The 144,179-nt window shown below is 45.2% G+C and overlaps 3 protein-coding genes and 1 pseudogene across 4 annotated transcripts in view; 3 read left to right on the forward strand and 1 right to left on the reverse strand.

The window, feature by feature from the left end:
* Positions 1–43,713: 43,713 nt before the first annotated feature.
* LOC310785289 (adhesion G protein-coupled receptor A1-like) lies at positions 43,714–67,821 on the forward strand (the record flags this gene model as incomplete). Its single annotated transcript, XM_083646310.1, has 8 exons — positions 43,714–43,838; positions 44,962–45,085; positions 45,326–45,462; positions 46,586–46,681; positions 47,224–47,746; positions 51,406–51,656; positions 66,782–66,916; positions 67,305–67,821. Exons 1-8 carry the CDS (start codon positions 43,789–43,791, stop codon positions 67,819–67,821), a joined length of 1,833 nt encoding a protein of 610 aa, XP_083502436.1. The 5' UTR covers positions 43,714–43,788.
* Positions 59,399–61,111, forward strand: LOC310785211 (polypeptide N-acetylgalactosaminyltransferase 6 pseudogene; annotated as a pseudogene). The gene has a single exon. The product of its transcript is annotated as a polypeptide N-acetylgalactosaminyltransferase 6 pseudogene (transcript).
* A 4,488-nt stretch (positions 67,822–72,309) lies between the features above and the next one.
* LOC310785337 (thiamine transporter 2-like) lies at positions 72,310–101,903 on the forward strand (the record flags this gene model as incomplete). Its single annotated transcript, XM_083646375.1, has 7 exons — positions 72,310–72,447; positions 91,143–91,378; positions 92,638–93,160; positions 95,573–95,651; positions 97,010–97,202; positions 99,148–99,289; positions 101,742–101,903. The coding sequence occupies 7 exons, from the start codon at positions 72,310–72,312 to the stop codon at positions 101,901–101,903; spliced, it is 1,473 nt and encodes a 490-aa protein (XP_083502501.1).
* A 24,038-nt stretch (positions 101,904–125,941) lies between these two features.
* Positions 125,942–144,179, reverse strand: part of LOC310785201 (atrial natriuretic peptide receptor 1-like) — a gene marked incomplete at both ends in the record, with an annotated part of 143,886 nt that continues 125,648 nt past the window's right edge. The window contains 7 exons of the mRNA XM_083646196.1: positions 125,942–126,087; positions 127,391–127,489; positions 128,184–128,358; positions 130,338–130,406; positions 131,411–131,534; positions 132,360–132,506; positions 133,570–133,738. Of these exons, the coding sequence (XP_083502322.1) occupies positions 125,942–126,087; positions 127,391–127,489; positions 128,184–128,358; positions 130,338–130,406; positions 131,411–131,534; positions 132,360–132,506; positions 133,570–133,738 (929 nt within the window). The remainder of the gene's footprint in view (positions 126,088–127,390; positions 127,490–128,183; positions 128,359–130,337; positions 130,407–131,410; positions 131,535–132,359; positions 132,507–133,569; positions 133,739–144,179) is intronic.

Here is a 144,179-nt window from a genome sequence, read left to right on the forward strand (position 1 = left end):
TTGAATTTTGGTCTGTTCTCTACACTTCTCTGCTCACAGGAATGTGACAAATTGTAATTTAACTTCAAAATCCGAACTGTCTCCTAACCAGCAGCAGAGAAAGCTGGACTCACCAACATTTAGATATTTTCATTGGTTTCCTTTAAGGATCACAGACCGGCCGGTTGGTACATGAGTGAGCTGTATGATGTTTACTAACTTCACACTACAGGATTTCTGGGTATTGAAGTTCAAACAGTTACCTCTCATGATACCATTGTTAATTTAATAATACAGGTTCCTGAAATTGAGAGCTGACAGACAGACAGAGATAACAATACAATGAGATGTATTCAGTCTCCTCAGTCCTGACATGTCTGTTACATGTGTGAACCTTAGTTTACAGTTCAGACATTTACATGATTTAATACCACAGTACCACAGGAATGAGTCCAGTTAGGACTTCCAGCTCTTACGTGTCAAAGTCAATGGGATTTTTGTATAGGGATTTTGGTTAAATGCGTGAAATAACGTCTGTGGTTAAGAATGCATCGGCTCTAAAATAAACTTATAGATGGCGTCAGGCAACATAATGGTAACATCCGCCACACAAATACAAATAATTTTGTGGTTTCATCAAATATAGGCAGCCTACAACTACAAACTCTATCTCAGCACTCCTCTACAATCTTGGCTGTCTGAGAGTAGAGTATGTTTGGTCCTGATCCATGATGGCTGGACTGAGGCTCTGGTAGATGGAGTCTGGCTCGGATCTGGAGGCTGGAACATTCACATAGGTGGGAATCTGCAAAAACAAACAAACAAACAAACAAACAAACAAATAAAAATAAATATATTTATAAATAAATAAATATGGTTAGGGTTAGCGAGCTGCGTCTGCGAGCCCGTGAAGCCCTCGTGGGGAAACCAATGAGGGACAATATTGTGACTCAAAAACGAGACAATGTTGGAGCGGAAGCACCCGCAACTGTTAGTAGCGGCGAATGTTGCCGCTACTTTCGCTCTGGAACTGCCAACGAGTTCAGCAAGAGGGAACACACCCATAGAGAACAGCGCTGCTATGTGCTGCCTCCTGCGAGCGAGGCAGTTGCGTATGTCGACGGACGGCAGAAATGAGTGAGGAGGAGTGGAGGGGAAGGAGGAAGACAATGACGCACATCACATGTGACGTTCTTTTTTTTACAGCCCCGTGACTCACAGAGCCCAGTGTCGTTGTACCCGGCTGCTTGGCGGCTACTAGACTGACGAGTCTCGACATAGATTGGGAAAAGACTTGGTTATTACCTAGAAAATTCTTTGTCTCTAATAAAGTAAGAGAAGTATCTCTGAAAATATTGCACAGGCGTTATCCTGTCAATTCAGTTATTGTAAAATACAAACTAAACATTGACCCTCTTTGTTCCTTCTGTCACCTTGTTGATGAAACAGAAACTCACCTTTTTTGGGACTGTACTTATACTCAGACCTTTTGGCAGGACCTTAATATGTTGTTGAACAGGAAATTAGGTACTCAACTCAACTTTAACACATTCACTGCCAGCCGTTTTTTTTTTACTGTAGGTAGCTTCTGCCAGAGGGTTTTTTTGAGGATTCTGGCTCATTTTACAAGAGCCGAGGATTCTTTTCTGCTTGGACTTTGTGAACACAAAGTTCACAAAAGTACTAATAGAATGTGTGCTTTCTCTGTCTAAAAGAGTTAGTTTGTAGAGTTAGTAGTTATTTAACAAATTTACCACGAGAGGAAGGGGGTTGTGGCCACATTTACCACTGGTACAGGGTTGTGGCACGAGGCGAAGCCGAGTGCTATAAACCCTGTACCAGTGGTAAATGAGGCCACAACCCCCGACCTCGAGTGGTAAATTTGTTTTCTACAACAGCTACCAAATAATATAAAAAATACACAATTGTAACATCCAATTCATTTATTTACAATCATTACTGGTTTCAGAATACATTTATCCTTCCGCCACAGTATTAATTAATACACAGGACAAGATGTTACTATCCCTTGTGCCAAAATCCGAGGAAAAACACATTTAGAAGCCCAATCCAGAATAAAACAAGCTAACAGGCTAACAAACTAATAAACAAGACACAAATCACCAGTTACCTACCCTAGCCAACAGCAGTATGAAGCATGTCATTGGGGTTTTCAAGTGGGCACCTTCCTTCACCGACGTTTCGTTAAGTTAGGCCCACGACACCTCAAGAAGGCTTAACGGTGTAATCCAGCGTCCTGGAAACACCCCCCTCCTTGCTACCACCGCACAACTGCATATTACCTCACTATCTAAGCCTAGCTATCCAGGTCGATTCGGTATGACATTCCTGACTACACCACCACTGTCAATGATTCAGCCCTGTTGATGCGGACCGTTAATCATGACCAACAACAAACAATCCCTAACTACACCACCACTGTCAATGATTCAGCCCTGTTGATGCGGACCGTTAATCATGACCAACAAGCAATCCCTAACTACACCACCACCGTCAATGATTCAGCCCTGTTGATGCGGACCGTTAATCATGACCAACAACAAACAATCCCTAACTACACCACCACTGTCAATGATTCAGCCCTGTTGATGCGGACCGTTAATCATGACCAACAACAAACAATCAATCTGACCTTAGCGAGCTCCCCAGCTAGCATGTTTCCTCCTTATCCACAGCCATTCACTTGCTCGTTCTGCTGCCTGAGACATGTTGCTAACCGCAAGTTTCAGGCTCCGTCCCCGAATGCCCAACTCAGTTAGTAAGGCAATAACGGACTTTGCCACAAAACCACGGCAGCCCACCTCTACAGGCCGCACTCGAGCCCTCCAACCTCGCTGCTCTGCCTCTGCTGCCATTTCAGCATACCTAGCTTTCTTGCGCTCATAAGCCTCCTCAACTCGATCTTCCCACGGGACTGTGAGTTCGATAAAATAAACTCTCTTCTCTACCTCAGACCACAGTAACAAGTCCGGACGTAGCCGGGTGCTAACTATATATGCTGGGATGACTAGCTGTTCATTCAAGTCAACCCTCATTTCCCAGGCTCCACCTACACTTAGCTGCCCTAACTTGTGCCTGACCTTAATTGGTCTAATCTTTTCTCCCTCACGTACAAATTTGATCTGTCTATTCTCTTTGCTAGCAACTAGAGAATTTACTTCTAGCCGCTTTTCCTCAACTGCAGCTGCCAAACATTTCAACACCTGGTTGTGACGCCAGGTGTATCGCCCCTGGGAGAGACTGACCTTACACCCTGACAGTATATGCCTCAATGTACATACACTAGAACACAACGGGCAGGCACCATCCTCGCCCAACCACTGATTTAAGTTCTGGGGAGATGGCAGCACATCATAAGTAGCACACAAGATCAATGATTGCACTAAACATTTAGTTGCCTTTGAGCTAAAAAACAACTAACCTATTCCTTAACGGAATTCACAGTTATTGATACATTGCCTGTAAAAGTACAGTTATTTAAACAGTTATCTAAAGCAGCCCGTTTTGGTGGTGGTGTGTTGATATCTGGTGACGGCAGAGGGCGTTTGTTTGTTTGACAGTCCCAGGTTCGGGGTCCGGGCGCTAGTCCGACCTCCCGCTAGTCCGACCTCCTGCTAGTCCGAACTCGTGACAACTCAAGCTCAGCCAGTTCTCTCTCCCCAATTTCACCATGTCGTTCTTTGTTCACTTCACCTTCATCTTCATCTAACCACTGCTCAAAACTCAATCCACCCAGTAAATCAAACGTTACTACGAAATCGGACATTTCCTTGTTAGAGATCGGCCATTTCCTTGTTAGAGATTTGCAGACTGACAGGCTAACAGTGGGCGGAGTCAGCACAGGGAGCGGAGTCAGCATCAGGGAGCGGAGTGATACTGCGGTTGGAGCCGAACTGTAGATTGTTGGCCTATTTACCACTGTTGCTAGCCAATCAGAATCCAGTATTCACTCATGCTGTTGTAGAAGTAGATATTAGCCGTTGAGTACAGCATGGTTTCAGCGTCTGAGACTGAAAGCTGAGATAATCGCAGTTTTGTGAAATTCAATCAAACAGGCAGAACAGTCACTTTAACCATTTATTTTTGGCATCAGTGAGAGATCAGACATCTAAACAATATAGTTCTGAACGCCCTCTCCTTCAAACTCCTCCCTCCGTGGGCGTGTCTGGTGGCTTTCAGCAGCGTTTGTCACAAGCGAGTTTCTACTGCCTGTCTGAGCAGTGAGCAGCCTCCCTCCCTGGCGGCCCCCTCGTCGGCGATTGTGGATGGGACTCACTCGTTTCTTGGGTTTGAGAGCTTTGATGAAGCTTTGTGCGATTCTAGGCTTTATGCTGCGTGTTTCAAAGTGTGTTTTCCACCCAGTCTATTTTTGGAACCCCCCACCGTTGTGCGCCCGTGTGCACCAGCGTGAAAGCGTTTTCGCCTACAGTATGAGAATGAGGCTCGTTCGTTTCTGGGTTTTCGGTTGAGCTCAGCTAGAATGAAGCTGCGTGCGATTCTGCGCTTTCTGCTGGTGTTTCAAAGTGTGTTTCACCCATAATCTATTATGCAAATTTGCAATCCCCCACCGCCAGCTCCCAGCGCGATAATGCGCGAAAGCGAAAGCGTTTTCGCCAATCCATTTTACAGTATGAGAGAATGGTTTCCTCGCGCGTTCCCCTGCAGTTTTGGCTCTGCTTTTTCTAGTCTGGAGAGCACTGTCGCCACTTAGTGGGTCGGTGGAATGGGTTGTACACGTTCGGTGGCTCCAATATTTTTATAGGAGACGTGGGGGGCGTTGATCCACGTCCCACCGTCAATTTTTTTTTTTTTTTTTTAAGACGAGATATCTCGTCATTGGCAGTCAACCGTTGGATTTTGTAAGACGAGATATCTCGTCAATGGCAGTGAACGTGTTAAAATTGATTTGATTTTGTTTGGTTTTTTTGTTGATGAAATCCCCTCTAAAAAAAAATATGTCTTCAACCTCATTTCTCTATTAGCAAAATTCCATATACATGCCAGCAAATTTGCAAAGCAGAAACCTAATCTTACTGTCTTCAAGGCATACTTAAAAGCATACCTGGATACACTAAAGTACTGCACAAACTCTAAAGCTGTGAAAACTAAAGCCTTGTCTATAGAATTTGATTTGTAACCTTATCTAGTCTCTTGTATGCCTCCTTTTTTTTCTTTTCTTTTTGTATTTTCTGTATGTTTTGTTGAATGGCCTTTGCATTTGTCTTGTAACCTCTATGTTGTGAACCTGTATTTTCTTATTATGTAAATAAATTTGTAAAAAAAAAAAAAAAAAAAACTAGACTGACGAGTCACGAGGCTGTAAAAAAGAACGTCACATGTGACATTAGATGGGTCAAAGTAATATTTCCGGTGTATCTTGCCCATTCTATTCTATTCTATTCTATTCTATTCTATTCTATTCTATTCTATGATGAGTTGTAATATATTGTCATGTCATGGTGTTCTGGGGTCATTAATAAACAAGATTGTTATTTTTCTATAATTTTGGGGGGTAGTGCTATTTTATATTGGTCAACGGGGAGAGGCTTGTGTTTTCCCCCTAAAAGGGGGCGAGGCCTAATTGCCGATCTGATATATAGAGCGAGTGAGGCGAGGTTGGCTGAGTTGACTCTTGTGCTGGTGAGTGTCAGATTTTGCTTCAAGTTGAATTTTTTTTTGCATTCCAGTAATATATAAAAAATACAAGACGGAATGGGAAGGGACTAAATAAAGTGCATCATGTTTGTGCTTTCTTCCTGTTCACACAGACGTCTGGTATTTTCTCTCACAACATGGCGGCCGCCTGCTGAAGAGAGAAGTAATGTTGCCGTTGGCTAAATAGAGAGAAAAGTGCTCTCTCTCTCTCTCTCTCTCTCTCTCTCTCTCTCTCTCTCTCTCTCTCTCTCTCTCTGTGAGTTTTCTGGTTTATAAGTCTAGTACTGTAGTTGCTGATAGCCGTCCGGGTTGTGTTTTTTTTAATCAGTATTTATAATTATATATTTTACTTTTGGTTTTATTGGTTGTGGTGTGTGTGCAACTTTTTATCTATGGTTTTATATTGTATGTTTTTGTAGATTGCAGTTTAGTTTTGTTGTTGTTGGGACTGGAACATGAATTATAGAACAGCTGCCTGTGAACTGGACTGGAGGGGAAATTAATGTTGTAGCCTACTGTATATTTTTAATTGTATATTTTTGACTTTAGAGCAAGATAAAATATGTCTGCTCTTGTTGAAGCTTGGGCTAAAGCGTGACCGCATGCTGGCTGCTGTTGGGTGTGTTGGTGTGACAAATAAAGACAGGTTTTGTCTGTCCAGTTCTTCTTAAGTTTGCACCCCACACATGTCGTTGACATGAATTAAAGAGTAATGGCCTGGACCCCTGGGGCACGTGTCACCTCCATGGTCCCCGAGAAGGTCCCATCAACATCACACACCTGAGATCTGTCAGTTAATTATTCAAACCATTTAACGCAGCTCTGATTTAAACCGAGACACCTCAGCTTTGACAAAATAATCTGATGGTCCACAGTGTCAAAAATGTCTGTAGATCCAGCATGACCATCCCTGTGTAGTTTCTTTTCTCTCTCTCGTTTGATATGGTTGAATAAGTGTATAATGGATATGTCTGTGGGAAATGAGATTCTGAAACCAGACTGATACTGGAAAAAAATTCCAATTAAGGTATAAAAACAATTTTCTCAATGATCTTAGAAGTTATGCTCAGGAGAGACACTGGTCTATAGTTTCCCACTTCTGCCCGACTGTTCTTTTTGTGGAGTGGGACAACTCTGGCCTGCTTTAGATCTCTTGGGAAAGTTCCCTGTTTGATTGATACATTTAACTATATGAGTAATCAGCCTGCCTTTGACCTCAGCACTGTCTTTTAAACTGGGCAGGAATGCCATCCAAACCAGTTGCCTTATTGGCACTCAGTGAAGATGCTCTCCCCATCACTTTTTCCTCTGATGCATAGCACAACTTAAACATGTCATCAACAACACCTTTACTATGATAAAAACACTTGAGAATATGTAAACCATATTTCTTGTACCAGCTGGAAGCTTAGTTAGAAACAAGAGATACAGCATTAGTCGTAAAATAATAGTTAAAATATCCACCAATCTTTGTTGTCCAATCAAAATTTTTAAACTCACAATGTCGTCATCCACTTCTGCTTTGTTCCCTGAAAAAAGCAAAATAGAGAGGAGAGTTTATCTTCTGCAGACACAGTCTGGCTTCATCTGACCACATTTTACACAAGAAATGCTCTCACCTCTAGCTCTCTTCCAGCACACGACCAGTGCAACAACTATTATTATCAGTGCAGCTAAACCCACTACGATGGGCCACCATTGTAGTCCTCCACCTAGAAGAAGTAAAACACATTTTGTCAGCAGCTTCAAGTGACCTATTACTGTACATGCTGTATATATGGAACTAAAATAGATTCAAAATCCTGTCAGTGAAAGAGGAAAGAGTTGAATATGTTTCAGAAATATAATATTTGGCATTTGTTGTGGTGATGAGTCACAGTATGTGTTGTTATTGTGTCACATGATGGACTTCCAAATTATTAGTTTATTGTCTCCAAAACAAATTTCCTGTAGCTATAGGACAAGGAGAATACAAAGAAAATGGGACAAGAAAGCTCAGCAGGCCAAAGTAGAATAATCACGAGAAAAAATGGGAGCTTCTTGGATATTTAGGAGCACAATTTAATACAGAAGTAATGTACATGTGTACTGAAAAAGTTGACCAACAGTGTACATCTTCAATCAAACAAACACGGGCAACAAAACGCAGCGCCGTTCTCACTCCGAGCGCGTAGCATATTGACGCTTTGTCCCGTCCCTTGTGCGTCACTTGTTACTAACATGGTACCCTTGAGCGACCCATGAAACGACTTGGGCTTTCCGACCAAACTCAATGTAAACCCATGGAAGTAATCTTTGACGCTTATGGCAACTGCTCTCCCATTAGCCTAACTGCTCCCCCATTACTCAACTGCTCCCCCATTAGGGTCTGGAGGAGCTAACCCCTCCCAGACCCTAACCCTAAACCTAACCTCTCCCACCCCCCATGCCTAAACCTAACCTCCCCCAGACCCTAACCCTAACCTCTCCCACCCCCCATGCCTAAACCTAACCTCCCCCAGACCCTAACCCTAAACCTAACCTCTCCCACCCCCCACGCCTAAACCTAACCTCCCCCCAGACCCTAATGGGGGAGCAGTTGACTAATGGGGGAGCAGTTAGGCTAATGGGGGAGCAGTTGCCATAAGCGTCAAAGATTACTTCCATGGGTTTGCATTGAGTTTTGTCGGAAAGCCCAAGTCGTTTCATGGGTCGCTCAAGGGTACCATGTTAGTAACAAGTGACGCACAAGGGACGGGACAAAGCGTCAATATGCTACGTGCTCGGAGTGAGAACATGTTGCCAATTTAGGTAGTCTCGCTTGCCAGACTATAGCTCCATTTCGCACTGTACCAGCACAGGAGAGAGTCTGGCTCCTCTTCCCACTCAGGTATAGCGGGGGAGGAGGGGGGGGGGGGTGGTGTTTGTTGCTCTGTTAACTTTACAACCATCCACCGAAAGTACCAAGCAGAACTGCTTTATTGCACAATCCAAATCTTTGTCAAAACTTGCCATTCTCTGCGTGTAGGTTAAGTTTGCTAGCTAGCGCTGTTGTTGTTGCTTCACAGCAAGGGCGTTTCTACGGGTGGGCCTGGGTAGGCACAGGCCCACCCACTTCTTGCCCTGGCCCACCCAAAAAAACAAAAAAACAAAAAAAAAATTAATTGGTTGTTTTCTAGAGGCAACCTTGCTGCTGCCTTGCCAGCTAATGGTTTTGTAGCTTAAAAACACAGGGCACATCATCTCCAGAGTCTAATGCATGACGACTTCATGACATCTAGGATTTTTTTGCGCTTCCCGCGCAAAATTTCGTCATGCAATTGCCCCACCAATTTTATCCAGGCCCACCCAATTTGATCCAGGCCCACCCATAATTTAATTTCTGCCTACGCCCCTGTTTCACAGCGGCAGAGGCATTTGAGAGCGACATGCAGGACAGGAAAGGGATTTCCTTCACTCCGACTGAAATGGTCGGAGCCAATGGCAGAGCTCACACCTGCAGCCTGCTTCCAGTGAGTCAGACTACAATTTAGGTGTTCTCCATGTTTTCATCTGGATTACGCTTCTCTGGGTTCAGAGAATGATTTGCCCCGCTGGACATATGAAACCATTTCAAAAGGTTTCTTTATTTGCCATATTGTGTAAAGCTAAGTCTATCAAATACAAATGCCACGGAGGTTGCTAAATAAGCTACAGATTTGCCAAGCTGAGAGAGAGAGAGAGAGAGAGAGAGAGAGAGAGAGAGAGAGAGAGAGAGAGAGAGAGAGAGAGAGAGAGAGAGAGAGAGAGAGAGGATGGACTCTGGAAAATAATGCAAGATGGAAAGTCAGCTACCTTTTGAATTGGGTGTTGAATTGGTTGTTGACCCTGTTTCTTTTGTTGTTGATATCGTTGGGGTCCCAAATGACATAACAAAGCCCCGAAATATATAGGGTCAGTTAAGAGCTCACTTTCCGTATCCAGTAAATAATAAATAATAAAATAATCTTTTGCATGGTTACTTTGAAAGTATCGTTATTTTACATATCAAGATGCAGATATTTAAGCAGTTCCTTATTGTCAAAGCTTTCTCACCTGATGACAGAGAGGCGAAGTCAAACGTCTGCACTGTTCCACCATCAGTCACTTCACACTGGAATCTCTCTTTGACATAATCAGAAGTCCGAAAGGACACAGTGGTCTTACAGGTAGACCGTGATGTGTGAATGTTGCTGGTACTGCCCTCTAACTCTTTACTGTCATACAGCCACCTCAGTGTCTCTGTACACTGTCCATATGTCACCACAAAGCAGGACAACGTCAGATTGTTCTTGTTCTTCTGTTCATTCACTGGTGAAGATGGAGATATTGTGAGAGGAAGAGAATAACAGGAAAATTAACTACCTTACTGTAATCAGAATTCTGATGTATTATATTTTTACAAGAAGGCAGTTTGAACAATAGGTGATAATGTTAATACTCACTGTTTACAAGAGACAGATAAACCTTAGCATCTGGATTTTGTTTTCCTCCTCCTCTTTGTATGAACTGTTGGCAGGTGTAGAGACCAACATCATCAACTGTAACTTTCTTTATAGTCAGAGAACAGTCGGCTGTAAGACTCAGTCTGGCTGCTTTTGCTTTGGCAAACTGATTTGATGCAATCTGCCCACTGTTAACCAGCTCTACTGTATGATGATTGAAGTTCCAGGTAGTAAATCCACATTCATCCTGATTGGGTAACACATTGTCACAAGGCAGAGTGACTGCATCTCCATCTCTGACATAGAAGAAGGGTGAACGTTGATTACTGGGTCCTGCGGTGGAGAAAATAATAGAGAAATATTATGAAAATTGAAGTGAATTGAATCAGAATAGGAATATGGCTGGTATGTTAATAATATATTATAATTTTCATATAGTTAAAAAATTTGTACAACATAATTTTGCAAATGTGCCCTGATAAATCAAAAACAGTCCACTAAACAAATCATTCAGCATGTTGACAAAAATGGCATCATTAACCTTCTTAAATGAATATTAATGAATAAAGTGCAGTTATTAGTAAGTAGTATATGTTCAGTTTTGTAAAGTATCTGTTACTTAATATACATTTTAATGCACCTGTTAACACAAAGTGATTTTAGTCCGCCTGAATTAAGCCATTCTGCTCTTTCTCTCAGTCTCTTTAACTCTATCCATATTGTTCTCTCACTCTCAACAAGCCTTTACTAATGCTTCTTAAAGATAAAGATGTACTTCCTGTGGATATAGCTTGGCACTTCCTCATAGCAGCCCCAATTTCTTTCCTTTCCCTTTGTATTTGTATTTTCTCTCTCTCTTCTGTCTGATTGAATTTAAAGAGACATACAGAGAGAGTTTGTGAGTTTCTATCAAACTAGATTGTGGTCATGACTTTGCCTCTGGTGAAATTTGGTGGTTGATTTCAAAGCAGCAGTGCATTGTGTGGTTGGAGAAGCAAGCAACAAGGTTTGAACCTCAGCCATGAGTGAAGAGAGAGTGAGACAGTTGAGACAGAGACGGAGAGAGAGAGATAAAGAGACAGACAGACAGACAGACAGACAGACAGAGAAAGGGAGAGACAGACAGACAGACAGACAGACAGACAGAGGGAGAGACATACAGAGAGAGGGAGATACAGGCAGAGAGAGGGAGAGAGACAGACAGAGAGAGAGAGGGAGAGACAGAGAGAGAGAGGGAGAGACAGACAGACAGACAGACGGACAGAGGGAGAAACCTACAGAGAGACAGAGAGAGGGATAGACAGACAGACAGATGGACAGACAGACAGAGAGAGGGAAAGACAGACAGACAGACAGACAGATGGACAGACAGACAGACATACAGAGAGAGGATTGTGAAAATAACTAATGTGACTACCTGGTTTTGAATTGGGTATAGGCTCTGCTTCTTTTGGCACTGTTGTTGTCGTCGTCATCATTGTTGTTGTTGTTGTTGATTTAGTACCTTAAATAACAAAGTCCACAAAAATATAGGGTTAGTCAAGAGCTCATGTTTATCATATCCAGTAAATGAATAAGAAATAATAAAATTAACTTTTGTATGGTCACGTTGAAGGTATCAAATAAAAAATATTGTTTTTGTTATTTTTCATATCAAGGTGCAGATATTTTAAACTGTTACTTAACTTCCCTATATTCTCAAAGTTTTCTCACCTGAGGACAGAGAGGTGATGTTAAACTTCTGCACTGTTCCACCATCAGTCACTTCACACTGGAATCTCTCTTTGCTACGATGAGGAGTCAGAAAGGTCACAGTGGTGCTGCAGGCAGACTGCTGTGATATCTGAAGGTTTTCGATGGGTCCACTCAACCTCACACCGTCATACAGCCACCTCAGTGTATGTGTACACCACCCTCCATATGTCAGCACAGAGCAGGACAATGCCAGTTTATCTCTGTCCTCCTGTTCAGTCACTGTGAAGAGGGAGATATTGTGAGAGCAAGACTATAACAGGAAAATTATCTCAGAATTATTATAATGTTTTATTATATTATTCAAAGAAAGTAGTTTGAGCTGAATAGGTTATACTGTATTGTATATATGTATAATGTTACTCACTGTTTACAAGAGAGAGAAAAACATAACCATCAGAGCGTCCTGGCAGGTGGCAGGTGTAGCGACCAACATCCTCAAGTCTGACGTTCTTTATAGTCAGAGAACAGTCGGCTGTAACACTCAGTCTGGCTGCTTTAGCTTTAGCAAACTCATTTGATGCAATCTGACCACTGGAAACCAGCTCTACTTGAGACTTAAAATTTATATAATGATTGAAGCTCCAGCCACATTTGTCCTGACTGGTTGTCACACCTACATGTGGACAAGGCAGAATGACTTCATCTCCGTCTCTGACGGAGGGCCAGTTACTGCTGTGGAGAAATCCAGTTACTGCTGTGGAGAAAATGAGAGAAATATTATGAACATTAGATTGAATCAGAATATATATATAAAGTTTCAAGTTTGCAAATGTGCATCATTGTTAAATGAAGATTATTTAATAAAGTCCAGTTAGAGTAGTACTATTAGTAAGTTCAGTTTTGTAATGCAGCCTGTTATTTAATGTAAATTTTAATGCAGCCTTACCTGTTCCATGAAACACGAGGATCAAACACAAAGTGATTTGAGTCAGTCTGAATTCAGCCATTCTGCTCTTTCTCTCAGTCTCTTTAAATCTATCTATCCATCTTGTTCTCTCACTCTCAACTGTCAAAGTGTCAGAACTGATGCTTCTTAAATACAAAGATATACTTCCTGTGAGTAAAACATGTCACTTCCTCTTAGCAGTCCCAATTTCTGCTCCGCCCTCCCCCTTCAGTCTGGTTGAATTTACTGTGTGTTGTAGAATGGAATTTCACCATCCCTCATCCGCTATATAATAACAATATTTCAGCCAAATAAACAAATATTGAAATGAAGCCATGGAGAAGGAAAGATGTCTTATAAAAGTGTATTAAGCCATAACAAACTTCTCTAAACAGCATTAGAGAAGGACTGATCATCTCAATGTATACATGATATGGAATACAGATTCAGTGAAGATGTTGTCAAGTGTCTCTGTGTCAGCAAGGTCACTGACATGCAGTGTTGCTGAAGACCAGAGGGTGAATCTGCTCAATAACTGTCTGTATGTAGATTAATGGTGTCTGTATATTGCGTCTGTGCATACGTACATTTATGTAATAACTCATATCAATAATTATGTGTATGTAATTATATAGCTTATTGAATATGAAATTTAATGAATGGAACTTCAATTTTCCATATCACTCTGAGTCTTATCGGTTTTATATCTCTTTGAATTTCTCGCAGCTGACAGAGACAGATAACAAAAGATCTGACCCACAGAATAATGTTTGTTTTGTTACAAATTGTTACATTTGAGCCATCTATTCTAATATAAAGTGACAATTAGAATGAGCGCAACACTAGAATCAGCTTCAATTCCTACATCACCAAAATCACAGGGGGCCAGTCGTGAGAATCCAGGATGAGGTGACTGAGGGGGCAGTTAAAAATTGTGATTTGAAAATGGCCATGCCAGTTTTTTCCTCACCAAGATTTACTCTCACTTGTGAGCGTTATTGCAGCCCCTTGCCGACAAGCTGGTTGGTACCAATGGATGTTTCATGATCCCAGTATCTTCACTCTAGCTTTAAAAAGGATCCTGCTACAGCCTCTGGAAACAGCAATGCCATGCAGAGCCAGATTAACACCCCCAGGGGCCCCTGGGCACTGAAGCTCCCAGGGGCCCCGCTACCCATCGCCCCCCCCCCCCCCCCCCCAACATTACACTCGGACACAAGAAGGGGGAAAACAAGATAAAAACAAAAAAACAAAAATTGTCCAAGTAAAATGCTGATTCTAAATATAACTGAATCGCTTTGTTTGACCAAGCAAATATTTTTTTTATAAGCATTTTATAAAATGTCTGGACACTGGAACTGTTTCTAAGTAGGGGGTGCTGCAAGGAAGAGACTGTGAAAAATTTACTTTTTTGGATGTTTGGATGTTTTTTAGCCACTGGGGGGTTTCTAGGGGGGGCAGTGTTGAACAAAACATTAAGAATAAGAGCAGCTTATGGAATTTATAAATGTCCTTTGCAATGTAACAGCAGTGTAGATAAATATCTGCAAATGATATCTCAAAGACAGGATGCTGTTGAGAAATATTTGAGGCTGTCTACAATTGTGCTAAAACAACATTGGTAAGCTTTGTACAAATAAGATACTGTTGCATTAATATTGGTATCCTATTTTATGGTTAAGTAGCCTATATTTGCACGCTATTGGTATTGTTATTTTTTATTTTTTACTGGGAGTAGCCTACTCACGAGTCTCTCAGGCTGCAGTAGTGTTGTTAAAGGAGAATTTCGGTTTTTTACACCACGGTCCTCATTTCCAGTTTAGAATATGATGTTTTACTCACCGAAATAGTTTCGCTTCATTCGGATGCCCAGGGAAGATTTTGAGCTCCGAGTACACTCTTCAAACAGGCTAGAACCGCTAGAACGGGAGCCCACGGGGCATTCTGCACGGCAGTGCACGCGCTCTCTAAATGACACTTTTTCTGTCAGATCACGGTTTATTATGGTTGTAAATATAATTATTTAGCTAATAGCTAGAAGCTAGGCTAACAACAACACCGCAGTCAGAGGGGGGAGATGGGCACTGTAACCCCATCCGGGGCAGATCAACGCTGACTGCGGTGTTGTTGTTAGCCTAGCTCCTAGCTATTAGCTAAATAATTATATTTACAACCATAATGAACCGTGATCTGACAGAAAAAGTGTCATTTAGAGAGCGCGTGCACTGCCGTGCAGAATGCCCCGTGGGCTCCCGTTCTAGCGGTTCTAGCCTGTTTGAAGAGTACTCGGAGCTCAAAATCTTCCCTGGGCATCCGAATGAAGCGAAACTATTTCGGTGAGTAAAACATCATATTCTAAACTGGAAATGAGGATCGTGGTGTAAAAAACCGAAATTCTCCTTTAAGTTAAGTTTAACAAGCAGCTGGGTGCCAGCCGTGGCTCTCTCTCCCTCCCCCACTCTCATGTCTCGTCTCTCTCTCTCTCTCTCTCCCTCTCTGTCTCTCGCTCTCTCTCTCTTTATCTCTCTTTCCCTCTCCATCGGCCTCGGTCTCTCGCGCTCTATCTCGCGCAAATGGGGGACATCTAAATAGTTTATTACGTAGAAATAAAATAAAAAAATCATCTTGCCAGTAGGGGTTGCACGTGCACCAACGTATAATCGCCAGTGCATTCACTTTCATGTCACCACCTGCTCTCCCTTTAGGTCGTTTTACACTACAACAGACAGCAACAGAGGCAGAAACACTGAAATTATTTAGTCTTATATTTTATTATCTTATTATTATAAACCAAACCTCAAAAATAACATGCTTTGCTCATAGTCTTCAACTAAACCCTAAATATCGCAGTATAAAACATATAAAACAAATTTTAATCATATAAAACACATTTTAATCATATATATATTTTTTTGTTTAATTGACATTACATTTCCAATACAAAACAGCAGAGGGTGCCGCAGCACCACAAGCACCCCGACATCCCGCGCCCCTGGTCACCACTTGCCCACAGGCATCCAATGAGACTAAATCATCAGACTTAATCTTCTTGGAAACAAATTTTATTTTGTCCTGATTGGTCTTAGATTTGTGTCATAGTTCTGTGGAGCCCAACATGAGCCCGACCAAAAAAAAAAAAAAAAAAATTTTTTTGGAGGGCCCCTTCACACCGAGGGCCCCTGGGCACCTGCCCAGGTTGCCCTATGGTTAATCCGGCCTTGCTCCCGTAGCTAGCTCCCGTGCTAAAAAAAACGAGCGGGCTGGCGGACCCGATGAGGAAACAATGATAACTTAAAATCTGAGTGTCCGATCGTTAAGATTAATTGCTTTGTTAAACAGGTAGACAAAGCAACGTCGGATCTAAAAGTATGGTTTTAAAAGTGGCTAAAAAACTTAGTGAAAACGATCATATAAAACAGAGTTTCATGACAGCGTGTGTCAGCATGCGTGTCAGCAAGCAGTGCTCATCTATCAGTCAAATGCTGAAGGCTCTGGGTGTTGAGGGGCTGTCGTGGATGATGCGTCTCATCAACATTGAGTGGAACTTGAAGTCTGGGGCAGTGCCAAAGGAGTGACAGACTGAGATGGTGGTTCCCCTGCTCAAAATGGGGGACCAGAGGGTGTGTGCCAACTACAGAGGCATCTACTCAGCCTCCCGGGGAAAGTCTACTCTAAGGTGCTGAAAGGAGGGTCCGGCCGGTAGTCGAACCTCAGATTGAAGAGAAACAATGCAGATTCCGTCCTGGTCGTGGAACAATGGACCAGCTCTTCACTCTCGCAAGGATCCTGGAGGGGGCCTGGCAGTATGCCTATCCGGGCTACATGTGTTTTGTGGATTTGGAGAAGGCTTATGACCGGGCTCCCCGGGAGATACTGTGGGAGGTGCTGCACGACTATGGGGTAAGGTGGTCCCTACAGTACCATCCGATCTCTGTACGCCCAAAAAGAGAGCTGTGTCCGGGTTCTCGTCTGTAAGTCGGACTCATTCCCGGTGGGGGTTGGCCTCGGCCAGGGTTGCACCTTGTCACCTATCCTGTTTGTGTTTTTCATGGACAGGATTTTGAGGCATAGTAATGGGGGGGAGGGGTTGCAGCTCAATGGGCATCGCTGCTTTTCGCGGACAGCAGGAAACCGGTGGATCTTTGATTTGATTTGATTCTTTTATTGTGTCATGCACAGAAAGTGCCCAACCCTCCTGGGTTTATAAGACACCAAATAGATTATTGTCGCAGTGGTACATTAAATCAACACAGTGCTCAAACAATACTATATAAAACATATCATTACATCACTCCCTAAACAAAATGTTCTGTCTTTGCTCCCAGGCCTGACAAATAAAATCTGCGACAAATAAAGTTCCTTTCCTGAAGCACAGCTCAAGTTTCTCATAGTCGTCCATCTCAAAAAAGTCACCATAAATAGAGGACATATTACTAAAGAATACATCCCTTGTGTCTTTGGATGCAGGAGGACAGTAGAACTAAAAATGAATCTGCTTTTCAATTTCACTTAACTCACACAAGGGGGGCATGGTGGTGCAGTGGTAAGCGCTGTCGCCTCACAGCTAGAAGGTCCTGGGTTTAATTCCCACCTGGGACGCTGTGGGCGCTGAAGGAGTGCGTGCCCGTCCGCATCTCCTCGAGTGCCCACCGCCCGGGTGGGGTCGTCAAAAGGACCTTTCTGTGTGGAGTTTGCATGTTTTCCCAGTGCCCCCTGGGGGTTTCCTTCATATAGGAACCCCTTCACCAAAACATGCAATATCCTGGTTGCTGATGTGGTGCCTCCTCTGGTTGTTAGGGGCGCCTGTTCAGAGCGAGGGGAACTGGTTGGAATAGCGTGATCCTCCCATGTGCTATGTCCTACCGGTGAAGCTTCCCCTGTCAAGTGAAAAGAAGCGGCTGGCTACTGCCCATGTCTCGGAGGAAGCATGGAGCCAGTTTCGGCTCTCCCCAGATTGGCAGAGGGTGGGGCAGCAACCAGGATAAATAAATTAAAATGAGCACTAACGGGGGATAAAAATGAAATAAAAAAACTCACACAGCAAACAGTCTGTCCTCCTCAGGAGTAGCCTTAAACCTGCCAGTCTCTCTTTCTAAAGGAAGAGTTCCAGAGCCTAACGCTGGGGACACACCGATACGCGGAACTTGCGCGCATGCACCACGCAGCACACCTCCGCACAGAAGGCACTTTAAGTGTCCACACAGAGAGCGCAGCTCACTTCTCTTTCTCTGTGCGCTCTGCTGGTCCGCTATATATTTTGCCCCAGATCTATTGTCAAGTTTCAAGATTCAAGATTCAATAGTTTTATTGCCATATCAACCAAAATTGATTGGAATTTGTCTTGGCATGCTCATGTCTTTGTTATCATGGGTATAAGTAAATAACGACATAAATATATAAAGTAATATGTTTGGGATAACTGTTAATGGCTACCTTTGGCGTTATAAAATGCAATTGCATCATATTTATGTCTGTTCTCCTCCCGTTTTCCCAGTGCGTGCTGTTGTAGAGAGAAGGCGAGTCCTAGCTCTCTACTTGTTGCTCCACAGGCAATGAGCCCCTAGATCAGTGGTGCCCAATTTGGGGCCCGCGGGCCAAAGCTCTTTTTTTTTTTTTTTTTGCCCGATTTTTTTTTGCAGTTGCCCGACGTGCCCGATTATCCAGTCCGTGCCTGAATGGAGATGTCGGGACTCTTCTATCTACGATTAACGTTAATTTTGTGCAGCTGGTATTCTCTCTCCCCGACTCTATCACACGGGTGTGAGGCATTGCTATCTGAGGATTGATTGCTCCTGATTGGTTGGCTGAATCACCTGGTTGGGGGGTGAGCTCTGATATTTGATCCCTCCCCAGTCACTGGCTTTACACCAGCTCAGCAAGAGTATTTTTTTTCCCGAAGTAAATTCAACAGCGGTTTGTCTCATTTGCAGACAGAGTGGCTGTTTTGAAAGAGTACAATATACGTCGCCACTACGAAACTGATTTTCAAAGTACCTTGAGGATTTTTCAAGTTGTGAATTCAGTCAAATTTCTCTCTTGATTAGGTGGAAAATACAACTGTTTTTAACTGGGTGTTTACTGATTAAATGTTTAAGCTCCCCACAAATGCAGATGTTTTTTTAAATATATATAACCAATTGCAAATTATTACAATTACCAAATGGATAAAAAGTAGATTATTATATTGAAATGTTATTTTAGATTTAGAATGTTAATTTTCTATAAAACACAATACATTTTAATGTAATTCCACAACGTTTATTTTTGGCCCTCGGCCCTCTACCCAGATTGAGTTTTGGCCCTTCATGGGAAATAATTTGGGCACCCCTGCCCTAGATGGAGCCGCTCCCCCTCTCCAACTGCTGGGGCAGTGGTGGCCCAACACAGGACCGGCAGGATAAATCTGGGTGGGGAAAGTGAGTGTGTGTGTGTGTGTGTGTGTGTGTGTGTGTGTGTGTGTGTGTGTGTGTGAATGTGAACAGGGCGCTCCTGAAACTGAGAGCATTGCTCTCAGTGAGACTCCCCCTGTATAAATAAAGGTAAAAAAAAATGCTCTCTCTCTCTTTTCACACTTCCAAAGGGGCAATCAACAACGTAAATAAACATTATTTTACTTTGAAATTGGTTTTATTTGACGAATGTCCGGTTTCGGAGTTCCTGTCTGCCCTGATCTGATCTGTTCAGCTTGACAGAGTCGCTCACGTGCGCAGAGGTCCGCGCACGAAAATAGAAATCCAGGCTATCTTGCGCGCCCTGAGCGTCCGCGGAGCTGCGTGCTGCGCACAATTCGGTGTCCTAATGAAAACTGGCTGTGCACAAGGTCGCGCCGCGCAGCTTATGTGCAGGAGACGCTTGCGGTGTGTTTTCACCGTAACTGTGCACACAGACCTTTTTCTTTTGTTTAAATTAAACTTCACATAGGGTTCCACACTGTAGCTATCTTTTATGAGACGATAATTTCTTCGTTTTTGTTAATACCATATATCAACAGACAATTTATCTTTACACATAAGAAACATTTCACTCATATTCTCTTGGATATCACAAAGTAAGCTGTTGTGAAAAATAAATGAGAAATTGCTCTATGGGCGTTCTATCATTCTATCGTGTCTATGGGCGATGTCCCTGTTAAATATCTTTTTAGTGGGCCTATGTCTCTGGTCAGACATCTTCACAAGTCTATTCCAGAGTCAAAGCATTTGACCTTTATGTCTGATGTTTGGAGATTCCCATCCAATATCACCACTCACCCAGCGAGCTTTTTTCGGTTGAAAAGACGTTTAAAAAACATTTAGGGTCAACATTAAAAAAGCGTGTAAGGAAGGTTTTACTTCGTTTCGAATTCAAGCTCTCACTCTAGTGCCATCTCCGCTGTGCACGCAGCTACTGGAAGAATGTTATTTTTGCTCCAAAAATTTATATAAAACCCACCCACCAACAGGTGGCGTGGTACCCCCTGGGGCTGAGGCGGCCACCCGCGTGACTACGTCACGCCCGCCCAGACCATGGGGAGCCACTCCTTCGTTTCTTCCAGCTCGCTGGAGGACGTGTTTATTAAAGCTCCGTGTTAACTCATAGTTTGCACTCTTAAGCTAGGCTAATTCCGTCTTATTCGCCCACCTTAAGAAGGTTTGTGTGGACGAGATTCTTCAGGCTTCGGGGACCCGATCCTGCATCTCTTTACCAGCGGCGGCGGACAAGCTCATCATAAGCTAAGAGCATCTTGCTTTATTGTGTGGTTAACACCTGTTAAGCTACCGCTGTGTAGCGTGCTCCGTCCACCCCGGCTGGGGTGACGATAGAGAAAAGGGCAATTGAGAGCTAACTCAAGTGGTTCCCGCTCTGTTATTGAATAGATAGTTAGCTTGCATCCGTGTGGATAGCGTCTATCTTGTATTAGCATAGTACAATAAGATACCGCCGTGTAGCCGGCTGCGTTCTCCCTGGAGGGTGTGACGTTCGTCTGGGAGTGTAACCAGAGGGTGCCGCTCTCAGTCGTGAATAGATAGCTAGCTTGCATCCGTGCAAACAGTATCTTCTTCTGTGCTAGCATATTAAGCGCAGGCTACCGCCGTGTAGAGCGCTTATGTTCACTCCGGCAGGAGTAACGTTAGAGAGAGTGGTAGCTCAAGAGCTGTGCTCTCAAGTTTTAGCTAGATAGCTAGCTCGCACCTGTGCAGCTAGCATCTGACCATATTGTGCGTTAGCTTCTGCTACCACCCGCTTACCGTTGCACGTGCAGGTTCGCTAGCCTCAGGGCGGCTTACTGCATAGCTTTTCATATGGTAAAACCTCCGCTAAACCGGGTACAGCCTGCGAGTGCTTGCTACGAGTTAGCTTCTGAACTCGTGCAATGAGCCAGGTGGCTGCCATGGAGAAGGGAGGGACAGTCAGGGGCTGCGAGGTGTGCAGGGCTACGCTGGCTGATTACGATCGGCACGATAGCTGTGTGTTCTGCCTAGGGCACGAGCACGCTGCACAGGTGCTGCTGAAACCTGCATACTGCTTGTAGTGTAGCTATTACTGGCGTTGTCCCCGGACTGGGGGGCGCTCTGAGATATATAGCTGAGTGAATACGCTAGCTAGGTTAGCTCGCTCCACACGAGTGTGTTAGCCGCTTCTCTCAGTACTTACGCTATCTTAGCCAGCTTTGCTTGTCTGTGTTGCTTTGCCACCATGCAAATAGCATCTACTAGATTGTAACTTCCTCTGAGGAGTTTCTTCTGAGAATGACTGGCTTCGCGAGCCGCTGGCTTTCAGCGTGCGGTCACGCTCGCTTCCCTGTGTTACTCAGGGTAGAGGCTTGCTGCACTGGCTTGTTGTTAGCTCACGCTTGTCTCTCAGTGCTTACGCTAGCTTAGCTAGTGGCTTGTTCACGCTTGTTCTCTCGGGTTAACATGTTGTGGGTATTGTTGCCTTCCCTTCGGGCTGGGCTATTGCCGCTTACGTTACCGTTGCACGCGCACGTGCAACGGTAACGTAAGCGGCAATGGTTGCTTACTGCCTGTGCTTCACGCTAGTTTGCTAGCTTGCTTAAACGGTACTCCCGCTAACAGGGTGGGGCCTGCAGGAGCTTGCTATTTTAGTGATTAGCTTCCTGCTTTCTCTTGTGCTACTGAGCAGGGAAAGTCAGCGAGGGGATGGGCCTTGTGTAAGGCTACATTGGCCGAGTATGAACCGGCACGATAGGTGCGTGTTCTGCCTTGGGCATGAGCACACTGCACAGGCGCTTTTGAACCCTCGGTCTTGCAGCTGCTGTGCTATCTTCAAGATGGCCGTGCTGCATCACAGAGCTTCGCTCTCCTTGAGGAGGACATTCCTCCCAGCGGTACGCCTCTCGAGAGAAACGTGTCCATTGAATCTGTCCGACCTGTCGTGGGTGAAGCCCCTGCTGATCAGGGCGAACAGGGCCAGGGGCCCCAGTCCGAATTAGATGAGCAGTCTGGGGTTAGAGCGGGGCAAATTCCCCGGGTACGATCCCCTAGTCGAGACCGCCCAGGAGGAGGTTCCCGATAGGGAGGAGGCTTGGGCCCGTCACTGCGGAGGCGGAGGCTCGCGCGGAGCGAGCCCTTCAAGGGAGCAGTTTCATGGGGTGATGCCCAGGGCCACAGCTAAGCTGGGCATTCCTGGGCTGAGCCACCCCAGCCCCTGCATCAGTGCTACAGAGGTGCTCTTCAGGCAGGCATCTCGCCCGCCGCGTCACATGCCGCTAACATGGCTCCTTGGTCTACAATAGACGTACCGCCCCTTGCTGGCGCTACACGTCCAGCAGGGGTTTCAGCTCGCCAAGGTCTGGGCTCAGTGCCAGCCTTCGGCTTGTAGCTCTAAGGACAAGCCCACCGCCCTTGGTGCCCAAGGCCCGGGTTTGGTTGGGAGCTCTCCTTGGGTCCCATTCCCTTTGTTGGGGCGCCCCCTGCAAGCGCCAGGAGCCTGAGAGGGGGCCCAGCGCACCTTGGTCCATGGCCACGGCCTGGCCTCGATTGGCAGCGCTCAGGTCAAGCCCACCGGTTGGCTCGCCAAGGTCTGGGCTCAGTGCCAGCCTGCGGCTTGTAGCTCTAGGGACACGCCCACCATCCTCAGTGCCCAGGGCCTGAGTTCGGTTAGGAGCTCTCCTTGGGTCCCATTCCCTTCGTCAGTAAATGGTAAAATTGTCCCCTTCGTGAGGCGCCCCTGGCCACGGCCGGGCCTCGGTTTGAAGAGCCCAGGACAAGCCCACCGTTGACGGCATCTTGCGCCTGTCATCGGTCGGGAGCTCTCCTGTGGACCACGCCCCCGGACACCGGCTCACCATCGTCGGGGCCCAGGGCCCGACTTCGGTTGGGAGCCTTCATGGGATCCGTGTGCGGCCTCCAGGCTGTTCCACGGCGGTTCAGGCCGCCGAGTGTAGTTGCGAGCCTGCCGTCAATGGCGTACGACGCCTGTCTTCGGTCTCTGGCTCAAAAGAGGACCAGCCCGACCTGGCGCGTTCCCCGGACGCGTCTATAGTCGGAGTGTGTGAAGGACTTCCCCCGGCATGCCTAGCGTTTGCGGAGCCAGCCGTGGGACAGGTGGGCGCAGCCTCTCACACCCTGCTTTCCCCCCAACCACGCTGCTTGCTAAGGGGGCGAGATGCTCGGTCCCCAAGGCGGAGGAGCGCTTGGGGTTTCTATCACAGGTACCCTGCCGTACCCAAGAAGGACGGTTACTTGCATCTGATTCTGGACCTTGGCGCCGCAACGGGACGCTGAGGGAGGTTGCCGTTCCTAATGCTTCCCTTCCCCGCCTTCAATTGTTGAAGCCGCAGGATTTCTTACTTCCGTGGTTCTGGAAGATGTGTTCCATGTCCCCGTGGTTCGGAGGCACAGGAAATACCTGAGGACCTCCTTCCTGGAAAAAGCTTACGAGTTACATCCTGCCGTTTGTGTGTTCTTGAGCCCACGGACCTTTGATGTGTGCGTGGAGACAGCCCCGGCTCCCCTCCGCTTGAGTGGGATTCGCGTCTTCCTCTATCTCGGCGATGGACTCGAGGGTCTGCGCTATGGAGCATGCCAGGGCGGTGACAGATCACCTGCAGACCTTGGCATTTTTGGTGAACTGGCAGAAGAGTTGCCTCATCCAAGCGCAGGTTGCAACCTTCCTGGGGCTCGAGCTGGACTCTCGGGCCATGCTGGCATGCCTCTCGCCAGAGCGACAGGCGTGCACCATGCGGGCAGCAAGGGCATTAAGTTTGGGTCTCTCCGTGTCAGTGCACGGTCACGTTGGGACTTATGGCCTCAGCGGTGGACGTGTTCTCGCTGGGACGGCTATACATCCACCCCTTCCGGATCGGGTTTCTCAGACATCGCCTGGACCAGGCCAGGGACCGTTATCGCAGGATTCCTCTGACATGTCCGGCCCGGCGGGCGTTGAGCAGATCGGCGGACCCCCGTTACCTCTCAAGAGAGGCACTCTGTTGGACGGTGTCCTGCTCAGGTTGGTAATTTGCACCGACGCCCTTATGTGAGCTTCACCACATAAGCGTGCTGGAGCTGGAGGCGATTCGCCTGGCTCTGCTTCACTTCCAACGGCTGATACATGGGCACCATGTTCTGATCCGTTCGGACAATACGGCAGCGATCGCCCACCTGGACAAACAGGTCCGCGGCGCTGAACCAGTTAGCGGTGGGGATTCACCTGTGGGCGTATCCCCGTCTCCTTTCTCTGTCACATGCCTGTCTGCAAGGGTGTGACTCATGCTGTGCAGGCGGTGTGGGGAAGGCCACAGGAGGCCAAGCCGCTTGCGCTAACATAGCTCCTTGGTCTACAATGGACGTATCGCCCCTTGCTGGGGCTACACGTCCAGCAGGGGCGTCAGCTCGCCAAGGTCTGGGCTCAGTGCCAGCCTTTGGGTTGTAGCTCTAGGGACAAGCCCGCCATCCTCGGTGGGCGTATCCCCATTTCTTTCGCTGTCAGCGATTCATGTGCTAGGCCAGCGGTTTTCAAAGGGCCGGCCTGCTGTCTCGGGGCAACTCGCATCAGACAGGGTGGGGCCTCCACCCTCAGGCGCACGCTTGGCCCCAGGACGGCGCTATGCGTTCTCCCTGATCCCCCTGATTCGACAGGTGCGGAGGAAGAGCGCCTGTGGCTCTTTTGTGGCCCCCCTTTGGCCCAAGCAGATATGGGTTGTGGACCTGATCTCCTTGGCGCAAGGTCCGCCCTGGGCGTTGCCAGTGCGGGCGGATCTTCTATCCCAGGTGCAGCAGGTGGAAGCTAGCAGTCTGGCTCCTGAACGGGACCATTTGCTAGCCCAGGGCTTGCCCGATAATGTGGTGTGCACTATTCAGAGTGCTAGGGCTGCTTCGACCCGCTCTCAGTACACGTACAAGTGGCGGGTCTTTTCGCGTTGGTGCACGGACAAGGGCGTGGATCCAGTGAACTGTGGTGTGCGACCAGTTCTCTGTTTCCTTCAGAGCCTGCTTGACGCGGGCCAGTCCCCGCGGTCGCTTAAGGTGTACGTAGCCACGATTTCTGCTTGCCACATGGGAATTGAGGGGAGCCCCGTGGGGGCGTTCCCTCTGGTCTCGCGCTTCATGAAGGGAGCGCGTAGGTTGCGCCTGCCGTCGGGGTGTGTCTTTCCCAAATGGGACTTGGTTACGGTGCTGGACGGGCTCGCGGGTCATCCGTTTGAGCCCTTGGACTCCGCCGATCTGAAATTTCTGTCTTTGAAGACCGCGCTGCTGCTGGCATTGTCATCAGGAAAGAGGGTTGGTGACCTGATTGCCCTCTCGGTGCAGCAGGCCTGTATGGTTTTCGGGGATGATGGGCGCAGGGTTACGTTGCGACCTAACCCGGCTTATCAACCTAAGAATATTAATGCGAGCTTTAGGTCTATGGTCATAGATTTGTCAGCATTCTGTCCCCCGCTGTTCAGTTCGGGCGAGGAGAGACGTTTGCACATGCTGTGCCCCGTAAGGGCGCTCTCGGCCTATGTGGCCAGGACGCGTTCATTGCGCACTGCAAACCAGTTGTTGGTCTGTTTCGGGCAGAGGGCCCAGGGCGGACCCCTTTCCAAGGATCGCTTATCACACTGGATAGTGGAGGCGATTGCTTTGGCATACTCTGCCATGGGTAAGGTACCCCCGGGGGGTATCAAGGCGCATTCTACGGCGGGCGTTGCGACGTCTTCCGCGTTGTTGCGTGGTGTATCGGTGGAGGACTTTACTTTACATTATTTCACTTGGCAGACGCTTTTATCCAAAGCGACAGAGATAAAAAAGAAACAATACAAGCAATATACAGTATGCACAGTACCAGACAGGACATGTGTGCTGCGGCCTCATGGTCCTCTCATCACACGTTTGTTAGATACTACAGCCTTGACGTGTCCGGTTCGCGTTTCGCGCATGCGGTACTGTCAATGGCAAGAAGGTAGTATCGTTCCAAATGCCACACGGTTGGGCATGGGCGTTTCGCCATGCGGCTGAGGTTCACCGATGACTCTCGGGTCGCTCTGAGGAGTGCTCCCGGCAGCAAGGGCGGTTGAATTTGGCACTAGAATGAGAGCTTGAGTTTGAAACGAAGTAAAACTTTAGGGTTGTGCTACAACCCGGGTTTTACGAGTGAGAACGAGAGCTCTCACTACCCAGCCTTGCTGCGTCGATGCGTCGTTGGATGCGTCGTTCTCAGCGAGCTGGAAGAAGGAGTGGCTCCCCTTGGTCTGGGCGGGCGTGACGTAGTCACGCGGGTGGCCGCCTCAGCCCCACGGGGTACCACGCCACCTGTTGGTGGGTGGGTGGTTTTATATAAAGATCATTTTTGGAGCAAAAATACCATTCTTCCAGTAGCTGCGTGCGCAGCGGAGATGGCACTAGAGTGAGAGCTCTCGTTCTCACTCGTAAAACCCGGGTTGTAGCACAACCCTAACGTTTGAAAGTGAAAGTTTTTTCACCCACTATTTGCAGACATTGATTGAACGTTCAGATTTAGACCATATTTCACCAGGATCTTAAATTAAAAATTCAGCAGAGCACACAGGATTCGAACCACGTCCTCCCATGTTCAAGCCAGCGCACTCTGGACTGAGCTATAGATTTACTTATAATATGTTAGGAGCAGGGCACATTATATACTCTATCTCTCGCACACAACTTGTAGACTACACGATTGTACGATACCACAGGCTCAACGATCGGGAGGACAACTTATTTTATGTGATGTGTACGAGACTATTATATTATGTAACAGACTAAATTTATGTTGTGTGTGTGTGTGCATCTATATGCTGTACGGCTTCAGAGGTAACTTCATTTAACACCAGAAACGCAGGGGGTACACAGAGCCTCGTATACAGTCTGTTACAATAACATAGCGTGCCCAGAGCACCTCGTTTCACACTTGGTGGTGCAGACCGGTGCAGACTTGCTTTGGTCTAGTCAGTCACAGCTAGTAGCTAGCTAACGACTACTACTTGCGCTAGCTAGCTACTTGCGCATGCGCGTTGCTGCAGGAACTCAATTCATTATTTTATAGTATTGCGCTAAACTATTAACCATAGTTGTGTCCTGGAAGCTTTTTGCTGGCACCACATAGCCTATATAGTCCCATATTTATGATATTTCACGTGACATAAAATGCATTGAAATGTAGTTTTCGTGTAGACCAGATTTCAACTCTCAGTTACACAATAAAATGGACAAATGCCAATTCACACACTATCAATATTGTCTCTATTCCAAGCTACAACAAATGTTTTAACAATATGATTAACCAAATTGTGTTTTTTTTACACGACGTTGTAACTGCATTTTAGCCGGTTGAAAAGAGGGTGAAATTAGGTCTTAGACGTTCAAACCCAATATCACCCAGATTTAAACTAAAAATCAACGTTGAAAAAACGTTTTGTGCTCGCTGGGAATGGCCAGAACTGAAGTGAATTTATGAACTCCTAAAAAATAGTGTGATAATGTGACAACTTAGATGTTCATGGAAACCCCAAACACCAGAACAGTAATCTGACACAGGACAGACACATGAATTATACAGTTGTGTGTAAGTATGAAATCCCAGATTACATTACATCATTTGGCAGACGCTTTGGCAGATTACCACAATGTTTAACTTTGATCAGTACAGATGCCAGTGCTCTACCCGCTGACTGAACTAGAACACTGACCCCCTCCTTAAAAGTCATGTGCTCGTCCAGCGCCAAGCCACATTTTTTTTATAGTGATCTGTATATGACAGTATGATAGATAGATAGATAGATAGATAGATAGATAGATAGATAGATAGATAGATAGATAGATATAGTACTTTATTAATCCCCTGGGGGAAATTCTTGTGTTACAGCAGAAGCCAATGTCAGTACATCTCAGTAAAAAACACACAAAAGAAAAAGCCAATGTCAAAATATGTCAGACATAGATACCGGTCCCTATCGTTGCATCGGCGCTGTTTCTAGGCCGAGCGCCTGGCGCAGCGCAAATCAGTGGGCGTGGACCAGCGCACTTGATATCTTGGTCTTGGCGCTAGACGCAGCCTCAACCATTACAACCACGCCTTTTAGGCGTAAAATTATGCACCGTCAGTTCATTGGATAAGTGCAATAAACGAATCGCATGCTTGCCTTTTAAGCTCCATTCCAGTGGTCCAGCAAAACCAGATGAAACCCAAGCCTCTGATCCCCCCTCCCCCCCACCTCCCTTCATCCCGTCTGTCTCCATATTATTATTCCATATTATGATGCTTCTCAAACCAATATAACTGCAGTTGAAATACTGCAAGCATGTAAAAACGCTACACTATAGCAAGATCAAAGTGAAAATAATGTTCTAAACGCATCAGCTAGAAAAATATAGCCTATTAGATTGGTGAAAGTTTGTCCAGAAAGATATCATTTTCTCTCGCCTGCTGCAGGAAGGATTATGCACATAAATATAGCCTACATTATGTAAAGTCATTGCATAAATGTGTTTTTATTGTAAAACTAAATGTGGAGTAGGGCCAAGTTATTGGAGCGGACATCACAGTATAGCAGATGACAGTAGAAGCTTCCGAAGCGGTTCCGCTGTCACTTATCTAAATCACGTTAAATCGACAAGGGATATTTATAGCCCCAGTAGGACATATATGTTTCAAATAGGGTGGTGTTTTCATTTCGATGTTTTATTTGGTCCAATATTGAAATGTTCTACAATTGGAGGTTGTCTTACCATTACACATTATTGAGATCCTCCCTTAATATAGGTTTTCGGCTCATTTGGTTGCTATTTAGTAGCGAAATGGAGAAACACAATGCATGTTGGGACATTCACATTGCAGTGAAGTTACAGCTTATTTTTTCTATGGGACTCTGAGCGAGGGAGTCAGAGACAGTCGGTATTGTGCCTGTCAGACTGTGAGGAGAGAGGGAGAGAGTGACACAGAGAAGGGTGACAGAGGAGAGAGCCAGAGGGGAGGGAGAGAGCCAGAGGGGAGCGCTCCGCGCAACTGGCCCACTGAATAGGCCTGCTTTTCAAAGGTGCAAGGCGCTAAATTAACGCCAGGTCGGAAGATAGCAGTACGCCGGTATTTAGCGCCGACACGCCCACTTTGGCCCATTCTGGGACTGCGCCACGCCCATTCGGCCTAAAGCGCATTTGGCAGCGTAAAGCCATATTGATATCGTCCCAAAACAGGCGCAAGGCACGTTTTTTTGAGTTTAAGGCACGTTTTAGCGCCGAAGGCTTGTGGGAGAATAGGGCCCGGTCCATGTCAGAAACATGTCAAGAAAGCACAGCATTTAAGTTATCCTATCTACAATAACGTTAAATAAAATAAGATAAGAAAATAAATTGCACCTGTAATTAACAGCTGTAGCAAGCACACATGTTCTATGTGGCCAAAATGAACATTGTGCACAGTATGAACCAAAATTAAATAAAAACAACTTTTCTCCTTTGATTTTTGTCTAAAATGTACTATTTGTGTTTTGTCTTGATTTACCATAAGTCTCCATTTCCAGCACCATTCGACAACAATGTTCGACATTACCATTTTCACGCTCAGCAAGTAAGACTATGTCATCCGCATAATATGCCCACAGTCTATAGTCATCAACTTCAACTCCCATGTTGGATGCCTTAATTTGAAGAACTAAATCATTAACAAAAATGGAAAATAAAGTTGGGACAAAGTAGAGCCGCTGGTTCCCACTGCCAGGGTTGCGGGAAGGGGGGGGTGCTGCAGGTGCTGCAGCACCCTCTGCTGTTTTGTATTGGAATTGCAGTCTCAATAAAAAATATATATACAGGTATATATGATTAAAATGTGTTTTATATGTTTTATACTGCGATATTTAGGGTTTATGAGCAAAGCAAAGAGGGTGGAGATGTAAATTTTGATGCTTGGTTTATAATAATAAGATAATAAAATATAACAATTAGCTCAGTGTTTCTGCCTGTGTTGCTGTCTGTTGTAGTGTAAAATGACCTGGTGGTGACATGTCGTTTTACACTGAAAGTGGGTGAGAAAAGGAGAACATACTATACACAACAGTATAATCCTAATGTTAATTTAAAATTAGATATTACTCTAAATATGGCTAACAAACATCCAAACGTCCAAATAACATCCAAAGTCCCTTCCTTGCAGCACCCCCTCCTTTGCGTAGAAAGGTGCCAGTTGAGGTGGTTTGGGCATCTTGTGGATCATGCCACCTGGTCGCCTCCCTAGGGAGTTGTTCCAGGCACGTCCAGCTGGGAGGAGACCACGGGGCAGACAAAGGGCTAGGAGGAGAGATGGTGGCCTCTATCGTTGCATCGGCCTATGAACTGCGCCCAGCGCAGCGCAAAGTAGTGGGCGTGGCCCAGCCCGTAAAATTATGCACAATCTGGTAATTGGAGAAGTGCAGTAAACAAATCACAATCACAATCACATCGTCCCTTTTAAGCTCCAATTCCACGGAGCAATCCAGTAAAGCCAGAAAAGCCTCCCTTTCATCCCGTCTGTCCGTCTACATATAGGCTATTATTCCATATTATTATGCTTCTCAAACCAATCTAACTGCAGTTTAAATACTGCAAGCATGTAAATACGCTACACTATAGCAAGATCAAAGTGAAAAGAATGTTCTAAATGCATTGGCTAGAAAAAGATAGCCTATCCCTATGTCATGATGAGATTAGATTGGTGAAAGTTTGTCCAGAATGATATCGTTTTCTCTCCCCTGCTGCACAGGTAGGATGATGCACATAAATATAGCCTACATTATAAGTTATTGCAGAAATGTGTTTTTATTGTAAAACTAAATGTGAAGTAGGGCCAATTTAGAGGGGGAGAAGGGGAGAAGCTGTGCTTGGAATATCCACGGCGCACTGAATAAGGCCTGGTTTTCAAAAGCGCAAAGCGCTAAATTAACGCCAGGGGGAAGATATCGTTAGGCGGGTATTTAAGGCCCGAAACGCCCATTCTGGCCTATTCTGGAACTGCGCCGCGCCTGTTTGGCCTAAAGCGCATTTCGGGGTCGAAAGCCATGTTGCTATCTTCCCGAGGCAGGCGCAAGGCATGTTTTTTGCGTTTAAGGCCCGTTTTTGCGCCTAAGGCCTGTGGGAGAATAGGGCCCTATATCTCCACGCTGACCTGGGAACGCCTCGGGATCCCCCAGTCAGAGCTGGCTAATGTGGCCAGGAAAGGGAAGTTTGGGGTTCCCTTGCTGGTACTGCTACCTCCGCGACCCGATCCCGGATTAGCGGCTGAAGATGGATGGATGGATGGATATCTTAATTCGGCAACCCATTTGTCCCCTTTACAAACACACAAGGCAGATTTTCTTTTGCATATAGTTTAACATCCAATAGCCTACTAATGAACTCAAAATACACATTTTAAACACTGGTTTTTGTTGTTTATTTTATTTCAAGTCTCACCCCCAGGGCGTCAAAATATGGAAATTGTCACACCCCTGTAGACTATGGGGGGGAAGAGGGGGGGGGGGTTAACTTGAGCTGGTCTGTCCAATGGTCTTGTTGGGGAAAAGCAGAAATCAAAACCCGGAAAAGGATGTGACTTTGGCACTCTATAAATACGGTCTATGAGCGTGTCTCTTCACATCACCGGCGTGGCTCTGACATCCCCTCCAGCTCAGACACGACCATGTCCCCAGTGTGTGTGGGGGGAGCCGTGAGCCGCAAGCCGAGTCACTGCAAAGCACTGGTCTGTTCACACACTGCGTGGGTGATGCGATTCACCAGGAGAAGACTCAAACCGTGTCCTACAGTGGGCGCTGCTTGATGGGCATAAAAGACAGAAATGTGCATAATCGGGACAAAGTGGCATCACAGAGATTAACCCACTGCAGGACTCCGGGCCACGGTGGGATTTTATTCCACATGAGATTATAAGAGACTGATTTCACTGACTGGACTGATTCTCCTCAACTGAGAGGCTGATGCCAACACAGGTAGGCTATCTCTTTCTTCAAATAGCCTATAGTATATATATATATATATATATATATATATATATATATATATATATATATATATATGTGTGTGTGTGTGTGTGTGTGTGTGTGTGTGTGTGTGTGTGTGTGTGTGTGTGTGTGTGTGTGTGTGTGTGCGTGCTATATAGGCTATAGCCTACTACGCTTTACCTTATAAGCCCGTCGTCCGTGTTAAGGCTATAGAGCAACAATATTTTGAAAACAGTCGCCACGTCAAGGCAAACCACGTTATAATGTACAGCCTACATGATAGTGCAATGATTCTCAACCTTTTTCAAATCAAGGACCCCTGATTTAAAATCAAGAGAAATCTGAGAATGTAGTCTACATTATGTGTGAGGCTATTATGATTTTGTCCAGAATCCCATGGCTCCCATTGTACGGAGAGAGAAAATAGTAAAAACACACCAACAAACAAACAAAAACTCTACATTCTAATTGTGTAACTTCTTGTACATGAAATAATGTTGAGGTTCATCTTTTGCTCGGGACCCCCTGGAAACCCTCAAGGACCCCTGGTGGTCCGAGAACCACTGGCCTATAAGGATGTGAAGTGTAGCGATACTGGCAGCAGGAGCAGCCTCAATCACTTCTGCTCTGATTCACTTGCTTACAGTGTTGGGGCTAATGTAATACATCTATTTAAAATACATAATATGACTAACTGTATTCCATTACAGTTACAGTTTGAATTGGTGGTATTCTGAATACAGTAATACTCCCTTTAAAAAATCAATTACTTTAAGGGATTACTGTTTTGGTTTATTTGCTCTCAAATTCATATGAGGCACAAAAGTGTATCAATTTGATTTGTGTGTGTGCAGTGCACCTGCCACAAGAGAATGTCTGAGGAGACACAGCCCGGACAACTGTCAGGAATGTGTGTTTGACATGGAAATATAATTTATAATATATAATAAAGCACATTTTAGATTCAAACATGCTGAAGAAGGTCACAACATTACATCAGTGCACGTCGCGACTGCATCGCCCTCAGATCTTCGTATATGAGGGTACTTTCTTACTGACGAGTGCTTTTATTCTGTGCCCGAGTACGATTGATCCCCTCTCTGGTCAGCTTTCACATTACAAAATGTATTCCGTGCCCGGGAATGGAATGGAACACTTGCCAGATTACACTTGCGTCATCAACTATGCCTGGAGTGTATCCTCGCCCGTGTGTTGTCTTCGTGGTTCGGTACGCAACGTTCACACTCATAAAACGAACCAGACCTGGGAAATGGAAATTACATTTTTGGGGCATGTATTCAGTAATCTGTAGTGGAATACATTTTAAAGGGATATACCACTTTTTTGGAAGTTTAGCTCATTTGCCACATCCCCCCCACATAACCAAGATACACCATGCCTTACCGGCACTGTCCGCTCAGTTTACAGTGAGCTACAGTCGTATAGTTAGTAATTATCACCATAGAATGGAGGCTAATGGTACAGCTGTTACAAATCTGCCAAAACACACATCTCACTGTGCCAAAATACATGTTGTGCTTCGTGTACTCACCACACGATGAAATATTAATCCAAAATGCACATAATTGGTCTTTTTGGAAGGAAAAGAGGTAGCTGGCACTACTTTCCAAACAGGCCACCAACCTCTTTTCCTTCCAAAAAGACAGATTATGTGCATTTTGGATTAATATTTCATCGTGTGGTGAGTACCCGAAGCACAACATGAATTTTGGCGCCGTGAGATGTGTGTTTTGGCAGATTTTTAACAGCTGTACCATTAGCCTCCATTCTATGGCGATAATTAGTAACTTCAGGACTGTAGCTCACTGTAAACTGAGCGGACAGTGCTGCTAAGGCATGGTGTATCTTGGTTATCTTGGGGGGATGTGGCAAATGAGCTAAACTTACAAAAAAGTGGTGTATCCCTTTAAGAGTAAACCTCCCAGAACTGTTTGCTGACTGTTGCTGGAGCAGGGGGGACCGGGGAGGGAGGCTGGAGCCGCTGAGCTGCATACCTGCTGAGAGTCTCTGCTGCCTGGCCCCAGGGCGCAGGGCAGGGGGGCACCAGGGGAGAACTCAGCTTCACAATTGAACTGCAACTCCACTAAAGCTAATGAAGTTACCGTGTGTCAACTCGACTAAAGCTAATGAAGTTACCGGGTTCTATCTTCCGACTGGCGCTATCCCCTAATAGCGCTTGCGCACCTGTTTGCGTGTGCCTTAAGGCACGGAAGATAGCACTCCGCCTTGCGCCGTCCGCCAGGTGTTCTGCCGAGTTTTGCTCCAGCAGCAAAAAAAAGCATCCCCACCTCACGGGAGCATACTTGTAATGATTTATTCAGAAATGTAACTGTTTAAAAGTGATATCATTGTCTGGTAGATGTGACCTCCCTGATTTCTAAGTTTAAACAGCCCCAAAATATGTTGGGGATGCAATTCTCGGCCGGGATGCGGAAAGGTTCACGGCCCGTGACGCAAGTGCAAATTAGAGCCGTGCCAAAATCATCTGCGCCCCAAATGGGATTTGGGCGGTCTTAACACGTTCACTGCCGTCGACGAGTTAACTCGTCAAAAAAAAAAAAAAATCTTTTGACGGTGGGACGTGGATCAAACCCTTTTACATCTCCTATAAAAATATGGGAGCTATTGAATGTGTATAACCTATTTTACCGACCCATTAAGTGGCGACAGTGCTCTCCAGACTAGAGAAAGCCGAGCAAAAACAGCAGGAAAAAGCGTGAGGAAACCATTCTCATGGTTTGGCGAAAACGCTTTCGCGCTGGGAGCTGGCGCACAACGGTGGGGGATTCCAAAAATAGACTCTGGGTGCAACACACTTTGAAACAGAGCAGAAAGCCCAGAATCGCACGCAGCTTCATCCCAGCTCACAACCGAAACCCCAGAAACATGCGAGCCCGATGCAGACTCGCCCGACGAGCGGCCGCCAGGCAGCACAGACAGGCAGCAGAGACTCGCCTGTGACACACGCTGCAAAGCCACCAGAGACACACCCACGGAGGAAGGAGTTTGAAGGAGAGGGGGGTGGGGGTGCTGTTATATTGGCGGAAATTACTGTTCAGAACTATTGTTTAGATGTCTGATGTCTCACTGATGCCAAAAATAAATGGTTAAAGTGACTGTTCTGCCTGTTCTATCGAATTTCACAAAAAGGCATTTATCTCAGCTTTCCTTCTCAGATGCTGAAACCATGCTGTATTCAACTGCTAATGCCTACATAACAGAACATGATAAAAACAAACTCTTTTAGACAGAGAAAGCACACATTCTATTAGTTCTTTTGATATATTTTGTGTTCACAAAGTCCTAGCAGAAAATAATCCTCTGCTCTTGAAAGATGAGCCAGAATCCTCAAAAAAAACCTTGGCAGAAGCTACCTACTCTATTGGAAAAACTGTTGGCAGTGAATGTGTTAACTACCAGAATTATTCACAGGCGTGGCCAGGCAAGGCTGGGCATTACGTCAATCAAAACCAATCATATTCCCGTCTCGCAATGGCTGTTTGCGCTAGGCATGCAATATGCTGTAATTCTCTCCATGCGTAATAGAGTGTACTCACTCATGCGAGGACAGAGGGAGCTTATTGACAGATCTTCTGTGGTGCCAACGACCCTTCGGGTTATGGAGGTAAATAGCCTATGTCCCATTGTCCAACAAGTTTTCTCAATTCATTTCCCTCTTTGCGATGTGATAAAAGTTTCTCAGTGAGTTATAGTTGATTGCCTCACTGAATGATCTGCTAATAGCCTACCCAATTTTAGCAGCATAATTTGATGTCTAGGCTGTGCGTAATGACATCTCCAAAACTAATTCTACGTTGCACTGCGCTGCGCTAGACGGAGATTACGGGTGCGCTCCGAGAGCGCGAGGTATTTGCGCGTAAGAGGTCCATTTCAAAGCTCTTAGCGCAAAGTAATTGCGCGCTGCTGACAATAGGGTAATGCCATCTATCCCACATTTTAGCGCTGAAACGCCTGCTTTGGCTTGTGGCAGCCAATGCCCTGTACAATTATCACAGGCATGCGCTTGTGTCCGCCACCAATTTGCATTGGACACAGCGTTAAACGAGCGCAAACGAGCGCAAACGCTAAATTAGCGCTTTTGGGAAGATAGAGCCCACCGTCTGTCAATTAGGTGAGACACTCTGAGCCAAAAATCTCCACTTCAGTAGCACTTACAGTTGTGTTCCTATCTATATTATGTTTTCTTTTGTTTTTACATAAGGATTTGTTTATATATCATTCGTAGTCTGATTTATATAGCATGTTATTCCTAAAAACATGTCGACAGTTGACAGTATTTTCTGACTTATGGAGTGATAAAAAGAGATATCCAAAATTCCCTCTGTAAAAACCTTTGGCTCTAATATGTCAACAAAATGAAACAAGAATTTTGAACCTGACTTTATCCAATGTTCAGATTTCTGTCCTGGAAATGTATGCAAATTAAGGCATAATGTAAGTAGACAATACCTAATTTGCATATTTAAACATACCAGTAACATTTCAGAAAACTTGTAATATATATTTTTTAGTAATCAACTGGGGAAGTTTCATGGTGATATCTATTCTTTATTTATTTATTTTTTGCCTATTCACCTGTAGTGTTTCACCTTAACACATTCACTGCCAGACGGGTTTTTTTTACTGTAGTTAGCTTCTGCCAGAGGGTTTTTTTGAGGATTCTGGCTCATTTTTCAAGACCCGAGGATTCTTTTCTGCTAAGATTTTGTGAACACACAATATCTCAAAAGAACTAATAGAATGTGTGCTTTCTCTGTCTAAAAGAGTTAGTTTGTAGAGTTAGTAGTTATGTAAGCATTAGCAGTTGAATACAGCATGGTTTCAGCGTCTGAAAATTTAAGCTGAGATAAATAGCTTTTTGTGAAATTCGATAGAACAGTCACTTTAACCATTCATTTTTGGCATCAGTAAGACGTCAGACATCTAAACAATAGTTTTGAACAGTAATTTCCTCCATAACAGCAGGAAACCCCCCTCTACTTCAAACTCCTCCCTCCGTGTGTGTTCTCCTCCTGCCTCCCTGGCTCTCCAGCGGGCGTGTCACAACGAAGTTGCTGCTGCCTGGCTGCTGCCTGTTTGCGCGGCCGCTGTTTGAGGAAGTCTGGGTGGACTCGCTCGTTTCGTGGAGTTTTGGTTGAGAGCTTTGATGCGATTCTGGTCATATTTATGCTGCGTGTTTCAAAGTGTGCATCCAATCTATTCTTGGAACCCCCCACCGTTGCCACCGCTGTGCATCAGCGCGAAAGTGAAAGCGTTTTCGCCATCAATTTTACAGTATGAGAACGGCTTCCTCGCGCTTTTCCCTCCAGTTTTGGGTCGCCTCTTTCTACTGTGGAGAGACATGTCGACACTCAGTGGGTCGGTAAAATAGATTATACACATTCAATACCTCCAATTCTGGTGTAGGAGACGTAAAAGGGTTAGATCAACGTCCCACCGTCAAAAAAAAAAAATCGATTCTGAAAACGTGTTAACACGTCGTTGGCAGTCAACAGCTGGATTCTAAAAACGTGTTAACACGTCCTTGGCAGTGAACGTGTTAAAGGAGAATTCAGTTTTTTTTACACCGCAGACCTTATTTCCAGCTTAAAATATGTTTTACTCACCCAAATAACTTTGGTTTCATTCTGATCCCCCTAGAAGATATATTCAGATCCGAGTAGAGTCCTGGAACTGGCCAAAACAGGCGTAAATGGGGCATACATCGTTCACACTGTAAATAACGTATTTTCTGTCACCTCGTGGTTCATTATGGTTGTTATATAATTATGAAAACATGAATTAGCTATGTAAAGAACCTCAGATGTGCTTATGTTCTTCTTCTGTGATTTACTCTTCTTCTTCTGTTACCAAAAAGAAGCACTTCTCGCTTCTTCTTCTGAAGCACATCCGGGGCAGGTCAGAGTTGACTCCGTCTGTTGTGTTGTGTAGCTTAGCAGCCTGCTTATCATTCACCTTATGTTCAGACACGGGGGTGGGCCAAATTCTTTCGGGTCGTGTTAACACTTCCGGCGGTCACGGCGCGAAATATAAAAGAACGTCAAAGAAGAGAGTTGTTTTTGTAGCGGACAGTGCAGGGGGTAAAACAAAGAACGTAGCCTACTACTTTGAGCTTGGTGCACAGTAAGCAAGCGGAGTATCCACTGTTAGCCAGGTCAGATAACGTTATCGTCGACAATGACGAGCACTTTCTTGTAAAACATACCTGGACTCCAACAAAGAAAGCTTCAGATGGTTTTCTCTCCTCCGAGCGCAGCGTCTATAAGACCCGCAGACGTTAACGTAATTCCCTGGAATGCGAGACTTAACGAGCCAGTTACATGGCATTGCATTCTTAGACATTGCTGTTTGTTTATATTTGGTATGTTACATACAATTGGCTAAATTATTAGTTAATTCAGAGTTAGATGATATTGGAGCAGCCAGCCATTTTCTTTTTCTTTCTTTTTTTTTGCCGGAAGTCGTCACACGACCACATGCACAACCGGGTCAAATGGGTGTGGCTACATAAGGTGAATAGATATCTGATTTCAAGATGATGGACGATTCAATTCAATTGCCGCTTGTATGGAATAAGGCCATATATCGATCGAGATAAAGTGGGAGGTGTTATCTATGTGACGGACACTCGGACAGCAAACAGAGCAGGCTGTCGGCAGCACGGAGGTTCGTTACATAGCTAATTCATGTTCTCATAATTATATATCTTCTAGGGGGATCAGAATGAAACCAAAGTTATTTGATTGAGTAAAACATCATATTTTAAGCTGGAAATAAGAAATAAGGTCTGGGGTGTAAAAAACAGGAATTCTCCTTTAATGTCAATTTCTTTTGCCTTCACTAAGCATTATTTGCCACTTTCTATAGCTTTCGCACGGGTGCACTGTGAGCACGAGGCTACAGGTATATGTGAAAAATAAATGAACAGGTGTTTTCTGTGATTGCACGAGGCTACAGGTATATGTGAAAAATAAATGAAAAGTATAAAAGTGTATGTGTTTAGCCATTTGCAACAAACATTTAACCAAAATACCCATACAAAAATTCCATCGACTTTTACTCGTAGGAACCAGAAGTGCTAACATCCAGGTTGTCCAGACTCATTCCTACGGTACTCTATTAGTCAATGAGCTTCAGGTGAATAGGTTCTGCTCAATATGACCTAATAGTCGTGCAGATAACCCATAAAAAGTGTGCATTTTGTGATAAAGCACATAATTTGGTACACTTATAGCCAAAGACATTAACAAAAGAATTGGATATGGAGCCATCATGAATTACAGATTACATGCAATCTTAACGACTGTAGAGCAGAACGGCTCTGCTGTAAAACCCTCATAGACGGTTTTCACAGAATGGTCACACCTCCACCTTATGTCTTTTTTCTTCTTCTGTAAAACACTGCAACAGAAAGTGAGCTGCGGTTCAATTTAGAAGAATCAAGAATCAAGTTAAAACCGTCTATAATGCAGACAGACCCTCGTTGTTGTTGTTGTTGTTGTTGTTGTTGTGTGTCTGTGTGTTTGTGTGTGTGTGTGTGTGTGTGTGTGTGTGTGTGTGTGTGTATGTGTGTGCGTGTGTGCGTTTTATGTGATCTGTAATTAATTTAATCAGTCATGCTCTGAAAGATGGGCTGTTCACTGAAGCAGAAGAGAGGGAGAGACCCACAGAGAGAGAGAGCAGAGAGAGGGAAAGAGAGAGAGACATGTCATGACAGTGTCTCTTGGCCTTGGCTCACAGAGGAAGAGGGAGCTGACGCCGTCGCAAAGATGGAGCCAACCTAGCCCTTGATTGCCGCCTCCTCATGGATCTTGAATGATGCACATGCACATACACATACATCAGTGTGGCCCAGGGAAATACATCCGAAGAACTAACGTTAAAATTACATTGAGCCTATTTATGTACTGGCTGCCATACATCACCCAGGTGGGAGATACAAATCACACGCACGCACGCACGCACGCACGCACGCACACGCACACGCACACGCACACACACACACACACACACACACACACACACACACACACACACACACACACACACACACACATATGTGGAGCACTTTGAGTACCTTGAAAAGCACTATATAAATGTTATCAATTATTAATAATGAAGTTTTAGGTGAAGATAAGGGGTCTCTGAGAGAGGACTCTGAATGTTAAGAGGTTTTGTTGCATTTGTCTTCTGACAGGAGGAGGGGGGTCGCTGATGCCAAGGAATAATTCTGAGAGTAGAAATATGTCAAATAATTATTTGAATAAGTTAATCTCCGCTCAGTCTCGCTGGCCAAAGGTCAAAGGTAGTTTTATTGTCCCCGCAGGGAAATTGGTTTGCAGACAGGATATGTAAAAACACACATAGTGCAGCACAAACACTAAAAACAGGCACAAAAAATACTCACATAAAACAACAAGTACTAAAAAGAAACAACACTTAACACATTCACTGCCAGCCATTTTTTTTTTACTGTAGGTAGCTTCTGCCAGAAGGTTTTTTTGAGGATTCTGGCTCATCTTTCAAGACCCGAGGATTCTTTTCTGCTAAGATTTTGTGAACACAAAATATCTCAAAAGAACTAATAGAATGTGTGCTTTCTCTGTCTAAAAGAGTTAGTTTGTAGAGTTAGTAGTTATGTAGGCATTAGCACTTGAATACAGCATGGTTTCAGCGTCTGAAAATTTAAGCTGAGATAAATAGCTTTTTGTGAAATTCGATAGAACAGTCACTTTAACCATTCATTTTTGGCATCAGTAAGACGTCAGACATCTAAACAATAGTTTTGAACAGTAATTTCCTCCATAACAGCAGGAAACCCCCCTCTACTTCAAACTCCTCCCTCCGTGTGTGTTCTTCTTGGCTGCAGCGGGCGTGTCACAAGCTCGTTTCTGCTGCTGCTGCTGCTCCTGTCTGCTGGCGGCCGCTGGGCGAGGATGGGCTCGCTCGTTTCTTGGGGTTTCGGTTGAGAAACCCCAAGAAACGGGGTTTCTTTTGCGATTCTGGTCTTATTTATGCTGCGTGTTTCAAAGTGTGTTGCACCCATAATCTATTATGCAAATTTGCAATCCCCCACCGCCAGCAATCAGCGCGAAAGCGAAAGCGAAAGCGTTTTCGCCAATCCATTTTACAGTATGAGAATGGTTTCATTGCGCGTTCCCCTGCAGTTTTGGCTCAGCTTTTTCTAGTCTGGAGAGCACTGTCGCCACTTAGTGGGTCGGTGGAATGGGTTGGGTGGCTTCAATATTTATATAAGAGATGTAAAAGGGTTAGATCAACGTCCCACCGTCAATTTTTTTTTTTTTTTTTTTTTTTTGACGTATCAACACGTCATTGGCAGTCAACCGTCAATTTTTTTTTGACGTATCAACACGTCATTGGCAGTGAACGTGTTAAGAGTCAAGATAAAACTACAGCTAAAAGCATACATACATAAGACATAAAAGCACAAAAAAGCACAGGGCAATGAAGGCAAGTATCATAAAGTGCAAAATAGGTAGCATCATAAAAAGTGCAAGAGCAGTAAGGTGCAAAGAGGCAAAGCCAGGGAATTAAAGTTCTATCTGCCGTTTAGCAGCTGAATGGCAGCCGGGACAAAAGAGAGTTTGAGGCGCTTGGTCCTCGTCGCGGGCACTCTGAACCGACGCCCTGAGGGCAAGAGCTCAAACTCTGAATGGAGGGGGTGATCAGGGGCCTCCAGGATGGACGTGGTCTTCCTGATCACCTGCCTCTTGTAGAGGTCGAGGAGCTGGGTTAAGGTGCTCCCAGAAACCTTGCTGGCCACCTTGACTAGGCTACCGAGCCTGTTCTTATTGGCCATGGTTGTGTTGCCGTACCAGGCCACCATGCAAAACATAAAAACAGATTCATCATCATCCTCCCCTCCCTTCCGTGAGATGAGTCTGGCGGCGCAGGTCTCCATTGTGAGATTGCGACGGGTGGCGCTTGGCGGCAGTGCCCTTCGAAAAATAGTTTGCATCAATCCAACTTGCCGTTTTCAGCGTGTAGCAACGAGCTAGCATGTAGGTTTCTGCCGTTAGCTTGCTAGCTAGTTAGCGTTGTTGTTTTCACTGAGGCGGCAGGGCACTATTTACAGCGAGACACAGGGAGGAGGGAGCGGAAGCCGCTCTGATTGACATGGTTGGAGCCAATGACAGAGCTTGTAATACGCGGGGAGCAGACACCCGGCAGCGACTGAAACAGTCGCTCCAATGGGGAGCAGCTGTAGAGCAGGGGAGGGCTTATCCCAGTTGCCTGTTTCCGTGCAGCCAGACGACTCTCACCGAAGGGATTACACGGGGGATTACACGGAGACCATGAGGCCATGGCCTCCGTTGCCCCTCCCTCTGGCCGTGAAGATGCACTGAGATCCATAAGCCTTTGTTCACACCATACATACGCCAAAGCCACGCTGAAGCTGAACTCACGCTTAACCGGTCACACAAGAAGCACTCTCTTTTCCTCAGCGCCTCGCTCGGCGCGCCTTGACCCCGCCCACAACTTCCATTGACTTCATGCCTGCAGCGTCACGCTTGGAAAATAAGACTGAGTCCTGAACAATCGACATCTCAGTCTTTGTCTGGTCGTCAGCAACTTCACGTGTCTTCTGTCCATGTTATCTCTGTCATGTGTTAACTGTTGTTTCATTAAATATATGCCCATTGTTGGGTTTGATCTAGCCTCAACGCGAGACTCAGCCTTCATTCTTCATGTCTCGCCGTAGCAAGTCCTCAGTCAACTGCACGCATCGGTTGGAATTGTCTCAAGCGATGTACACATTATCAATCTCACAATAGAAATGTACGATACCAACGCACAGTTGTTATCCAACAATAGGGACCAAAAGTATCCCAAAATACTATGTAGTTTTACAACACCGAGCCCTTATTCACATGCCAGAGCTGAAGTTTAAGCTAAAAATTTGTAAACAGTGCACTACACCCTCCCAACCACTGAGCTAGCAACCGATACATCTGGTGCTGTGGAGCAGTTGAAACCAGAAATGACAGCCAAAGAAGACTGTTTTTGAGATTTAGCTTTGGCTCTGGCATGTGAATAAGGGCTCAGTATTGTAAACCTACATAATATTTTGGGATACTCTTGGTCCATATCGTTGGATTCCAATCGATGTGTCTCGCGTTGAGGCTAGGTTTGATCATCATCTGCCTCCTGCTGTTGTCCTGCGGGTTAGGGACAACAGACATAGTTCAGAGTTCATGTCTAGACCTGATTCAACGGACATAGTCGAGAGTTCATGTCAGGAAGTGGCTTCTGGCTTCTTGAGTGGGGAATACTAATGCAGTTCAGATCACTTCAGAGTCGTTGCATTGTTTTCTTGTGGAGTGAGGGCAGAACTCTCACTCTTTTACTTTTTATAATCCATTCTTATGGATCTTGCAGATGCTTTGCACTTGTATGCTGCGATGATTGTTTTATGATTAGTATTCTCTGCTCTGTTAACTGAGAGGTGAAACACAATTTACTTTCTTGTTCAATCTCTCTCTTTGGTTGTTTTTAAGGATTTGAAGAGGGTGCTGCTGTCTTTCCCACCGTACCCAGGGGACTACCTGCACCCAGTGGTGTACGCCTGCACCGCAGTCATGCTGCTCTGTCTGCTCATCTCAATCATGACTTATATTGTACATCACAGGTAAGAACTCATCAACTCTCAATGAAAGACTTCTCGACATTTCTACAAATATGTACATACTGTATAATGTATTGTTGTTGTTGTTATTATTAGTGCCAAAGTCATGCCCTCGTCTGCATTCAGCATATTGAAACAAGGGATTTAATCCCCCATTAATTTTTCCATCTACATTTCATAAAATGCTTAAACATGAAAGGGGGGGGGGGGGGGTGCGTTTTAATCCATTGTTTTACTTTCGGTCCGAGTGAAATGTTCTATGGCATCTCCTGATGCTAAATATAGCTAAGCCGCTTGGTTTGACCAAATAAAACTATTTTCATAAGCATTTTACAAAATGTAGATGAAAAATTAATGAATGCAGTTGCAATTTCTCAACTGTAATGTCACTCGAGCAACTATGATATCTTAGTCACAATTTGTGACGGAAGTGATGTCAGTCGGGCAGTTGTGTGTGTGTGTGTGTTGAATGCATTTGCAATTGTTCAACTGTGATTTCGGTCTGGATCGACGCAACATAACAAGGAAGAGGATGTGTGTGTGTGTGAAGTGATGTCACCCAACTGAAAATGATGTCACGCAATTACTCGACTGTGATGTCATGAGGCAGTTGTGATGTCACTCAAGCAATTGTCTTCTTAGTTAAAATTGGTTAAGTGGTTACACTGCTTCCTTCAGCACCTAATCTTAATCAGGACTTTGTGCCAACAACGCTGATGTAGGTCAGGTATTAATGGGGGGGGGGTACATTTAGGCTAGGGGGTGTATTTTAGAGACTGTGTGTTCCACTGTGACAGGCATGTAAATGTGAGAGGCTTTCCCATCGAGTCTCTAGAGCAGATGCAGAAGGCTACGTTTAGCATAGTTATACTGTAGAGTATTCCATAAAAAACCCTTAGAAGTAAAAAAGAAAAAAAGTACATGTAACTGAGTAAATTTATACTTACCCATGTCTGCATATATGATGAGTTGGGAATGAGAACGGGTTGGTAGAATTAATGCCATTAAAACTTTAAGGTCTAGTTAGTACATTCAGAGACAAACCAAACAATCACAGTGCGGATGAGAGGGGGGGGGGGGGGGTAAATAGGGGAGATGCTAACTTGTACTCATTCATTGTTTGCAGTGTGATCCGCATTAGCAGGAAAGGCTGGCACACACTACTTAACTTCCTCTTTCACACGGGATTGACGTTTGGTCTGTTTGCTGGGGGCATCAATCAGATCAAATACCCATTTGTGTGTCAAATCGTAAGTTATTTTTTCCTACCTTTTCCTACTCACAATAACTGTTTTAAAGTACTTTTAAAAAACCACCTACACAACGCGGTCTATATATATATATATTTGTATATCGCTACATTGCAGAAAATACGTTATTTGCAGTGTGTAATATGTAAATAAGAAATAAGGTCCGGGGGGTAAAAAACAGGAATTCTGCTTTAAGTATATATTGTTGTGTAATCACTTTTACATCCTCATCTATGTTAGGTTGGTATCGTGCTCCACTATGCTTCTTTGTCCACGATGTTATGGCTGACGTTTACTGCTAGAAACATCTGTCATGACGTCTCCAATGCCCCACCTCAGGCCCCAAACCAGGCTCGGACCAAGACAACTATACTCAGGTAAGACCAGCATTCCAAACTATGCAGGGTTACCAGAAAAAAAAAGTATATATATTAAAGTATATATATATATATATATATATATATACACACACATATAAAGAAAAAAAAACATCGCATGGATGCATAACTGGGACGTATCATCAGTGATGTACCCTGGGGTCATAGGATGTTTCGGGTCTCGCAACATCAAGCCAAGCCCCAACTTACGTCCCAGTAGCTACCCACGGTCAGCCCTCCAGGAAGGGTCGAAGGTGGTCACGCGGTCAGGGCCACTCAATCCGCTGCTCCGGAACTACTCTGCCGGGACCGGGGGAGGGGGAGGGCTCTGGCACGTAGAGGGACCGGGCTCTGTGGGTTGCCACCCGGCCGGGCTCCTCCCTCGTCTCACCAGGTCTACGACCTGTGCGCTGCACCAGACTCCCCCGCTCCAAACATCTCATTCCGAGGTGATGGTATCTTGGTGGATACCATGCAGTACCAGTACTTGGTGGCACTGCAGTCTCCACTTGCGGCTTGAATGGCCCTCCTAAAAGGCCTCTTGTGGGTTGTTGGGCTTCTTCCTCACGGAAGACGCAGGCTGGGGAGCTAACCCATACTGCTACCCGGGTGCCGTCCCTGTTCCGGCTGTCAACTGACTCTCCAGTAGTCACCAGTCTTTCCTGGTTGTCACGTAGTCTATTCCTATGAGTCACTGGCTAAGCCAGGCTAACTAATAAAGAAAAAAAAACATCGCATGGATGCATAACTGGGACGTATCCTCAGTGATGTACCCTGGGGTCATAGGATGTTTCGGGTCTCGCAACATCATACACCCTCGCCCAGGTGACCCAGCCGGGGCTGGCCAAGCCCCAACTTACGTCCCAGTCATATATATATATATCTGCTGAGAACCTGAGTGTGGTAATTCAGTAATTTACTTAAATTAAATTAATTTGTTTAATCTAATTTTGAAGACTCCAGCTGTTTTGTCATCTCCCTCTATTAAACAACAACAACAACATCAACAACAACAACAGCAGCAGCAGCAACAACAACAACAACAAAAGTACAAACCTTTGTTATGGAACCAAGGTTTGTACTAACATTTGTTGTTGCCAACACTCATTTCTTCTTTTTGCAGATTCTATTTTGTAAGTGATGGAATCCCTCTCGTAATTGTTGGCGTCACAGCAGCATTTAGTATGGATAACTATGGGAGCAGGGACGACGCTCTGTAGTAAGTACCAGTACCTACTTGACATTTCTGAACAAGCCACTACATTGGTACAGCATTGGTATACAGTTGTACACCATGCAAAATGTTGTTTTTAAAAAAAAAGTTTCAATTTTTAGATGCACTAAATATAACAAACAGTGTTGACATCACTATATATTTACAATTTGTTAGCAAACTAAGCTTGTTCACCAACTTTCAGGGCGACCTTCTCTGAATGTTGCTTTTAGGAGTACAGACATTTAAACGAGCATATCTTCTTCAACTATTTTCAGATTTCAATGTATGATGCATAATTTGAAAGCTTAAAATCAGCAGTTTCATAAATTGTAAAAAAAAAAAAAAAAAAAAGAGAGAGAGAGAGAGAGAGAAAAACTAAAATAAAAATGACCTTGGACTACTTGTTGCCCAAAACACCAGTCCCTGTCACATATGTTCAAATGTATGTATGTATGTATGTATGTATGTATTTATGTATGTATGTATGTATGTATGTATGTATGTATGTATGTAATATATGGTCTTTATCTATCTCTCCTTTTCAGTTGTTGGATGGCATGGGAGCCAAGTCTGGGAGGTTTCTATGCCCCCATTGCACTCCTGGTGCTAGTCATGTCCATCTACTTCCTGTGCACCTACATCCAGCTAAAACGCCACCCAGACAGGAAGTATGAAGTGCGAATCACCAGTGGGGAACCAAATCAATTAGCATTCAATGGCCCAAACCACCATTCCCCCAATGGCACTGTGGGGGAGTCAGCTGGGGACTGCCCGTTGTTAGCCACGGGCATATCAGTGCTGGCCAACGAGCACTCATTTAAAGCTCAGCTCCGAGCCGTAGCTTTCACCCTTTTCCTGTTCCTGGCCACCTGGGCTTTAGGGGCATTGTCCATATCCCAGGGACACTTTCTAGATATGATATTCAGCTGCCTGTATGGGGCATTCTCTGTCACTCTGGGACTCTTCCTGCTCATACAGCACTGCGCCAAACGTGACGATGTGTGGCACCGTTGGTGGGCATGTTGCTCGTCCAAGTCCAAGACCGAGGAGGTCAATGGGGATGGACAGATACCAGAGATGGTAAGTAACTAAGTATAAATACTTTGTTACTGTACTTAAGTAGGATTTTAAGGTATCTTATCTACTTAAAGCTCTGTTTAATTATCGCTTCTCGTGCTTTTATTTATTTATTTATTTATTTATTTATTTATTTATTTCTTCTGTGTTTATCGCTAACTTATTTATCTACATCTCTTGTTTGTTTTGTTAATTTTGTCTTTTATATTTATTTTTGTAATTTGCCCTTGAAATCCTGCTTTCTTTAACCGACAATTGACTCCCTCTACTCTTTTTATGTATGTACAGCACTTTATAAATTCTGTTTTGAAAAGTGCTATATAAATAAAGTTATTATTATTATTATTATTTTTTTTATTATTAATTTCTCAAACAATAGAGTCCTAGAAGTGGTCATTCGTTTTAGGTTAAAAAAAAGTGTCTAGCTTAAAGTATGAAGGAGTAGTTACAGTTCAAAAAGGGCATGGTTTCACTATGAACTGCTATTTAAAATGAATGATAGTTGCACCCAGAAGTCTGTTGAAGCCGATTAGCAAAATCCTGATCCCTCGTAGTCTTTATACATCTTAAAACATGTTTGGAGGGGATGTTTTATGTTTAATAGTCTTCAAATAATATATTTTTCTTTTTACTTTTACTTGAGTAAACAATTTGAATCAGTAGACTACTTCTACTTTTACCAGATTATTTTTTACACAAGTAACTATACTTCTACTTAAAGGGGATACGGCAGTTTTTCAGGAGTTTCGCTCATTTGCCTTTACCGTCACTGCCGGAGCAGTATACAGTGAGCTACAGTCGTGAAGTTATTTAGCTTAATCAAACGCGAACCAGTGTTCAGCGGGATAATCTTCACACATGAGGACCACTTTCATTAGTTTTGAAGCGTAAATGTGAGCCCTAGAAGTAAAAAGCTCGTGCTCAACCTGGAGTGTTGTTGATGTGTGCGCTGCTGTCGCACTGATTACCCCGGGCTGAACCAGGTGAGGGAAAGAGAATTTCCGTGTTCCTCCTTTGAAGTGATGACGTTATTGACGTATAATATCCCCGTCGACTCAACAGTGTAGTCTCATTTAGCCATTTGCTAGCTAGCCGCCCTTTTAACGGCACGTAAAAGCTTAAACACTGATAAAAGTGGTCCTCATGTGTGAAGATTATCCCGCTGAACACTGGTTCGCGTTTGATTAAGCTTGCGTTGCCCAGAGAACTTATTTGAAGCATCGCGCCAAAAACCCATTAAAAAATCCCATTGGCGAAAACAGTGAAGAAGTGTTAGCATCGATGTTTTCCGGACTCATTCCTGGGGCTCTCTATTGGCCTCCATTCTATGGTGATACTTATTAACGTGTTTAAGTGTTTTGAGTCTGCCAGATGTTTCTGTCCACACACTAATTTGTTTCAATCATTCATTTTTGGCTCTATGGTTAGACAAAAACTACCATGCTTGGAGTGAGAAAGGGCTAGTTTCCATCAAAGACCTATACATAGATGACCATTTTGCATCCTTTGATCTACTGAAGAGGAAGTTTGGGTTGCCCGGCACAAACTGGCTCAGATTTCGGCAAATCAGAAATTATGTTCGATCCAAGATTCACACCTTTGAAGCACTTCCAAATGAACATGCTCTTTTTGTATTGTGTATTGTGTATTGTGTATTGCTGAGCCCTTCTCACTCCAAGCATCTTATCTCAAGATTTGTATGTCTGTTTAATAACTGCAACATGGCCTCTACTGAGAGAATTAGAGAGGCGTGACAGGGGGAACTTGGCATTGATATATCTGACATTATATGGGAAAGGAGTCTGTCAGTGGTACAACTCTGCTCAGTTAATAGCAGACACCAGCTGATTCAATTTAAAGTCGGTCACCGTCTTCACTAGAAGCATAAATTACACAATATATACCCTTCTGTCTCACCACTGTGTGACAGGTGTCAGGTGTCAGAGGGCACACTATCTCATGCCTTCTGGTTCTGCCCTTCATTAATGGGATTCTGGGCTAAAATATTTGATTGGTACTCTATGGCCTCCAACACAACCCTACAGCCAGAGGCAGAACTTGCCATCTTCGCCTGTTCGGAGTCCTCTTTGAACTTCCTTAAAGCTGTGCAACAGTCTCTGACACTGGGGACAACTGTTGCCAAAGACTCATTCTAAAGGAGTGGAAGTCCTCCTCTCCACCCTCTTTTTGGGTATGGCTGATGGACATGATTTCTGTTATACAGAAGGAGAGACTCAGGCCCCTGAGAACCAACTCGCTTGGGAGGTTCTCAACTATCTGGGAACCGTTTCTGGCCAACTGTGACATGGTTAAGAATGATGGACCCCTTGCGTGAGATCCCAAGCACTTTATCTATTACATCGCCTTGAGCACATTGCAATGTTAATCAATGATGTATGTATGTTTTTTCCAATTCCCCCCCCCCTTTCCCCTGTGTCTGAGCCTGTCTGTCTTGTATTGTCTCGTGTATTGTTTCCATTGATAGTAGGCTATAATAGATGGATTAAGTGAGCGTGACGTCAGCCATTGGGATGGGCGCTTCCTGCTCATCGTTGATTGGTTGAATGGATTAATTCTACACGGAAGTACGGGGAGTGGCTGCCGGAGGAGTTTCAGAATTTGCCCTGTTTCTCTTATCGCCATAATGCATTATGGGTAGTCAGCTACTGTGGCTAATGCTAGCGGCTAACATTAGATTTACATGACAGTAAAACGCCACTGAATAACCAAATTGATTTAACTTTTAACCATTTCGAGTAACACTGTTTCCATACGGACCCCCAGCATTGGTTAGTTGTTTATAATGTGACTATATTTATAACATTTATAACATACTCCGGTTTCCGGTTTATATAATTCGGGTCTGAATACAGAGAAGAAGGCTTAAGGCTTTATCTAACGGTATAGATAATGTTAAATGGTCCGCCATGTTATGAACATTAGATGTATGGTATCTATATAGTTACGTGTGTCTACTAAGATTATTAAACTATCATAAAGTAACGCCATTTTCTGATAATTTGCTTAACTATTACTTGCTATCTGCTAGCATTGGTTGCTTAACAAATTTCTTATTTGTGTATTTTCGTGTACTTTCCGGCAAGACTAGATGCCTTGCGGCCCATTGCTGCCTCTACCGGTCGGAAGTATTACTGTTCTTATTATCCAATGTTTGTCGTCTATTTTCCTCGAAATGGGGCTATAATTTGGAAAACGGAGCGCGTTAGAGCATGAAAAAGACTTGAAATTGTTTTTTCAGACCATAAACTCATTTGGAAAGTGTTTATTTAAGACATAGACCGAGAGAGAAGTTGGCTCGTTTCCCATAGAGTTGAATGCATGTTCCTGGGGAGTGCTACACAAACTGCGCCCCCCACTGGCCATTTGAAAGAATGCAATTCCCGCATAGGCTTAAAAAAAAAGAGGGAGGCTGAATTGGGCACTGATTGTTTCATCAAAAATGTAAAATAAAATATTGGAGGAAAAAAAACTTCATGACTGTAGCTCACTGTATACTGCTCGGACAGTGACGGTAAAGGCATGGTGTACCTTGGTTATGTGGGGGGATATGGCAAATGAGCAAAACTCCCGAAAAAGTGGCGTATCCCTTTTAAGTAAAAAATGTGTGTACTTGTTTCCATCTCTGACAGATACAGAGGCAGGGGCCCCATCTGCCACAGGCACACTGCCACCTGGTGGATTCATCTTGCTCAGGCAAGCAGCCACTGATCTCTGCCCCCACCACTCACACCATGCTACCTGCCCCTCCCCTGAGCCCCACACCCAGCAGCCACACAGACCCGTGCTGTGTCTCTGTGATGACCCCCTTCGCTCTGGAAGAGTCGCTTCCCGATGAGCTCCCTCGCCCCACGCTGCCCCTGCAGAGCTGTCTCAAGGACAGGTGATGTCAAATAATGAAAGTAAAAGTTTTTTTTTTTTTTTTTTTTTTTCCCCCCAGATTTTTTATCCCATTTTTATCCCCCACTAATTTATATTTATCCTGGTTGCTGCTCCACCCTCTGCCGATCTGTGGAGAGCCGAAACTGGCTCCATGCTTCCTCCGAGACATGGGCAGTAGCCAGCCGCTTCTTTTCACCTGACAGGGGAAGCTTCACCGGTAGGACATAGCACGTGGAAGGATCACGCTATTCCAACTAGTTCCCCTCCCTCCGAAAAGGCGCCCCTAACGACCAGAGGAGGCACCACTTCAGCGACCAGGATATTGCATGTTTTGGTGAAGGGGTTCCTATATGAAGGAGACCCCCAGGGGGCACGGGGAGAACATGTAAACTCCACACAGAAAGGCCCTTTTGACGACCCCACCCGGACGTTGCTCACGGCGTCCCAGGTGGGAATCGAACCCAGGACCTTCTAGCTGTGAGGCGACATCGCTTACCACTGCGCCACCGTTCCCCCCGTCTCTATCTCAAGCTACAACAAACGTTTTAACAACATGATTAACTAAATTGTGTTTTTTGACACGTTGATGTTGTAACTGCATTTTAGCCGGTTGAAAAGAGGGTGAAATTAGGTATTAGACGTTCAAACCCAATATCACCCAGATTTAAACTAAAAATCAATGTTGACAAAAATGTTTTGTGCTAGCTGGGCTGTAACTTGTTGAAGCAGCTCCAATATAACGTTAGCTAGGTAACGTGGTGGCTGTCATGAAGGCGGCTCTCAGAACCAAAGTGACATGTGTGTCTAGTGAGGAGTGTAAAAGTCACCGTGACAGTCCATGTCGCGGTCTGAAAATTGGGCACGGGCAGGGTGCAGGCTACCTGATGGAAGTGTAAACAGCTGATGACTGAAAGCACTCCAGCAGACTACAGCTTCTCGCACACGCACGCACGCGGACATAAGCACGTACACGCGTGCACGCACGCACACACGTGTGTGTGTGTGTGTGTGTTCACAGGCAGGGAGAGAAAGGTTTGGGTTGGATTCGAACCTCGGACTGAGCCTCTGTGGTACGCGTGCTACCAGGAAAGCCATCAGGACAATAGTCGTGTTTCCATTACCCTCAGAAATGCGCAAAATCTAAATATCGCAATAGAAATTGGGTAATGGAAACACGTAAATTTAGAAAAACCTCCCAAATATCACAAAAAGTTTTTGCGCTCTCATGAGGTGGTTTTTCAGACGTGTCGATATAGCAGTTTATCGCAAAAGTGTAATGGAAACACATTTTCCGCATTTGCACGTCATGTGACACAGGAAAATGAGGGAGAAAGGGTTCGATAAGCCGTGGCAAAACCTCCGCAGCAAATGGAAAACTTTGAAGCAACGCTACCTAGCAGAAAGACGAGTGTTATGCAAAAGCGGAGCCGGGCAAAATAGATAATGTTTAATAGCAGAAATCGGTCCATGGTGACAGGCTGCCTGTGAGCGCGCATTTGGCACAGCGGCGAGATGAGGGGATGAAAAGCACACACCGGTGCGGTGCTCCTGACTGAAGTGAATACAGTGACTGTGAGTAATACATTACACACGTTTCAGGTGCAATGTTATAATTATAATACACAACATTCTGATTATTTAACCAAATCAGCCTTTTCCCCCCTCCATCTCTAAATCGGACCAGTTGTATTAGGCTACCTTTTTTCCTCTGTCTGTCGTGCTCACTGCATTCACCGCAGCCAGCAACATTTTGCGACTCAAATTTTTCTTTTGAATTGATAATCAGGCTCGTTTATATGCGTTGTAACTTCATGTTGTGATTTGCATTGACCATTGGTTGGATTTGAGCATGCAGGGGACGGGATATGGGGCAGATCCCCGTGCGTAATCACTGTGGCAGCTGCTGGTAACGGGAATTGCGTTCAGGTTTGCGCGCCGTCAGATCAAACTCAACTTCAATGGAAACGCCTACAAGTTGCAATTCTACATTGTCGAAGTTGTGGAAATATCGCAATTATTTTGCGAAAAACTGTAATGGAAACACAGCTAATGACTCCAGGGGCCCTGTCTTGGTACAGGCAATATCCCCTATTTGCGCTTGCGCACCTGTTTGCGCTTGTAAGGCTGTGCGTGTGTGTGGACCCAAATGCAGAGACACGGAGACAGAAGCAGGTTCAATGTCTTTACTTGACTTGACCAAACGTAAAATAACAACAAAGGATTGCGATTAAATGCTGCAGACTAAAGCTGACTAAAACGTTTAAAAAGTTTCTCAGTGAGTTATAGTTGATTGCCTCACTGAATGATCTGCTAATACCCAATTTTAGCAGCAGAATTTGATGTCCTAGTGTGGCAAGGCTGTGCGTAATGACATATCCAAAAGGAATTTTACTCTGCACTGCGCTGTGCTGCACGGAGATTATGGTGCGCTCAAGCGCAAGGTATTTAGCGCGTAAGAGGTGCTTTTAAAAGCTCTTGTCATTTCGAAAAATCCTTATATAACTAGTTTTAAGCCTGGAACCAAGCCAACCAGCAGCGTACTGAATCGTGAGTGACCTTAAAACATTTCATTTGAAAGAAGACAGCCATAACCAAGAGTGACATAGCAGAGGAATTCGCTAGTTATTATGAAAGTCTGTACAGCCCAGATCAGAGTAGTACTTCCAATAACGATGTAGAAGAACATATATTAACCCTCAATTTACCTCAAGTCACAGATGAACAAAATGCAGAGCTCACTAGACCCCTATCAGAGGAAGATGTACAGAGAGCAGTAAAGAAACTTAAGGCTGGGAAATGTCCTGGTAGCGACGGATATACAGGAGAATTCTACAAGGAGTTCAGAGACCAGCTCATCCCAACCTTGACAAAGACTTTTAACTGGGCATTGCAGCAAGGAACCTGGGCAGAAACATGGGACACATCAATCATCTCAGTCATACATAAAGAAGGAAAAAATCCAACAGAGTGTTCTTCATACAGGCCTATTTCACTGTTAAACTTAGACCACAATATACTGAGTGGGATACTAGCGGACAGACTTAAGAAAATAGTCCCAAGTATCATTAACACAGATCAAACTGGTTTTATTACAGATAGACAAATAGCAGACAATGTAAGACGCACCTTGAACATAATAGAACATGTCAATAACTCACGAAGACAAACAGTGCTTCTCACTCTTGATGCAGAAAAGGCCTTCGACTGGGTCCTCTGGCCATACATTTTTGAATCTTGTAAAGGCTTTGGTTTCAACAACACATTCATTAAATGGATTAAAGCTATGTATCATAAACCCAAAGCATCGGTCAGAGTCAATGGAACAATCTCAAGGGCTTTTGACTTGCACAGAGGGACGAGACAAGGGGATCCTTTGTCACCTTTGATTTTTGCTCTCAGTATCGAACCTCTTGCAGAAAGTATCCGACAACAGCGTGGGATAGAGGGGGTGAAAATAGCCGACCAGGAACATAAACTGGCGTTATACGCAGATGACATTATTTTATACATTAATAATCCAGAGAGATCACTTCCGGCGTTAATGAATACCATTAGCACGTATAGCAATATGTCAGGTTATAAATTGAATGTACAAAAATCCGAGGCTATGACTCTGGGGGACCCGGTTTCGTCAAAAGTAAAAAGGATGTTCAAATGGAAGTGGGACCAGGAGAGAATTAAATGCCTTGGCATTGTCATCCCTAAGAAGTTAGAATTTTTACTTAAACATAATTTTGGGAACTTAGAGTCACAGCTCAAAGATGATAGAAATAGATGGAAGATGTTACCATTGACACTGGCCAGTAAAATTGATGTGATTAGAATGAATGTGCTTCCACGTTTTTTATTTCTTTTTCAGATGCTTCCCCTTGTAATTGAAAGTCTAATGTTTAAGCAATGGGATACAATATTTACAAGATTTCTGTGGAATGGTAACAAAGTTAGGATTAAACTCAAAACATTGAAACTGTCCAAGGAAAGAGGCGGACTTGCGTTCCCAGATCTTAAGAAGTACTACCTTGCAGCACAAATCCAGTCGATTCGAACTCTACTCTACTGCCAAATTGAGATCAATGGAAGTAAATCTAATAGAAAATCACCCCATAAACATAGCCCTGGGGGTAAAAAGAAAGGTAATAAATAGGACCGAAAATACCTGTGTTAATAATACGTTAAAAAATTGGGAAAAAATATGTACAATATTAAAACTTGATGGGGATCTGTTAGCATTGAGGGAGATAGAACGAGACCCAGAATTTACACCCAATAAGATGGACAAAACATTTCACCTTTGGAAGCAGAAAGGCCTAATTTTCTTTGGACAGTTCTTTAACAGTGATGGAGTTGTGTCTTTCGATGATCTTTGCCTTAAATATGAACTACCGCATTCGCATTTTTACCGCTTCCTCCAAGTTAGGAGCTACATAGGAGATAGTCAGATGCGGAATAAAACTGCTGATGAAGTACATCCCATAATTAAATTCATTTTGAAAAATCATAGTAAATTTAGAATAAATAATCAAATCTCTGCGGTTTACAAATTTCTTACAAATGTTGATAGACTGGAGGAAGTAAGGGCAAAGGAAAAGTGGAAGGAGGAATTAGAAATCGATATATCAGAAGATGAATGGAGGGAAATGAATATTAATACTCATAAAACAACAAATTCACTCTTCTGGAGGGAGTTCTCTTGGAAGGTACAACTCCATTACTTTATAACACCAGCCCAGCAAGCGAAATATGATCACAAGATTACTCCAAAGTGCTGGAGAAACTGTGGGGACTATACTGCGAACCTCTCTCACATACTGTGGTCCTGCCCAGTATTAAAATCATTCTGGGAAACAATACACGGGGAGATCGAGTCGATTTTGAAAGTAACGTTCCCACTGGATGCTAGATATTATCTCCTTGGCATTAGTCCTTTACAAATGCCAGAAGAAAAAGACAAATACCTGGCAAGAATCCTCAGAATCACCGCACTGAAAACAATTACACGTAACTGGCGTCAGACACACAAACCACAAATGCAGGCAAGGAGGGATTTGATTAATCAAGTGTACATTATGGAAAGGATAACTTACGCAATTAGAAACCAAGCCGATAGTAGATGGAGTAAATGGATGGAACACACCAATCATGTAATTTGAAAAAAAAAATATATATACCGTAAATTCCGGACTATAAGACGCACCGGTCTATAAGCCGCACCTTCAAAGGTGACTATTTTTTTCTTCTATAAGCCGCACCGGTCTATAAGCCGCGGGTGTTTTGATGTTTAATTACCATATGTAAGGCTTCGTGCACAGAGGGGATTGTCGGGAATGGATGGCTGTTTGGGGAAGCTCCCATTTATTAACATTTCAACAAAACAAAAGTCAGGTCACTAATCCCCAGACAAAATCACACATTGTGGTATTTTTTGTTTTTTTTACAGTGCACACAGTGTCCGCGGTGTGGTGAAAAGAGGGCAAGAGAGGAAATTAAAACAGAAGTGGATTTATAGTTAGAAAGAGTGCTAAAGAAGAGAGAATTCCGTTTTTTATTTTTTTATTTTAGTTACTCACAGTACTATTGACCAGTCCAACTCAAAAGATATTCGGCAGTTTCACTTTGAGCTCTTGTTCCGCCGCTGGGCACACAGTGTCCGCGGTGTGGTGAAAAGAGGGCAAGAGAGGAAATTAAAACAGAAGTGGATTTATAGTTAGAAAGAGTGCTAAAGATAGTCCGGTCTGGTTATGACGAGTCTCGCTGGGTACAGTACGCCAAAGCGATATCCATTGACTCGATGATGCTGTTGTATGTTGCGCGTTTCTGTTGCACCAACGCGGAGAGGTCCTGCGGGACGAAAAAGCGCGTACCCTCCCAGGTGAGGGGCTTCTTCCCCGCAGCCTGGAGGATGAGTTGACGGTCGGGCCAGCGGAGTAGGCAGATGAAGATGGCCCTCGGTGGCAGGCCGGAAAGAAAGAAGAAAGGAGGAGGAGGAGAAACCGCCACCTCCACAGCCAGCCACCTCACACACCCCAACTGTTTAATAGTGCCCGGCTCGCATGCCTCTCGGTCGGCTGGCCGGACAATATGCACCCCGCTGCAGCAGCAGCTTCGGGAGGTTTTCTCACTGTGTTCGGGACTTCGGCTCTAACTCGGCCAGATGGCTGGACACGAGTGAAACTCTTCACGGTTGCATTATTTTCTTTAGTGAGTGAGTGGATGGACTTCTGCACGTTTTCAAACTTGTTTTCAAGCTGCTCAAAACCTCTGAGCGATGTCGGACTTAATCGATAGTGTTTCACGGAGTAAAAGTTTAGCCCAAGCGGTGTATCTCCAGCCTCCAGCAGGTGAGTCATTTCCTCATTCATGACGTGATTGCTTCGTCTTTTTCTTTCTGCTTACCTGTGTTGTGTTATGTTATGTTATGTTATGTTGTTAAAAGAGGGCAAGAGAGGAAATTAAAACAGAAGTGGATTTATAGTTAGAAAGAGTGCTAAAAAAGAGAGATTTTTTTTTTTTTTTGGAAAAAATGCATAGATAAGACGCACCGTTATATAAGCCGCAGGGGGCAAAAAAGGCCAAAAAACGGGAAAAAAGCCGCGGCTTATAGTCCGGAATTTACGGTATATATGTAAATAGTACTTAATGAGTATATCCTGAGTCTTGTATAAAAGTCTGGGCTGGTGTTAAATGTTGGACGACAGGTGTTTCGACTGTGTATAGTGAATCAGTCCCTCCAGGTTTTTGCATTTCGTGCCTACCTGGAGGGACTGATAAATGATTTGCAATCAGTTACAACTTACTGACTTATACTGTATTGTTATGGCTTTATTTTATTTTTTTAATTATTTTATTATTTTTTTATTATTATTATTTTTTTTTCTTCCTTTTTCCCTTTTTCTGTCTTTTTCCTTTTGTTGTTGTTGTTGTTGTCAAGGTTGACAGTTTGTTGTATGTTTGTGTAGCCCGATGTGGGGCCAGCCTGACCTGACCAAAGTTCGGGCCTGGCTGAAATGCATTAAATAAAAAGTATAAAAAAAAAGAACAAACCCAACCACAAATCAGTAGGGTGGGTCTTGAGTCAGACTTCACCACATCGCTTCTTTGTCTAAACTAGTATGGAGCCTTGTATTGGTGGAAATTCCCCCGGATAAATTACTAATATAAATTGATGATTAGATATTGCATGCACTAAGTGGATGGCGGCAGTGTGGGTCACGATTGTGATATCATCAGTGATGTCATCAGTGATGTTGTCACTTGAGCAATTGTGATGTCATCAGTGATGTCACTCGAGCAATTGTGATGTCATCAGTGATGTCACTCGAGCAACTGATTGCACAACTGTGATATCACTCAGGCAGTTGTGATGTCAATGTGTGCTGCTGTGTAGGTTTACAATCAAATGTCACATTTATTAAAGATGCTGCTCTGCTGCTGAGGAAAAAGCGGACTTCTTTAGGACCCAGCCACGCCACCAGGGGCTCCCTCACTCCTCCAGCTAATCACTTCAACGATGAATGGCACCTGTTGCGTTCAAAGGAAAAGCCGGGAGGGAGGCTGCCTGCCTGCGCGGAACGGATTGCTCTTGTCTCCTTTGTCGCGCTAAAGTGCTGCCTGACGACTTGAGAGGACAAACTTGGATCGTTTCCACACTGTGAAACAGCAACGCGCTGGAAGAGCTCCAGGAAACTTCACATTTGCGCCCCTGGTTTTAGCCTCGAGAGCGACGCCCCCCGTTTGTCCAGGACCATGCGTCTGTTCTTCCTGCGCCGGCGCATGTCCCCCCTGAAGCTGGTGCTCCTGGGCGGGACTCTGTTCCTGGTGGTGCTGGTGGTCCTCCAGATCGCGCGCTGCCCGGCTGGTTTCTACAGCCGGGCCGAGCTCAGGCCTTTCCTGGAGAGGCCGCCGGAGGACGCCGGCAGCCCCGGCGCCGACGGCAAGGCGTACCAGAAGGACCACCTGACGCCGGAGGAGGAGAAGGAGAAGGAGGAGGGCATGACCAGGCACTGCTTCAACCAGTTTGTCAGCGACCGCATCTCGCTTAGCCGCGGTCTCGGGGATGACACCAGGCCTCCAGAGTGCGTGGACCAGAAGTTCCGTCGCTGCCCCGCTCTGCCCACCACCAGTGTTATTATCGTCTTCCACAACGAGGCCTGGTCCACCCTCCTCAGGACGGTCTTCAGCGTGCTGCACTCCTCTCCTGCTGCCCTGCTCAAGGAGATCATCCTGGTGGATGATGCCAGTATTGCAGAGCACCTGAAGAGCCGCCTGGAGGAGTACGTGCGTCAGCTGGACATTGTCCGTGTGGTGAGGCAGCCTGAGAGGAAAGGCCTCATCACCGCCCGGCTGCTGGGGGCCAGCATGGCCCAGGGCGAGGTGCTGACCTTCCTAGATGCGCACTGTGAGTGTTTCCACGGCTGGCTGGAGCCCCTCTTGGCCCGTATAGTGGAGGAGCCCACCGCTGTGGTGAGCCCAGAGATCACCACCATTGACCTCAACAGCTTCGCGTTCAACAAGCCGGTGGTCAGCGCGCACGCCTTCAACCGCGGCAACTTTGACTGGAGTCTGACCTTCGGCTGGGAGGCCATCCCCGAGGAAGAGCGGAAGAAACGCAAGGATGAAACTTACCCCGTGAAAACTCCCACCTTTGCTGGCGGTCTCTTCTCCATCTCCAAGGCGTACTTTGAACACATCGGAACCTACGACGACAAGATGGAGATCTGGGGCGGCGAGAATATCGAGATGTCGTTCAGGGTATGGCAGTGCGGCGGTCAGCTGGAGATCCTGCCTTGCTCTGTGGTGGGCCACGTCTTCCGCACCAAGAGCCCCCACACCTTCCCCAAAGGCATCGAGGTCATCACGCGCAACAAGGTGCGCCTGGCCGAGGTCTGGATGGACGACTACAAGCACGTCTTCTACCGCCGCAACAAGAACGCTGCAAATATGGCCAGTCAGAACCAGTTTGGGGACATTTCTGCCCGTATGAAACTGAGAGAGGGTTTGCACTGCAAGAAATTCACCTGGTACCTCAACAACATCTACCCAGAAATCTTCATCCCGGACTTAAGCCCGGACAAATCCGGAGCAATTCGAAATTCGGCATCTCAAACCTGCCTGGACGTAGGAGAGAGCAACACAGGAGGAAAACCAGTCATCATGTACCAGTGTCACAACATGGGAGGCAACCAGTACTTTGAGTACACGTCTCAGAAGGAGCTGCGTCACAACATCGGGAAGCAGCTGTGTCTCCAGGCCGTGCCGCAGCCGGAGAAGGTGAAGATCGAGCTGTGCCAGCGGAAGGGGAAGGGCACGAGTCTGGCACCGCAACAGGAGTGGGTCTTTACAGAGGAGAATCTCCTGAAGAATCCGAGCAGTGGGAAGTGTTTACAGCTGAGCGGAGGTCACCTTCAGATGGAGCACTGCAACGCTGCTGACCTCAACCAGCACTGGACCTTCACCTGACCCCCCCCACCCCGTCTGCCCTGCTCACCTAATGGCACTCACTGTGTGCCCTTCCTCAGACTCTGCGCCCGGGAGCCAGCTCCACATTCATCTGACGGGAGCTCGGGGGGCTTTGGGCCAAGCTGAGAGGACCGTTAAAGATGGAGGAAGGACTATGTAAAGACAGACATTCCCGTCTGTGTGGAGCAAGCTCAGGCTGACCGGACTCATTTTAGAATCTATTTATGATGGAAACTCAGGAAAGACAGGTGGAGGTGGAGGTGGTTGTGGTTGTGGTTCTTGATGCACTCCAGCTTTTGAAAATCACCGTTTAGACTTCCGGCGAAGACGCCAACCTGATGGCAGCTTGAAACATCGACCTCCCGACATTTTGATGAGAAAAAGCCCTAAAACTCGATTGCATTATAATATCAAAGCCGAATTTTAACATGTGTGAAAGGGCAAAAAAAGATGCACAAATGAGACTCAGGAATCAAGTAGGAGAAGGAGAGGAGATAAATAAAGAACATGAGGACGGCCGAAATGCTCCTCCAAACAATAGCGGCGGCCATGACGCACACCCACAGGCTGGAGAAGCTAGCAGTGGGGATATGTCTCAACAGATACTTAACGAGCTGCGCGACTTTCGCCGTGACAATAAAGAACAGCTTAAAGATATCAAGGAGGATATAACGAAAATTGATAAAAGATTGGACGAAGCGGAGACACGTATTGTGGGAGCGGAGGAGAGGATACAATGCAGTGAGGACGTTATGACCGAGATGCTAAAGCTACAAATCCAGCTAGCAGAGAGAATAACTGACCAGGAAGGACGCTCGAGGCGTGAAAACATCCGAATATACGGAGTATCTGAGGGGGCGGAAGATAACTCGACATCCATGATTTCCTTTGTGGAAGGTATGTTGAAAGAGAAACTGGAATTACCACCCACCACGGAGCTCCAGATTCAGAGAGCACACCGCGCACTAGTCTCGCGACCAAAAGAGGGAATCCCACCAAGGTCTATTGTGGTGAAATTCCTTAGCTACAGAATGAAAGAGGAAATCCTGAAATTAACGTGGCAGAAGAAAGGCTTCCTCTGGAACGAACAGCGAGTCAACATTGATCATGATTACGCTCCAGACGTTCTCAGAAAGCGCAAGGAGTATACAGAAGTGAAGAAAGTCCTCAAAGAAAAAGACATCAGGTTCCAAACTCCGTTCCCAGCTAGGCTCCGTGTGTTTTACCGGGGCGAGACCAGGTTGTATGATTCGGCGGAGGAAGCAACGTTCAAGTCGTCAAACCACCCGAGACCATGCTGGACCAGATCCGGAGCCTAACCTGGAGAACGAAGGGACGAGGAGGCGGTTACGGAGCACAGGGACGCGGCCGGATCGAGCCAACCTACAGGGAGAAACTGCGGGCCTTTAGACGAGGGGAGGCCGCAGCAGAAGACCAACCAGGAGGGTCCAGAGGCTAGCGGAATGGGACCAAGAAGTTGCGCCACTCACGGGTTTGCCACCCCCCCCCCCATAATTATTTTTTTCTTTACTTTTTTCTCTTATCTCCTCTTTGCTCTCTCTCATCCTTCATTCATTTTCCCTCCCCCATCCCTCACGACTGGAACTGGTGAGACGGCTGCTATTAGTGAAATAGCTTTTTTGTGTTTGCATAGACTTTCAATTGAACAATAACAGGTTAATTATGAAAACGGATGGTTTATTGCATCTTACCATTATTATTACTTCCTTTTAAACCATGGGGTGCAGTGGAACATGTATGCATAATGTGAAATATTGTTTAAAATAAGTCGGGGTAGTGGTAAAGCTGTCATTGTGACACATGGGCAATTTGAATGTGCTTATGTTGTCAAAGAGGGCCCCCGACTCCCTTAGGGGTGTAGAGGACATCCCTCAGACTGATAAGGTCAGTTCTGGGACCTTTAAAGTGGAAGCTAATTTGGCATGTGAAGGACCACTTTATTTTCTATGTTGTTTATTTTCTATGTTGTTGCTGCCGTTCATCGCAGCGAAGGGGATGCTTTATAGACTGAATGTGGCTAAACTGGAAATGAGGAGGTTTGCATATCGTTAAGATGACGGAAAATAATATTAGAATAGTCTCTTTCAATGTTAATGGTGTTCTTAATCCAATTAAGAGGAGTCAAATTTTGTCCAAATTGAAAAAAGATGGGGCTCAGGTAGCGTTCCTTCAGGAGACTCACCTCTCTGAGTCGGAACACGCTAAATTAAAGAGAATGGGGTTCAAATACGTGTTTTCTTCCTCATATAGAGCGGGTCATAGGAGAGGGGTAGCTATCTTGATATCGAGCAAGGTTAACTATGAACACGAGTCAGAAATCAAAGATAAGGAAGGCAGATTTGTGATGGTCAGAGGAAAGATAGAGGGGACTCTAATAACCTTATTAAACATATACGCGCCTCCAGGGGAAGAGTGGAATTTTTACAAACAAATGTTTGAAAAGATGGCGGTGGAGGCACAGGGGATACTGATTTGTGGGGGGGATTTAAATGTGAGGTTAAACCCTAGACTAGACTCATCAGGGACCAACCCCACACAGTCAAAGCCTACATGTAGGAAAATGAACATCATGATGAAAGAAATGGGCATCATTGACGTATGGAGGGATTTTTACCCCACTAGCCGAGACTACACGCACTTCTCTCCACACTCAGTTTACTCAAGACTTGATTACTTCCTGATGTATAGTAAAGATAGACATAGGATAAAAAGGTGCGATATGGGAACAATTGATTTATCTGACCATAGCCCTATATGACAGTGTGTCTGAATGATAGAATAAGAAATACTTTGTCGAGGCTGAATTCAGGTATTTTGAACAGTCACAAAGAACAAATGAAAACTGATATTGAAATGTATTTGGAACAGAATGATAACGGTGAGGTGTCGCCATCCATGCTCTGGGATGCTTGCAAAGCGGTGATGAGGGGTAAAATAATAGCCACCACTTCTCATCTCAACAAGCTACGGCAAGAAAGACTTAGTAATTTACAGGCAGAGTTAAAACAATTACAAAGAGACCACAAGGATACTCTAGACTCCAGGATAAATCAAGAAATTAAAAGAATTAAGAATCAGATAGATGAGATATATACACAAGAATATCAAAAGAAACTCCTTTTCCTCAAACAGAGGTATTATGAGGTGGGAAGCAAGTCAATGAAGCTCCTATCATATAGACTACGAAAAGAACAAGCAGATAGCGCCATATACAAAATCAGAAATCCCCAGACAAAAGTAATACAATATGAATTAAAAGACATTCAGCAGAGCTTTGAAGCTTTCTATAAGAATCTATATCAACAACCAAATATAGACAATCATGCTCAAATAGAGGCATTCTTAAATACTTTAAATTTGCCCACAATTACGGAGGAGCAGAATGAACGCCTGGTATCAGAGATATCTGTTGAGGAGATCGAAGCCGCTATTTCTAGGCTTAAGGCAAATAAATCCCCGGGCACGGATGGCTTCACATCTGAATGGTACAAGGTACTAAGGAATTCATTGGTACCCACACTGCATACTACTTTCAATTGGATAACGAAGGAGGGGGAGATTCCTCCTTCGTGGAGAGAGGCTATTATATCTGTTTTACCAAAGGAAGGAAAAGATAAGCTAGAATGTGGGAGTTATAGACCTATCAGTGTTTTGAATGTGGATTATAAGCTTTTTACATCCATATTAGCAAGAAGAATAGAAAACATTCTGCCGGAACTTATTAATTTAGATCAGACCGGTTTCATTCGTCAAAGACAAACACAAGACAATATCAGACGCTCATTACATATAATAAGACACATAATGCAAGAGAAGGCGGAGGCCATTCTGATTGGCTTAGATGCTGAAAAAGCATTTGATTCTGTTAGGTGGTCTTACCTTTACGAAGTCATGAAACGGTTTGGTTTTTCATGAAACCATCATTAAAACACTTCGGTCACTATATGATAGGCCCTCTGCCAGAATCAAGATAAATGGAGACCTCTCCAACCCATTTGTGCTGGAGAGAGGGACAAGACAAGGTTGTCCCGCTAGCCCTCTCCTTTTCGCTCTTTTCCTAGAGCCCTTAAATCAATGGATAAGACAAAATACCAATATCAAGGGAATAGTGATGCCTGGAGGGGAACAGAAATTGGCGGCTTTCGCAGATGACGTCTTGATCTATCTGGGACAGCCTACACAATCATTCCCTGAGCTGATGAAGCTCCTGGGAGAGTATGGATCCTTTTCAGGGTATAAATTAAATTTACAGAAAACTCAAGTACTTACTTTGAATTATAAACCGCCTAGTCATATTAAGGACAAGTACCGTCTTAAATGGGGAGCAGAATCTGGCTCCCCATGGGGAGTATTTTGAGTGTTTTTTTCTCTGCTTATAACTCTGCACCATGTAAAAAAACAATTTCCAGATTGTATAATGGAATCCAAATGTGTAAAAAAATTGATACGTTTTACATAAAGGAGAAATGGGAAGGGGAGGGCAATATGATTCTCGCTGAGGAGGAGTGGGAAACGATTTGTGAATTACAATGGAGGACAACTGCCTCTCAAACTTGGAGAGAGTTTAGTTGGAAAAATATAATGCGTTTTTTCATCACTCCTCTACAGAAGAGACATCAGGTCCAAGGTTCAAGATGTTGGCGACGGTGTGGAAGTGAGAATGCAAATCACTTTCATATATTTTGGGATTGCCCTTCCCTCACCCAATATTGGCAAGAGATACACAGGACCATGGAAGCTGTTTTTAGGGTTGAAATTCCATTTCGATGTGAAGTGATGTATCTGGGTCACGAAACATTTGAGCTGAGTAGAACGGATGCTTTACTGTTTAGAATGTTAATGGCTGCCGGTAAGAAGGCGCTAACCAAAAAGTGGCTGCGTCCTCAAGTACCAACAATAAATGACTGGGTGGATATAGTTTATGATATATTTGTAATGGAAAGACTTACGTTTTCGCTGAGACTCAAGAAGGACAGATTTGAGAGGATTTGGGAAAAGTGGATTGAATTTATAACACCTAAAAGACGAGACTTTGTATAGAACTTTGTACCTCTTATGACTTTGTCAAACTAGTAGAGCATCCCCTCTATCTCTGTTGTTTTTTTGTTCATGTTTTTGTGGTTTGTTTTATGACAAGTAAATAATATAAAGAAGGAAAAGTTTGGAAAGGAGTAGGTAATGTAAATGTATACTGTTGAATGTGAAATAATGAAGGGCTACTCTACTCTGTAAAATGTTCAACTGAAACTAATGTGAAAAAACTTTTCTAAATAAAAAGAGAATTACAAAAAAAAGGAAATCACCGTTTAAGTGACTTTTCTCTGACAATGAATGTTGAAATCTGTGCTGCAGCGACAACGCAAGAGTCTTGCCTAAGGGAACGATGTGATTTATTTATTTTTAATTAAAAAATAAATCTCTACAAAACATTTCACTTGGAGCAAAAACAAAGAATAAAAAGCGGGGAGGTGGGGGGAATCGAATTTTCTTTTTTCTTTTTCTTTTTTTTTTTAATAGCATGAGCATGGATTGTGCTGAGAAAGAACTACCAATCAACATCGTCATTGGTAAGTAGCAAATAGGGCTAGACTTTAAAAAATGTAACCTATCCCTTTAAGGCTCTGATAGTTACATTTTTCACATCAACAGGGCAAAGTCACGCTCCTTTACCCGGCCGCGGCCCTGCCTCCGGGACTACCGCTCTCACACGGCTTCTGCTAGTCTGGATGGCAGCATGCACGGCCCGCACCTGGACAGCCCTCACAGCGTGCACCACCTGGACAGGTCATTATAATATATGCTAATATGATCATTTGATTACTAAACGTGACTTTTCTTACATGAACCACATTGTGATATATATTAGTATCGAGAATGACCCTTATGATTATCATCATATTGATTTCAACCGCATCGCCCAGCCCCAGTATACCCTGTTTGTTCTGCTCTCTTTTCTCCCGCCCTCCCCCTGTTCTCTCCCTTCTCTCCCCTTCCCTCACCCCATTTTCTCACCTTCTTGTCCCCTATCCTCTCCCCCATCCTCTCTCTCTCCAATATCAGATTATGCAATCCTGTTTATTGATAGTGTTTAGCTCAACACATTCTCTGTAAAGTACTCTGAGACATGCTTGCGAATTAGGGCTATACAAATAAACTTGGCTTGACTTGACAGCCCCTACCCAGCCCTCCAGCTGCTCTGGCCCAGCCCTCACTTGGATAAGCAGCTGGCCTCTAACCACAGCCTGCAGCGCCACAACTCCTGCCACAGCGTACCAGAGCCAATTCATTCCTGCCACAACCTGGAGCACAATCTCCACACCGACACCATCTCCCACACCCTGGGCCTGGCTTCACATGGGGGACACACCTGCAACTGGCACATGTACGGCACTCCCAAAGCCCATCCTTCTGCCACTAGAAGCTCTTGTGAGAAATCAGATCCATTCGGTCAGCAAGATTCAGACACATATAGCTGTAGCTCAAAGACAGCTAAGGACAATGTTCTCTGCTTGGAGGTGGAGCAGACCGCTTTCCCCAGGAGTACTCTGCCCCGGCAACAGGCGACTCTGAGTCGGAGGGGGCGGGCCACCATCAGCCGAAACAGGAGTCTGCAGGAGGACTTCCTTTTTGGGTCCGATGCCACAGGAAACATACGTACTGGACCCTGGAGGAATGAAACCACCGTATAACTTTCTTCATAGATGATGGACAATATAGATAGCTCATTCCAGGCTCCGCCAATAGTATTAAATGGTCTCCTAAATGGGCGTGGTCACCTCTCCCCTTCAAGTGTGGTGCTGACCTAGCAAGCTACCGTGAGTTAATGATTGTGAGTTTCCAAAACTGCACACATATAAACACAAAACTGCCCCTTGTTTGCTCAATCTAGTTGTAACTATGATATCCGCTCGGGGGGGGGGGACTTTTGCCAACCACAGATTTAGCTACTACATCAGCGAACTTCACATGTAGCTTTAATGAATCGCTCCCAAATCTGGCCAAATCTCAAGAGTGTGTTGCTGAAACCCATGTGACACAGATACAGGAAGTGACTGGATGTTGAGCTGTCTCTATAATCCAATGTCTCTGCTTTCTTATGGCTGTGCCTGCCAAACCCTCCAGCAGCCCTACAAAATACTGGAAACTGTCTGCCTTTCCGAAGCCCTGCCACTCCGAACGTTAACTTCCATTATTCGGACTGGCGGTCGTTCACCTTAGAAGCCGCAATGCCGACCTTAGGTTTAGGCGTGGGGGTGGGAGAGGTTAGGTTTTGGGTTAGGGTCTAGGGGAGGTTAGGTTTAGGCATGGGGGGAGGTTAGGTTTGGCGTGGGAAAACGGGGAATATAGAACCCGGGGAACATAGACATGATCCCTTTCTGAGTGCCGATATTTCGGAGTGGCAGAACGTCGGAGTGGCAGCACGTCGGAGTGGCAGCATGTAACCCAAAATACTGATTAGTTTGTTAGACACTCTTTGCCTTTCAGCTTCCTCTTCAAAGTGTGAGTAGAGTTTTGTGCGTGAGGTGTAAGGCCTACTGTCCTACAACAACCCCTTTATTCCAAAGCTATCTTATTGATACCACATCAACGTTTTAGAAAGAATATTCAATATTGCTCCACCTCACACAGACAGTGTTTACAGTTTGTATTTATCTGTTGATTTCCTGCTCCATTTATAATGATTGACCCGTTTGAAATATGTCTATAATTGTTAATATTAGTACATTTCTAGTAACGTAGGAGTGTTGTAGTTGTTTTGTATGCATACAAGAGTGCATGTTTTGGTGCATAGTACATTCATCCAAATGTGGTACGGTGTGTTTGTGCTGTAGATATTTATATGGATCCACCCTGAACGTTTCTATATGTATCTATTGAGACATTAATGTTGTATGTTATCAAAGAGAGGTCCCTCACTGACAAATATTGCACTAGTATCTAACCCTCACTTTGTGATGCCATATTCATAATCCCAAGGAAAAACATGCAGTATGATACAAAGCACAAATATTGCATGGTGCCAAAATTGTATGCCATTCACTGTGATGAGAAACTACCCAAGCACAATGCATTCAACCTTGCAGCATCATATAAACTCAGGTTTAAGAGGATCAGCATCTCCTTCTCCTTCTCCTTCTTTCAGGAGACCTCCAGATATTATACCAGAGTTCATGGTGATTTATAGAACTAGATGGAACAAGTGAATATGTATAAACATTTGTTATCTCATTTGATTTAACTTTATCCTAACCCTTCATTCAAGAACTAGTCTACTGTTGATTTTCACTCAAATTCACTAAAGGTGGACTGCAGACTACGTATATAGAAATATGTGGTCCTTAATGTGCTTACATAAAAGAGGGATAAATTGCCACAACTATTTTGTAGGGTTGAGCCAAGTACTCGGATGAAATGAGTATCCAGTACAGATAATGTACTTTTTACGAGTACGAGTATCTTCCGTGTAGAATGTGTCAATATCTGTACTTGTGATTAGGGCTGTCTATCAGCTGGTACATGTACAGTATGTCAACTTAAACCATAGTAGTGTAGGCATAACTCTGACTTCAAAATGACACATCCAGACTGAAGTTGATAACTGTAGATGTGAGGAGACCAAGTGGGTCAGTTCAAGTCTGTTACTGTTACAACTTATCAAATGCTACAAGGTTTCTTAAGAGTCTTCAAAGGCTCGGGAAAATAATGAACTGATATGGTGCCGCATTGGCACAAATTCCTGAGTTGGTACATCGCTAGCCTCATCCTTCATTCTGAGTCTCGGCGTTGCTACCCCTGAGGCAACAGCAGGCTTGGCTAAAATGGCCGTAAGCTACATAACACGTTAGCAATCACAATAAAACTGTACCAACCTCCTGCACAAGGTTGTTCAGTTCAGATAAATAAATGCAGCTATGCATTGCCATTTTAGACACTTACCGATGCCGTTGTGTACTTTGTGCCTAAAGCACTGTAATGTAGGTTGGGCCAGTCATTCACTTTCAGAGACTTTATTATGATATTGGAGCCACCGTCTGTTGTCATGCAAACGAGACAGTCTTCACTCAGGTTCCAGGACACAAGTGCTTCTCTATGGAATTATTTACCTATCATAATGCAAGAGGTTGTTCAAGAAATTTGAGAGCATGATTTATCAATTTCACGTTCAGATTTTGGACCCTTGGACTCAAAAAGCCCCCGCATGTGTTCAGATTTACTCTGCTTGTCCTCAAACTATATGATCGCGTTCAAAACTTTACGCTCGCGCTCAAAACTTTTCTTTATTGACAGATTTAATGCACTCAGACTCAAATATCCCCTGCTCATGCTTAGATTTTCTCTGATTGTGCTCAAACTCTGTGCTTCCATTCAAATGTACTCCCCTCTCCATTCAAACTGAGTGTGCTCTCTCTTGGAATTTCTGCTCTTGGATCTTTTGACTGCGCTTGGATTTTCTGTGACACAACCCTATCAGAAACCCACAACCAATAGAATGCCAGGATAGTGTCACATGATCCCCGACCCAGCGATGTGACACTATCCTGACATTATTGGCTGTGGATTTCTGACAGGATTGTTGCACAACAAATCTGAGAGAAGAGATCCAAGAGCAGAACTTTCAAGAGTGCACAGAAGCAGTTTGAAGGGGGAGGGGAGGACATTTGCATGCAGGCACCGAGTTTGAGCGCGAACAGAGGAAATATAAGTGTGAGCAGGGGACTTTTGAGTGCGAGTGCAGGAAATCTGTCGAAGCAGAAAACGTTTGAGTGTGAGAGTACGGTTTGAGGACAAGCAGAGCAAATGTAAGCTTTTTGAGTCCAAGGGACCAAAATCTGAACGTGAAATAGATAAATCATGGTCTCAAATTGCTTGAACGACCTCTTGCATTTAGATAGGTAAATGATTCCATATTCACCCAACCCCTGGGCGATCTCTTCGCCGTTGTGGTCATTTGGGAAGTAAGAGGTTTGTAGGCAGACGCTTTCCAGATTCCATTCGTCAGTGATAAAATGCGCTGTCAAACTCATGTATGGCTCCATAGTCCGGCTGGACCACATGTCCGTCGTAGCAGAGTAGAACGGCACATCCTCGAGCTGCTTTGTCACTCGTTTATGTGTAGCGTTGTACAGACGGGGCAAAACAACGCCACCAAAATGTTTTCGGCCTGGTAGCTCGTAGCGGGAGTCTAACACTTTCAGCATGTGTTTGAACCCAGTCTTTTTAACAGTATATATCAGGACCATGTCTTTTGCAATGTGAAACGCCACACATTGGTTTTTCTGGAGGTGTTGAAATAACTGCCACGGCTTTCAGTCGCCTGTTGCTGATGGATCAAAACATTAAGCATAGTAGCAAGTTGGAACATAATGGCAACTTACTATAACTATGCGCTTCTTGTCGGCCATGCTGCCTGCTTCTTGTTGTCGGCTGTTTTCGTGACTGTTTGTGTCGTGACGCTGCTAAAAAAAAACGCCAGTACTTCCGGGTCAGGTCCAAGGAAAAGCTAGGAAAAGGTGCTCCTAGTGACTATTCGGGTGCAACCCTTGTTTCAAGTCAAGAGCCTCTGCAGCTCAAAAGGGGGCGTGGTAATGAGTGTGGCCAATCACAAAAGACACCTAACTTCCATATGGATTCCTAACACCACAAAACATTGTAGAAAGGTTGGCGGAGGTATGCACTCCACTGAGTGCCCTCTAGTATATGGGTTTCGTTCAAGAGTGTTGGGCCATCGAGTTGGCCGGGAGGTAATTTTTTCACCGCCATTTGTCTGTCTGTCTGTCTGCAGGATATCTCAAAAAGCCAACTGAGATCTGATTAACGTTCCATACCCACTAGCCAAAAACGGGGATGGCAATGGGCATGTTCAACCACAAAGAGGTGCCTAACTGATTCACATAACATCACAAATTGAGAGAGAACTGGAGTTTTCAACTAATTAGTAAATGTGAAAGATAAAGGAATCTCTCTGTCAGGTCCCAGGTTGTGGTGCCCTTTGAGCAGGTTATTGATTGACAAACCAAGCTCATATCAACACTTCACACAACCTCAGGTGTTTTACATAAGAGGAGACAAGGCAGGAAGAGTGGACCTCACCCAGACAGCTGATGCAGGAGAACAGACACTGAGTTAACTCGGCTCAGAGGGAGGCAGTCCTCTGTCTCATCAGAGGCTGTGAGGAGATGGAGGTGTGGAGGGCAGGCTGGGGCTTCCCCACCACTCTGCTGTGCGTCTACGGCTTCTTCAGCACAGTGAAACCCCTGGGGCCCTTCCTCTTCCCCTACCTGACAGGACCCGACAAGAACCTGACAACAGAACAGGTATCAAAGCAAAATACATACAGTACCTTCCAAATTACTTAGCCTACAAACAATACATGGGAGAAATCAAATCATGAATATGGTGCTGACTGTGAAAAGACTCAAGAGTGCTCAGGGATCATGTGTCATTTTGATTGTTTTATATGTACTGTAATCTTGTCATTGTTTTATATGTGCTGTAATCAGGTCATCCTCGAAAAAGAGAGCCTGCTCTCAATGGCAGTGTTGGGGATATAGGAATATATTACTTTAATATATTACTTTCCCCAGTAACAAGTGTAACAAATTATAATTTACAAAACAGTCATTTTGCTATTACTAATTAACAGTGTTGGGGGTAACTCATTACAAAAGTAACATATTACATGTAATATATTACTTTTAGCAGTAACTCAGTAATATAACTTATTACTTATAGGATTTCAGTAATATTATACTAGTTACTTTGTCAGGTAACTCAAGTTACAAATTGAGTTACATTTGATTAAATCAAAGCACATATTTAAAAAAGATACAATCATTTCCTAATCAAACTGTGTGTTTTTATGCAAATAACCACTATAGATGACAATAACAAAGAAAAAGAATAACATTTAGAATTTTGGATTGTTTACACTGACTTCAAGACGGTTGAAATTATTTTTCGGGATGGTTCTGGTGCGGCAATGTCATTCTGCTGCTGCTGTTGTTTTGGTGAAAGTAATGCAAAAGTAGTGTAATAAGTAACGAGTTACTCTACACAGAAAGTAATAATGTAAAGTAACTTATTACTTTCAAATAAAAGTAACTAGTAATATGTAGTATATTACATTTTGAAAGTAACTTGCCCAACACTGCTAATTAAAGTATAACTTCAAGTTACTACATTACAGGGCGTTCACACCATACGTCGAAGCAACGCTCAAGCAATACTGAAGCCACAAGTTTCATTTCGGCGTACTTGTTTAACAGGTGAGGCTGTTCACCACACTCAAGCTGCGCTGAAGAGATTGTTCAGGATTCAGTTGTATTTTCCAAGCGTGAAGCTGCCAGGCATGAACTGTCTACAGCTATCGCTACACTACCTGGACACCCGACTCTGACTCAGGTTAATGTTGCAGGGCTTTTTGTGACATGTACATTGTGTATTGATATAATGCGTTGACACTTGTTGGCCTCTTTTTCATTTTGCCAACGTTTTGTTTGGGTGTGCCTGTTTGCACCTGTTGCAGCTTTTACAACTGCTTTATTAAAAACAAGCTGTTTTAAAACAAGATAGTGGGCCCTAGCTTGTTACAGGCACTATCCCCTTTTTGCGCTTGTGCACCTGTTTGCGTGCCTTCATGCCTGCTTTGTGCTATCGTCCCTGCCGGGACGATAGCAGTCCACCATGCGCAAGTGTCCAGGTATTATGCCGAGTTTTGCACCCCCGCCCGGCCGCCGCTAAACGCATCCCCACCCCACGGGAGCATATTGTAATGATTTATACAGAAACGTAACTTAAATAACGTAAATTGTCTGGGTACTGGGTAGAAGTGAACAGCCCTGAAATATGGTGGGGATGCAATTCTCAGCGGGGGTGTGGAATTTCACGGCACCTGCTGCAGGCGCAGATTGGAGGCATGCCAAGTGTGGCCAGGCAATGCCGGGGCATTACATCAATCAAACCAATCAGATTCCCGTCTCGCAATCGCTGTAATACAGTGCAATATGCTGTAATTCTCTCCATGCGTAATTTGGATAGGCCTATCTCCCAATCACATCATATACCTGTTAAAAACATCTGTGATTTGATGCAATTTGGTTTATTTTGTTGACTGGGAAATTGAATGTTTGCAGCGGGGAAACGGTGGAGACAAGAGAAAAGCTGGGAGGATTTAGATTGGACTCAATTAAAACTGTGAAACATTGAGAGCTGCCGACTTGTGCCGAGGACAGAGAGAGATAGAGAGAGCTTGTCAACAGATCGTCTGTGGTGCCAACGACCCTCCGGGTTATGGGATATAGGCTATTCACATGAAGGTGAATAGCCTATTGCAAGTATAGGCTACAATGTCCAACATGTTTTCTCAATTCATTTACCATTAACCCCTCTTTGCGATGTGACAAGTTTCTCAGTGAATTATAGTTGATTGCCTCACTGAATTATCTGCAAATATCCAATTTTAGCAGCAGAATTTGATGTCCTGGCGTGGCACGTCCGTGCGTAATGACATATCCAAAAGGAATTCCTCTGCACTGTGCTACGCAGCACGGAGATTATAGTGCGCTCAAGCGCAGCGGGGTATTTTTGCGCTTAAAAGGTGCTTTTCAAAGCTCTTAGCGCAAAGTAATTGCGTGCATGCTGACAATAGGAGAATGCCATCTGTGTCCCCACATTTATCGCAGACACGCGTCACACACCTGATTTGGCATGTGGCAGGCCTACCCCATGCATGTCCAGTACAAATGCTGACTGACTGGGTAAATTTATGAAGCCAGTCCGGAAATTTCATTCTCTCGAAAGGCCCGGGGGGGGCGCACATAACGGTCCGGAAGTGACGTCACGTACAAAAATGAGCCGACTTCTCTCTCGGTCTGTATTTAAATAAACATTTTCTGAATGAGTTAATGGTCTGAATCAACAATTTCAAGTATTTTTCATGCTCTAATGGGCTTTCCGTTTTCTAAAATTATGGTCCCATTTTGAGTAAAAACTTTTGGGGCGAGGTTTCCTTGATTGACACCAGCCACGGCAAACCAGATGACACACATCACCACAGCACAGCCAGTTGGCAAGGCAGGCTAGCTAGCCTAGCAACGTAGCCATATATTAAAAGTATACTACCAGAAACAGCGTTATCTTTATGATCTTTTAATGATGTTAGGGGGTTCCTCCGTACATAACCCCCCACTAAAAACATGCAGAAGATCGTCATCCGACCAGTGATGACAACATCTGAAGTTGGTCCCCGGGCGCTGGAAAGAAAAAGCGACCAGTGCTCCTGGCCTGCCCCCTGGAGGAAAGGACAAGCCTGGATGGGTCAAATGCAGAGGACAAATTTCACCGGCCACCGTCAGCATGAGTGTGTGTTGTGGCCGCATGCATGTGTTGGGTGTGTTCGTGTGACAATAAAAGACGGGCTTGTCCATCTGAAATCGTGTTTAAATTGTGTTTTAGTAGACACGTAACAGTATAGATCCCCGTTATGAGGTCAGTTGATCAAAATAACACCTATATCGAGATCGGATTTTAGCGGACGGGTAGCGACCATACAAGTCGGGGCTTCAGAGCTGATCACCTGGACACATTTACGGCAAAATTATCTGATAAACTGGTCTGTGCAGCTCTGTGGTATTAGCTAATGTCTTCATAGCATTGTGACTATTATTTAATGCATTATGGAAGATAAATGTTGGTTTAACATAATGAAAATAATTCCCTACCATACATGTAAAGTGATGCTTCTGGGCAGACCATTTGTAAATTGAGTAATCCTCAGGAAAAACAAGGGTGTAAAGTGAGTAATCCACATACGATCGGAATGTGCTCCAAAAATTTTGTCTGAAAAATTAGTCCATTAGTCCAATTAGTCCAAAATTAGTCCAACACATCTGGGGCGGAATAAAATTATACTCCTCGGCCGTGTATTTATAGGCCGTTAGCAGGGCACATGCGTGCCTGACCATGTGGCGGACAGCCGCATTGGGGGGGGTCTGCGGCGGGCTTTCTACTCCCCGCGCCTTTACCAAGATGTACCTTTCCCCCGACATATCTTCTCACCACCAGTCACTGCTCCATCAATGGCCCCCTTCCTCGCCCCCGGAGCATTGGAGCGGTAGCAGGTCTTCTAGGAGTGTGTTCACCTCTTGCTCTAGCTGCGCCACGTGTGTCCGCAGCCTCAGGTTCTCGTCTCGCATAGCCACCGTCTCAGCTGCCAGGTGGCGCAGGAGAGCCCTTGCCTCGCTCCACGTCACGACGAGACCGGGGTTCAATGCCCCAATTGTACCCTGATTAAATGGGGAACTTTCAATTTGATGGGGGGGAGGAATCACCCATTTCTCTGCTCCGTGTTGTGGTGTTTGTGTTGCTTTGTGCTTCGTGCCCACCTCGTCCTCGCTCTCCCTGCCGACGCTTCCCGTGGTGGCCGTTGCGCACGGAGGCCAGTGGTGTGGTAGCAGGAGGGGAGGAGAGTAGGCCAGCGGTGCGTTGACATAGCCCTGAAGGTTGCTTACGCTGGCTGCTGGGCTGAACTCTCCTTGCTGCGGACCTCGGAAGAGGCTATATTGACTCTGACGCGCCGGTTGAGCGTTTTGAGAGCGGTAGGAAAAATCCTCTATGGGGTGGGAGGATGAAGACGGGACGAGCATGCCCTCATAGAAACCCCCTGGCCCCTGAAACCCCCCTGGCTCTGCATTAGTAGTGCTGTCTGCCATCGTCGTTGCTGTTTGTCTTGGTCTGGAGGTGTTTGCTGTACCGCTGCAATTAATTCTCAAGTTCTGCCAGTCTGTGTGTACTGCAGTCGTGCGAGCGTTTAACAACGTGAGATTGTTGGTCGTAGGATCCCGCTCACAGGTGTAAGCTTTCCCACAGATGACGCCGATGGGAATCGTCATCACCTTTCTGGGGTCATTATTTTTCTGGGAGGGCCACATCGCCAAAAAACTGAGTCCAGGGTCTGGTATTCGAGGCCAGAAATTCCTTTTGATAGTGTCTTTACAGCAGATGCAGAATAGCACGGTCAGCAGAACCGACAACAGGAGGCAAATGTTCTGAAATTCAAAGCAGACTTCTACCATAACCACGTCGGTCCCTCCTGGTGTTTGTGGTGTCCGTTGTCTCCTCTTCCTTTGTGTGCGGCCTCCGCCGGGACAAGCGCAGGCACGCACCTCACATCATCTGGGTCCTGGTGCTGTCTGTTCGTTGGGTCTCCAGGAAATAATATGACCCAGCTGCACTGCGTTGGGGTTATTATAGTGGTTGACTCCTCCCCCTTCCGGAGGAGGGGCTTCTGGTCTTCTAGCCTATCCGATCTTCCTTCGTGGAGATCCTGATCGGGTGTGGTACTGGTCCACACCACCGCTGCCTTTATTGCGGCCATCCAGGCTTCTCTGCCCAGATTCAGCACACCTGTTCAGTAGGCTTGGTTTGACTATAAGCTGTTGCAGTCCCCTGCAACAAACAGAGTCTCTGGTTGTACTTCCCAGCCGCCCTGCTGGAAGTACCTGGTCGTTCTGTAGTGGACCCTTTGTGAGTTAGGGTCCCTGACTCTGCACCGTGATGGTGCAGAATAGCTGGAACTATCTTTAGTCCAGCATCTCTGCGGTCATTTCATCATCATCTGTCCTCTACACCCAGTCTGTAGCGCATCCAGCCTTCTGGATCGCCACACGCTGGATGTGTCGGAGGTGTTTCACAACTTCTCTCTTCTCTGACAGGAATTCTTTTTTAGCATACTCCAATTTTCTCAGTCCTGTTCCTGCCCACAGTCCTGAGGTGTTTTCTCCACATGACAACCACCCCATAGCCAGTGGCTAGTCTGACATAGGACGGGAGGCTAGGTGCGTTACTAGCCATAGGTTCCTGGTTTTTCCTCTAGTTTGGAATTGGTTTGAGTCAACACACTCATTTTTCGTTCCTCGAAATCGTTCTCTTTCTGGATGCCATCCTCTTCCAGTCTCTTCCTCTTTCTCGGCCTCCCGGCTCGACATCTGTAAAAGGGTCTTTTTGGAGATAGAGGGCCTGTCAGCGCGATTGCTTTTATTCAAGACCCTCCGGCTCAAACACCACCATTCACTCGACGTATCTGATCCTAGGCATCCAGCGTTGTTGACTCTCCATTTCCTGTTCCGTGTGGGGCGGATGACTGCATGGCTGAGCGCCTCCGTTTGTGTAGCCCACCACCAGCCACACCCCCTCGACGGACCCTCTGGGACCACCCGGCTTTGCTGGGTGCGTTGTCCCACTTCTCGATGCCGACAAAGACATTCTTCTCTCTTGGACGAAGCGGCCTACTTCGTCTTTGAAGTGAGCCAGTTTTCCCTGGGCTCCTTCAAATCCATTCAGTTCCCAATGCAGCTGCTTTTAGTGTCAGCTCCATTAGATGAGTCTTGTACCGGACTTATGAGTTTCTTGAGTTGCAGATGACCCAGAATTATCTGGGTGCTTTTTATGAAGCTAGCTTGGGTGATATTTTCCTGCAGTGGAGTGTGTTGCAGATTAACAGCAATGTCTATTTTTACCTCATTTCATTCCTCTTCAGGCCCTGGCCTGGCTCCCGCACTTCCTCTTTTGTAAAGAAAGTCAGTCATTTTTCTTTGCCATATTTCCCTCCAGGGAAGAGATCAAACCTAGTATCATCTATTTCGTTATTATCTGCCAATTGATCTTTGCAGCCATCATATAGGAAACAGGGAGGCATCTTTAGGGCAGGGGCTCACCGCTGCCACCGGTGGGTTGTTGGCGCTTACAGTGTCTCGGGCGAAGGAGAGGAGGCTGATCTGGTCAGAAGCAGCGGGCCTCCCTGCTTGGAGGTAGTCTGAGGGGATGGCTGGCCATATCCTCGTTTAGCAGCCGCAGGGTGTGCGATGAATGGAGCATGGCACATGTACTTCACATCTCTGTGTTGAGGACACCTCTGCTTCGTTGGCGGCCCAAAGTGGATCTCGCTCCGATGTTGTAGTCAGCCAGGCTGGAGTTTCAGTTCCTCTTCCTAGCTTTTCCAAGGCTGTGCAGCGCTGCTGGTATCACTTCCCCTTTCTCCAAATGCACACAATTTATTTTCACGGCCTGTGCAAAGAATAACTGTCTGTGTTCATTCTGTAATTATTCTTATTTATTCTGTGTTTATTATTTCAAACTCTTTTAAGGCACTTTGGGAGATTTCTTCTTTTCTTTAGGTGTCCTATTTTCCTGAGGCTTTCACGGGTCATTGACACCTCTGCTCTGGTGCTTGCTGGGGGGGAACTCTCTCCTCAAAGGTGATGATATTGTCCCTCTCCCCGCAGGTTTCATCCAGAGTGACCCGTGCCTGTGATGTCCTCACTTCTTCAAGCCCTTGGCGTGCTCTCTGGCACGCCTGAGGGCCTCTCTCTGTTCAACGGGCAGGTTCTTGTACTCTTTCATGGGGAGGAATTGAAGAGGGTTTCTGTGAGGTTTCTCCACAGGGGTTTTAGCTGGGCCTGTAGGTGCGGAGCTTGGGGCCGCTCTTGGTGGCTTGGAGAGGGGCGCCTCATTCTGCATTCTGATTTCCGCCATTTTCTCCAAGCCATCGTTGCATTCCCTCAGCCACGCAAACCGTTTTCTCCCATGGACGTGCAGAGTGAACATCTTTTCTTCTTCCCCGTCTACCGTCTGTGATGCCGTATGTGTTAGCAGCAGGCTTGGGGGTGGCAGGTGTACTCCCACCTCTCCCGTGTCGTCTTGCTGCTCCCATAGCGGCTCTTCTTCTGGGCTTTTCTGCTTTTCCTCTTTCCCCCCTTGCATCTGAGCTGGGGGCTGCAACTCGTCCTCCTTTGTCCTGGCATCTTCATCATCTCTGGTCACCTGGGCCGGGGGTGAGGGTGCTCTCCCCATCCCCCCGGCTTCGCTCATTGCTCCAGGTTCTGAGGGGGGGAGTTCTTCCCCCCCCCCAGGGTCAGGGGAGATGGAGTTCCTTCCATCTCCTCTTTGTCTTTGTCGTCTCGAGTCGCCTGTCACTCAATCCTGCTCAGAGCGCTTCTAAATCAAGGATGAGTTCCAGACTAGGTTGGCTGTTCAGTGCAGGCCTCGGGGCCCTCCCCGCTGGGGCTCCCCGTAGGCTACTTCTCCTTTTTTACGCTTACTGCGTTGCAGTTTTGCGGGACCGGCCGCTCTGATTCACTCTCAGGGCGCCGGCTGTTGGCACTCGGACTGGTCACTCCCGTTCTGCGCGCCTTTCTGTGGGTTGCTTCCCCGCAGTTCAGCGGCTCTTTTCCGCTGGATTTCTTCTCAGTGGGCGGCTCCGCTTGCCCGCTAGAGCCCCACGTTGGGCGCCATGTCTAGATTCTCTGCCAATATCCTCAGTATAGTTGTGACCGATCTTAATACTGGTAGAAACAGCTCTCCGATATAAGGGTTAGAAAGTGCAGCTCAATTGTGTATAACTCCAACTAGCTTCTGCTCTTTGATTAAGCTGTTAGGTGGGAACAATTCGCCTAGCTCTAACTGCCGGATGGTGTTCCAGACTTCTCACCCCGTCTACCACTGACTAGCGGCCTCGGCTGAACAGCCTGGAGCCGGGCATAACTAGTACAGTCAAGTCTGTTATTATGGCAGCTTGCTCCTCTGAATCTGTGCACTTGTTACCGACTAGGTAATATTTAACGACTAGGTAAAGTCGTAGGGGCGCTGCTATTTTAACCAGCAACCATTAGTGTGTCACACGCACCTTTTAGCCATATGATTACCATCAAGGGAAATAACACATAATTAATTGTCCACTCCTATACTTTAAATCCAATTGATTTGTTTTATTTATAGAGTTTAGCAAGGTGCAGCATTAGCATTGATTAATAATACAATTTCATGATAATACAATTACATATTATGGTTGCTAATGAGCTTCTTCACTAATTGGAGTGTACTTATCCAATTTGCTATGGTGGGGATAGACTGAAGTTGTTTCTTCGTCAAGAAACTTCCTCTTCACCGTCAACGTTGAGCGGTATGGCTGAGCACGGAGGTGCCGCGTCCTTTTGGAGTGGGGCTGGATAAAGAAGATTGATTGATGAGGCCTACTGCGTTTCAGGCGGCCCCGTCGGCCCTTTCTCCTCCTGTGCAGCAAGAGCTCTCAGGAAGGCCTCCAGCCTGTGACTCACTGAACAGCCGCGTCCAGTGTCGAATGGGGAAGTGCCATAGAGCCTCGTGCATGGTCATTCCTAGGTCCGCTGAGCTCACTTCTGCCTCCTCCTCTCAAGCGACTATTAATCCACAAACATCACTTTAAATCCATCCTGTGCGTCCTCTCGATATAAGGCTCAGTCTCCTCTTCTCGCTGTGGTGGTGAGCCTAGAAGGTGCAGGCAAAGTCCAATACACTACCTCAGTGTGGGGAAATGTCCAGTCTCTTGGTAGCTCTGCCCGTGGGTCACTGAGATAGATCCTTGCGCACATCGGGTGCGGCTCACAAGTCTAGCCCTTAGTTGGGTCCAGAGTAAGATCCTCTTCTGTGTGGGATCCTCTTCGTTGCAGACTGGCCCCGATATATTTGAGCCAATTACTTTTATAATGTTTGTGTGACCCCTGTACAGAGAGGCCTGTTCAAATGCTGGCCATTCAACATCGCTCAACCTCGCTTCTGTCCATATATGGTTATCGCGCTTTCTTGATTTCGCAATTGATGGAAATTCCCGTATTCGGTTGACACGAATTCCCGTATTCGTTCAGAAGTCACATGACTGGTGTCTCTTGTGTAATAGTCATCACAAGATCACAAGACTAAATGATTTCTATTCACTCTGATTAATGAACATTTAACATAGCACTAACATCTTTAACCTTTTAATACCTTGGTTTCAATACTCATGTTAATCACATCTAGTCAATACATCTCTCGATAATTGACAATGAATACTGGCTCAATCATCAACAACAGCTTATCATTAATAATAATCATTATCACCACTGATTGTAATAATGGCTCATTGATTGTAACATGTACTGATCGACTGTCGTCACAATCAATCAATACATCTCTCAATCATTTAATCCCTCGTGACCTATATTCCATTACTAGGTAACACGGCTTGACCTTTAACCCAATACTTCAGAATACTTTGCCTTAATCATCCAATCTCCATTGAATCACTTGTAATACATATTTCATCAACACATTTCTTGATTACCCTGATACATTTCATTCTCAAAGATTAAACGTATGATTTAGATGATACATGATATGATATGATTTATGACAGATAGAGATTATTATTCATGTCAATTATAAATCCTTATGCATTGCTTAGTTTGTTAATTATAACCAATCATTACACATGGCTAAGACTTTATATTTGTGAGATCCATACTTCTGCTTTTTGGCTGCAATGTCCATTTTGCTGAAGCCTATGGCGCAACGGGCAGATTGGCTCCGCTCAGTGGATGACTCATGAGCTGAGTCGTAACATTTAGGCCGTACACAGTGCTTCATCTGCGGCCTACTTCAACACCAGATAAATATAAAGTTTTTGCACATTTGAATGCTGCTGGTCATTTGTTTAATTCCGTATATATTGGACATTTAAAGGCCCATTCCGTCAATTGTCACTGTTACTGACGCCGGTGGCCGTTAGAGTAACTGCAGGCAGCGTGTGAACGAGCTGACGCGCGGGCACCATACTCGCACGCGCACAAGCAGTTGCCTGGCAACAGCAGAGGTGTTGGTTGCTGTGTAACGTTAACTCATAAAAGTCACTTGAAAACGGCAAACTGGACAATTTATCGGTCAGATCAGCCTCGAGATGCCCAGGAAGGATTCTGGATGAATTATCGGACGTTATTGTGGCATGTTTGGCTGTGTTTTGGCTTACATTGGCTGCGGGGAAATGAATAGGATATTCACATTACCGTGAGCCAGGAACTACCCTGCTCCCCCTGTATGTACGGTACCGTCTAATGCCTGGAGTTGACCAAACTGAACAATCAAACAATGTTTAATAAGCATAACAGTAACGTTAGGCATATTTACATTCATTATCCACACAAGACGGTAACGTTATTAGTGGAGCTCGGTGGTAATTTCTATAAATGTAAATTAATATTAGTTAGCCGCGATTAGCATCAAGCGAACGTTACTATGTGCAGTTCCACTGCAGCTAACTCTAGTCAAAGCCTTCTCCCCCGGTACGTCTTGACCAAACTGAACAGTCAAACAATGTACCGTAAGCATAACAGACAGTAGGCTAACATTAGGCATATTTCCGACTGTTAGATTCATTATCAACACAAGACAGTAACGTTATGGGCTGGTGGTAATTTCTATAAATATAGCTAAATGTATTAGTTAGCCGCGTATAGCATCAAGCTAACGTTATGGTTATAATAGGCAGACTCACCACCGCTAGGGTTGCCAACATTCCATCCCAGCAATACGGGACTGTCGGACCCCCCCCCCCCCATATTATTATTTTTTACATTCAGTGTTTATTTTCTGTTGTCATTACTAGCTGTTATTGCCATTTCCCTTGATAGAGAAACATTTCACATAATATTGAAAGGTTTGAAAATGCGTGATTTGAATCTGGTCTTTCAAATGTGACTTTGAAAATAATCACACACCAAAGAAGATGGCATAACTGCTGTAAATTGTAGTGCACATACATGTACAGACAGATTTGATAAGATAATACTTTGGGTGTGTTATTATGTGGTCCATGGACAAAAATTAGTTTATCACGCCCGCATCGCCGTCTCCATCTCTTTCATGCTCACGTTGTGCGCTCATTTTTCCACATGAGTGATTGTGGCACACCACACGCTGTCAGAGAATATAGCCGCGCCCACCTGATGTTAGCAGAGTTTCTGACCAGGTGGTCAGATACTTGTACTACGGAGTGACAATAAAAATCTTGAATCTTGAAAATCCATTAGCAAGCAGCTAACGTTATCTGGTCAAAACCACATTACAGTAGCTACAAGCAGCAAGTTCCCTTCATGAACCGAAAACACAGTCCTGACTCTAGTTTCCCCCCGATGTCGGTCACATTGCTGCTGTCTGGCCAGACGGGCTTCATTAGATAAATATTTATTTATTTATTTAGTGTGGACTTTTTCTGGAGTCTGTGTTGTTGTTTCATTTTGCTAGCAGCTAGCGACAAACGTAACGTTAGCCATTTCATGTTAGCCGTCTTCTTTGTTTACGCCGGAGCCAGGACAAGAGGCAGGCTCATGAACGCGCAGACGTCACATCCTCTAGCTGTGGCGGGAAATGCTAACCCCTTCGAAACTGCGGTATTTCCATGTATCTTCTGAACGGCTGGTCGCCATTTTTAAGTTACGTCAAGGCGCATTCACTCATTGCCAATAAAAAACACTTTGTGCACATTTATTTCTCGCCAGAACCGACGGAATGGGCCTTTAAAGCTGATACACAATTGTGTTCCGCCAAGCTCAGTAAAAAATATGGCAATCTAACGTGTCATGATTGGAAAACATCCTTTATCGTCAACCCATAAGATCACGTGTGTAACACTTGACACAATCAAATGTAACTTTTTCACAGCAATACTGTACAGTTCAGCCCACCATGGTATGGGAAAGGAACCAATTATATTGATGTTTAATGGTGTAGCATGTAATGCATACAGTCTGTTAAGATACTGTACACAAGCTAGATACTCTGTGAAACAGCATATGCCAATGGAAGGATGGGTAGCATTAGCTAACGTCATCCAGGCTATACAGTAACATTATGCTATTATAAAGTTATGACATGCCGATTCAGACGTTACAATATGACACAATATGAGCCAGTTAGCCTAGCTAGAGAGAGTGATTTCAGACGACCAGATATTACCATATTTCATTTCAAGAAATATAAAGCATTCGTTGATTTGAAGCAGGCTGCTGTTGGTCGGTTGTTTCTCCGTCGTCATGTCATCTGGTCCAATCTTTGGTTCATTGTTCATGTTCAGTCGACATCAACAATCTTTAATCTTTATATATCTGATCATTTTATCCAACCTGCCTCTGACCAGACAACTAATGGATCGTTCTGCGATCATATTTGCGACATTCAGATACATGATAATGTAGCGATCCGGGGTTTGACGTGTATTGGGGTGTTTCCGTGTTTAGCTAGGAACTGATGTGTGGGGGTTGTTCCTTGGGGGAACGGTGTGTATGTGACCATTCTGTCATGTGGCGGAAGTCAGTCAAGCTATGAGAGGGAGCTGACTGGACGTGTGTGTAGCTAGCAGCGAAGCTACCGCTAGGAGCTGATGTGAAGCCACAGAATAAAAGCCCTGTACCAACTTCAAGTCTCCTGGTTCCTTGGACGAATACCTGTTTCGTTACACTGGTGTCTAGAGGTGGGATCGATATCCCTCTGCGACGGCCGAGAGGGGAGAGGGTGAGAGAAGGAACGGCAAAAGAGACTGTGTGTGATACGGCTTTTGGGCTCAAGCGAACCTAGCGGTAGTAGGTTAGCTACCAGGGGTGCTAACTGCTAACTGCTAGCTGCTAAGAGCACCACGTGCGATGGTGCGAGGCGGAGAATGGCCATCGGTGAACCGGAGGAAAGAGGAGCTGACGACGGGGATCAGCTCGATGCTGGCGGGCATGGAAGCCGTGTGTTGAAAGAAGTCAGACGGCTGGTGGAAGCGACTCCTGCTTGGGCAGTGGAGGTGATGCGGGCGCTGCGGGAAGTCAGGCAGCGTGTGGATTTGATGAGCGCAGAGGTAATGCAGCGGGGAGAACGGCCGGAGGAGCCGCAAAAGAGACTGTGTTGGACATGCGGGAAACCGGGCCATCTAGCGAGGTGGTGTCGCAGCGGTCCCGGGGGAAAGACCAAGTACGCGGCGCAACGGTACTGGGAAAGGCCGGGAGCCTGCTGTTATGTGGAGCGATGGGACACCTGGCCAGGGAGTGTCAAGAGGCTGTCGGAGACCGGGGGACAGCGTGGGAGCTGGCTATGTCGGGAGGAGATAATGTAGCGATCCGGGGTTTGACGTGTATTGGGGTGTTTCCGTGTTTAGCTAGGAACTGATGTGTGGGGGTTGTTCCTGGGGGGAACGGTGTGTATGTGACCATTCTGTTGCGTGGCGGAAGTCAGTCAAGCTATGAGAGGTAGCTGACTGGACGTGTGTGTAGCTAGCAGCGAAGCTACCGCTAGGAGCTGATGTGTAGCCACATAATAAAAGCCTGTACCAACTTCAAGTCTCCTGGTTCCTTGGGCGAATACCCGATTCGTTACAATAATATACAACAAGGCTATTATTGTTGGCAATGTTTATTGACAAAAGCATTTGGCTTGTGTGTTATTGCAATATCCTATGTTGAATCAACTGATCATCATCAGTAACATGTAGCTTAGAGTTACAGGCCCCTATCTTCCCACTGGCCTTAGGCGCTAAAACTGGCGTTAAACGCAAAAAAACGCAACCCCCTGGCAGGGGGGAAGATAGGAATATAAACTTAGGAATATAAACAAACAAGCAGCAAACGTTTCAGTCCTCAAGGGACTATTGTCAGTGCATCTAAGTAAAATGATCTCTTATTAAGACTCCTAGTCTACATGCTTTTCTGTGTGCGAGTCCTTTTCCGCTTTTTGAATAATATTACTTTTGAAATTACAGTAGTGATGAGTATTATTACCTTTTTTTGAGTAACGATCCCAACACAATGACCCTCCATTGAGAGCCAAGTGAAATAAAAGTTAAAAAAAAATGCTTTAGTTTCCCTTGTAAGTTGTGCAACATCAAAGACAAACCACCAAAACCTCAAATGTTTAATGTACACATACTTTTACACAGCCGGGAGGGGAACTGGGAGGGAATAGCGTGATCCTCCCACATGCTACGTCCTGCTGGTGAAACACCTCGCTGTCAGGTGAAAAGAATATATATATTTTATTTAATATAATATATATATTATACCCCCCCACCTCTCCACCGCCTCTCCCCCCCACCTCCCCTCCCCCCCCGCCACCTCTCCCTCCCACCACCCCTCCTCCTCTCCTCCCCTCCATCAGCCCCCCTCCTCTCCTCCCCCCCATAACCCCCCTTCTCTCCTCTCCCCCACCACCCCCACTCCCCCCCTCCTCTCCTCTCCCCCCCGCCACCTCTCCCCCCCATCACCCCTCCTCTCTGTCCCCCCACCACCCCTCCTCCTCTCCTCCCCCCCACCACCCCCACTGCCCTCCACCCCCCGACCACCTGCCCGCCACCTCTCCCCCCACCAGCTGGCATGCGTATTCACAGACATTTTCAGCCAGTCCCTCTCCCTCCGACAAGTTCCCTCCTGCTTCAAAGCAGCAACTATCATCCCCATTCCCAAGCAGCAGAAAGTGACCAGCCTCAACAACTGGCGCCCAATAGCCCTCACGCCCATAGCCAGCAAGTGCTTTGAAAAGCTGGTTATATCACAGATCCGCCCCACACTCCCCCCGGACCACGACCCGCTACAATTTGCATACCGCCCCAACAGGAGCACAGCGGATGCAGTAGCACACGTGCTCCACACCGCCCTCTCCCACCTGGAGGGGAAGGACACCTACTGTATGTGAGAATGCTGTTCGTGGACTACAGCTCAGCATTCAACACCATAGTACCCTCCAGGCTGGTAAGCAAGCTCAAGGATCTGGGACTAAACACAACAATGTGTGACTGGATCCTGGATCGCCGCCAGGTGGTGAGAGTGGGCAACCTCACCTCCTCCCCACTGACCATCAGCATAGGAGCGCCCCAGGGGTGCGTCTCCAGCCCCTTCTGGTACGACCTCTACACCCACGACTGCGTGGCGACTCAATCTTCGAACACCATCGGGAAGTTTGCAGACGACACAGCAGTCGTGGGGCTGATCTCCAGGAGCGACGAGACGGCCTACAGAGAGGTGGGCCCCTGGAACAATGGTGCCAGGACAACCACCTCTCTCTGAACGTCTCCAAGACCAAGGAGATCATTGTAGACTACAGGAGGGCCAATCACCATCAACGGCACAGTGGTGGAAAGGGTGGACAGCTTCAAGTACCTGGGAGTCAACATCCACCAGGACCTGACATGGGCCGGTCACACCGCCACTGTTGTCAAAAAGGCCCAACAGCGACTACACGGACTCAGGCGCCTGAAGAAATTTGGGCTAAGGCCAGAAATCCTTAGGGACTTCTACAGAGGCACCATTGAAAGCCTGCTGACTGGCTGCTTCACCACCTGGTACGGGAACTGTACCACCATGGACCGCAGGGCGCTAAGAAGAGTGAGACGCACGGGCCAGCACGTAACAGGATGTGAGCTGCCAGAACTGCAGGAACTGTATAACCAGCGGTGCCTCAGGAGGTCCCTGAAGATCATCAAAGACACACACCACCCCCACAACAGCCTGTTCTCCCTGTTACCCTCAGGGAGGAGATACAGGGTCCCAAAAGCACGCACAAATCGCTTGAGGGACAGTTTCTTCCCGCAGGCCACGAGACTCCTTAACATACACAAATAGTGTAGTAGCTGTACTGTACCGTACTGTAGCTGCTACCATTATGTATGTCTAATGTTTAATTGTATGTTTAATTAGGTATATGCTATTTGCACCTGTACGTCAAATACGTCAAATTTAAAATGTTTAAGCACGTCTAAAGTATGCACATGACATGTGCACCTATGTGCAGTGAATATGCCACTGTCTCTGACTTGTCTTATCACTATACTTCCTTATTGCTTGTTGTGTCTCTTGTTGTTTTTGCACTCATATGCCCTGTTATATTTGTACTATGTTGTAAACGGAGTCCACAGCACAATAATTTCACACGTGATACTTGTACTACGGAGTGACAATAAAAATCTTGAATCTTGAATCTTGAATCTATATTGGCTGGGTTTCCCAAAAGCTTCTTTGCGCTAAGAAGCTAATTTAACCCTTCTTAAGGCCCCCTTAAGAAGCAAACGCGTTTCCCAATTGCTTCTTTACGAAGGCATGCGTTTCCCAAAAGCTTCTTAGCGCTAAGAAGCTTCTTTGACCCTTCTTACGGCTTCCGTAAGAAGCCAACGAAGCCAACGCGTTTCCCGATTGCTTCTTAGCCTAAAATTATCTTCCAATTATCTTCCGTTAAGAAGGCTGCGTTTCCCAAAAGCTTCTTAGCGCTAAGATGATCTTTCGTTAAGAAGGTTTTGTAAGAAGGGTCTGGGGCATTCTTAACACCTTCTTAATGACAAAACACTGGCAGATCCAGCCGCGTCAGGCAAAAGGAGATACTTGTGTCCACTGTTCCTCTTGTGTTTTTCCCTTTTTCCTTTCTTTCATGTGTCACACAGAGTTCTTTAAAATACCAGCAATTAAAATGGTTCCACTGTTAAAAAGGTGAGACAATGACAAATAGGTAAGTTTAAATGGTTTAATAATTAAAAGTGTATCCAAGTCAATAAAAACAATAATCAACAATTCCTAAAAGTCCAGTTAAATCCTAATAAAAATGTCCAAGGAGGAGAAGGCTCTGCTGGGGTGCTGTGGTGGGTAGAAGAGTCCAACGTCCGAGTCGCTGGCGTCCCGTCACAGCACTCTGGTCCGAACCTTGGCTGGCTGTAGAGCTGCTGTGGAGGAGGAGAGGACACCTTCAGGCAGGAGCCACATTCAAAGAAGGTTGATGCACATGCACACAGGCTTGGTTGAGTCACGTTCCTTTACTTAGCTTATAGCGAGCGTTGAACAAAGTCTTTCCGTCCGTGGCGACTCGTCTGGCTGTGTCTGGTCAGGCTGCGTCACGTTGGCCTCTGCGTCGTGCTGGGCTCTGCTGTGAAAGAATAAATGATGCCCTCAGTCTGGATTTGCGTAGAGGTTAGCTCACACACACACAAGGCTTGGGTTCAGCTGATCACGTTCCTGTACTTAGCTGATCAAGCGCGTTGAACCAAGCCTTTCCGCCTCCGCGTCCCGTCTGGCGCTGTGTGTGGTCCGGGTCTGGGTCACCCACGTCGGTCCGTTCCAGCCACTCGTCCTGCCTCGATCCACTTGCTCTGCCTGTCTGTGTCAGTGCGCTCCTCTGTTGTTCTCCTCCCGTACACCTGTCTCCAATCATTTAAAAGCACATCTCCAAACACCTTGTCTCGTTGTTAACCAATAAGAATGTCTTGAGGCTGTAAGGGGGTGTGGTCAAGTCCAGGTTCACAGCTGTTCCCATTTACTGATCCATCACGTCAATCATGCAATTAACACACCACACTCATGCAATAGTAAAATGAGAATGCCTAACTAAAACCACACAGCACACAAATAAAAAGCAAACAAATATCATTGATAAATACTGATAAAACCCACGCTGTAGAATGATAAAAGCCACACAATAGAATATAAAATATAAGGATCATAGGACAAAGGATGTACCACTGTGACACATGCACCCTTTAGTGTTTAAAATTGGGGAACACTTGAAAATCTCCCCTCTATGTATGGTTACTTGTGTTTTAAATGTTTTACCGTAGGCTATATTGCTCTAATCAGAATGGATTCCTTTTGTAATGTTGTGGATTTATATAGCACCTTTCACAGAACCCAAGGTCGCTTAAATTCTGTAGTGTTTCTCGCAATTTTGTTGTATGCTGTGTATATACAGCAATTTGAACTGCATTAAATGTCTGAAATAAATAATGTTTAATAAAAGAAGTTCTTGTTTAACATGACCACGATTAGGTTATTCTACAACAGTGTTTCTCAACCACTGGGTCGTGGCCCACTGGTGGGCTCAGAGTGCCATCAAGTGGGCCGCAGAGGACCTCTCACATCGAGATGGTGAACAGCTCCAGTTAAGATGCTTCTTAAGAGCCTTCTATTTTTTTTATTTTTCTCTTCTGTTAAGAAGGCGTTTGGGAAACACTTCTTTGGAGCCTTCTTAACTCCTTAAGAAGCTTCTTAACTCCTTAAGAAGCTTCTTAACTCTTAAGAAGCTTCTTTGTTGGGAAACTCAGTCATTGTTGTTATCAAACAATACTCTTTCTTGCCTTACACACAAGAGATCTATAATTCTGATTCATTGCTTAGCCTACAGTAGGATACATACTAGTGTTTTTCCTTGATCTCAGGTGAACAATGAGATTCTCCCGGTGTGGACGTACTCCTACCTGTGTGTGCTGGTGCCGGTGTTCCTGCTCACAGACTGGCTGCGGTACAAGCCTGTGGTGTTGTTTCAGGCCATCAGCATGGTCACCATGCAGGCGCTGCTGCTGTGGACGCAGGGCGTGCCAGCCATGCAGGCCATGCAGTTCTTCTACGGCGTGGTGACGGCCACCGAGGTGGCCTACTTCTCCTACATCTACAGGTCATGCAGCTCACTGGCTATCATCTGTCAAATGTAGAAGATGCTCAAAAATAGCTTAAAATATATGATATGACCACCACCAGTGGGACCATGTCATAATTAAGATAAGATAAGATAAGATAATCCTTTATTCGTCCCACAAGGGGAAATTTCAGTGCTACAGCAGCAAGTGGACAGGGTTAAAAAAAGAGACAGCAACATAATAGCACGTATGCTCAACAATAGTAAAAAAAAAAAACTGAATATAGCAATTACACAACTAAGAATTGCATTAAAAGCACAGAATTACATTAAAGTGCTAGAAAAAAGTGCATTTAGCAGCCATTTTAGCAGCAATTTAAAAACCATTGTTCACTCAAGAGTGTACAGAATTAAAAAGTCTGACAGCCGCTGGGAGGAAAGAACTCAGAAAACGCTCCCTCACACACTTTGGATGAACTACCGTAGTCTAATTCTTGCCCAGATAGAGATTTAAAGGCACTGTTGTATGGCATCTTCTCCAAAACACATTTAAGTCATTTCATTGTCATTGAATGTGGTGATTTTCATACTTTGTGTGGTGGGTCGCGTACATTGTCAGGTATAACTGAAGTATATTGTGTTGAGTAAATGGTGCAAAATAGCCAAAAACTAGTCTTGCTTGCTTGTCAGACTATCTAACTGTACCGGGAGAGAGTCTGGCTGGTCATACCTCCACTCTGGGCTAGCAGGGAAAAAAGGCTCTGTTATCTTTTCAACCATCCACCGAAAGTACCAAGCAGGCCTGCTTTATTGCACAGTCCAAATCTTCGTCAAAACTTTCCGGCGTGTAGCAACAAGCTAGCATTGTTGTTGTGTCACAGTGGCAGAGGCATTTGAGATCGACAGATTGGACACGCAGGGAGCAGAAAGGAAATCTATAAATGGTCAGAGACGGTCGGAGCCAGTGGCAGAGCTTGCAGGGAGAGGAACGGGATTTTCTTCTGTTGCCGACTGAAATGGTCAGCACCAATGGCAGAGCTTAGAGCTGCAGGCTAGTAAGAAACAGGCTCAGAGAGACAGTAGAGAAGGTTCTGGACCATTGCCTAACCTCAACCCCACTACCCTGCTCATTGAAAAATAAAGAGGTAGGTGTTGAGGTGTCGGACTAATGAGGTGACTAATGGGCAGTCCCCGATCAGGCTGTTGAGATATCAAACACTGCAGCAAGGTCATTCTTACTGAAATCTATGCAGTATTTTGAGTGTGCAACAAGTGGCATTACGTTTTGTTTATTACAGTGTGGTGGGTGTGGAGAAGTATCGCAAGGCGACATCTTACTGCCGCAGCGTGCAGCTCCTGGGCTTCACAGTCGGCTCTGTGCTGGGCCAGCTGCTGGTCAGCTTCAACCTCCTGTCCTATCACAACATCGTGGTCCTCACTCTGGCCCTCACTGCTATCGGTCTCCTCACAACCATCTTCCTGCCCATGCCACAACGGAGCGTGTTCTTCCACCGCAATCACATTGGGCAGATGCAGATGAAGGCAACAGGGAGCCTTGTAGCTGCAGATGCAGAGCAAAAATCACACACATCAAAAATACCTCAGGAAGAAACAGGACATGAAAATGGAGAGGAGGGGGGAGGAGAAAGGTCCAGTACTGAGGACCCAGAGGAGGCTGCTGGTGCAGAGGGCTGCAGCCAGGTTCTCCTCCAGCTGTGGAGGGACTTCCGCCACTGCTACTCCTCCAGACGCCTGCTCTCCTGGTCAGTGTGGTGGGCACTGGCCACCTGTGGCTTCAACCAGACTGCCAACTATGTACAGGTCAGCAATGAGGGCAATGCAACTACATTTACAGCTGAACTAGGCAAAATGCACTCTCTAATTCCCCTCTAATTGAAACATTGTTGAGTTTCCATTAGTGATATTTAGTCTACTGATGTCCGTGTCCCCTTCCAAAGATTTCTGGTTATTTAAGGACAAGACTAGGTCGAGCCTAGTAGGCTATAATATGGTTGGACGGTGTGTGAGGTGTTTATAATATTATACTTTTATACTATTATACTTCTCTAGCCATTTATGTTGCTCTGCACAGCCCAAGACAGCATTGTTCTCCAATTTTTCTCGAAAGTGTAACGATCTACGCTTTTACTCTGAAGGCAAAACCGCCTCACCTCCTGTCTCGTCCTGCATAACCACATAAAACATATGGGCGGAGTCAGCGTGTCATCACCCATTGATTTTTGGACTCCCGTTTTGAAGCCTAGTGTGACCGTTGCCATCTTAGGGTTCTTGCACAGTAACTCTTAACTAGTTTGACACTGACCAATGGTGTCACGCAGAGATGGGAAGTAACGAAGTACAAATACTTCGTTACTGTACTTAAGTAGATTTTTCGAGTATCTGTACTTTACTTGAGTATTTAATTTTCTGACGACTTTTTACTTTTACTCGTTACATTTTAACACAAGTATCTGTACTTTTACTTGTGTACATTTTCAAAACAGGTTTGTTACTTTTGTTTAAATGCACGAGAATGTAATTTAAAAACGAGTAGAAACGGGAGAACGGAGCAGAAGTAATAGACGAGTTTCCCAGCGCTGCTGATAAAAGCTCATTCCAGCTCCGCCAATAGTATGACTTGGCACTCCTCCGGGGCGTGGACAAAGAAGAGAAACACAGATTTTCTCTGAGGGGAGACACACGCAGACATTAGGAGCCATGCAGACAGCCAGCACTTATTAGCGCTCCTCTTTTTGCAATTAATTCTCTATAAGTACGCGCTTAGCGCGCATCTCTTTCAAGAAGCATTTCATCGCGTTTAAAAGCTGGTGGTGTTTTTTTTAGCGCAGCGCTCTGGGCGCTGAAAGCTGAGGAAAGTTTAACAGAAAAAGCGCCCTGCTCCTCTTCACTCCTCCCACCTCGAGTCTTCTCCCAGGAGAAGAGGATTTTCATCTCGCTGCTTCCAGAGTTGCCAATAATCTGGCTTTTCCAAGCGTTCTTTTTTAAATAACCGCATGGCCCCTTATGGTGTTGTTCTAACACATGCATTCAGTTTGTGCACTGTCAACATTCAGCTAATATGGAATATGGTGGTGTTCTAACACCAGAGACAGTTCTGTCTTAATAATAAACCTTGAATTTGTGAATGTGATCAACCTGTGGACATTCAGTTCCTTATCCATTAGGTATCAGTATCATATCAGTCTCGAGTATTGTGATTCTGCACTTTGTAAGGGACACCTTGTATCCAGCACAGTTAAACTTGTCTAACTATTTGCACATTCATATATCATGGAAATATTAATGAGGGAGGACTAGATATGATTTTAATGGGTTTTTTTTGTGTGGAAAAACCATAGCACACTATTTAAAGTAGAGTTTTAAGATGTGTAAAACATTTGTAGGGGATCTTTTATCCTCAAATTATATTCTATGATGTGAGGTTCAGTCATTCAGAAAGATACGGTAAAAATACTTTTACTTTTACTCGTTGGGTACATTTCAGAGCCTGTACTTTTTTACTTTTACTTGAGTAAAATAATTGAATCAGTACTTCTACTTTTACCGGAGTAGTTTTTTACACAAGTAACTGTACTTCTACTCAAGTACAGAATGTCAGTACTTTTCCCATCTCTCACGTCATCACTCAGTCAGTCAGTCACTCAGTCAGCGACATTCGTATCTATATAGGGCTGGCTGTCGTGCCATCCAGCCAAAACCTCCCGCTGCAACTTCTTTTGCTGTGCAGCTTTAAGGCTAAGCGGGCATTCCATACACCGAAGCCATAGTCAAGCCACGGTGAAGGCACACAGTTTCATTTCCGCATCCTTGTTAACAGGCGAGACCATTCACACCAGCCACACGCTTGCCATGCCCAAGCCATGCTGACGTGATCGTTCAGGATTCTGTTCTATTTTCCAAGCGTGAAGCATGAAGATGTCAGGCATGAAGTCAATGAGAGTTGTGGGTGGGGGCAAGGCGCACCGAGCAAGGCTAATAGATTTTTTTTATCTTGCAAGAACAAATAGGTGAAATGATCAGGGCCTGTATATGCATTATTAGAATGTTAGACATGGAGGGCTAATGTCAGATTAAATTGCTTCGTTAGTCATAGCTTCAATAGTGGTCCCAGAAGACTTGCTTCTGAAACCAGCAGGAAACCATGGGAGGAGAAAATTTAGAAAAACAGAAACGTTCTACTCCAGAAGACCTAAACTACCATGCACCCTGCAGGTGCTGTGGGAGCATGTGCAGCCTTCACAGAACTTTAGCATCTACAATGGAGGGGTGGAGGCAGTGTCCAACCTGTTCGGTAAGCAACGTCACACAATTCCAGTGCAGAAACAGTACTAGGAAGATTTATTCATTCAGTCAGCTAGACTACATTTCAAATGCAGCAATTGCCTTCTCAACGTTGTCTTTATTGTGGTCATCCTGTGGAATGTGTCAAGCAGAGACGGCCTCCCTATAAGCCAACTGTTGCTTAGGGCCCGTCGGAAGTAGAAGAATACGGCACGGTGCAGTCAGTGTTTGAGGAGCACAGTATAGTCTCGTGTAGTCTCTACAGTGGAGGTTCTGGAAATACAGCCGAATACAAAGCTGCCAAGTTTCACCAAAAGTTAGGAGTGAGACTTCGGGGGAAGGGACCTTCGCCAGCGACCGGGAAAAAAAGATTGAAGCAAGATTTTGCAAGGAATATCTCATTTTAAATTAACAGAATTACACTGTTGTGATGTCATTATTGGTCTTAACCATCAATATTTGCTCATTTCCTTATGACTTCCTTATGATTATCATGGCATTGATTTCAACCATATCACCCAGCCATAATTTTGGTATGCCCCCGTGACAGAAATGCACCAGCCGCCCATGATAAGTAATGTCATTTAAACCATGCGTCAATCAGCAGGACCGTCTGTTATGCTAAACAACAAACAAGAATATGTCACAAAGAAGATTTATTGTATAAAATGATATATAATGATTCACAATAAAACACAGCCATGGCATCAGGATTTAAATTTTGGATGGGCTAAAGTAATTTTTGATGCCTTTTAATTAAGGCTATAAGTTAATAGCATATGTTTGCCCTAATTTGAGGTTTCCAACTATATGTGTGAATATACTGTATATGTGTATATTTATATATATATATATATATATATATATATATATGTGTGTATATATATATATACATACCGTATATAATGTATAATATAGCGCAGGCAAGGCCACAAAGCAGCTGAGTTGCGGGCAGGGCCGCGCAGCGGCCGAGCTGTGAATGCGAGCTGTGAATACGAGCTGCAGGGCCAGCTCGGCAAGCCGCAGGGTCGCCTAGGAATCGAGCGTGCGAGATGCCTAGTATAAATAAAAGGCAAGTGCAGTAAGTTCGTAAGTCAGTGAGTGTATTTAATTAGCAGTAAAACAACTGTAGCCCATCATAACTGAATTGATAAATGTACAAATAAAATGCATAAGGGTATTATTCATAGGGTAGCTTGTTCCATGAATACTTCACTGTCTATCCATTGTGAGTCAGGGCCCCTTAGGCTGTCAAAATATCCACTGCATCACAAAGAGCAAATGATGTTGATGCATAGCAAAATATAAGCTCAGCTCCTAAATGGTGATTCAAATGAGAACTCTACAAAGTCCAGTTGTGTTTTGCAGGTGCAGCGACAGCCTATGGTATCGGCTTCACTCAGGTGAACTGGGAGCAGTGGGGGGAGCTGGCCCTGGGGGGTTTCTCTGGACTGGGTGCAGCAGCACTCTTCCTCATGACCTTCATAAGCAACATCTGGGTCTGCTACACTGGCTACATCCTTTTCAAGTCCCTGTACATCATGCTCCAAACAATAGCCATGTAAGAGTGCATAGATAGTATAGCCTAGAGATTGTTTTTGTTATCATTTCTTTTTACCCCAGTATGACTCCAGCCCGTTCCCTTCAATCTGCATACAAATAACAAAACTTTACACTTTCCAATTGCGTGCAGTGGATACGGCAGAGAGTTAGGACTCAGGAGCTGTAACCCTGAAGTAACGTGAGCGTGTCATTGAAATAAGCCGGGCGCCGTGTAGTGGTCGGGCTGGACGGGGGAACAAAATCCTCATCTTTCACACTGGAGAGTTAGCTTTACGTGTTGCTGGACACATGTCCCAGACGAGGCATATCGCGTGCAGGCAAAATTGGCAATTGGAGTAGGCACTGCATGCAATGCCGCACGTAAAGTCATGTTATTTCTACACAGATTGGTGAGACCAGATTGATGATTCAGATCTGATACTTTTATTGCAGGTAGGCCACAGGGTGGCTGTAGCTCAGGGCAGTAGAGCGGGTCGTCCACTAATCGCATTGGATAAAACAGGTCGGTGGTTCGATTCCCGCCTCCTCCAGTCTGCATGTCGAAGTGTCCTTGGGCAAGATACTGAACCCCAAATTGCTCCCGATGGTGTGCCAGCACCCTGCGTGGCAGCCTGCCGCCATCGGTGTGTGAATGGGTGAATGTACCTACTGAATGTAAAGCGCTTTGGATAAAAGTACTATATAAATGCAGGCCATTTACCAATATAGGGAACAAACTAAATTACAGTTGCATGTGTTAAACCAGCAAAAAACACATATATATATATATATATATATATATATATATATATATATATATATATATATATATATACATACAGTGTTTCCCCTACCATTCTATAGGCCTCGTTGCCTGGGAAACGCACATCCCATAATACAACTGTTCGCATCGGATCCCATAATACAGGGGTGGGCAATTATTTTTCATGGGGGGCCACATGAGAAACCCAGATTGTTGCCGGGGGTAACCCAGGAGCTTTGATGATAGAGAGGACCACAAAAAAATGTCCTCGCCACCAGAGGGCCAGCTTTTGCTGAGGCTTGGGGTCCGAATGGCGCCGGTGCGGAAAAATTTGGGGCATTTGAAGTCAGGTTTAGAGGAATAACTCATTTTAAATTAACAGTTGTGACGTCATTATTCAGTCTTAAACACCAATATTTGATCCTTTTCTCACTCACTCCTATGTCACCACCTGCTCTCCCTGCAGGGCTTGAAATTAACTTTTTTGACTACCTGCCAATATGTCTGCTAGATTTTAAAGTTACCAGCCAATTAGAATTTCCACTAGCCAAAATGTTTTTCTTGAAATAAACCAGAATATGAGTGGTTTAATTTAAGCATAAGTATCAGTAAGTGGCCCGGGATTCTCAAAGTGTTGAGGGTCACATGAACAAAAATGTACTCTTGAAGCTAAATAAATCCAAAACCAACAAGTTAATTATTTACATTTTTAGTTCAATGTAGAACAGTCATTTCTTACACATGAGATTACTTTTAGCCTTTTAGTCATAAAGATGATTGAAAGATATTCCATATTCCAGACTGAAATGCTATAACAGAAGTGGAGTATTGGCCAGAATGACACGAACATTTGGGCACTTATTGAGCGGGTATCTTGCATGTTGCGTTCAGGTGCACTGTAAAAAGAAAAGAAAAAAAAGGGCTTTTGTTTGTTTTGCAATTCCAGCCCCCTGTGTGGCCCGCGGGCTGCCAGTTGCCCAGGTCTGCCATAATAGTATGATTATACTTGGGATGCCATTGCGAACATAGATGCGAACAGGTTAGCTAAAAGTTTAGCGTCACCAGCGAGGGCCCCCACCGTTGCGGTCGGGGTACGTTTCGAAATCCCTCCAGGCCTGAAAAATGTTCTAGGGCAAACACTGATATATATATATAAATAACATAAACATATATTCCTTCACACCCTCTCCTTTTGTCTTAGGTTTCAAATTGCAGCTGACCTGTCAATGGAGCGGTATGCGCTGGTCTTTGGTGCAAACAACTTTGTGGCGTTGGTCCTCCAGACCATCCTCACCTTCATCGTGGTCGACAGTCGAGGCCTCAGTCTGCCCATCATCCCCCAGGTGAGTCGGCTGTTGCGACCCCTTCTCTCTCCCAACTCCTCAAATACTCTGGGGAACCCCTTTTTCGTCTTTTTCAATGCCACCGGACACCCTATGACCTCTGCCACCCTGACCACTACACCCTATGACCTCTGCCACCCTGACCACTACACCCTATGACCTCTGCCACCCTGACCACTACACCCTATGACCTCTGCCACCCTGACCACTACACCCTATGACCTCTGCCACCCCGACCACTACACCCTATGACCTCTGCCACCCCGACCACTACACCCTATGACCTCTGCCACCCTGACCACTACACCCTATGACCTCTGCCACCCTGACCACTACACCCTATGACCTCTGCCACCCTGACCACTACACCCTATGACCTCTGCCACCCCGATCACTACACCCTATGACCTCTGCCACCCTGACCACTACACCCTATGACCTCTGCCACCCCGACCACTACACCCTATGACCTCTGCCACCCTGACCACTACACCCTATGACCTCTGCCACCCTGACCACTACACCCTATGACCTCTGCCACCCCCGACCACTACACCCTATGACCTCTGCCACCCCCGACCACTACACCCTATGACCTCTACCACCCTGACCACTACACCCTATGACCTCTGCCACCCAGACCACTACACCCTATGACCTCTGCCACCCTGACCACTACACCCTATGACCTCTGCCACCCCCGACCACTACACCCTATGACCTCTACCACCCTGACCACTACACCCTATGACCTCTGCCACCCCCGACCACTACACCCTATGACCTCTGCCACCCTGACCACTACACCCTATGACCTCTGCCACCCCCGACCACTACACCCTATGACCTCTGCCACCCCGACCACTACACCCTATGACCTCTGCCACCCCGACCACTACACCCTATGACCTCTGCCACCCTGACCACTACACCCTATGACCTCTGCCACCCCCGACCACTACACCCTATGCGGCGCTCCTTTGGCATTGATTTCAGGCGTTGTGGAAATTCTATTGCAGTGGTTCTCAAAGTGGGGTCCAGGGACCCCCCGGGGTCATTGAGGGGGTTCCCCAGCAAAAAGGATAATAATTGATTTTCCCTATAATTCCATCCATAAGTAAGACAATCACAGAATGTATGACTATTGTGGTCATGGGTTTCATACACTTTCTGTAATAAAACGTCTAAAAGCGAGGGAACCTCCAAAATCTTATTAAAGGACGGCTTTACCGTGGGGAATATGAATATATATTAAATCTCACGCCCCTAAGGTTTTCGAATCCGTTGAAATTTTTGAAATTGCTGGCTCACTGCCAGAGATATCAAGCATCTCTCACATATTTTTTGGGCCAGCCGACGCGTTTCGCGTCATCTGGCCCAAGTCCGCCTTGCGGAAGTCGAGGACCTATGAACTACAATTGTTGTGAGCCATGGTCCCGCCTCTAGAGGTCCTCCACGCCCCTTCAGAGGTCTTGAACAAAAACAAAAGGCAGCCATCTTTTTCCACCACCTAGACTGCTGTAGCTAGGTTAGCTTTCCATAGCTCCTTGCAAAGAGACCATATCTCGGGAACGGAAGCACGGACAGACACAGGACTGGCGGCATTGGAAAGCTCGTCAAATTTTACATCTAGTAGTAGGTGCGTTGAAGTAACGAAATCAACGCTGAGCAATGTACCCGTTTTTACACATTTTTACATAAAATAGTTACAACATCAGATGCGCGTAACTCCTACGAAAATGCCTTAAAATGCATGAATTTTTTTTTATGAAGACATCTCCCGACATATATACTACCGTTTAAATTTGGTGCAATTTGGAGGCAATTTTTTGTAATACTAAATCTTTTTATGTCGAAGCCTTCTTCTTCTTCGACTTTTATGGCGGTTGGCAAGCATATATGTGCATTACCGCCACCTACTGGAGTTTGATATCAGCCAAATGCCTGAGGGGTGGGCGTGGAAACGAAGGCCACGCGAGCCCAGTGCATTGTGGGAAATGTAGGATTTCGGGCTCCCGCACCCGCCCCTCCACCCCCCCCCCCCACACACACACACACAGAGTGGATTTCGGTTGATATCTCTGGCAGTGAACCTCCAATTTCAAAAATTTCAACGGATTCGAAAACCTTAGGGGCGTGAGATTCATTTATTTATTTATTCATATTCCCCACGGTAAAGCCGTCCTTTAAATGGGGTCAGACCGTGATTTAATTTCTGTCAGATTACATTTCTGTCAGTTTCGGGGTCCTTGACGTGAAAATGTGTGGGAACTAAAGTTCTATTGGACTACTCTGCACGTCCACAAATGACAAAAAGGGGTACCCTTAAAAAGTGACGCCAAGGTCTTCTGACCCAACGTCAAAGTGAGAGTTGGGAGTGAGAATGGGTTGGGGTTAAGTGTCCATCCCGTCACGGTGTTGTTTCACATGTCAACTCCTTACTCTCTTGCAGTTCACCATATATGCCAGCTACTTCTCAGTCATCGCCATTATGTTCTCTGTGTGGGGAGCGTTCAGCGTGTGGAGAGCACAGAGAAGCATTACAGACTCAACTCCTCCAGACAAACATCCTCGTGCTCCAGACTCAGACAGCTGCCTGGAACACAGACTCTGAACGGACTCTCTGGCTTTTGGGTCCTGCTGTGTCCAACCTGGCTACATTCCAGTGTCGAAGCAGACAACATGGCCACTTTTGATCATTGTCTTTTGATAAAAGACAATTATAGCAATGTTTCCACAGGACTTGACAGCAGCATGATAATGTAATTCTGAGAATCATGCAGTCGACATTCAATTATTGACTCTTGCATTGCAAAACAATATCTGCATACAATCATTATAGGCACCCTGAAACTTACAGTATGTGTATGCTTGCATTTTTTATGTAGCCCACATGGGGGCAATATAGAGTCAGAGCAGTGCAATACCCTATATCCTATAATAAAAAATGCAATGTGTGTGTGTGTGTGTGTGTGTGTGTGTGTGTGTGTGTGTGTGTGTGTGTGCATGTGCATGTTAGGCTGGTAGATGTGTATGTATGTGTGTGTGTGTGTGTGTGTGTGTGTGTGTGTGTGTGTGTGTGTGTGTGTGTGTGTGTGTGATGTATGTGTGTCTCTCTCTCTCTCTCTCAAAGGACCCATCTGTGTCCTTCCCATTCCCATGGAGCACATTCGATAATTTTTCATCCAGCAAATGGGATCCTTTATTGATAGCATACAGTACTATATGTGTTGCTTTTTGGCTTCTAATGGCTACCAGTTAATCGTTAGAAATTTTAGTGAGAAAACTCTCTCTGCTTAACTCACCCTGGTTAAAATGACAGTTCTTCCCATGTTAGACTATGGTGACACCATTTTTCAATCTGCCTGCAAAAATACACTTGTTCATGTTAATTTACAAAACTCTCCTTGGTCTGTCACCCCCCTACCTGTGTAGCTTGTTGCAAATTGCACCTGCTGCGTACAACACCCGTTCTGCTAACCTCATCCTGCTGAAAATCCCCAAAACTCATTCTGTAATCGGTCATTCGTCATTCCATTCTGCCGTGCCCACAGACTGGAATGGCTTACAAAAAAGACTAAAACTGGTCAATTTCATCTCCAAGTCAGCTTTCAAAGACTCTATCATGGACTTATTCACTGACACCTGCAACTGCTTCCTGAACTAGTTCTTATCCCCTGCCTGTCTGCTCCGACTGTTTGTTTTGTTTGCTCCGTCTGTCTTGCCATGTTTTAACTTGTGTTTTAATTTGTTCTAAGTAACTTTGTATTTATTTTATCCCCTACCCCCTATCCCTCAAAAGGCTGTGCCTTCTGCCAGGTCGCCATTGTAAATAAGAATTTGTTCTTAATGACTTACCTGGTTAAATAAAGGGGGGGAAGAAAAGAAAAAAAAAGGAAAAGTGGACTCTATCCAAACGACTCTATCCAAAAGCAGAAATCACACACACACACACACACACACACACACACACACACACACACACACACACACTGTTCACAAGGTAGCCTACCTCCCATATGTAATAAGATATACAGTACTGGTTGTACAATTTTACAAGATTCATATTTTCAACATGAAACTTGTATGAAATGTATGTGGTAGAGAATACAAGAATAATAGTCAGTCATTTCTTATATCAAATTTGACTTACTGTATGTCACAGACTGGTCTTAATATTTCAAATGAACTTGTGTCTAGGGGTATTTAACTGTAACCTTGCTTGCAAGATGGATAACCTTGCGAGATCAAAAGAGATTCTCTCTACGTAATCCATCTTGTCATGCACAGGCAGTTATATTAAGATGATTGGCTTAGAAACCCGAACCATGGTCGGCTCGTCGAATCAGCGGCAGCCTTAGGCGGGCTTTCTGTGTGACGCTACTGAGAAGCGTCTGGGCAAGTAGTGGGTACATGGTCTTTGTAGTTCTTTTCACTCGTCAACATGGATGCTGCCGCAGAAGTGACAGGCAGTCTGAATGAAATTGAATGTAACGTTCCCAATTCTATGTATTAAATTCTAAAAAACGACCCTCAACATTTGGGAAGGCTAAAGCCACACAACTAGTTCGTTATAATCGAATGTCATGCTTCGAAGGCGACTTTACGACGAAGAGGACGGTGAGGACTCAATCACAGCAGGTCTCCGCTGATAGACTACCACGGAGATCTCTTACAGGCACAGGCACCTTCCTCCGGTCGCAAACGTGACGTCAGAGGCATGGCGATCTGATTGGTTGAAGTTAACACGCACCAGCGGTGATAGACAGATAGGTGATCCAATCACCTGCCAAATAGCTTGGAAAAAGCGCCCGCCTCCGTCAGCGGGTTGGATTACTGCATTGCCAGATGGACTGGTTTAGTGAAACGTAATGTGAAGCTAAACCGTCCATCTGGCAGCGTCAGGTTAATTTAACTGTACCACTATCTGTAACATGGAAATGAAACAAAGGTTACAGGAAGGGTAGGCGCTTGCACGCATGCTGCGCTTCACCCGATCAAAATTAAGTGAACGTGACCGGTGTGTAGTCAACACTTACCATTTTCAGCGTATAGCAAGTTGCTGCTTGCTAGTTGCTACTAGCAACGAGCTAGAGTTGTTGTTGTTGTTTCATGGCGACGGACGGATTTGAGAGCGACACGCAGGCAGCGGAAAATAAATGCATTAATGGGCAGAGCCGGTCGGTTGGAGCCAATGGCAGAGCTTGCAGGGAGCGCAACGGGATTTTCTTCGGCTGCCGACCGCGCCTCTCGAGTTCCTGTTGCACCACATTGAAACGGGGCTGCCCCCACAGGTTAGAGAATTTTAATTTTTTTTGTTTTTGTATAACCGATGGGTTCCCAGATTGGGCGTTGGTAGGTAGGCTACTCTGGCAGATAGCTCTCTTCAATACTGGCAATACTGTCCCGACGCTCGGATAGCGCTGTCGTCTGGGAAGTGTGAGGGACCCGGACCAGGCCTCATCAGTTCAAGGCACCCCATATGAAAATGGGAGTGAAAACAAAAGTGGTGTGTGCACTACTACACCAAAAAGGTCACATCTCACAAACATAGTAATCCCCCTCGGGCTGTCCTGCCGCTCCGCCCGCCTTTACCACTAGCGTTCTCAAAGCGGAAGTTGTCCACCCCGAAGGGAGGGGTCAGGGACGTACTGAGAGCCACTTTATACATCAGTACATACGCCCGCCTGTTCACAAACACCCAGTCCCCTGATCACATCACTCCTGTCCTCCATTCCCTCCACTGGCTCCCCATCAAAGAACGCATTAACTTCAAACTACTCCTCACCTTCAAAGCCCCCCATAGCCTGCCCCTCCCCCCCCCCCCCCCCACACACACTTATCTGACTCACCTCCTTCTCCCCCATCGCCCTAACCGTACCCTCCGATCCTCATCTACTGTTCCCCTCATCGTTCCACCATCCAAACTGAAAAGCTTTGGAGATCGAGCATTCTCGATTCTTTAAATCCTGACTGAAAACCTACCTGTTCTCCCAAGCTTACAACCTCCCCTACCCTTAACCACCTCTTCCTACCTCGCCTCCTCCCCTTTTTCCACTTCCCTCTCTTCTGTCTGTCTCGCCCCTGTTCCTCCCACACTCTCCCTCCCTCCCCTCTGTTTCCATCCCTGATCCATGTCTTAATTGTTGTTACTTGTATATGTTGCCTGTTGTTATCTTGTTTTCAAACTTGTTGAAGTGTGTATTCTATAAGGTTTATAGGCTAGCTCATTCTGTTAAGTTTGAAGATTGTATTTTTCTAACCATCAATACCTGGGCACCTGAAGTGGCCAGCTACTTGTGATTGAGGCTGATTGCTGTGAGTGTGGCTTGGCCCTCTGCTCCAGTATTTAAGCCTGCAACTGAAGAGCTACTTGAAACATTCTTGTTTTAGCAAAGAGCTTCTCCTGTGTGTATTTTCTTGATCGCTGCACTTTTGGTGAGACCGGGGTAAGTTTGGTAGGCTTGCTTTATTCTGTCTGTCAGTTTGAAGTGTGTATTCTAATTTTTATGAAGGAGGACAGTTCTGAATTTTCCAATTAGTTCTATTAATGTTTTACTGTTAAAATGTAGTGCAAATGAGCTGCTGTCTCTTGAATGTATTCAGGGGAGGGAAGGAAATAAAGCCAGTGCTCAGCCTGTCATGTCTCTTGAATGTATTCAGGGGAGGGAAGGTAATAAAGCCAGTGCTCAGCCTGTCATGTCTCTTGAATGTATTCAGGGGAGGGAAGGTAATAAAGCCAGTGCTCAGCCTGTCATGTCTCTTGAAAGTATTCAGGGGAGGGAAGGTAATAAAGCCAGTGCTCAGCCTGTCATGTCTCTTGAATGTATTCAGGGGAGGGAAGGTAATAAAGCCAGTGCTCAGCCTGTCATGTCTCTTGAATGTATTCAGGGGAGGGAAGGTAATAAAGCCAGTGCTCAGCCTGTCATGTCTCTTGAATGTATTCAGGGGAGGGAAGGTAATAAAGCCAGTGCTCAGCCTGTCATGTCTCTTGAATGTATTCAGGGGAGGGAAGGTAATAAAGCCAGTGCTCAGCCTGTCATGTCTCTTTAATGTATTCAGGGGAGGGAAGGTAATAAAGCCAGTGCTCAGCCTGTCATGGCACAACCCATCTGACACATTGGAGGTAGGCTACAATGATAGAAACATGGAAGGTGTAAACGCTGCTGTTGCATTCAGTTTGCAAAACTGTTACAGGACTGAAGTGAAGCAAAATGCTGATTCAGGGTGAGAGTCGAGTGTTTAGCTGTTGCAGTGTTCCCCCACAAGCCAGGTTCCCTCATTTATCCAGGTATAGCATTTATACACAGTCAGAGATCTTAGACTATATGATGATCTGAAAAAGACACATTTCAATCACATTTCAATTAATCTATGTAGATTTCAGTATAGGTGTGTTATATTTATCACCAACTAACAAAGTGATGTGGTAACTAGATCCAGCAGAGGGTGCTGAGTGACTGACTGTGCCACATGGTTGCTGACTGTTGTCTCTGATTGTTTTGTTGTGTTCTGGCTCCTCCCCCATCAACTCCCTCCCCCTGACTGCTCGCCTCGGTGACGCAAGGCATTCTGGGTATTGTGGTGGGGACGCGGTCCCATGCAAACGTTCTTGAAAGTAACGAGAGTAACGTTAGCAGTAGCATATTATTTCCCGTTTATACTTTGAGAAGTTTAATTTACAAACAGAAGACTCGTAATATGTGCAAATGATATAACGGATATAAGAAGTGGAACCGAGGCTCCGTTGATCAGAGGAAGAAGAAGACTTCATGGACTCAGATGAATGGTTTAGCTGTGAAGCTAATGTTAGCTGTGAAGCTATTTGAGCTTTGAATGATAAAGTTTGTCAGAAAAGTTCCTGTCACTGTGTGAAAATGAAACTGTCTAAAGTCCAGAAGCTGAGAGCTGTGGTGAAGCAGCGCCTAACTGCAGCTGTTGGAGACATATTCGTGCTGTTTGAAAGAACAATAGCAGAATACGAGGAGGAAGCTACTCATTCAAAAGAGGAGATCGATCGACAGCGTAAACTGCTGGACGCTGTGCGGTTACACAGAGAAGTCTTGCCTCCAGACCTCCAGCAGCTGTTGGTCATTGAAGAAGAGGTTCCTGCTGAGCAGCAGGAGTGGAGCCCCAGTCTGGACCAGAGCACCCAGAGCCCACATATTAAAAAGGAAGAGGAGGAACTCTGGATCAGTCAGGAGGGAGAGCAGCTTCAGGAGGACCCAGAGCCCCCACACATTAAAGAGGAACAGGAGGAACTCTGGATCAGTCAGGAGGGAGAGCAGCTTCAGGAGGATCCAGAGCCCCCAGACATTAAAGAGGAACAGGAGGAACTCTGGATCAGGAGGGAGGGAGAGCAGCTTCAGGAGGACCCAGAGCCCCCACACATTAAAGAGGAACAGGAGGAACTCTCGATCAGGAGGGAGGGAGAGCAGCTTCAACGGCTGGAGGAGGCTGATATCACCAAGTTCCCATTCTCTGTTGTCCCTGTGAAGAGTGAAGAGAAGGAAGAAAAACCTCAGTCCTTACAGCTTCATCAAAGCCAAACTGAGGAGAACAGAGAGGCAGAGCCTCTAGCCACCTGCTCAACTGAACAGATGAAAACAGAAGCTGATGGTGAGGAGGACTGTGGAGTATCAGAACCAGCCAGGAACTTTATATACTTACATCTAGCTAGTAATTCACATTCACAACCAACTAGTGATGACAAGACTTCAGGAGAAAAACAATTTAATTGTTCAGTCTGTGGAAAAGGTTTTGCTCGTAAAGGAAACTTGAAGACACACATGCTAATCCACACAGGAGATAAACAATATAATTGCTCAGTCTGTGGTAAAGGTTTTGGTCATAACGGACAGTTGAAGAGACACATGATAGTCCACACAGGAGATAAACAATTTAATTGCTCAGTCTGTGGAAAAGGTTTTGCTCGTAAAGGAAACTTGAAGACACACATGCTAGTCCACACAGGAGATAAACAATATAATTGCTCAGTCTGTGGTAAAGGTTTTGGTCATAACGGACAGTTGAAGAGACACATGATAGTCCACACAGGAGATAAACAATTTAATTGCTCAGTCTGTGGTAAAGGTTTTGGTCATAAAGGAAACTTGAAGACACACATGCTAGTCCACACAGGAGATAAACAATATAATTGCTCAGTCTGTGGTAAAGGTTTTGGTCATAACGGACAGTTGAAGAGACACATGATAGTCCACACAGGAGATAAACAATTTAATTGCTCAGTCTGTGGTAAAGGTTTTGGTCATGAAGCAAACTTGAAGAGACACATGATAGTCCACACAGGAGATAAACAATTTAATTGCTCAGTCTGTGGTAAAGGTTTTGCTTGTAAACAATACTTGAAGGAACACATGATTGTCCACACAGGAGATAAACAATATAATTGCTCAATCTGTGGTAAAGGTTTTGGTCGTAAAGGTCACTTGAAGAGACACATGCTAGTCCACACAGGAGATAAACAATTTAATTGCTCAGTCTGTGGTAAAGGTTTTGGTAATAAAGGACACTTGAAGACACACATGCTAATCCACACAAGAGAGTAAACAATTGAATTGGTCAGTCTGTGGTAAAGGTTTTGGTCGTAAAGGAGACTTACGGACTTAGGAGACATTTAACTCAGGGTTCCCACGGCCATGGAAAACCTGGAAAAGTCATGGGATTTCAAAATCTTGTTTTCCAGGCCTATAAAACTCATGGAATTGTTAAAATCCTTGAAAGTTTATGAAAAGTCATGAAATGTTGTTGTGTGTAATGAAGTTGTTACAGTAATCTTCCCGTGGATAACCTTCCATGTAATGTTACATACAGTATAACGGCAAATGTATTATCTGTAGCTATTGACGTAACGTAGCTCTAACTTGTGTCGATTTTAGTGCTTCTTGTATTTTATATTCATATTTTTATGGAAAATTCCTGTTTTAGTTCAATAGCTTCCATGATGCAGTGACAAATTTTTGTTTTTTACAGTGCACCTGAATGCAACATGCAAGATACCCGCTGAATAAGTGTCCAAATGTTCATGTCATTCTGGCCAACTCCACTTCTGTTATAGCATTTCAGTCTGGAATATGGAATATCTTTCAATAATCTTAATGACTAAAAGGCTACATTGAAGTAGAAATTTAAATAATTAACTCATTGAAGAAGGCTGTTTGTGCCGCTACGCGTGGGTCATGTCCCAGCTCTTTTAACATGCACTAGCTATGTTTTTAAACTTTTCAATATGATATAGCCATCTAAGTAAATAAAAGCTTTTTACTTTCTGCCAGAAGAGTGCCTTGGACCATTCTTCTTTTTGAATTAACTCATTGGTTTTGGATTTATTTAGCTTCAAGACTGCATTTTTGTTCGTGTGACCCTCAACACAGGCTTTGATCATCCCGGGCCACTTACTGATACTTATGCTTAAATTAACCCACTCATATTCTGGTTTATTTCAAGAAAAACATTTTGGCTAGTGGAAATTCTAATCGTAACTTTAAAATCTAGCAGCCATATTGGCAGGTGGTCAAAAAAGTTAGTTTCAAGCCCTGAGAGCAGGGGATGACATAGGAGTGAGTCAGAAAAGGATCAAATATTGGTGGTTAAGACTGAATAATGACATCATAACTGTTAATTTAAAATTAGTTATTCCTCTAAACCTGCCTTCAAATGCCCCAAATTTTTCATGCTGGCGCCGTTCGGCCCTCAGCAAAACCTGGTAGCGAGGACATTTTTTCTGGCCCTCTCTATCATCAAAGTTGCCCATCTGTGGGTTACGGCATGACAATATTTGTTCGGCCCGCGGCAACAATCTGGGTTTCTCATGTGGCCCCCCATGAAAAATAGTTGCCCACCCCTGCTTTATTGGCTCACATCTCTTGCAACCTTGATTCAACACATTAAAATGGTAAAATAAGATTAGATTCTCATACAGACAATAATTTAGATAAATACCATAATTAATTATCATCAACAAATGCCATAAGCAGTATCATTGAACAAAGGCCTAAAAGGCTACTTGACTTTTTCTGGAGCATTTGACTTCCCCCCCCCCCCCTATCCTTTTCAGGGGAGGCCATGTTTAAATTTGCATCAATAAGTAAACCGTTAATAGCTGATTCTTTCTTTTGGCATCATCACAGTAATTTGTGAAAACTAAATTTTTATTGTACAGTCATTTCTGCAAAGTGCTATGTGACAATATGCCTCACAAATAGGTTGTAATGTATTTTTATAGTCTTTCTTTCTTCAATAAAATATTTTTTTTTCCAGTTGGTCGCACAGCACATGATTTGGTCACTCACTCACTCACTCTCTCTCTCACACACACACACACACACACACACACACACACACACACCACGCACGCATGCGCACGCACACACACACACACAGGTTCTCACTGCGCCCCTCCCCCATCACCTCCCAACGCCCGACGCCCAAAGCAGACTGACAAGGCCTCAGCCTGCATGCAGCTATATTATTGCATGTTTTTGTAGAATGTTGGGACTTCACTGGCCTGGAACCAAGGCCGGATTAACCATATGGGCAACCTGGGCAGGTGCCCAGGGGCCCTCGGTGTGAAGGAGCCCTCCAAAACATCTTGTTGTTGTTGTTGTTGTTGTTGGTCGGGCTCATGTTGGGCTCCACAGAACTATGACACAAATCTAAGACCAATCAGGACAAAATAAAATTTGTTTCCAAGAAGACTAAGTCTGATGATTTAGTGTCATTGGATGCCTGTGGGCAAGTGGTGACCAGGGGCGCGGGAAGTGGGGGTGCTTGTGGTGCTGCAGCACCCTCTGGTGTTTTGTATTGGAAATGTAATGTAAATTAAAAAAAATATATGATTAAAATGTGTTTTATATGTTTTATACTGTGATATTTAGGGTTTAGTTGAAGACTATGAGCAAAGCAAAGAGGGTGATGTTATTTTTGAGGTTTGGTTTATAATAAGATAATAAAATATAAGACTAAATAATTTCAGTGTTTCTGCCTCTGTTGCTGTCTGTTGTAGTGTAAAACGACCTAAAGGAAGAGCAGGTGGTGACATGAAAGTGAATGTACTATAAGGTTTATAGGCTAGCTCATTCTGTTAAGTTTGAAGATTGTATTTTTCTAACCATCAATACCTGGGCACCTGAAGTGGCCAGCTACTTGTGATTGAGGCTGATTGCTGTGGGTGTGGCTTGACCCTCTGCTGAACCAGTATTTATTAGCACAGTCAGTCTAAAGCGGCAGCTATAAGCGGCACGAAGCCTCTGGGCACGAAGACTCCTGCAGAAAGACTAGAGTCCTTCGAGGGTAGGCCAGAGAATAGGGTTTTGCTACTTCTCCTTTTCTAACTACTCATCTCATCTACCTAACTATGTGTTTTCTCCCCATCCCTGTTGTAACCTCAGCCCACAGACGCCGTAGACACGGCTGCTTCAGGTGTAGTAACCCCGGTAATCTCTCCCACCCTAAGCGCACAATTAGTCCTTTTACTATTGCCGGAGGTCTCTGGCACTGTCAGTTGGCTGTTAAGAAAACTGAGACCATCTCATCTCATGCGCTTTCTCAATCCCTCCACTTTCTAGCTCTCACAGAGACCTGGATCATTCCGGAAAACACTGCTACTCCTGCAGCTCTCTCTGTTGCTTACTCCTTCTCACACACCCCCAGAGGCACCCCGGAGGCACTGGTCTCCTCATCTCTCTCAAATGGATGTACACTGTCACCTCTCTCTCTCATCTGTCTATCTCATCTTTTGAGTCCCATGCAGTTGCCGTATCCCTACCCATCAAGCTCAACATTGTGGTAATCTACCGCCCGCCTGGTCTGCTTGGTGACTTTCTGGACGAGCTGGACACCCTTCTCTCCGTCTTTCCTGACGATGGTACTCCACTCATTCGTCTGGGGGATTTCAACATCGAGCCAGTAACCTTACAATCTCTGCCTTTCCTTAACTTCTTCTCATCCTTTGACCTCTACCTCTCTCAATCTCCTCCTACTCACAAAGCAGGGAATGTGCTTGACCTGGTCTTCACCAGATCCTGCTCCACCTCTAACCTCACTGCGACTCCTCTTCCTGTATCCGACCACCACTTTATCACCTTCTCTCTTCCCATCCCCCTCCCCTCCTCCCACCCATCACCCCCTCACTCTACCACCAATCGACGCAACCTAAAAACTCTCTCACCTAACTCCCTCTCTTCTACCGTCCTCTCCTTGCTTCCCTCAGCCGAGCAGTTTGCTCTCCTGTCCACTGACGAGGCTTCCACCACTCTTCTATCCTCTCTCTCCTCCGCTCTTGATTCTCTCTCTGCCCACTCACCACTAAGCCTGCCCGATCCTCTCCCCCTGCTCCTTGGCTGACCGAATCTCCACTCCAACTCCATTCTCCATTATCCACTCCAACTTCACCTCTGCTGTCTCCAAAGCAAAAACCTCCTACTTCATCTCTGAAATCCAGTCCTCTGCATCCAACCCCAGTAAACTGTTTTCCACCTTCTCCACGCTCCTCAACCCCCCCCCCCTCCCCCTCCCCCTCCCTCCTCCCTCTCTGCTGATGATTTTGTAACCTTTTTTACTAAAAAGGTGGATGACTCTTCCATCCTCCAGGTACTCTCACTAACACTCCCGACTCCAATCCTGCTTCTCGGCCCCCTTTCCCTGGATTTACTTCCTTCTCTCCCCTCTCTCCTGATGAAGTGCTTAAACTCATCAGCTCGAACCGAGCCACTTACTGCCCCCTCGATCCTATCCCTTCCTCTCTCCTCCAAACCATCTCACCTGACATATCTCCCTTCCTCACTACCTTCATAAACTCCTCTCTGTCCTCTGGTCTTGTTCCGCCTGCTCTAAAGACTGCAAGAGTTAAGCCTCTGCTTAAGAAACCCTCCCTTGACCCTACTGCTATTCAGAACTACAGAGCTGTCTCTCTTCTCTCATTCCTGTCCAAAACCCTTGAACGAGCAGCGTCCGAACAACTTTCTCTCTATCTCTCCTACAATGACCTCCTGGACCCTCTGCAGTCTGCTTTCAAGGCTTCTCACTCCACTGAGACAGCTCTTCTTGCTGTCACAGAGGCCCTTCACACTGCTAAGGCCTCATCCCTCTCCTCTGTCCTTGTCCTCCTTGACCTGTCTGCTGCCTTTGATACAGTCAACCACCAAATCCTTCTTTCCACTCTGTCTGACCTCGGCATTTCAGGTTCTGCACACTCCTGGTTTGCTTCCTATCTCTCGAACCGCTCATACCAGATCTTGGAGAGGGTCCCTCTCCAGATCCTGCCCTCTTACCACCGGTGTCCCCCAGGGCTCAGTCCTGGGCCCCTTACTTTTCCTTCTCTATATCAGATCTCTTGCCTATGTGATCTCATCTCATGGCTTTTCTTATCACTGCTATGCTGATGACACCCAGCTTTTCCTTTCCTTCCCCCCCTCCGACACTCAAATCGAGTCTCGCATCTCTGCATGCCTCAAAGACATTGGCGACTGGATGTCTGCCCACCACCTCAAGCTCAACCTTGGTAAGACAGAGCTACTCTTCCTCCGAGGGGAAAGACGGCCCTCTCGCAGATCTCTCCATCTCCATTGACAATACCACTGTACTTCCCTCCCAAACAGCTAAGAACCTTGGGGTGATCCTTGACAACCAGCTGTCTTGCTCAGCCAACATAGCTGCAACAGCACGCTCCTGTAGGTTCTCCCTCTACAACATCCGCAAAATCCGTCCCTTTCTCACAAGAGAAGTGACTCAACTCCTGGTCCAGTCACTTATCATCTCTCGCCTGGACTACTGCAACATGCTCCTGGCCGGCCTACCTGCCACCGACATCCGACCGCTTCAGCTCATTCAGAATGCTGCAGCCCGTCTGGTATTCAACCAACCCAAATTCTCTCATGTGACTCCCCTCTTCCAGGACCTCCACTGGCTTCCTATCTCGGCACGCATCAAATTCAAGACACTGGTACTGGCCTACAGGGGAGTACACCAGTCAGCTCCCCTGTACCTGCAATCTATGGTCAGGTTCCAAACCTCTCAGCGCTCCCTTCGCTCCTCCACCAGTGCAGGACGCCTCGCCCCTCCTTCGCTACGGGGGCTCAAAAGTCGCTCATCCCGATCTCGACTCTTCTCGTCCCTGGCAGCTCAATGGTGGAACGAGCTTCCACCTTCGGTCAGGACAGCTGAATCACTGCCGATCTTTCGGAAAAGACTAGACACACCTTTTCAGGCTCCATTTGGGCCCTTCTTGATCTAACTTCTTTCTCTCTCTTTCTAAAAAAAAAAAAAAAACTACTTTAGTACTTTAGTACAAGTTTAGTTTAGGTTAGTAGTTTTTTTTTCCCTTCAGAAGTTGTAGTTGTCATAGGCTGCAGGGGACCTTGATGAATATGCAGAAACGGTAGCAGGCTTAATAAAAAAAGTGCACCGAGGACATAGTCCCAACAAAAAAAATCAAAATAATGCCAAATCAGAAACCCTGGATCAACAGTGATGTTCGGGCTGCCCTTCACGCCAGGACCACCGCCTTCAACTCTGGAACACCAGAAGAACACACGCAGACAAGATATGCCCTTGAAACCACTATAAAAAAGCACAGAGAGAATATGGCAGGCAGCTGGAGTCCAAACTGGACTCTAACAACCCCAGACATCTGTGGAGAGGACTCCATGCTGCCACCGACTTCAAGGGGGAGAAACAGCAATCCCCCAACACATCACCCTCCCTGCCGGATGAACTCAACGCGTTCTACGCTAGGTTTGACCCCTCTGCCCACCACCACTCCTCCTCTCCTCCCCCTCACCCCCCATCACCCCACAACCCCTCCTTCTCTCCTCCCCCTCCCCACCACCCCTCCTCCTCTCCTCCCCCTCTCCACCACCTCTCCCCCCCCACAACCCCACCACCCCTCCTCCTCTCCCTCTCCTCCTCCCCCCAACCCCTCCCCCTCACCCCACATCCCCCATCACCCCACAACCCCTCCACCACCCCTCCCCCCCACCACCCCTCCTCCTCTCCTCCCCCCCACCCCCCATCACCCCACAACCCCTCCTCCTCTCCTCCACCTCACCCCCCCCCCCCCCACACAACCACAACAGACCGCCGCCAGGTGGTCACCTCCTCCCCACTGACCATCAGCATAGGAGCGCCCCAGGGGTGCGTCTCCAGCCCCTTCTGGTACGACCTCTACACCCACGTGGCGACTCAAACTTTGAACACCATCGTGAAGTTTTCAGACGACACAGCAGTCGTGGGGCTGATCTCCAAGAGCGACGAGACGGCCTACAGAGAGGAGGTGGGGGCCCTGGAACAATGGTGCCAGGACAACCACCTCTCTCTGAACGTCTCCAAGACCAAGGAGATCATTGTAGAGTACAGGAGGGGGGGGGGGGGGGGGGGTGACGGCGCACACCCCCCAATCACCATCAATGGCACAGTGGTGGAAAGGGTGGACAGCTTCAAGTACCTGGGAGTCAACATCCACCAGGACCTGACATGGGCCGGCCACACCGCCACTGTTGTCAAAAAGGCCCAACACGGACTCAGGCCCCTGAAGAAATTTGGGCTAAGGCCAGAAATCCTTAGGGACTTCTACAGAGGCACCATTGAAAGCCTGCTGACTGGCTGCTTCACCACCTGGTACGGGAACTGTACCACCATGGACCGCAGGGCGCTAAGAACAGTGAGGCGCGCGGCCCAGCACGTAACAGGATGTGAGCTGCCAGAACTGCAGGAACTGTATAACCAGCGGTGCCTCAGGAGGTCCCTGAAGATCACCAAAGACACAAACCACCCCCACAACAGCCTGTTCTCCCTGTTACCCTCAGGGAGGAGATACAGGGTCCCAAAGGCACGCACAAATCGCTTGAGGGACAGTTTCTTCCCGCAGGCCACGAGACTCCTTAACACGTTCACTGCCGTCGACGAGATATCTCGTCAAAAAAAATCCAACGGTTGACTGCCGTCGACGAGTTATCTCGTCAAAAAAAAAAAAAAAACGGTGGGACGTGGATCAAACCCTTTTACATCTCCTATAAAAATATGGGAGCTATTGAATGTGTATAACCTATTTTACCGACCCACTAAGTGGTGACAGTGCTCTCCAGACTAGAGGAAGCCAAGCAAAAACAGCAGCGTGAGGAAGCCATTCTCATGAAAATGGATTGGCGAAAACGCTTTCGCTTTCGCGCTGGGAGCTGGCGGTGGGACATTCCAAAAATAGATTCTGGGTGCAACACACTTTGAAACACCAGCAGAAAGCCCAGAATCGCACGCAGCTTCATTCCAGCTGAGCTCACAACCGAAAACCCAGAAAAGAACGAGCCCCATCCAGACTCGCCCAAAGAGCGGCCGCCAGCAGCCAGGCAGCACAGACAGCAGAAACTCGCTTGTGACACACCCGCTGCAGAGCCACGGAGGGAGGAGGAGAACACCCACGGATGGAGGAGTTTGAAGGAGAGGGGGGTGGGGGTGCTGTAATGGAGGAAATTACTGTTCAGAACTATTGTTTAGATGTCTGATGTGTTACTGATGCCAAAAATAAATGGTTAAAGTGACTGTTCTATCGAATTTCACAAAAACGCATTTATCTCAACTTTCCTTTTCAGACGCTGAAACCATGCTGTATTCAACTGCTAATGCCTACATAACTACTAACTCTACAAACTAACTCTTTTAGACAGAGAAAGCACACATTCTATTAGTTCTTTTGAGATATTTTGTGTTCACAAATTCCTAGCAGAAAATAATCCTCTGCTCTTGAAAGATGAGCCAGAATCCTCAAAAAAACCCTTGGCAGAAGCTACCTACAGTAAAAAAAAAAAAACTTTTGGCAGTGAATGTGTTAACATACACAAATAGTGTAGTAGCAGTACTGTACTGTAGGCTGTAGCTGCTACCATTACGTATGTCTAATGTTTAATTGTATGTTTAATTAGGTATATGCTATTTGCACCTGTGCAAACAGAATGTCAATTATGTTTAAAGGGGGACTAACCCCCCAGATATGTAACAAAACGGTGATTTGAAAAAACCTATGGGAAAAACCAAGAAATGACGTATCCTCTTGTCTATACTATACTCTTTGGCTGTGCTCAGCTCAGGAATTTTATTCAGAAATCGACGCCATTACAGTTTGCCCACCGCCTCAAAAATAATTTATATGAGAGCTGCAATATCTTTATAAATATCAACAACTAGCCAACACTGGTGGCCTGTATGGAAACAGCGTTGCTCAAAATTGTTGAAAGTTATATAAATTTGGCCATTCAGTGGCGAACTAGAAATTGAATTATTTTTCTCTCTCTATGTGTGTGTGGCTTGTCTAACTACGTTAGGAGAGACTAGTGACGCGAGGCTGGTTACCGCAGCACACCGTACACAATAGGACAAACCCCCCGCTCTGGGGTAACACAATGCGAGATTTCTCCACGTCATTCCCTCGTCCAACTTGCCATATACCATGCCATGAAATCCGTTTTTAATTTTCGTTTGGGGGCTTTTCGTCATTCTTGTTAAAAGTTACTGCACCTCTGATTTTTCCTCTCGGTGCCGCGTCTATGTGCCGACAGGCTGCAGTGCCGACAGGTCGCAATGCCGATAGCCCACAAGCAGAACCAGCTGAGCGAGGCGGCGTGCAGCGTGTCGGTGGAGCTAACCTCTCCCAGCCCCCACGCCAAACCTAACCTCCCCCCATGCCTAAACCTAACCTCCCCCAGACCCTAACCCAAAACCTAACCTCTCCCAGCCCCCACGCCAAACCTAACCTCCCCCCATGCCTAAACCTAACCTCCCCCAGACCCTAACCCAAAACCTAACCTCTCCCAGCCCCACGCCTAAACCTAAGGTCGGCATTGCGGGTGGTCGGCATTCCGGGTGGTCGGCATAGCGGGTGGACCCCTTTCCTCTCAGGGTGCAGGGCAGAGCTGCACAGCTCCCTCCTTGAGCCATTCAGTCTGTCCAAACTTAATACCGATCTAATCTCAGTATGAGATGCAGGGAAATATATTATAGTAGCCGATGTGTTTAGAGCAGCTTTGTCACGTTGTCACGTCGTAGTATAGCGTTATATTTTACATGTGCGCTAAACTGCAATGAGATTTGTTTGCGGAAATGACGGCGGGGATGAAAGTCGGTCAGGGAGTCTCACTTTGGAGCGGGGGCTCAGAGTAGAGAGCTGCATGGGCCTGAAATCTCGGCCCGAGCCCTCCCCGGCCCGTGACATGCAGACCCGTGCCCGATCCGGCCCGGAGGAGTTATGAAATTAATTGGCCCGAGCCCGTTGCGAGGCCCGAAGCCAATATTACGATATAATGACACATCTCTCCCCCTCTCTCTGTTCCTCAGCTGCTGCGCGTGCTCCTGCAGCCTCTCTCTCTCTCTCTCTCGCTCTCTCTCTGTCCGCTGCTGTAGCCTACACGGACGCACACACGGCTTGTTTCTCTCTCTCTCTCTCTCTCTGTTCGGGAGCTGTCTGCGCTGTACACCGACGGACACGCGGCACACATGGCTTGTTTCGTTGTTTTTTACATACTGACAGCACGCTGTCTGTCGCTGACTGAGCAGAAAGCTACATGTCATGACATGAGTCCTGGCAGACTAATGTCAGGTGAGGGTCTGTGTGTGACTGTGTGGCTGGGGAGCCTCGGAGCTGCAGCTGCAAACACACAATAACCCCTCCCTCCCTCCAATAGGCTTGAGTTGTGAGGAGCCGGGAAAGGGTACAGGGGGAGTAGGGGAGTAACTATTGTGGGAATCCCGCATCTGTTTGCGTGAACCGCTGCATACGACTGGGCAAGCCGCTGGACACAGACAGGCGGGCAGAGCGTCAGTGCAGCTGCTCCGTGTCCCCAGCAAAAAGGGGCACAGAAGACCACCAGTGGTCCTTGAGAGGATTCCAGCATTCTATGTTGTCTCTCAACCCGATTATATGGAATTCTGGACAAAATCATATCTAGGCTATAAAAAAAAAAAAAAAAAAAAAGATTTGCATCTGAGAGACCAAATCTCATGATAGGGCTCCTTAGTATGAAAAAGGTTGGGAATGATTTACAGCAACACAATGCCATGTCCTTCCTTTTATGATTATAGTGGCGTTTATTGATAGTATTGTGTTACATAGGAGTTGGTAGGAAAATAACAGGCGATTGTAATCAATTAACAGGTGACATCATGGGAATAGGCTTGGAGTTGTGAGGAGCCGAAAGGGTAGAGGGGGAGTAGGGGAGTAACTATCTTGAAATCCCATAGTCTTTGGTTCATCGTGACGTCACAACGTATCAAATCTCCCATTCATTTGAGGGCAAAAAAAAGCAGTGTTCCACCCATAGAGGGCACTTATGCCAGTTATGCTGCTGAAAAATGATACAAATGGTAGAATGGCAACAGTTTGGTCTCAAATGTGGAAATTTTGACCAGAATTCTTCACACACCACCCCCAAAGTCATATATATTGGTTAAAAGCTGAAAAAAAGTGTTTTGGGGGTTAGTTACACTTTAAGTATGTTTAAAGTATGTACATGCCATTTGCACCTGAAACAGAATGTCAATTATGTTTAAGTATGTTTAAAGTATGTACATGCCATTTGCACCTATGTGCAGTGAATATGTCACTGTCTTTGACTTGTCTTATCACTTTACTGCCTTATTGCTTGTTGTTTCTCTCGTTTTCCTGCACCTATATGCCCTGTTACGGGGGGGTACGGTGGTGCAGTGGTAAGCGCTGTCGCCTCACAGCTCGAAGGTCCTGGGTTCGATTCTCACCTGGGACGCTGTGGGCGCTGGAGTTGTGACCCCCCCATATCTTCAGTGCCTACTGCCCAGGTGGGCTATCTCGTCGAAAGGGCCTTTCTGTGTGGAGTTTGCATGTTCTCCCCGTACCCCCCAGGGGGTTCCTAGTCCGTACATAACCCCCCACTAAAAACATGCAGAAGATCGTCATCCGACCAGTGACGACAACATCTGAAGTTGGTCCAATGATGGTCCAATGAAGGTCCCCGGGCGCTGGAAAGAAATAGCGACCTGGATGGGTCAAATGCAGAGGACATATTTCACTGGCCACCGTTAGCATGAGTGTGTGTAGTGGCCGCATGCATGTGTTGGAGTGTGTTCGTGTGACAATAAAGACGGGCTGCGGTCTGAAATTGTGTTTTAATCGTGTTATTTTGCACTATGTTGTAAACGGAGTCTACAGCACAATAATTTCACACGTGATACTTGTACTACGGAGTGACAATAAAAATCTTGAAATCTTGAATCTTGAGACTGTGCTGCATAGTTGATCGCTCTATTGCTGACAACAATGTGTTATTGTAAGTCGCTTTGGATAAAAGCGTCTGCCAAATGATGTAATGTAATGTATGTAACGTAATGTTTTCTATGTACTCATACTGTGTCAGCGTCTTTGGGTCATTGAAAAGCGCTTTATAAATAAAATGAATTATTATTATTGTTTTATTTGCAGATTCATGTTCGAATAATGTATATTTTGGTGTAGCTGCTGTAATGTAAGGTATTTCCTGTAACAACTGCAGATTGTAACAGCTACTTTCCTTTGGTTTTCCAGAACCACACACATACCAAGTGGCCTGGCCTGAACTTCCCTGAACATCCCGATCTCGACTCTTCTCATCCCTGGCACCTCAATGGTGGAACGAGCTTCCACCTTCGGTCAGGACAGCTGAATCACTGCCGATCTTTCGGAAAAGACTAAAGACACACCTTTTCAGGCTCCATCTGGGCCCTTCTTGATCTAACTTCGTTCTCTCTTTCTAAAAAAAAAAAAAACTAACCTAAACTTGTACCACTGTTCCTTCAGAAGTTGTAGTTATCATAGACTGTGCTCCATAGTAGATTGCTCTATTGCTGACAAAAATGTGTTATTGTAAGTCGCTTTGGATAAAAGCGTCAAATGACGTAATGTAATGTAATGTAATGTAACTTGTGCATGGCTGGTACAATTTCAAATCGGCCAGCCACTTTGGCTGACAACAGGCTCATCAACGCTTTATCACACTGGCCATATGCTAGGTCCCGACCTAGCCTTGTTTCCCTTTCTTTTCTTTTGCATTTCGCTTGTAAAGTGTTACGAATAACACAACTTCCACCCCATGGTTAACAGTTTTGAAAAAATTACGTATCAACATTTCATTTAAAATATGTAATTTATTTATGCCTACATTATTTCACCCATTGTAGAACAGAACAACATTTTTGCCAAACTAGAAGGGGAAGAAATTGATCCGTATTGAATCTGAAAGCCCTGAAATGACAAAAACACTTGGGAGGACTGCACTGCTGGATTGTTTCCCACCATAATACTGACCTCGAATACAATACTGAAGCCTGTAGTCATAAGTGTGAGCTGAGTAGAGGTTCAAAAGCACTACTGTATTCACTCAAGTAGTAAGATGTCCAAAGGAAAAACACTAATGCAGCTGTTCTGGTAGCAAAAGAAAATACATAAATATTGCATTCATTTGCAGAACATTAAAATAATTCGCTTTTTTTTTTTTTTTTGGTTTCAGTCAACACAGCCTTCAGCGGGGCAGACCTGGTACCTACACACATGGGGTTGCAGCCTAATGGGTGATTCAATTAACTGGTGAGGCGACAAAGTGCACTTGCAACTCTGCCTAAGACAGAAAGAACGTGTACTGAGCGGTGACAATATCAGTAAACAATACACACAAGTCAAATCAAACACGTCATTGATCCCTGGAAGGGTGGTAGCTTGACGTTCTTCTGTCTGACATCGGGACATGGTCAATCCCCATGGCTAAGAATGGTCATTAGGGCGTCCAGGTAGTGTAGCGGTAGATTCTCTGCCTACCAACGTGAGGGGCGCAGGTTTGCATCCTCGTGTTACCTCCGGCTTGGTTGGGTGTCCATACAGGCACGGTTGGCTGGTGTCTGCAGGAGAGAAGCCGGATTGAGGGTATTTGTCCTGGTCGCTCCACTAGCGCCTCCTCTGGTCGGTTGGGGCGCCTATTCGGGGGGAAGGGAACTGGTGGGAATAGCGTGATCCTCCCACGTGCTGCGTCCTATCGGTGAAGCTCCCCCTGTCAGGTGAAAAGAAGTGGCTGGCAACTGCGCATGTGTCGGAGGAAGCATGGTGCTAGTCTCGGCTCTCCCCAGATCGGCAGAGGGTGGAGCAGCGACCGGGGCAGCAGGGGGTAAAATTGGCCAAGTACAATTGGGGAGAAAATGTCTAGCCATGGGGTAATAAAGACTGCCAATTCTAATGGAATATGTGCGTAAGTCTATCTTACAGAACACCCTATTTCATCTAAAGCCCTGTGTTGGCTGAAACATTTTTTGTTTAATCTCTGCTGATTGTAATGTTCTGCAGATGAACTAGCCATAGTATACAGTCTGTTGTTGTGTGAATGAGATTACAGCGTGTTGCTGGCTGAGGCGGGACACTGGATGTGTTCTGGCCAATGGGATGTGATCTTGGTTAACTGTATTTCTGCTTGATGAAATCATGACTGTACAAAACTAAATCTGCTACTCAAGCCAATTAGCCGGCTTAAAACCATCCTGATAATTGTAACATGACCTCACATCCTGTTTTGCTCTACGTATCAGTCTGGACTCTGAGCACAGTGATCTCAGTGGGTGGGAGTACTTGACAGACAACTCCTTCAGCCAATCAGCATTGCCAAATCCAGTCCAAATCTAGTTCTTGTTGAATTGTTGTTATTGAGTCTATGGCTGTGTTTACTCTACTAACATTACCGCTTGCTGCCTTGGGAGATGCCATTGCCGTTTTCACAGCGGCAGCCCTGATTGGCCGGTTACTTCTACGACGCAGTCCCTGATTGGTACGGTTACATTGTAATTTCAGGAAATCACTGTGGGCAGCTAGAAGTGAGGTCACATGATCAGGATGGTTTTAACCATGTTCAAAAAGTAATTCACACGGTTTGTGAGAGAGCTGGAATACAAAGCTGCTGGACCTGAAAGACTTTGACTTCCTGGGTTGCAATTTCTGAACAACCTTCACCAAACTATGCACCATTTCACCAGCAGTGGCTGCCTCTCCTCTCCCACCACATCAGGTCAAAGAACATCTTGTTTACTCACACACACAACATAATGGAGTCTTTTGCCTTTTTCATTGCAATTTGGTTTTGAGGCAAAAGGGGGCACGGGGGGGGGGGGTATATTTTCACTATAATTCCATCCACAAGTAAGACCATGACAGAATGACTGTTTTGGTCATGGGGTTCATACACTTTCTGTAATAGAACATCTAAAAGCAAAACTCTTATAAGATGGGGGACGCTGGAACAGTATCTTATCAAATGGGGGTCCATGGTCTAATTTGTGTCAGTTTAGGGGGTCCTCGATGTGAAAAAAGTTTGAGAATCACTGCTATATATAGAGGCAGCATAGCTCGCTGCTTCAACTGACAGCTGACTGGAGACATTTACATGTATTGTGTGAGGAAGAGACTCATTACAGGCTACGTGGGAACAAAATCATTGAACTTATCCTTGTCGAAGCTAGCTCTCCATTCACCTGCCGACCAGCTCAAAGTCATTTCAACAGAGTCTGGGACGGACAGGTGAAATCTGATATCCATGAGTCTCTTTCCACTTTCCTACCAGAAATCTGTGAAGGAGGCTTCATGGTGTGAAACCACAGCCAACATGGCTCCAGTTAACTGTACAACTTTCCACCACAAGATGGCCATATAACATTAAGCAGTTCATTATTAGGTATTGCATCACTCTTTTCTCCCGCAGCAGCTGGCAAGTTAAAGGACAAATCAGTGGACACATGACGGACGAGGGAAAGACCAGGAACAAACTCCAGAGTTCACAGATATGTCATTTACTGTAGCAATGAGTGCTCCAGGTCTGTTCAGTCATTATTTCCTTCATTGTCAGACATGTTTTAGGGCCTTTCTCCTGTTCACATGAGCAATTTCAAGCCAGTCACCAGAATAACATGTTAGCATTTTACCTTCTTGTAAAGCATGCATAATGTTCAATACGTTGCATATCAACATTTCAAGTCCTCCACAGGCGCGTTTCCAAAGTACATTTGGATGTCGGTTAATTGGAAAACAGATAATTTCTTTGAAAATGTTGGTTAATTTGAAAACAATTTGAAAATGAAACAACCTCAGATATGGTTAGGCTACTAAAACAGCTTGGTTAGGGTCTCCGGTGTGAAAGGCAAGTGCTTATACAACCCATCCACCCCAACCACAACGCCCTACAGTACAACACCCTTACTGGCCACCAGGTTATTTCAATAGCAAACTCTATAACGTTGATAATATACATGTACAGTATCTACAAACGTGATATGCAACGTATTTTTGGTTCACAAATGTTGAGATTCATTGTATCTGTGGTTTGCAGAAACATAAAATGCCAACATTTTACTCTGTTGACTGAGCTGCCTGTTTTTTTTACTCTGGTGACTGAGCTGCCTGTTTTTTTATTCTGGTGACTGAAGGTGCACATCAGATGTCTTTCTGTCCTGTTGCATTCAGGTGCACATCAGATGTCTTTCTGTCGTGTTGCATTCAGGTGCACATCAGATGTCTTTCTGTCGTGTTGCATTCAGGTGCACATCAGACATACTTTTCGACGGGGGCGGACTGGGATCATAATTCAGGCCGGGCATTAGATACCAAGCAGGCCAGGCCGATACGGGCCGACGTGCGTGCCGGTGTCCGAAGGGCGCCGTTTGAAGCCAGATTTGGGCCATTTGAAGCCCAATTTGGGCCGTTTGAAGCCCAATTTGGGCCGAGTCCAATTTTACAATGAGATGCACCCACTTTAACCCTGAATAAAGTAATAAAACCACTAGTAAACCAGTAGGCAGCGCCTGGCCTGCTGTTCAGTGAGTGGCCTGACTGCGGGCACCAAAAAAAAAAAAAAAAAAAAGGCCACCGGGCATTTGCCCGACGTGCCCGATTATGCAGTCCGCGCCTGCTTTTCAACACCCTGACTTTCACACGTTTTGGTGTTTTGGTCCAACTTGGAGGTGACCAAGCAGGGTTTTCAACTATGGAAGTTGGTAACCCTCATTAATGTTTTGCTTGCATCTGTGTTAACCCTGCCTTTACAACACAAAATGGCCACTGTGGAAAAAGGCCTATTTGTAATGTTTTAAGTAAGCGGTTATTTAGGCTTCTGTTCAGCTGTGTGGTGGCAGCCATGTTGGCTAGGAGCTCACTGCCATCAGGAATCCCCAACAAGGGCCAACCTCCGTAGCTGAAAAATGAAGCCAATGCTGAAGTACCGTAAACCTGCATTCTTTCTAAGGGCCAGCAGGGGGCGACTCCACTTTAGAGTTTATGGTCTCAATCGCTAGTTTCAAGTCTTCTTCAATATAGAATGATGTTCATGTTGTAAATTATGTAAGTCAAACAGATGATAAAGCAGACTATTCTTTGGGGCATGATTGACAGGTCACCAATAGCAGGCGGCTCAGTGGGAAACCCCTAGTCTCACACTAGCTCCTCAGTGCCTGGCTCGTGTGGCGTTCAAATGCTGCTTCGCAGTGGGAAAGTCACAGATTCGAAAATCCAACAGCAGATTAATGCACAATTATTTGCCTTCATCTTCCACGTCTTCTCGTCTTTCTTTCCCTTTTCTCTTTCTCTCCTTCCTATCCTCCTTCCCAGGTGCTCTGTCATTGGCTGTCGCTGTCTCCCAGTAGCCAATAGGTGGTCATCTTGCCTTTTCCCTTGACGTCGATCTCTCCTCTCAGCTCCAGCTGGAAGCAGTCGAACTCCAGCAGAACCTCGCGAGTTGCCGCCGACACGTGGATCTTCAGAGCTGCATGGACACATACATGCACGCACGCACGCACGCACGCACGCGCGCGCACACACACACACACACACACACACACACACACACACACACACACACATACATATGTATATATACTGCTTATACATTAATTTCTGTAGCCTATATTTCTTCTGTCCTATTGCATTTCAACCTGAAATCTGTCTCTTTACTTTAATTACTTTCATTCTTTCGCAAATAGGTCCTTTAGGCATCAGAAGACAGAATTATTCATGACACGTTTGGGTAACGCAATTTTCTAGAAAGGAACTGTTAACTTCTTATGAATTTTTCTGAAAAGAACCATGACATTCTGTTGTAGTTGCAGTGAAAATATTGTTTCAAAGACAGAACCGTTATGCAGCAGAATACATAGAAAATGAGAAAAAAAAATTAAGAATTCACTAAATACCTATATTATATACAGTAATTATATGAATAATGACTTCTGATAATTGGGTCGATCCATTACTGATAATTAATTTCCTGGAAAGAACTGGAAAGCTATAAACTATTTATTGGAAACATAATAGGCAGACTATTATTTTTCCAATAAATACTTTATAGCTTTCCAGTTCTTTCCAGGAAAGAAATGATCAGTATTGGCTTGACTCTCCAGACTAATGTAATGACCTTTCCCTGCTCTCTCCTCCCCCCATTTCCCTGCTCCCTCCTCCCCCACATCCCCCCACTCTCCCTTCCTATCCCTGCTCCCTCCCCACCCCCTCCCTTTCCCTGCTCTCTCCTCCCCCACATTTCCACCCCCCTTTCTCCCTCTGTTTCTCTTTCTGTCTCTCTCTATCATGTGATGTGTTCATTCATGTTGTCATTATTACTACTGTAATTGCTATTCTTGTGTCAGCTAGATTTAGCTAGAGATACTGCGTGAAGTCCTCTGAGACATACTTGTGAATTAGGGCTATACAAATAAACTTGACTTGACTTGACTAATGGAAACGTCCTGAGAGGAAATTAAATCCTTATAGGAAATTATTAGGGAATTGTGGACCCAGAAAATAAAGCGTTATCTAGATTTCCTTCCAAGAAGGCATTTATTCAAAGGGGAGGTGTTTTTTGTGTGGGTTCTCCCAACTGGAGTAACTAACTTGAATCTTGAATCTTGAATCTAACGCTAGCTTCAGGCCGATACCTTGGTCTCTAGTGATTGCTTATGGGGGCAATCTCAGTAACGAGTTGACTATTCAGTCTGATATCAGGCTATTTCTCTGCTTTCTCTTTATCCAAACCAGACGTTGAGAGCTGTGAGTTAGTTAGTGGACAGACTGACCCTCTCCGCTGGACTCCATGCGTGACGAGGTGTTCACTGTGTCTCCAAACAGACAATACCGTGGCATCTTCAGACCAACCACACCCGCACACACTGGGCCTGTACACACACACACACACACACGCACGCACGGGCGTGCACCCACACACACATGCACGTGCGTGCACCCACACACACGCACGGGCGTGCACTCACGGGCACACACACACACACACACACACACACACACACACACACAAGCACACAAGCACACAAGGAAAAGGAAAGGATTTTATGCATACTACATACCGTAATACCGAGTAATATAAATTATATACTCTAAATTTGCCACTTGAAAAAAGGGGGGAGAGTTGTAGACTAGCACATGCTTCCTCTGATACATGTGCAGTCACCAGCCGCTTCTTTTCACTCGACAGCGAGGAGCTTCACCGGCAGGACGTAGCGCGTGGGAGGATCATGCCCCAGTTCCCCTCCCCCCGAACAGGCACCCTGACCGATCATAGGAGGTGCTAGTGCAGCGACCAGGACACATAACCCACCGGCTTCCCACCCGCAGACACGGCCAATTGTGTCTGTAGGAATGTCTGACCCAGCTGGAAGTACCGCTGCGGGGAATTGAACCCGGGTCTCAGGCGAGTGCTTAATTACCTCTACACTACCCGGATGCACGGCATTTTTCGTTTTTTTAACGGTGGAGAAATGTAAGCGGGCGAGTCTGTATAGTGGGCCAAGGGGTCAGGAGGACAGAACAACCACACAGGACGTGATGGGAAAGGGAGGATGTTGCTCTCACCGCTGTGGATGCCGATGCGTAGTTTGAGCTGCTGGTCAGGGCGGTCTCTCATCTTGAAGGTCTTGACGGCGTGCAGCAGGGCGAGTGCCATGCGGGCAATCTCCCGGCCGTGCAGTTTCCCGTTCCTCACCGGCAGCCCCGACACAACCATGTAGGCGTCGCCAATTGTCTCCACCTGGGGCGGGGTGTGTATATATCAGTGGAGGTTATTAATGTATGCAAGGGAGGATGAGCCTCCCTTATTTTTTAGAAGTGATGGGGGATTTTATATAATAATATATATCTATTTTTATAAAATAGCAATCAAATGTGTTTTTTCTTAATAAAATTCATGGTATTCATGATATTCTTAAAATGCTTCAACAGTGACACATGTAGGGCACTGATGGAAAGGGCATTGTGGTGCCATGCAGAGTCTACTGTCTGTGTGCCATTCCCTCAGGGGTATGATCCATTGGCATTACCCCCTTGGGCGTTTCATTTCCTCTCTAATTTATCTCATGCTAATCTATGATTGGTCGAAAAACACATTCACAACAGATGAATGCCCTAGCCTGCCCTACCAATCAACAACCAACCATACGATTGACTTAAGTGTTCATCCAATAAAATGTCATCTTCAACTGGGTTTCAGCTTGAGGCGCCATCATGAACCTAATAAGGAAGTAGATCCCTGGCCTGCCTGGCACTGTGATGACTGATAGGTAGTCTCTTAGAACAGACGAGTTGGCTTCCGCAATTTTCAAATGCTTCCGCCATACCGTCTGTACTTTGTGGGGGAGAATCATGCACCAACCGGAATGGGAAGTAGAAAGGCGGGTTTTCCGCTCATTAGTCCAATCAGAATCGCAAAAAGGCGGGTCTTCCGCTCATTAGTCCAATCAGAATCCAATATGCCGCATTTTTCGTGGACACACATGTCGTGATTGGTCGGATTCCGTCGAACTTCCTTCCTGTCTGAAGGTTTTTTTCCCAACTTCCTTGTGCATGTTCTGGGGGTGTAACGTACAGACTGTATAGCTGCATTCGCCGGATGTAGATGAGACAGTCTGTTTTAAGAGACTAACTGATAGGTAGATACATTAGATAGCACATTACATTTTCCATTCGTTTTTTATTGTGCAGAAAGTTAGCTAGTCGCATTAACAAACAACGTGAACTGAACGGATGTGGAGCTTGGAGGGACTGCAGGGTGTAACAAGACGTGGCCGGGAGATGGAGATCATGTATCCACATGTGCTGGCACAGGCTGAGGGCTTGATCCAGGTGTTGGATGTATTAAAACAACAGCTGTGATGCGAGGTTACGGCTGGGGGCTGCATGGTGAGACAGACGGATGTTCAAGTAAGTCAGTCAATTATGGTCAGATTATTCGGCTCTTTTGGTAAATTCGGCGTGTAAGCAGCGCTTTATAATATTGTTTCATCAAACTTTCATGCTACTTTGCCAGCCTTAAAGTGCCACAATTTTAAATTGAGTTTGGCGTAGCTATTCTCTTCGTGCCTCCATGTGTTGGAAATGGAGTCGAGTGTTTTTGATTTATTTGTTTGTCGGGTCTTTTCCTGATGGACTGGCTGTGAATGGCTCGGGGTGTTTTCACGTGAATGCTCATTAGAGAGATGTTATATGCAGATGACACCATAATCTATTGCTCTGCTCCCACCAGATCTGGCTTTCACAGACTAGTTGACACTGTGCATCATACTCGACTAATCCTTCATCTGTGGTTGGAATAAACTATATAAATAAATAAATAGAACATAGATTTTGTTTTGAACAATCATTTTCTACATGATGCCATGTTAACTAAACAGAATTGAAGGTATTTAGAGAGGGAAAGACTCTCGTCTATGTTGTTACTGCAGTCAAACAGTCGTATCTCCACCTCAGACAAGTTGCTGGCTCATTTGTAAACAGCCTGTCAGAGCCAATCAGGACTCTGCTATTTCACATACCCCCAGGTTGGTCCCGCCTACATTATTTTTTGAGAGCCTTTTGATGAGAATTGATCCTTTTTATTGGGTGGAAAAAAATACCACACACACACACACACACACACACACACACACACACACACACTAGTGTCGACTAGACTTTTTGGGAGTAGTTGATGACTAGTACTAAAATGCAGTATGAATGCCCTACTTCCTTCACCTTGTAAACATCAAAGTTGTCGATGATGGCATCAAAGCAGGTGTACAGGTCATTCAGGAGCGTCACCACCTGCAGCTCACCACAACACATATGAGTTAGTTACAGGTCATTCAGGAGCGTCACCACCTGCAGCTCACCACAACACATATGAGTTAGTTACAGGTCATTCAGGAGCGTCACCACCTGCAGCTCACCACAACACATATGAGTTAGTCACAGATCATTCAGGAGCGTCACCACCTGCAGCTCAACACAACACATATGAGTTAGTTACAGGTCATTCAGGAGCGTCACCACCTGCAGCTCAACACAACAGATATGAGTTAGTTACCTACCATCTGCCTGCAACTCTCAATCTATCATTATGTTTCACCATCAAATATTTCTTGAACAGTAAATTATATAAAGTCAAGCCATCTCATTATCCTTTAATCAGTCCCTCCAGGAAATTGTGATTTTGCAATTGTTAATGCAAATTTATATTTATATTTGCAGGGGCTTGCAAGTTCCCACAAATTGTCTGCAAAAATGGCAAAACAGGTACCTCAACTTGATATTTTTGCCAGTTCCTGCTATTTTCACACAGAAAAGAAAATAACACAAAACTTTGCAAATTGCATTGAGTTTTGAGAAAAGTTGCCATCAGGTTGGTTATATATATATTAAAAAAAGAAAAGAAAAAAAAGAATATATATATATATACACACACACACACACACAACACACACACACACACACACACACACACACACACACACACACACACACACACACACACACACACACACACACACACACACACACACACACACACACACACACACACACACACATATATATATATATACACATACCGGTATATCTTTTTTTCATCAACTTGCAATTTTTGTCAGTTCCCACAATTTTACAGCAAAAAATTCACATTAAATGTTGCAAATTACATTGCAATTTTTGTGAAAAGCCGCAGCAAAATCCAGCAATAAATCAATAAAAAGAACAAAAAGAACAAAAAGCAAAATCCTGGAGGGACTGGTTCATGTAAATGTTCTTCCTGGGCAGTATGGCTCCCTGACCTCCATGGGCGTGCTCTCAGCAGAGATGGAGGTGAAGCCCACGATGTCGCTGAAGTAGATGGTCACAGAGTCGAAGGCTTCGGCCTGAACCGTCTCTCCTCTCTTCAGCTGCTCCGCCACCGAACTGCACGACATGCATGCAAAGATGTCTTATAGACATTCTAAAAATGGCATTTTTGAACTCTAATGGATTCTGTCAATGAACAACAACAAAATGATCCAGATGTACAGATAGCATCCTAGCATTTGAGCCCATCCAGTCAGGTAAGTTTAGATGATACTTCTGGATGATATATTTGATCTATAGTTGTTCAACGAAAAGAATCCATTAAACATTTTTGCATAATAATATTGCATGACTGCTTACAACAAAACAAAATGTTTATATTTATGTCTGTATAGCGCACTGTACAGTTAAGGTCTTTGCACACAGTCTGTTTTTTCCCCGTATGTGTTTTGTTTAATCCGTCATCTGAAAACACAGACGGGTTAAACAGCTCGCAAAAGGCTATTGACTGATTTGAAAAATGCAGAAAATCAAACCTGTTTCGAAAACTTTAATGACGGACAAAAGTGTCGGAGTCAGTGTGTAAACATGAATGACACAACATGAGGTCGTATTTATTTTAAAACATGCGACAATTTTGGATGAAAAATACGGACTTGGTGTGCAAAAAGCCTTTAGTATAAATTAACCCCAAATTTCCAGTTAAGTCCCCTTAATTCCCATGGAATGTTTCCAACTTTGATGGGAACACACTTTTTGTTTTTTTGAAATTTTCCCAAATTCCAGAGCGTAACTTCCCATAGAAAATTTCTGGAAAGTTACAGAAATTCTCCCTCCCTTTGCAAACCTAGATACTACCAAAAGAGAGTAGAGTAGAGCAAAATAAATTTGAGGCGATAATATGTGATACTATGTGCTGTGGAAATGTGCCGTAACACTGACTGAGGCAGGATCTGGTAGAGCAGGGCCTCTGCCTTGCGTTTCTCCTCATGGTAAGCCTGGGTGCGGTCCTCCACCAGCTCCTCCAGGTTGTTGGCATACTGCTCCATACGAGACAGAAGGTTGTCAAGGATGTTGGTCCTGGACTCTCTGCACACACCCACGCACGCACACACGCATCAATCAATCAATCAATCAGTTTAATACATGTCCCAGAAGGGCACTTTGGTTCACATCAGACAGTAGTGGAAATTACAACATCATTACTAATTTGATAGTAGTAATGAAGGCACACTTCAGAATTGAGATACATTATTACTAGTTTGAAAAAGTAATAAGGCACACTTCAATATTATACAATACATAAACATTTGTTGCATTATGTACAGATTCCAAAAGACCATCTACTGCCCTCAGCCGGGTCGCCGCGTGCGCAGCGCCACCGTTGCATTAGCATGCACACACACACACACACACACACACACACACACACACACACACACACACACACACACACACACACACACACACACACACACAGAGTAAATTTACTACAGTGTGGAACCCGCTTATAGTGACTGATCACGGTTATAGTGGACCACTTTAAAATTATTACATCATCAGTTTTGAAAAAGTTATTAATGAATTCAATTACCCACCTGAAAGCTATTACATTATCGGTCAAAATGTGATTACCATCAGTCAGGACATTGTATTATATTATTGGTCAAGTTTTTACATTATGGCTTTTATTACATTTTCCATCAAGTTAAAGGGCCACTTGTCTGATTTTCAACCAGCTTTGCATCATTACTAAATCAATTATGCAAATTAACAATGTTTAACTTCCCTCCATCTTGCCTGGACTGAGAGCATTCACAGAACTTCCTGGTCCAAAGTATCAGTATCACTATCACTATTACTCTCTGTACCTTCATTCATCATAATGATCACAATGATCATAATAATAATAATCATCACAATGATGAGTCGAGGACGTTCTGTGAATGAATGGGGAGCTCTCAGTCCAGCCAGTTAAACATTGCATACACTTTTTTTTGTAATGATACAAAGCTGGTGGAAAATTGGCAAAGTGGCCCTTTACTGTAAGTGCAAATGTTATTACATTTTCAGGCGTTATTACATGGAAATGAGTACATGTGTTATTACATTTTCAGGAAATGTGTACATTACTGGGTGCTACAGTACAGACCTGTTTTGCTTGCGCAGCAGCAGCTTGATGTGGCTGAACTCGGGCCTCTCGGTGGGCTCCTCGGCCCAGCAGCGCTGCATCAGCTGGCCCAGCTCGGGGCTGTGGCTTTGGGGGTCCACGGTGGGCCGCAAGCAGGGCCACTCTCCCAGCACCACCCGGTCCACGATCTCTGGAGGGGGGGGGGGGGGATAGGGGGGAGAGGGCAGGTCAATACAGGTGGAAAGTAACTATACATTTATCCAAGTACCGTACTTCAGTCCAGTTTTGAGGTACTGCCACTTTCTGGAGTTTTTCCATTCTCTGAGACTTTCTACTTTTCCTCATCTATATTTATCTGCTGGCTGGAGTCACTAGTTACTTTGAAGAATAAGGATTTACCCCTAAAAGATATGATAAGTTCATAAAATATGTTGCATTTTTATGGTTAAAGTGATAATACGGAAGATTTCAGTTTTGTTCTCTTGGGAGGCACCTATTGGCGATGAGTGGTAATTGCAGGTGAGATCCAAACTGTTATTATGTGACATTAGTCAGTTTGTTCGACCATAGTAACCACCCGTAATGCTAGCAGAGACCGGAAAAAAGTAGCTTGTTATTCTACTTTCACACAAGAGTTGTCAACCTACAGTAACCTACAGAGTGAGTCTATTGTGTTAGCTCCGCCCACCCTGTGAACCTACAGAGTGAGTCTATTGTGTTAGCTCCGCCCACCATGTGTCACCACAGACACCAAGTTAATAAATGCTGCAATACTGAAAATGCAAAGGCTTCCATCATTGGGCCATACGCTCAATCACCATTGTGTTGACTCACTATCAGATAGATATGACTTAACAGACATTTATTGAGATAAAAATCTTCTGTATTATCACTTTAAACTCCTATATACTAAAAACAGTATAGTTATACAGACATTAAAATACTTCTGAATGCTTCAATAATTTAACACACAACAAAGAATGAGTACTTTTACAATTGATACTTCAGTACATTTTACTGCTAATACCTCTGCTAATATTCCAATTTCAATACTATATAATCGCATCCCGCTATTTTGTCCCTTCGAGGCACCCGTACTTGTATTCAAGCCGGTCGCAGCGGTTTCCTGTCTCCTGCTGTTGCAGGCATGGAAAAGAAAGTCAGCAACACGTTTCTAAATGGCTCATTTTACTTTAAAAAAAACTCCCAAAATGGCACAGTGGACAAGGCAACAGTAGTTTGCACCTTGCTTAAAACGGAATTCAAATATCACCGAAGTACATCGAGTTTGAGCTATCACCTAAAAGCTAAGCATAGAGACACTGCATGAAATAGGCCACGCCCATCACGGGGGAAATCCCTCCGTTCACTTCCACACACCAGCGTCATTTTCCTTGAATTAAACATAGCTAAAAGCTGTTGTGTGGTGGGGCTGCGCAGACAACAAATGTAAAAAATCGCCAGTTAAAGTTTTTTTTACTCCTGATCAAAACAAGGAAGCCATTGAGAATTGGCGAGAAGAAAAATGTGGATAGCTGTCAAGGAAGTAAGTTGAAGTGTTCAAGTCCGTATATCCAATCTTTGTGTGCAACACGCGACCATGTACGCGACATAGGAGAACGCCAGGATTGGAGGGGATTTTCTGTTTCCCCCCGTTTTGGGCGTGGTTTCTGAATGGTGACGCGCTCCGCAGTGTCTCTATACCGGAGCAGCTAGCGTCGCCGTAGCCTCAACGTGAGACTCATCAGTCATTCTTCCTTCAGAGTCTCGGATGCGCGGGTCCTCTAGCCACTGGGAGGTCGGCTCCAATCAATTCACGCGATATACACGTTATCAATCACAATAAAACTGTACCTACCTCACACACAATGTTGTTATCCAATGCTACGGCGCCAATGTACCCCAAAATCTTCCGTAGTTTCCAATACCGAGCCATTATTCACATGGAAGTGGCAAAGTTTTTAGCTCAGACACAGCCTTCTTCGGCTGTGTCATTTTGGGTTTTGACTGCTCCACAGCGCCGCCGCCGGAAGCCGCCAGGACCAGCGCATCTGAGAATCTGAAGGAAGAATGACTGATGAGTCTCACGTTGAGGCTACGGCAATGCTAACTGCTCCGGTATGCTTAGCTTTTAGGTGATAGCTCAAACTCGATGTACTTCGGTGATATTTTAATTCCGTTTTACACAAGTTGCAAACTACTGTTGACTTGTCCATTGTGCCATTTGGGAGTTTTTTTTAAGTAAAACTAGCCCTTTAGAAGCGTATTGGTGTCTATCTTTTCCTTGCCTGCAACAGCAGGAGACAGGAAACTGCTGCGCGACCGGCTTGACTACAAGTATGGGTGCGTCGAAGGGACAAAATAGCGGCATGCGATTAACGCGATAAAAAAAAACACGTTATGGTCGGCCCTTAATAGCATCGCGATTAACGCGTTAACGCTGACAGCCCTAATATATATATATATATATATATATATATATATAAATATATATTAGGGCATTCACCTAAAACCACTAGTCGACACTGTGTTTAGTAGTCGACTAGTCGTCATTCTTGGTTTTCCCTCTTTCCACAGTGCAGTGTTAATAATGCAGTACAGCAGATATGCCACTGGGGGGCGCTGCCGCGCTGTGGGTACCTTGCGACTATTTGCGACCCTTCCAATCGACGAAGAAGAACGAGTGCAACAATAACAAACCTCACAAGTCACATGACTTTCTTTTCGTTTTTATTTTAGTAATACTCAATAGCATAAACCATTACTTCATTTTAGTGCAGCCAGTTGTTTGTACGGTGTCAGGAAAGTCACTTTTGATGGATACTAGGAAGCATCCTACCGGACTGTATGTGGACAGCGGCCCAGGCTAGGTTGCTAACTAACGTTAATTTCGGAAAACCTCTCCTCGCGCCCCAAAGCAGGACTACACAGCCAGCAGGATAGCAGCATGGCAGACCTTCAAGTGTATGTGGAGTTTGTTTTAACCATGCTTTATTAAATGACTAGCTGTCATTACTTAAAGGAGAATTTCGGTTTTTTACACCACGGTCCTCATTTCCAGCTTAAAATATGATGTTTTCTACCCACAAATACTTTTGGGTTCATTCGGATCCCCACAGAAGATTTGTCGCACCGAGTACACTCCTCAAACACTCAAAACAGGCTAGAACGAGAGCCTGCGGGGCATGCTGCTTACACTCTGTAAATGACACTTTTTCGGTCACATCGCGGTTCGTTATGGTTGTAAATATAATTATGAGAACATGAAATAGATATCTAACTAACCGTCCTCTGCTCCCGAGTGCCGACAGCCCACTCCGTTTGCTGTCTGGGTGTCCATCACATAACATCTCCCGCTGCTGTTGTTGTCGATATGTGGCATGATTCCACACGAGCGGTAATGGAATTGAAACGTCCATAATCTTGACATCAGATATCTATAATAATGCCAAGCTAGAAGCTAAGCTAACAACAACACAACAGTCAACAACAGTCAACTCTGATCTGCCCCGGATGGGCTTACAGTGCTTATGTACTTCTTCTGTGGTTTCTCTTCTTCTACTGTAAACAAACAGAAGCGCTTCTCACTGCATCTTCCCAAGCCCATCCGGGGCACCCGGACAGCAAACGGAGTGGGCTGTCGGCACTCGGGAGCAGAGGACGGTTAGTTAGATATCTATTTCATGTTCTCATAATTATATTTACAACCATAACGAACCGCGATGTGACCGAAAAAGTGTCATTTACAGAGTGTAAGCAGCATGCCCCGCAGGCTCTCGTTCTAGCCTGTTTGAGTGTTTGAGGAGTGTACTCAGTGCGACAAATGTTCTGTGGGGATCCGAATGAACCCAAAAGTATTTGTGGGTAGAAAACAACATATTTTAAGCTGGAAATGAGGACCGTGGTGTAAAAAACCGAAATTCTCCTTTAAGTAACGTTACCCATTTGTTTGTGAATAATGCACCGTTTTTTTAGCTGGGTTTCACACTTTTAATTTGAAGGCCGAAAAGGGAAATGGTGTGATGATAATTTGAATTGACACTGGTCTGTCAATTCTATCATTTCACACGTACCATTTCCCTTTTTCGACTTCAAATTAAAATTGGAAAAACAACGAAACGTTAGTGTGTGAAGCCTCGGCCTATCTGGATTATAAAAGTCTAATGTTAGAGAAAACAGCCATCAGCCATGCTGTTTTATACTAATTTATTGCCAAATGCTTTGGGAATCAAGCTTGGTCAGAAAAGGTCTACTACATTAGCTAGTTATGCCTGCATCTCAATAGCCCTGCTGCCTGGTTGTATTTGAAACCTTTTGACGTGAGTTGAGCGTTTTTATTGGGGGGAGAAAAAAACTACAACTAGTCGTGAATGCCCTAATATATATATATATATATTATATATATATATATACCGGTATGTGTATATATATATATATATGTGTAATACTATATATTTTACTGAAGTAAACTTATGAATATGAATGCAGGACTTCGAAGGAGTATTTTTCCATTACGGTATTGCTACTTTAGCTTAAAGATGAGATGAACCCCACGGAGCCCAAGTGGTGCGTGGGTCGGAGTCACGTTTCAGACTGAAAAACAAAACTTATCTGAGATGACAGGTTGAAAGGCGGGCCATAGTAGCATGTCGATGATTTGATTTGACAATTTTGGGGAGTAGATTTGGCTTTGGCCAATCCTGGCGTGTTCCGCCCCCAAATCGAGTGAGATTCACCGTGTTGAGAAACTTGTGGTTGTAACGCCCAGGCCATGGTGTGGCCTGCTATGGTGTGATTGTGTGTGTTATTTGTGTTATTTCTTAGGAGCTAAACTCTGGACCTTTAGGACTCTATTGTAGAGAAAGGAGTTTTGTTATGTTTATTCCTTGTGTATTAGTCTCTGTCTTCTCCCCACCTGTTGTCCATGTTCCCTTGTTAGTCTGCCTTTCCTCCCACCTGTTGCCTATGTATCTCGTTAGTCTGCCCCATTACCTGAGTTCTCCCCACCAATCAGCTCTCCCGTTTTGCCCTCTGTGTTCCTGACTTCCCCAGCTATACCTCATGTTTCATTAGTTACCTGTGTCTATATATTGTCTCAAGTTGAAAACACACTGCACGCGTCTCCTGCACGTAAGCTGCGCGGCGCGACCATTTGCGACCTTGTGCGCAGCCAGTTTTCATTAGGACACCATGTTAACACGTTCACTGCCAATAACGTGTTAACACGTTTTCAGAATCCAGCTGTTGACTGCCAACGACGTGTTAACACGTTTTCAGAATAAAAAAAAATTTTTGACGGTGGGACGTTGATCTAACCCTTTTACGTCTCCTACACCAGAATTGGAGGTATTGAATGTGTATAATCTATTTTACCGACCCACTGAGTGTCGACATGTCTCTCCACAGTAGAAAGAGGCGACCCAAAACTGGAGGGAAAAGCGCGAGGAAGCCGTTCTCATACTGTAAAATTGATGGCGAAAACGCTTTCACTTTCGCGCTGATGCACAGCGGTGGCAACGGTGGGGGGTTCCAAGAATAGATTGGATGCACACTTTGAAACACGCAGCATAAATATGACCAGAATCGCATCAAAGCTCTCAACCAAAACTCCACGAAACGACCGAGTCCACCCAGACTTCCTCAAACAGCGGCCGCGCAAACAGGCAGCAGCCAGGCAGCAGCAACTTCGTTGTGACACGCCCGCTGGAGAGCCAGGGAGGCAGGAGGAGAACACACACGGAGGGAGGAGTTGGAAGCAGAGGGGGGTTTCCTGCTGTTATGGAGGAAATTACTGTTCAAAACTATTGTTTAGATGTCTGACTCTTACTGATGCCAAAAATGAATGGTTAAAGTGACTGTTCTATCGAATTTCACAAAAAGCCGTTTATCTCTGAATAATTTTTCTGACGCTGAAACCATGCTGTATTCAACTGCTAATGCTTACATAACTACTAACTCTACAAACTAACTCTTTTAGACAGAGAAAGCACACATTCTATTAGTTCTTTTGAGATATTGTGTGTTCACAAAATCTTAGCAGAAAAGAATCCTCGGGTCTTGAAAGATGAGCCAGAATCCTCAAAAAAACCCTCTGGCAGAAGCTAACTACAGTAAAAAAAAAACGTCTGGCAGTGAATGTGTTAACAGATCTGTCAGTCCACACCGAATTGCGCGCAGCGCGCCGCTCAGCTCAGCTCAGCGGCCGCTCAGGGCCGCTCAGGTCAGCCTGGATTTCTATTTTCCTGCGTGGCCGTCTGCGCCCGTGAGCGACTCTGTCAAGCTGAACAGATCAGATAAGGGCAGACAGGAACTCCGAAACCGGACATTCGTCAAATAAAACCAATTTCAAAGTAAAATAATGTTTATTTATGTTGTTGATTGCCCCTTTGGAAGTGTGAAAAGAGAGAAAGAGCAGTGGGAGAGGGGGAGCGGCTTCTAGGGGCTCGTTGCCTGCGGAGCAACAAGTAGAGAGCTAGGACTCGCCTTCTCTCTACAACAGCACCAGCACACACTGGGAAAACGGGAGGAGAACAGACAAATATGATGCAATTGCATTTTATAACGAAGGTAGCCATTAACTGTTATCCCAAACATATTACTTTAGATATTTATGTCGTCATTTACTTGGCCATGATAACGAAGACAGGAGATCTGGGGCAAAATATATAGCGGACGAGCAGAGTGCGCAAAGTGAGCTGCGCTCTCTGTGTGGACACTTTCAACGACTTCTGCGCGGAGGTGCGCTGCGCGGCGCATGCGCGCAAGTTTCGCGTCCGGTATGTCCCCAGCGTCAGTCTGTGTGTTGTCCTTGTCGAGTCATTGTCTGCTGTCGTGGTATGTATTTTGGTCCTCTGTGAAATTGACTTTTGAGTTTAGCCTAGCCTCTCGCTAGTGGTTTTTGTTATTTTGTATTTTTGAAATTTCAGTAAAGACTATTTTGCTCCTAAAAACCTTGCGTGCCTTGCCTGCATTACCTTGCCTGCTGCCTTCCCTTCTTCTGCATTTGGGTCCACACACGACTACACCATCTAATCCTATACCTGACAGTGGTGATACGCGAGTGGGATCCGCAGAGGACCAGGGAGCCAGCTGCTTCTGTGTGGCGCGGAGCGGACAATCCGATGCACGAGTGCTGCCTGCCCGCTTGGAATCTCTTACGTGGGGCCCTTACGTTAACATTATTCTGGAATGCGAGTTTAATGAGCCAGTTACATTTCCTTGCATTCTTAGACATTACCGTTTTTTTAGTACATTTTGTATGTTACAATACAATTGGCCAAGTTAGTAGTTTAGTTTATGGGCTAGAAATTGTGCCATTTTCTCCTTCATTTGGAGGAGAAAATTATCCTGAAATAAAGATTGATTGACAGCTGCCATGTCGTGATTGGTCGTGATATGATTGGTTAAAATGGGGTAGAAATTTTGATAGTACTATGTGATGTCAGCAAACTGTAGATTACTGTATGAATGAAATCTTGAAAAATGAACTTTTGATGTGAAAAAGTGTGAAAAACGAAAGAAATTCGATTTTTGTGATTTTCTTTGCATACATTAATAAACAACACGTTCTCACTCCGAGCACGTAGCATATTGACGTTTTGTCCCGTCCCTTGTGCGTCACTTGTTACTAACATGGTACAGTACCCTTGAGCGACCCATGAAACGACTTGGGCTTTCCGACTAAACTCAATGCAAACCCATGGAAGTAATCTTTGACGCTTATGGCAACTGCTCCCCCATTAGCCTAACTGCTCCTCCATTAGTCAACTGCTCCCCCATTAGGGTCTGGGGGGAGGTTAGGTTTAGGCGTGTGGTGTGGGAGAGGTTAGGTTTAGGGTTAGGGTCTGGGGAGGTTAGGCTTAGGCATGGGGGATGGGAGAGGTTAGGGTCTGGGGGAGGTTAGGTTTAGGCATGGGGGGTGGGAGAGGTTAGGTTTAGGGTTAGGGCCTGGGAGAGGTTAGCTCCTCCAGACCCTAATGGGGGAGCAGTTGACTAATGGGGGAGCAGTTAGGCCAATGGGGGAGCAGTTGCCATAAGCGTCAAAGATGACTTCCATGGGTTTACATTGAGTTTAGTCGGAAAGCCCAAGTCGTTTAATGGGTCGCTCAAGGGTACCATGTTAGTAACAAGCGACGCACAAGGGACGGGACAAAGCGTCAATATGCTACGCGCTCGGAGTGAGAACGGGTTGTAATAAATAGGTGCACTGAATACCCAGGTATTTGAAATACAAAAAAATATTTTTTTTTTTGGGTTCAGCTCGACTTTACGTAAATATTTGAGTACTTTTTTCCACCACTGCAAGTCAACTGCATGAAGAAGCCATGTCCAATTCTCTGGTAAGATGATACTCGAGTTGAAAGAATATTGCTTTGACTGATAGGATGCTCTGTATGTTAGAGATATTACATGCTGAACCGTTCCAGGACTTATTTCCAAATGCAATTTTTCAAAATCCAAAACTTTTCTCCATCCCTTCCGTGTGGTTTAACAGGAACGAGTTTAGCGTCTCTAAGCGCTGTTGTGATTTTGACACACGAACACTACAAATTAGATTAAGAGCTGTTTCTTATAAATGAGGCCTGACTGTGGTCCTGTGGGTCCATTTGCAGTGCAGTTCCTGTGGTTCTGGACAGTGTTTTGGTGTCTGGAGTTCTGCCTCAGAGGAAAGACAACTGGAAAGAAAGAGAGCGTGTTGCTAATGTACCAATCTGCAAGCCAATTGGCTGATCTGATCATCACTGCTGGTAACAGGGTGGAGACCAAAAAAAACTAACGTGATGTCCTTAAATGTCTCTTTTTCTCTCTCTCGCTCAGAGTCACTCCCTCTCTTTTACCCCTTTCAGACCAAGGTCCAACCAGGGTTATTCCCAGGTCGATGGGTTAACCCCGGGCATTTGGGTAGTTTAGAGGTAAAAGACCCGGGCAGACTAGTCTGAGCCATGGATCAATGGCTTCACAGTAGTGTTGTTTGACGTTGCAGTGCTGGGCCCATCAGGTCAAGTACAATGTTGAATGTGACATGAGATAAGGGGCCATCCACTTATCATTGTAGAACTGATTTGAATATGAGCCTGATTGACTTGTTATGCATCTCTCCCAGGTTGATCCGGGTCCTACCTGAACTGGCATGACCAGGGATTAACCCCGTGTTGACTGACTTGGTGTGAATTGACAAGATAAGGGTTGAACCCGAGTCAAATAACCCTGGCCTGACACTGGTCATTGGTCTCAAGCTGGGAATATGCTTGACGTTTGGCCCGGCCGCACGGAAATGAGAGACACGGAATCCTGATGAGAAAACGTGTGGAGCTTTTATACTCTGTGCGGGTTTCTGCTCGCAGAAGTGAGCGTGAGTCTTGAAAACTCCTCTTTGTCCGCCCACCCGTGTCCGCGTAGTTACAAAATTCACACAAACTCCACTTTGTCCGCCCACCTGTGTCCGCGTAGTTACAAAATTCGGGGTGTGCACGGCCATGCGAAAACCGTACGCAAAGGAGCCTTGTGGAGGGGCGTGTCGGCTGATTTTACTTCACTTTTCCGCACGGACACTCGCGGTCCTTGCCGATGCGGGAACCATGATTCCAGCTTCAGAGTGGTATGTCTCTTTCTCTTCACTCCCTCTCTTCCTCTGGCAGTGTGTAATTGCTGGTCACGTCTCGCTCAGTCTCTAACTCCCCTCAGTCAGTGTTGGTCACGATTCAGACTAAATCTCTATGAATCCCTCCACCCATCCACCCATCCCCCCACTGTCTCACTGTCTTTATCAAACAGGCAGGAAGACAGACAGGCAGGCAGGCAGATAAACAGGCAGACAGACAGGCAGACAGACAGACCCTCCCAGATTGGCCAGGAGACTTGTCTCCCGGGATGGAAATAGAAATTCACAGAGATTCTTTTGACAGCTGAGCTGAAATTATAAGAATGCGTGCACGCGTGTTGCATTATGCATATGATTATGCAACAGTTTATGGTCGGAACCGGTGCATATTTGGCATTGTGTAATGGCGACAGCGAGTGTGTGTGTGTGTGTGTGTGTGTGTGTGTGTGTGAGAGAGAGAGAGAGAGAGAGAAAGAGACACACACACACACACACACACACACACACACACACACACACACACACAGACAGACAGACAGATAAACAGAGGAAGGACGGAAGAGACAGCGCATCTGGAGAGACCTCTCCATACCTGGTCTTGAATCCCCAAAATTTCTGTCATTCAACTTGTTCTGTATTCACAAGGTCCCGAGTGACACTTCCATGTGCCAAGCATGCTTCGATCAGCTGTCAGTCAAAGACCGTCACCCATCAGAGAGCTGATTATGTGTCATTAACGAGCAGTAATTCTGCCTCTAGAGAATATGACCGCTGCTAACGACTGCAATCGTGAGGGGGGAAAAAAATCCCCCCAAAAAATCCACACATTTTCACCAGTCAACAAACAGCATGTGAAGAATGAAGATGTTCGTTTGGAACCGCAAGGAGACCTCAATCTCCAAAGAGATCTCGGTGCTGTTGTTGGTGCGCACCAGAGTTCCATTGCTGCATTCAAACCTCCGCAAACAAAACGCACCAAGGGGGGAAACTAACTGACTCTAGTGCGATTCAATTGAACTAAACAAGGTAG

The sequence above is a fragment of the Poromitra crassiceps genome, assembly GCF_964638095.1.
Source record: "Poromitra crassiceps genome assembly, chromosome: 1".
NCBI classification, from domain to species: Eukaryota; Metazoa; Chordata; class Actinopteri; order Beryciformes; family Melamphaidae; genus Poromitra; species Poromitra crassiceps.